This window comes from Narcine bancroftii, chromosome 2 (genome assembly GCF_036971445.1).
Source record: "Narcine bancroftii isolate sNarBan1 chromosome 2, sNarBan1.hap1, whole genome shotgun sequence".
NCBI lineage: Eukaryota > Metazoa > Chordata > Chondrichthyes > Torpediniformes > Narcinidae > Narcine > Narcine bancroftii.
This window is the reverse complement of record NC_091470.1, coordinates 6,401,916-6,545,679: the sequence shown is the minus strand read 5'-3', so window position 1 is coordinate 6,545,679 and position 143,764 is coordinate 6,401,916. Positions and strand designations below refer to the sequence as shown.

The window sequence follows — 143,764 nt, the reverse complement described above, 5'->3', positions numbered from 1 at the left end:
GGTGCGGACCCCCCAGCCCCCCGCTACCAGGTGGTGCGGACCCCAGCCCCCCGCTACCAGGTGGTGCGGACCCCCCAGCCCCCCGCTACCAGGTGGTGCGGACCCCCCAGCCCCCCGCTACCAGGTGATGCGGACCCCCCAGCCCCCCGCTACCAGGTGGTGCGGACCCCCCAGCCCCCCGCTACCAGGTGGTGCGGACCCCCCAGCCCCCCGCTACCAGGTGGTGCGGACCCCCAGCCCCCCGCTACCAGGTGGTGCGGACCCCCCAGCCCCCCGCTACCAGGTGGTGCGGACCCCCCAGCCCCCCGCTACCAGGTGGTGCGGACCCCCCAGCCCCCCGCTACCAGGTGGTGCGGACCCCCCAGCCCCCCGCTACCAGGTGGTGCGGACCCCCCAGCCCCCCGCTACCAGGTGGTGCGGACCCCCCAGCCCCCCGCTACCAGGTGGTGCGGACCCCCAGCCCCCCGCTACCAGGTGGTGCGGACCCCCCAGCCCCCCGCTACCAGGTGGTGCGGACCCCCCAGCCCCCCGCTACCAGGTGGTGCGGACCCCCCAGCCCCCCGCTACCAGGTGGTGCGGACCCCCCAGCCCCCCGCTACCAGGTGGTGCGGACCCCCCAGCCCCCCGCTACCAGGTGGTGCGGACCCCCCAGCCCCCCGCTACCAGGTGGTGCGGACCCCCCAGACCCCCGCTACCAGGTGGTGCGGACCCCCCAGCCCCCCGCTACCAGGTGGTGCGGACCCCCAGCCCCCCGCTACCAGGTGGTGCGGACCCCCCAGCCCCCCGCTACCAGGTGGTGCGGACCCCCCAGCCCCCCGCTACCAGGTGGTGCGGACCCCCAGCCCCCCGCTACCCGGTGGTGCGGACCCCCAGCCCCCCGCTACCCGGTGGTGCGGACCCCCAGCCCCCCGCTACCAGGTGGTGCGGACCCCCAGCCCCCCGCTACCAGGTGGTGCGGACCCCCAGCCCCCCGCTACCAGGTGGTGCGGACCCCCAGCCCCCCGCTACCAGGTGGTGCGGACCCCCAGCCCCCCGCTACCAGGTGGTGCGGACCCCCTCCCCGCTGCCGGGACGAAGCCTTGCCCCAGTTTGCTGACCTCCACTTGCTGCTTCAGGGGCGATGCGGGGCGTAACTGGCAGAGCCGCCGCTTGGTGGTTTCCTGCCTTAAATATTTGGCCGGTGACAGGAGCCCCCGCGGGGAGGCGAAGCCATAAAGACACCAGTGCGAGTGACCAGCCCCCACAAGCCGGCAGAGCCGAGGTCGCGCAGCTTCACCCGAGCCGCAGCCACCGGACCGTCCCCCCGCAGGTAGGACAGGCGACCCCTGCGCTCTGCCTCTCCCGGCGCCTCGCCCTTGCCTGGGGGTCGACCTGGACTGGTGTTTTGGGTGGGGGGGGGGACGATCCCTTCCCTCTCTCTCTCCCCCACCCTGCGTGTGTGTGTTTGGGGGGGTGGGGGGTGGAGAATGAAGCAGAAGCCAGAGCCATGCTTCTCCCGACGCTCGGCACCCACCGTCCGGGACTGGGCAGCCAGCACAGGTGATGGACACCCCCCCCCCCCCCCACCAGCCCAAAGGCTCGGGATATATCGGGCTTTGCACCGTTTGAAAAGTGGAACCAAGTCACTGGGAAACTTACAGGATGAGGGGAGATGGGCAGCACCTTTCTCCCGGGGCGAGAGAACAGCAGACAGCATCTGAGGAAGGGGAGGGGAGAAAAGTTTAGGGGAGACATCGGAGTTGGGGGGGGGGGTGCTTTTTTTGCAAGCAGAGAGTGGTGGACCCTTGGAATGGGTGACCAGGGCTGGTACAACATGGAAACTCTGGGATAAATAGAGGGTTCTGGGTGTAAGGGTTAGATCTTGAGTAGGTTCCTGTGGGACAACACAACATCGTGGGCTGAAGGGCCTGTACTGTGCTGTAATGTTCTTTATTTCTTAACTTTACATTTTTATTTGCCAGTGGTTTTCAAACTTTCTTTCCACTCACAGCCCACTTTAAGTCATCCCTCTGCCATCGCTGCTCTGTGACGAGTAAGGTGGGATGTGAGGGGGAAGGGAAGGTTGAGAGTCACTGTTCTTGACCCAATTGTTACTGAAATATTTTGCTTGAGAAAAATGGCCATTGACCCATTTCCTTTGGAGTTCTGAAACCGTGCACATAACGAGTCAATCAGGGACATTTAAAACTGTGTGAGAAACAGAATTACGTTCACAGATTTCACTCGAGACAAAAATTGAGAACAAAGAACATTTATTGTACAACAGTGCAAAGTTGGGTGCTTCCCCTTACCCTGGGAATACACACACATACTGGGGCTCACCCAACTTTTATACAGTTCATTTCAGTGTAGAGGTACCCTCCCCCCCTAACATTCTTCTGCCTCCTGGATGGGTTTGGCATTTGGTAATTCTGTCTGCCTAGGTGCAGTTTCTGTCAACTTGAAAGACCATGGGGTATCCTGTCTGGGTCCCATCATGTCCTTATTCATGAATCTGCCTTTGTCCTTATTCACACATCTCAACCCCCAGGACTTACTAATTCTGCAGAACTTGCTAATTCTCTCTATCACTGTAAGACCCTTATTCTATTATACTTGCGTAACCCTTCCTCACACTCTTATCGGAATTCATCCCTACTCAGCACTTACTTAACTTCCTCTAATCTAGTCTAGTATTCCTTATTTCATTCATACTAGCTTTACTTCCAATATTCTATTATCTCTTACAAGTGGTTTTCAAACTTTTTCTTTCCACCCACACACCACCTTAAGCAATCCCTTCCTCATCACAGAGCACCGGTGACCTAGAGATCACGCTCCCCTGACCATTGACGGCTCCACTGTTGAGGTTGTCATGAGTACCAAGTTCCTTGGATTGCACTTGACGAAGAATTTCACCTGATCCCTTCACACCAGCTCCAGAGCCAAGAAATCCCAGCACCACCTCTATTTCCTGCGAAGGCTGGGGAAAGTTCACTTCCCCTGGCCCTCCCTCCATCCTCACTACGTTCCACAGAGGAGGTTTCAAGAATGTCCTGTGCAACTGTATCACCTCCTGGTTTGCAAGACCCTGCAGAGGATAGTGAAGTCAGCGGAAAAGATCATTGGGGACACTCTTCCTACCGTGAAGAACGTCTACAACACTCGATGCAGGTGAAAGGCAATAAACGTTGTGAAGGACTCCGCACACCCCTCACATAAACTGTTCTCATTCGGGCCCTTACATCCAGACTGGGCAGCAGTCTTTTCCCCCCAAGACATCAGGCTCCTGAATTCCCAGAACAGATGTGGATAATGTACCATGGACTTTCATACATCTTAATACCTTAATATCTCAATGTGTTTAACTCCTAACTTGTATTTGTATAAATATGCTCCAAGGTCCTGGAGAAACACTATGTCTTTACCATGCAAGCAGGGTATGAATGATAAATAAAGGTGACTTGACTTGAAAGAAAATGTTTTAAAACAACTCCTTAAAGCAACCTGTGGGATTTAAACTGGAGAGAAGGTTTTGAAGTGTCTCATTGAGGTGAGAACTACTTCACCAATGAAGTACGAAGAGTGGGCAAAACAAGATCCCACTCAGAGTAGAGAATCTAACTTTAATTTTGGAGAAGTTACAATCTCAATTTTCAACCGTTTGTCCAGATGACAGCACAGAGCTTTTGACTGCAAAGTGTTTCTCCGCTATTGGGATTAGAGGGTATGGGCTATGGGGAGATGTTGAACAAATTTGGGTGGTTTACCTGGATGTTGCCATCAGGAATTGGGAGAAAAATTCAATCTTATGAGAGGCATGAGGAGGTTCGACAGAGCCACACTTCACCTGTGAGCCTGTTGGGTCGTCTACTGCATCTGGTGCTCCCGTTGTGGTCTCCTCTACGTCGGAGAGACAGGATGCAGACTGGGAAGGTCACTCCGTTGACCAACTTCACTCTGTCCACTGCCATGGCAAGGGCCTCCCAGTGGCCAGCCACCTCAATTCCACACACCACTGCCACACCAGCATTTCTGTCCATGGCCTCGTGTGTCCTTCCAAGTTAAGGACACACACAAATTGGAGAAACCGGACATTGGGCCATTCTCCAACCAGATGCCTTTAATATTGACCTTCGATTTCCATTAAGCCCCTCTCTCTCCTTCCCTCCTGTTCCTCACAACCCCCTCCCTTCTATCAGATCTCCTTAGCCCTCTGCTCTTCCCCCATCACTTTCCCTTCTGCTTTCTCACCTGTATCCACCTGTGATCTCATACCTGTAGTCTGTGCTCCTTCCCTGTCACCTATCCTTCTCCTCCCCCCCCACCCCTGCCATTTGTTCGCATGTCTGCCTGGTTTTCAGTACTCCTGACGCAGAGTCTGAAACATCGACGGCCTGTGGATGCTGTGTTACCTGCTGAATTTCTATTTTTTACATTTTATTTATTGATCAAAATACATTATACAATCAAAGTCAAAATACAGATAGATACATAATGTTTATCCTCTATAATCCCCCACCCCCTCAACCCTACCCCCCCCCCCCCCACCTCTCCCAACCCCCCTCTAAGCTATCCCAAAGAAGAGTAGAACATGAGAGCTAGAAGAGGAGATTGACTCGTATCACAATCTCAACTATGGCCGTGGTTTGGTGCAGCCCCACCAACCATGGGGAAAAAACGAGTCCAAATTCAAGCCCATATATCTTGAGTACGGGCTCCAAACTTTAAATGTATAAATTATACGTTATCTTTTCCAGTGGAATACAGAACCTCATTTCGAAATGCCACCGTTGAATACTCAAATCAGCCTCATTTTTCCAAGTAATTGCCAAACATTTTCTTGCCACTGCTAAGGCCAATCTCAAAAAGGCAATTTGAAACTTATCTAATTTTAATTCCAAACTCAGTTTCTTAATATAACCCAATAAAAATGCCATAGGGTCGTGAAATTTTAAATTTAAATAAAACTTCTAAAAGTTGCTTAATTCTATTCCAAAGAGGTCTCACTGTTTCACATAATCGAGTAGAATGCAAGAAAGAGCCAACTTGCTTATGGCACCTAAAGCATAGATCAGAAGAAATAAACTTCTATTTCTTTAACTTCTCAGGATAACTCAGTATAACCGGTGTAGAAAGTTATAATGAACCAATCTGTACCTTACATTCACTCATTTAGTCATACTATCCTCATACAATCATCCTGAGAAATAGATAGAGAGAAATCTTTTTCCCATTTAAACTTAGACTTATAAATATCCAGCTCGAGCATTTTATGCTGTAATAAGGCATACCTCAGATATTAATCCTTTCTTACTCCCTTCATTAAGTAAACTTTCAAATTTAGACCACCTAGGCAACCATAATGTATGCCCAAAATTATCTAACACTAAGTCTTTGACCTGATAATAAGTAAACAGGGTATTTGAAGAAATGCCATATTTCTCCTTCATTCTTTGAAATGAAATAAGATACCCACCTTCATAACAATCCTCTACCTTTCTGTTCCCACATTTTCAAAAGTTGATTATTTAATGAAAAAGAAAAAAGCTTATTCTGAAACAAAGGAGTTTTAGCTGAAATTTTACCTTTGGTATACTGCACTAGACCTCAGCATCTGCAGACTTCTTTGTGTCAGATTATGTTGTGTTTTATATTGTATATGTTATTGGGAGATAAATTGGGGCAGGTTTATTTAGTGTAGGTCACATACAAACACTTTAAAACCGATATTATTTAAAATACAGGAGCTCAGCTCATGCTGGGCATGTCAGCCCCAGAGTCTTTGCAATAGCTTTGGAGTGTGCCCAAGAGACTTCCCTAATGGATTGTTGTTTACAAAAAGGCAACAGATGGTTGGAGCCACAGGCTGTCTGGAATGGAACTTGCTGTTCTGAGAGGGCAATATGGTTTTGCAAGCAGGGAGAGAGTAAAACAGGCTTTCTCTTTGTGAGTGAGAGAGAGAGAATTCAGTTCCACAGTTTTACAGTTCAGTAGCAGCTGGGACTGGAACAGGACAAGCTGGCAAGCTTGTGGAAAACCCCATTTTGAAGACGGGTTGTGAGTGCTTAGTTCAGCCTGGTCAAAGCCCTTGTGGTTCATGGAAGAGGAGAGGATTGGCTGTCTAATGTTTCACTTGAAATAAGGGAAACAAAAAAAGAACTCTGTGGTGACCTGAAAGAAAGTGGTAATCATCTGGAGAACCCTGATGGGGCAAGTTTCTTCGGCAAGACACTGAAGTGGCTGATCAGAAGGAATCAGTTGTGGATGTCCTGGAACAGCAAATCTCTCTCTGAAAATCGACAAGAACCTTCCTGAGTGGTAACCATTTACCTTTCAAACACCAAAGCCTGGTGAACTTTTATAAATGTTAAAGTATAAGAATTGCTTGATACCGGTGAACTTGGAGGAATGAGAAGTGAGATTGGATTGTGAACCAAAGAACTTTTCTGAACTTACACACAGATTACATACACGTGCGCTTAGAATTAGAAGGGGTTAAGTTGGGTTAAGTAAGTTAATAGTGGTAAGTTAAATTGTGATTCTGTTTTCATTAAAGATAATTAAAAGCAACTTTTGTTTAAATAACCATTTGTCTTGGTGACTATCTATTGCTAGGTTTTGGTAAACAGGCTCTTCTGGTTCACAAGCCCATTGCTGCCTAAATTGACCTGCAACCCCCGGTACGTTATGAAGGGAGGGAGGAAACCAGAGCCCCTGGAAGAAACCCATGCAGACACGGGGAGGACATACAAACCTCTAATGAACAGCGCTGGATTTGAACCTGCGTCGCTGGTGCTGTAACACAATGCTAACTGTGTTTCCCATGTTCACCGAGATAGAGTGAAATGTCATATACTGGGGGGCGTAGTTTACAGGTGAGCGGGGCGAAAGTTTGAAGGAGGTACATTTCTATTTACACAGAGAGTGGAGGCTGCCTGCCAGGAGTAGAGGTGGAAGCAGATGTGATAGATATGATTGAGGAGGCATGGTTATTGTAACTGTTACAGGGCCAGTGACCTGGGTTCAAATCGGGTGCTGTCTGCATGTTTTCCTCTGGGTACTCTGGTTTCCTCCCACCCTCCAAAACGGATGGGGGTTGTTGGTCATTTGGGGTATTGGGGTGGCATGGGCTTGAGAGTTGGAAGGGTCTGTTACTGTGCTGTATGTCTAAATTCAAAAGTGTATGAGAGGCATTGATGCAGTGTGCAGAGGGTCAAAGGCCATGTGCTGGCACATGGGATTAGTTGGATAGGCATCCCGGTCAGCACAGACATGGTAGGCTGAAGGGCCTCCCTGGGCTGTTCTGTTCAAGTTCCATTCAGTGCAGCAGTCCACCAAAACCTATGCGGAGGTCCCTCTGCACCAATCATCAACTTTCGGAAGAGTTTATCACCGGCTTTGTTTGCGTTAGTGATCGAACCTTTAGCACAGCTGATAAGACAAAATACACAGATACAAGGTATGAAAGTTTTAGATGAAGAGTATAAAATTAATTTATTTGCCGATGACGCATTGGTGTATTTAATAAATCCAGCTCAGTCACTTTTGCATTTGAAGGAGTGTTTGATACAATATGGATGTCTTTCTGGATATAAAGTTAATTGGGAAAAGAAATATTACCGGTAAGTGAAGGAGATTATTCAGTTTATAAGAATATTATTAATTTGAAGTGGACTGATCGAATTAAATATCTGGGTATAATTTTGAATGTTAATTATCAATCTTTATATAAATTAAATTATGCTCCGTTAATGAAAAGAATTAAAACTGATTTGATCAAATGGAAAGATTTACCTATTCATTTAATGGGGTAGGATAAATACAATAACGATGAATATTTTTCCGCGTATACAATATTTGTTTCAATCTATTCCGTATTTACTTGATTTTTTTTTTTTTGAGATTTGAATAAAATGCTTAGGGAGTTTTTATGGAGGGGTAAATTTTCGAGAGTAGCTTTGAATAAATTAACTTGGAAATATGAGTTAGGGGGACTACGTTTACCACATTTTCAAAATTATTATGAAGGAGCCCAACTTAAATTTATTAGTTCATTGATAGATTTGGAACGGCCTCCTAGTTGGGCTAAAATTGAGATGGCAAATATTTCTGAATTTGAAATACATCAATTTTTGTTTAGGTGGAATATAAATTTGTTACAACAATATAATGTCCCTATACTAAAACATTTAATGAAGATATGGATAAAGAAAAATAAAATGACAGGTTCTAGGGGTAAATTATCGGCTTTGACTCCGTTGTATAATAATCAACTTATTTCTTTTTCAATACATAATCAAAGTTTATTGCATTGGAGATTTAAAGGTGTGAAAAATTTGGGAGATTGTTTTAAAGAGGGTAAATTTTTATCTTTTAATCAGATGAGGGAAGATTTTGGTATTGATAAGAACTCTTTGTTTCTTCATTATCAAATTCGATCTTTGGTAAAATGTATGTTTGGTAGAAATATGATTTTACCTGAAATGACTAAATTTGAGACTTCTCTTATGAAGGTACCAGAGAAGGGTTATATTTCATTTATGTATCAAATATTACAGGATGGTCTGGATAAAAAGGGTTGGGATAGATCTAAAATTAAATGGGAAGTGGATATTGGTTTTATTTTTTCCGAAGATGATTGGTTAGATATCTGTTATGAGAGTGTAACTAGACTGATAAATGCTCATTATGCAATGATTAATTACAATTTTTTACATCAATCATATTTGACACCTGAAAAATTAAAAAAGTATGGTTTTCATGAATCAGATTTGTGTTTTCGATGTGGTGATATGGTTGGAACTTTTTTTCATGCCGTTTGGTCATGTATACATATACAATCTTTTTGGAAGAAAATTCAATCGTTTTTAGAATATCTGTATAAAATTAAAGTAGTTTTAGATCCAACAGTATTTTTATTGGATAGTTTGCAACCTCTGAAAGGCTTGGGATTAGATAAGTTCCAGCTTGCTTTTGTATATTTAGCTTTATCTGTAGTGAAAAAATGTATTATTAGTACATGGAAAGATACAAATATGATTGATATTGATAGATGGCATAATGAGATGAAATATTGGAAAAAATTATGTATGTTTCGCATTAAAATTATAATTTTTTTTATTAATAAGTGGTTGTTATACTCGGAATATTTACATTTTAATTTATATTGATTAGATTTTAATATGTATATTTAACTTTTTTTAATCTTTCTTTTTTCTTTATGGCTCTCCTTAGGAGAGTTGGCTAAAGGGGGGGTTCTTTTCTTTTTTTATATATATATATTACAAAAAATGTTCATGTTTAATTGCTGTATACGTCATATATTATTTGTTTTTTGAACGAATAAATAAAGTTTAAAAAAAAACTTTTGGAAGAGTGACTTCAGCATGTGGTCCGATCAGCAGTGGGGACATTCCTTTTGGGTATGGGATCCTAAACAAGGGGGCTCTAAAGGGGATCTGATTGGCAAGTATTTTGCATGGAGAGTGTGCGGAACTCTGCCAGAGGAGGTGGTGGGATGTGATGAAATCACCACATTTTGACAGGTGCTGAATGAGCCAAGGCAGAGAAGGATGCGGTTATTATGGGCCAGCATGGATTTGGTGGGCCGAAGGATCTGTTCCTGCAGAGTTGTTTTCAATGGTTCAAAGTGCACAAAAACCCCTGATATCCAGCATCTATAGAGATTGGTTGATGCCAGATAAGTGAATTTTCCCGTTGCTTGAGGTTGTGTGTTTGTGGCAAGGCGAACTAATGACCAATTTTAAACTTCTAAATTTTCTTTTTGGCCGGTTGCTTGAATTCTGGATAACAGGGGTTACACTGTAAATACACAAAAGTCCTGGAGAAACTCAGCAGGTCTTGCAGAGCCCAGGGGAGGAAAGGATGTACAACCGATGTTTTAGGCCTGAGGCCCTTCGTCAAGGGATGATCACAGAGCAGGCAGGTGCCCAAATAATAATGTGGGGGGATAGGAGAGAACAAGGGGCAGGGGGAAGAGCACAGGCAATAGCAATGAGTACATGTTGGAGAGCTTGAGCGCGGCAGGGAGTGTAGATGTTGATGATGCTTCATGTTGTAAGGGAGGGAAGGTTTACGTGGGCTGTAATGGTCTTTCTTTTCCAAACTTCGACAGATCCAATTCCTGATGGCCACGCCCAACCTCAGCTTGGTGAACGTCTCCAGCAATTCCACCTCCTGCAAGGAAGGCCTCTTCTGGGATTGGCTCTACACCTTCCTGCCTGCCTACATCATGGTGGTGTGCATGTCTGGCCTCGTGGGGAACATCTTTGTCCTGCTCGTCCTGTGGCTGCACAAGAGCCGCTGCACGGTCCCTGAGATCTACCTGGGGAACCTCGCAGGCGCTGACCTCCTCCTGCTGGCCTGCCTTCCCTTCTGGGCAGTCAACATTGCCCAACGTTTTGCCTGGCCCTTCGGCGAGATGCTGTGTCGCTGCGTTAACCTGGCCATCTACATGAACCTGTGCAGTAGCATTTACCTGCTGATGATGGTCAGCATTGACCGATACCTGGCCCTGGTGAAAGTGCTGAACCCGGGGCGAATTCGTACTGTCTCCTGCGCCAAGATCAACTGTTGCTTTATCTGGGTCTTCAGTCTGGGGATGAGCAGTCCCGCCTTCATATTCCGCAAGGTGATGTACGTGGCCGACGTGAACATCTCCGCCTGCCTGCTCGACTACCCGAACGATAGCTGGCAGTTCAACAGCAACATCGTCCAGGTCATCGTCCTCTTCTTGGTACCCAGCACCATCCTCAGCTTCTGCACGGTCAAGATCATCAGCGTCCTCCGAAACAACCGCATGCGGGTCTTCAAGCAGGTGCAGCGGGAGAGCAAGGCGGCGGCCCTGGTCCTTGTTGTCCTCCTGGCCTTCCTCATCTGCTGGGTGCCCTTCCAGGTCTTCCGGATCCTCTACCTCTTTAAGGAGGCTCGGATGCTATCGGGCTGCACCTGGGCGGAGGCCCTCAGCAACGGCAACCAAATCGTCACCTTCTTCGGCTGCACCAACAGCTGCATCAACCCCGTTCTCTACGTCATAGTCGGCAAGCAGTTCAGGAGCAAAGCCAGGGACCTCTACATCCAGTCCACAGCCCGGAGAAGGTCAATGCTCAATTTCAGGGAGTTTTCAATGACCCATAACACCCATATTTCCATGATAGAAAGAGCAAGTCGTTGAGTTGGGAAGGGCCTGTGTCAAGTTTCTTGTCATATGCATGGGTATAATGCACAAATGCACTGATATTCTTACTTGCTGCAGCCACACTGGTCCCTGGGGTTCCTGAGGGCAATAGTGAAAACCCTCTTCTGAATGATCGATGTGGACAAACCAATCCTTCCTGTTCACTCCTCACTCCCCACAAACAGCATCTACCCCCGTGACTGCAAAAAATGGTCCATGTGTGCCCATGCCTCCTCCCTCAACACCAATGGGGCCCAAAACGGTCTTTCCGAGTGAGGCAACGCTTCACATTTAACTGTCCCGGGCTCATCTACTGCATCCAGTTCTCCCATTGTGATCTCCACTGGATCAGGGAGACTGGATGTGGACTGGGAGATCTCTTCGTGGAGCACCTTTGCTCTGTCCGCCGTCAGTAGTGTGGATCTCCAGAGGCCAACCACTTTAATTCCACACCCTGCTGCCACAATGAAATGTCTGTTGATGGCCTCGTGTACTGCCAGGCCGAGGTCAACCGCAAATTAGAGCAGTGACACTGTGTATTCCACCTGGGCACTCTCCAACCAGACAGAATTAACATCGACCTCCAGTTTCCATTAACCCCCTCTGCTAAGTCTCTTTCTTTACTATTCCTCTCTCTAGAGCAGTGACACAATGTATTCCTCCTGGGCACTCTCCAACCAGACAGAATTAACATCGACCTCCGGTTTCCATTAACACCCTCCGCCAAATCTCTCTCCTATTCCTCTGTCTCCTTTCCTCCAGCTCTCCATCCCTTTCCCTTCATTCAGAGAGCTGCTCCCTCCCCTTATTGCTCTTCAGCTGTTTTCTCTTCTACCTTTTCACCTGTATGCATCTCTGACCCAGTTCTCCTCCTCCATCCCCCTCCTTCTCCTGCCCCTTCCTCCCTCCTTCCCTCATCTTCCATCCTCCCTCCCTCCTGCCCCTAACTCTCTCATTCTTTCCCCCACCTTTTTACTTGTAACCTTTTTATATATCACAATTTCAAATTAAACAAACCTTTTTACCTTCCGTAGCATCCTGCTATAATTCTTTTCCCCAAATCTCTCTCTCTTTCTCTAATTTATTTGTCTCAGCCAAATGTGTTTTAACTTTAGCTGTATAACTAATAATCTGTCCCCTCAAAGGCATCCCACAAAACAAATTTACTGTCAACCGAATCTACATTTATTTTCAAAAGTAACTGTATATGATTCCTCAAACTTAATAAAGTCAGACTTTTTCAACAACATCGAATTAAATTTCCATCTATACACATTCTCCACATTGAAAGTTGATATTGTGTTTTTGCAAGAGACCCCCGTTTGACTGAAAATGAACATCAAAAGTTAAAAAGAGATTGGGATGGAAACAATAAAGTATCTTCTTTTAATTCTAAAGCGAGGGGTGTTGATATTTTTAATTCCTAAGAAGTTACCTTTTACATTGGATTCAGCTTTTGAAGCTTTTGATTAATTTCAAAAATGTTTCCAGAATCTTGGACTTTAGTGAATCTTTATGCTCCGAATATAGATGACGAACAATTCAAGGTGGATTCCTTTTTTTTAATTTAAATCAGGCATATGATAAAATATTGGTTGGAGGTGATTTTAATTGTTGTCTAGATCCGTTGTTAGATAAATCCCTAAAAACGATAGTTAGAACAAAAATGGCTGAACAGTTGATGACGGTAATGAGATGAATTTGGTCGAGATTTGGAGGAAATTAAATCCTTCTGAGAAAGAGTTATCTTTTTATTCATCTCGGCGTGATTCTTATTCGAGAATAGATTTTACTCATAACCTTGATGGAGGGCCTAGGCCCGAAACGTTGGTGACCCCTCACTTCCTATGGATGCTGCGTGTCCTGCTGAGTTTCTCCAGCGCGTGTTGAAGATTTGTGTAATGTGCCACAAGATTGTCTTCTGCCTGTCATAAATCAAGACAAAAAGTTGCCATTAGTGCCACCCAGTGCTTTGTGCAGTATGAGAGAAACGGAAGCAAAAGATAGTCCATTCAGAGACGCTGAGTGTGCATGGATTCGCCTCCAGTTCTCCCACAGCCTCTGCAGCCACAAAGACTCTTGTTCCATCCATCAGCTGCCCGGGATCCAGATCCAAACCCCTGATGCGATCAGGGAGCCTCCGGCGCCCAAGTCACTTCGGGAACCCTTCTTGCCCTCAGCTCCCTCTCGAATCCCAATTCCGATACCTGGTTCCCGCAAGCCAATCTCCTGCAGCCCCTGTGGGTCCCCCTACCGCAAGTCACCCATAGCCTGTGTGGGTCCCTCATCTCTCTAGTTCACGACTGTAGTCACCTTTCCTGTTGTCTCTTCTGCTTCTCTTCTCAATGGGGTGGGGTTGGGAGGGGCAGTGTTCTCCTCATTTCCTGTGCCGGTCCACTGTTCCCCCCGGAGTCTGCAACCCCTTGTGGCTGGTGCCGAGCACAGGCACTGACACCTTGGGCATAGACTCGTGGTTGCAGGATTTTAAATAAAACACCATTTGCATGGGGACCAAGAGGTCCAGGCAGTTGGACCCTACAAAACAGCACTGTGTCTCAGCTCCTCACGGGTCTGCACTAGTGGAGGCCCTGCTGTTACAGCACCTCCAACAACACATATTTCACTGGACCCCTGTATACAGGGGTCTTTAACTAGAAACACAAGCATTGAAATGTGGATCATGTCCCTTGTGATTGGATTGGTGATGCTAAGTAAATTTAATTATTTTTAAAATTTAGACACAGTAACAGACCCTTTCGGCCCATGAGTCCATGGGCTGAGTATGTTTCGAACAGTGGGAGCCCCCCAAAAGAACCATCACAAATGCGGGGAGAACGTTCAAACTCCTTGCAGAAATTCAAACCCCCGTCCCAATCGTTGGCGCTGTTGAGGCGTTGCTTGCATTGACCACCACGCTAAGTGTGCCATCCAAGTAGTTCAAAGACTCAAAGAGCTACAGAGGTACAGTGTGCACCAACTGGCACCCTGATGCAGGACTGAAGAGGAGGGGTTAGGGTGACAATTTGATTGGCCTGTGATCCATTTCTCAGGTGAGAAGGGATCGGAAACTTTGAGTCGACGTGAGTATTTGTGATTCAGGTTACGACACGCTGGACATTTTGTCGATTGGGGGGGTCATGGATTGAGCACGGGAGTGGAGATTTATAGCTGGGTGAGATGGCACTTGGAGTATCATGGGCAGTTCTGGTCGCCCAGTAATGGGGCAGACATTGCTCTGTAAAGGTGTGGAAGAGATTCACAAGCAAGTTACTGGGACTGGAGGGTGGCTAGGCTGGTACGTTCCCATGGTGCATCAGAGCTGGAGGGTTGGGGTGTGCTAATCAGGAGTTGGTGATCCTCCTGACCACTAGAGGGTGTGGGAGATGCACAAAATGGATGTGTCCCACAAGGTCGTGAGTTGATAATAAAACATAAGTAATACAAAAGAACCCAAGATTCTTTATCACATTAGAAGAAACATCACATGGTACCAGAGTGGGTATTGGCAGGAGATATAGAAAGTGTGAACCTACCTGATGCTGTAAATTGGACTGAGAATGTTGACCATGAGTGGCAGTTGTTCAAACAATGATTCATGCTGTATCTGCAAGGCATTGGACTCTATAGCAAACCAGATGCAGAGAAGATTGCACGGCTACTTACCATGGGGGGGGGGGGGGGGGACCTCAAGCACTAGAGGTTTTCAACACATTTGTTTTTGACAAGGTAGAGACCAAGGCAAGTTCGACAAGGTTATTGAGATGTTTGATGGACCAAAGGAAAATGAAACGTTCGAGAGGTACGTGTTTCATTTGCGCATACAGCAGCAGGGAGAGAGCTTTGATACTTTTTTTTAGCAGACTTGAAATTGAAAGCAAGAATATGTAATTTTGGACGGCTGCAAGATTCAATGATCCGTGATCAAATTGTGTTTGGAATTATTGACAAGAAAATGAGAGAGAGATTGCTGCGAGAGATGGAGCTCACCTTAGCTGGCTGGAGCTGCGAAGAGATGCCACGCCAGTGAATAATCAAAAAGTAAAACTTCAATATCCATAATACAAATAACAATCTGCGTGTTGATATCAAAGAAAGTGATAAAAAATGAAGTCAATATTTTATATATTATATAGAAAGAAAAATTACATTAATACTACAAAAATGCAAATTCAATGTCCATGTTGAACCAAAGGGAGAAAAAGAGAATAGAGAGCCATGGAACGCTACAGCATGGAAAATAGGCTATTTGGCCCTTCTAGTCTGCACCGACCATTGTTCAGCTAGTCCAAATAACCTGTTCCCATTCTGTAACTCTACAGACTTCTTCCACCCATGTATCTATTCGATTTATTCTTAAAATTCACGATTGAGCCTTCATTCACCACTTCAGATGACAGTTCATTCCACACTCCCACTACTCTCCGATATTTCCCCCTAAACCTTTACCCTTTTAGCCTAAAGCCATGTCCTCTTGCATTTATCTCTCCTAATCTAAGTGGAAAGAGCCTACTCACATTTACTCTATCTATATCCTTCATAATTTTGTAAACCTCTATCAAATCTCCCCCATTCTTCTTAATTCCAAGAATAAAGTTCTATCCTTTCCTGTAACTCAGTTCCTGAAGAACAGGCAACATCCTAGTAAGTCTTCTCTGCCCTCTTCCTATTTTATTAATATCCTTTCTGTAAGTTCAGTGAACAAAACTGTACACAGTATTCCAAATTTGGCCTCACCAATGTCTTAAACAACCTTAACATAACATCCCAACCCTTATACTCAACACTTTGTTTTATAAAGGCTAAAAGCTTTCTTTACAACCCTTTCTACCTGTGACACCACTTTCAAGGAACAATGTATCTGTATTTCCAGATCTCTCTGCTCCTCCACACTCCTCAGAAAGAAGAACAAAATAAGAGGAACCCTCCGCCCCCCCCAGAAGCAAGAAGAAGAAAAAGTAAGAAAAGAGAAAGAATAAGAGAAAAAAAAGATTGGCTTCATTTTGGATAAACCCCACTCCCATCAAGGGTCAAACAACCTCACTTATCTCGGGCCCTTGGTGCTGTGACTGGGGGAAAGATTTTGGGGATTATATTAATAAGGTCTTCGATAAGGTTCCACATGGAAGGTTAGTAAGGAAGGTTCAGGCACTAGGTATTAATGTTGAGATAGTCAGATGGGTTCAACAATGGCTAGGCTAGAGGGTAGATGCCAGAGAGTCATGGTGGATAACTGTCTGTCAGGATGGAGGCTGGTGATGAGCGGGGTGCCTCAGGGATCGGTGTTGGGTCCCTTTGCTGTTTGTCATTTACATTAATGATTTGGATGATGGAGTGGTAAATTGAGTTAGTAAATATGTGGACGATACAAAAATAGGGGGAGTTGTGGATAGTGAGGAGGCTTTTCGGAGACTGCAGGATTTGGACTACTTAGAAGAGTGGGCTGAAAGGTGGCAGATGGAGTTTAATATCGATAAGTGTGAAGCGCTTTATTTTGGGAAGAATAATCAAAACATGACATATGCAGTGAGGGGGAGGGGCATTGAGGAATGCAGAAGAACAGAGAGATCTTGGAATAATGGTTCATCGTTCTTTGAAAGTGGAATCTCGTGGATAGAGTGGTAAAGAAGGTTTCTGGTATGCTGGCCTTTATAAATCAAAGAATAGAATATAGGAGCTGGGAGGTGATGTTGAGACTGTTCAAGGATTGGTGAGGCCAAATTTGGAATATTGTGTGCAGTTCTAGACCCCAAATTATAGGAAGGATATCAATAAGGTAGAGAGGGTGCAGAGAAGATTTACTAAAATATTGCCTGGATTGCAGTATCTAGGATACAAAGAAAGATTGATTAGACTGGGTCTTTATTCATTGGAGCGTAGAAGTATTTGATGGAGGTATTTAAAATTATGAGGGGGATAGATAGAGTAGATGTGAACAGGCTCTTTCTCTTGAGGGTAGGTGAGGGGGTCATGAGTTAAGGGTAAGGAGGCAAAAGTTTAGTAGAAGTAACATGAGAGGGGGCTTCACTCAGAGAGTGGTGGCTGCTTGGAATGACCTTCTGGAAGAGCTGGTTGCAGCAGGGTCAATTTTATCATTTTAAGAAAAAGTTGGATAGGTGCATGGATGTGAAGGGATTGGAGGGTTATGGGCAGGGTACAGATAAATGGAAGTAGAGGAGATCTTAAATTGGTGCAGACTAGAGGGGCCGAGATGGCCTGTTTCTGTACTGTAATTGTTATATGGTTATATCAGGTTATGAGGTCAAATGAGACAAGAGTGAAGGTATACCTCTTATGGGTGGGAATTATGAACAAATTCAGAGAAATTCTCAATTTAAGTGGCTGCTCAATGGGATTAAATATTATACAAGTTGAATTATCTTCACCTGCTTTGGAAAATTAAGGATGATCTTAATAAATGGGTGACCCTCCCAATAACTTGGGTTGGAAGGGCCAATTGTATTAAAATGAAAATGCTGCCTAGAGTACAATCTTTTTTCAAGGTTTGCCTGTTCCTAGACCTCAGAGATTCCTTTAAACCCTTAATAAATGCATCAAGAAGTTTCTGTGGAAAGGTAAGCCTTCCAAAGTCTCTTGATAAATTAACTTGGAATTTTGAATTGGGAGGATTAAATATTTTTGGGCAACCCCAAATGAAGTTTGTCACCTCCCTCTTTAATGGAGGAGATGAGTCTTCATGGGTAAAATTAGAGTTGCATAAGGTTGGTAAGAGGAGAGCCGAAAACCTTATATATAAATAGAATATTAAAATATTAGCCCTAAAGAAACCCCCCTATTAAAGCATATAATTACAATATGGAATAAAATTAATGGTCAAATTGAGGTCAAGGGTGGGGAGCTGGGGGGAGGGGTCTTCCACCTAAAACACTCCTGGCTCAAAATATGTTAATTCCATTAACAATTGATAAAATCCTGGATACTTGGTCCCAGAGAAAGGTATTGAGGACTGTTATGAGCAGGACAATTTATGACATTTGAGCAAATTGGGAATAAATATGGAGTTTTAAATACATCTTTTTTATGCTATCTTTGGTTAAGATCTTATGTAAGGGACAAATTAGGTCCAGCATTAACCTTATTGCAGTGTAACAGAGTCTCTGGTTTAAAAGGGGAGAACAAAAAATTATTATAAAAATGTATTCCTTACTTCAGGTGGGAACCTCCCCCCCTCCCTCCACTAAACAAGAGCTTGATAAATCAAGACAAAGATGGGAATTAGATTTGGGTGTAGAAATTGATCCATTTTGCTGGTCCAACTTGTGTCAAGATAGTAAGATTAACATGATAAATGTGGGATATCACATGATGCCTTGAGAGGCATCACGTGACCTTCCGACTCCCGTGGGATTAACTAAAGCAAGTACATATTGAGTAAATTGGACGAGAATGAAAAAAAGAGGCCTACTTTGTCGATGAAGTAGGCCGCTGAAGTTGGATTTGGATCTGCCGGCAAGGACCCAATAGAGGGACCTTCCTCCGGAGCTCTCTTTGCAGTGTGAGAGAAGTCGGGCATGCGCACTGCAGAGGGAAAAAATATTGAAAAAAAACTTCATCTTTGAAAGGGCCACTCCAGTGTCTCCATTTCTGAACAGGAGGGTGACACTTCTCCCATGGAAGACGACTCCGACGACTATGGAAGTGAAGAAGAAATGTCAAGCTCAGAAGAAGAAAGATCCAAAGGGAAGAAAAAGATTTTTAAAGAAATTAATAAAATTGAAGCTAAAATAGGTAGACTTCCAGATGCATTGGAGAGCAATTTTAAACTTTGAACTGCAGAGTTGAAGCAAGTCAGAATGGACTTAACTAAATTGATAAATAATGTTTCACAGAGAGTTGATAATGTGGAGGAGAAAATCCAAGATGTATGTGAAAAAATTTCAAATATAAATGAAGACAATAACTGGTTTGATCTCTACGAATGAAAAATTGCTTCAGAAAGTTGATAATTTGGGAAAATTACAGTAGAAGAAACAATCTCAAAATTGTGGGGATGTCTGAAGGCAAAGAAGGTCCAAAATTTTTTTTTCCAAGAATGGATACCAAAAATAATTGGAGGAAATTTTAATTGAGATCAAAGCCGGGTTCCAAGCAGAGACCTCAATCTTTCCTGATGAGATTTTATAACTATCAGGATAGAGAGAGGATTCTTGTTTCAGCGATGAGAAGAGCGAGAGAGCATGGACCTTTATATTATGAAGGGGATAAGATTTTTTAAATCCAGATCTGAGTCAAACTCTACTGATGAAGATATTTTAACCTGGTTAAGAAGATTCCTTATGATAAAGGTTATAGATTTGTTCTCCGTCATCCAGCTACTCTGAAAGTATTTCTATCAGATCGGCAGAATACACGTTTTACAGGTGTTAGGTCTGCTTTGTTCATGAATGAGTGAGACAAACACCAGGCTGAGTCGAAATCAGGGTTCTTTGTTCTTTATTACCGGATTGTAACACTTGCGACTAACAAAGTTAGTCGGAGAATGCATTCTGCCGTTATCAGCAAAATGGTGATTTTTTATACCCTTGGATACATGCTTAGAACATCATCATATCATTACTTGTCCAATGACTAAAACTGTTGCTATCCTTTCCCTGCTAGCTTCCTGCCTCTCAATCCATCAATGTCTCTCTTATCTTGTAAGTACAAGGATGCATTCTGTTACTCCTTAGTACTGGGTGACTCCTTCTCCGGTCCCATCTCATGATGTTTTACCTAACAGGAGTACAAGGACACCTCCCCTTCTTGTTACTGCCCTGTACAGGGTAACTCCCTACACATTCCCATCTCATGATGTTTTACCTTACACAGGTCATGTACTGGATGAAGAGTATGCGGAGAAGGTACCTAAAATTCAAAAGTAACAAAAGATGCTGATTTGTTGCAATAAACCTGATGTATAAAAGAGGGGGTGTCATTTTTATAATAACCATTTATGATGTGTTTACTCCTAATAATTTTGATGTTTTTGGATTTCAGATGTTGATGTTCAGGACCAAGTTAATTTGTGGGAATCCTTCCCGGATAGGAGTGATGGAAATTATTTTTTTTACATGAAAATGAATAAACCAGTTAGGATTTTGAGTTTTAATACTAATGGGAATAATGGAACAATAAAATTAAAGAAAATCCTGCCCTTTATTAAGAAATTGGGAGTAGATTTTGCTTTTTTTTAACAAGAGACTTATTGAATTGAAAAAAGAACATATGAAATTAAAAAGAGATTGGGTAGGTCTGGTAGTTTTTTTCTTCATTTAATTTTAAAGCTAGATGAGTGGCAATTTTATTTAAGAAAAGTTTACTAATTAAAATTCAAAATGTAATTACAGATCCAGCGGGTAGATATGTAATGGTAAATTGCCAAATATTTTCTGAGGAATGGAATTTGTTAAATATATACACATCAAATACAGATGATCAGAAATTATACAAGATACTTTTTTGAATTTAGTAGATGTCCATAAAAATATTTTAGTAGGTGGAGATTTCAATTTTTGTTTGGAACCTTTACTGGATAAATCATCGAACTTTAGTTAAACATTGTTATTTTTAATAAAGGATTTAAATTTAATCGATATATGGAGAAGGATACATCCTAAAGACAGGAATTATTTCTTGTATTCTAGTAGATTTTGACATTTTTTTTGTTTGCTTTTGGCTCAAAATCAAACAAGAGTTGTGAATATTGATTATAAAATCAGAATATTATCTGATCATTCTCCATTGTTGGTTGTAATGGAATTTGCTGAAAAACAACAGTCAATCTATAGATGGAGATTAATTTCTTTATGATTGAAAAGGGAAGATTTTTTATATAGGACAACATATAGAATTGTTTTGTGATACAAATTTATATTCAACAGAAGATAAGTTTATTATTTGGGATGCAGTAAAAGCTTATTTACAAGGACAAATTATAAGTTATACTTCAAAAAGGAATATATGAAAGATAGAGATAAATTAGAAAAAGAAATAAAAATATTGGAAAAAGAAATTAAAAAATCGCTTTCAGACACATATAGAAGTTTAACTATTAAGAATTTACGATATCGTAGAATATGCTAACCTATAGAACAGAGAAAATGGTACTACGGTCTTAACAGAACTAGGAGAATTATCCCATAAAGTTTTAGCTTGGCTATCAAAGGGGATCAATCCTCTAGAACATTTAATTCAATATAACAGAGTAATGGTGAAGTGACATTTAAACCACAAGAAATATTTAAGGAATTTTATGAAAAATGATATACATCTGAATCGCTACATGATGAACTGGCTATAGATGAATATTTGTCACAAATGGTATTACCAAGTTTAACTGAAGTAGGTAAAGATGATTTAGATAGTCCTTTCACTGAACAAGAGGTCTATGATGGACTTGGCATACCAAGATTCAAAGTTATGTTCCTTACGTACAAATTGAGGGGTAAATATTCTGCATTTTTGGAAGTTTGGAGCCCGTATGCTAGAATTATGATATTAAAATTAGAATTTTTTTCTTTGTTTTGAATTCTCCAAACCAAGGAAGTTTTTCCTAAATGGAATAATGTTTTTGGAATAATGTTCTTTTTGGGATCATTGAGCGTTAACTGAAGCATCCAAATTAATATATAGTGATGTTATTATGTATTTTATATTAGACTTTAGTCATTGGGATTAGTTTAGGTTGGGGGGGGGGAGGGTTTAGTCTTTAGGGTTTTTATTTTTGTTTTAGTAGTTTCTTCTTAGTATAATTTTTTTCATTTCTTTTTTATAAATTACCAACATATATTTGTAAATACTGTAAGGTGTAAGGCCTTTCTGGGATGATATTGGTAATCTCCTGGATAAAAAAAATTCAATACCCCCAGGTACCTGAATTATTTTTATTGGAAATTTATTAGACACAAGACCTAAAATGAGGCTATTGAAATAGCAATGAAAACTTGTTAAGCTTGTTTTAGCAGTGGTCAGGAAATGAATAGTAGTGACTTGGAAATCTGATTCCAAACTAGGTTTAGCCTGTTGGAAGATGGAAAATGCAGAATTGTGTTCCCCTGGAGAAGATCACCTATAACTCCAGAAACAAGTAGGATGTATTTTCAAGAATAGGGAATTCATCTTTAACGATTCTCCTTCCTGTCTCTTCTCTCCAGTGATGCATTCTTTGTGGGCATAGTAGCGCAGAAAGGTTTCAGATCAATAGCCAAGTGTGAACAGAGTCGAGCAGGACAAGTGGATAGTCCTATCGCATGCAAAAGGAGCAAAAGGATATTCCTTTCAAGCTGAACACAGGGGTGGACCAATTTGATCTGTGAGCGCGACATCAGGGCAATGAAGATAAAGTCATACATCCATTCAAATTCTGTTCAGCTCAAGGCCTATAATGGACAGCACACCGACATGAAAGGTATATGTTAACTCAAGGCGAAAGAGAAAGAGAACTACCTCAGGTTCACAGTACCAGATGGACATGAATCACTGCTTGGTCTAAGCCTAGTCAAGAAGGTGTGCCAATTAACAGTGACCATTCACGGAACAGCGTAGAGGAAATACTGGATCAATTTTCAGGCTTCTTCAAGAGGTTTGGAAGTCTACCATTCACCTATAAGATACAGTTAAAAGAGGACACACAACCAGTAGTGCACGCTCCGAGGAGGATTCCAGCACCACTAAAAGAAAAGCTCAAGCAGGAACTCGACCGAATGTCAGCACTAGGGATCATAAAGAAAGTGGAGGAGCCACAGAATGGGTGAAAGCAATGATGTGTGTCAAAAAGAACAGTGACCTACACATGTGCATGGACGAAAAGACTTGAATGCCAATATAAAAAGGGAACATTATCAGGTTCCAACCAGGGATGAAATTACAAGTGAGGTGGCCAATGCAAAGTTTTTCACTAAATTGGATGAATCCAGTGCTTCTAGCAAATAAAACTGCTTGATGAGAGCACAAAATACTGTTCATTTAATAGACCATTTGGCCAAATCTCTTGACTGAGGATGCCTTTTGGAACTTCCTCAGCTCTGGAAGTGTTCCACAGGACAATGGAGCACATCATGGAAGGCACAAATGGGGTATGTGTGTACACGGATGATATGATCCTATGGGGATCCACTCAAGAACAACACAATGAGAGGCTCATCAAAGTATTGCAGTACATCCAGAAGTCTGGATTAAAGTTAAACAGAGAAAAATCTCAGTCTGGTGTGAAGGAAATCACCTTTCTGGGAGATAAACTGTCAGAGGCAGCTAAACTGTGGAGTCAGACAAGAGCAATTTTAGAGATGTCCAGACCCACCGACAAAAAAGGCATATTGAGAGTGCGGGGAATGAGCAATTGTATTGGTAAATTCACAACAAACCTGTCTTCCAAATCAATGTACCTAAGGAAGTTGTTGGAGGAGAAATGTAAATACAAGTGGACAGACAACCACAAGGAAGGATGGGGACGATTGAAGACCATTCTAACTACAGAACCAGGGCTTTTGATATTCTTTGACACATCCAGAAGGATGAAAATATCCACGGATCCTTCAAAAGATGGAATAGGTGCCATACTCCTTCAGGCTGTGGGAGAAGATTGGAGGCCAGTCGCATACTCATCAAGGATGACATCTGTATGTCGAAATGCACAGATCGAGAAAGAGTGCAGGTCTGGTCTATGGACTCGGGAAATTCCACAGTTAAGTGTATGGTCGACCAACATTCATGGCAAAGAGAGACCACAAGCCGTTAATAGCCATAATCAAGGAAAATCTTAGTGAACTGTCGCCGAGAATCCAAAGATTGATGATGAAGCTACAACGTCCACATCAGGGAAACTTATTGTGTTCACTGATGCGTTATCCAGGGCAATGACACAGAGTGAAGCACACAATGAGAGTTCCACAGAGACACGTGAACCAGATTCCTGAATCTCTTCCCGTATCTGACAGGAAATCCAAGCAGATCACAGCTGAAACAGAAAAGACACAGTTCTACAGAAGGTCATCAAGAATCTAAATGAAAGATGGCCTAGAGGTGAATGTCAGCCATATCACAACATCAGGGCTGAGCTGAGTGTTGAAGATGGGCTTCTACTCAGACAGAGCAGAATTGCCATTCCTCAATCACTGCAACAAGATGGTGAAAAGGGTGCGCGAGGGGCACCTTGGAATGGAAAAGTGCAAGAGGAGGGCCAGAACTGCTGTTTATTGGCCAGGGATAAACGCTGACATTGACAGGATGGTTTCCAGCTCTGAGACCTGTTTGAAACATCATGCAAAGCAGGCAAAGGAACCCATGACTAGACCTGGTGACATGGTGGAATTCTAGGACTGATCTGTTGCACCTGGATGGAAAGAATGACCTACTGGTTCTTGACTACCTCGAGATGGCGCTTCTTTCCAACGTGTCGCGCTGCTTCCCAATGTGTCTGCTACTCCATGATCAGATTTTGCAAGACATGAAATCCGTCAAATTGTCTACAGTGACAATAGACCATGCAAAAGTTGCAGAGAATTCTGGAACTTTGCTCTGTTTAACTTTAATCCATACTTCTGGATGTAGTACTTTGATGAGCCTCTCGTTGTGTTGAGAAGGTCCACAGATGTTATCAAAGCACCTGACAGACTGAATCTCTAAAAGAAAAAGAACTGCACTCTTAAAAAGTTTGTTCTGTTGATGTTTGCGTTTCCATTTGTTTGGAACTTTAAATTGATGTTAATACTGTATTCCCATGCAATGTTGCTAGATTGAACTCCTTAAGGAAAGGGGATGTGGTGATTGGGAGTTAGCAATCCTCTTGACCACTAGAGGGTGTGGGAGACAGAATGTCCCATGTTTTGTACCGCAAAGTTGTGAGTTGATAATAAAATATAATTAATACAAAAGATCCCAAGCTTCTTTATCACAATGGAAAACACATCACAGACCTTGTAGAATGAGAAAATGGCAAGGGCATGGATAAGATGAATGGCCTCTGCTTTTCTCCAAGGTAGGGGAATCTAACACTGCAGGTTTAATGTGGGGTTGGAATTTAAAAGAGTCCTGAGGGGCAAGATTTCCACACACAGGGTGGTGTGTGTATGGACACACACACAGGGCTGTAGGTATACAGATACCCAGTGTGGTGTGTGGACAGACACACAGGCTGGTTTATGTATGGACACAGGGTGGTGGGTGTATGGAATAAGATGCCAGATGAGGAGGTGCAGGTGGGTACAATTATGACATTTAATATGCTCGTGGATACATACATGGTTTAGAGGAATGTGGGCCAAATACAGGCAAATGGACAACTTGGTTGGCATGCAACAGGTGGGCCAAAGGGCCTGTGTTCATGCTGTAAAACTCTGTGTCGCTGTATGAGTCATGATGTGTGAGAGTTGGTGAGTGACAGTTTGTGAGAGAAATGGTGTGTGCGGGGGAGACAGAAAAAGAGAGAGTGAGTGACAGTGTGTGGGTTGGTGTTTTTCCACACTTGTGCACGGGTGTCTGTGTGCATGCATGTCTGTGTGTGCATGTCTGTGTGAACGCACATGCACATGTGTGAAAGAGTGTCATGGTGGGTTAATAGAGAAAACGCATGAGGAAAAGTGGAGAGGGTGCTGGAGTCTGTGTGAGAGATAGAGAGAGGGTGATGTGGATGGCGAGAGTTTCAGTGGGTGTGGGACTGTGGTAAACAGCACACGATAGCATCAGTTCGAGCTGCAGGCTAGCACCAGGGGCTTAATATTAGTCCCCATTAAATTGTAAACTCACTCTCTGAACTTCTCGCCAATTTTCTGTCACGTTACCACTTACTAAATCTCCTGCGGAAATTTGTCTGAACTCATCTCCCTGCACCAGCCAGACTGAAGCCATAATTCCACATCTTTGCTCTGGGAGCACTGACCAGATGCTTCTGCAGACACTTTTCAGAGCCAAGTAAAGATATCCCCCTGCATAGAATTTTGGTGGAAGTTGTCATTAATTCCAGCTTGGAGTGGCATGGGGCGTGGCATTTAATATCAGCACCGGAAGTGGCATTCAACGTCAGCTTGGGGTGTGACGTTTAACGTCAGCACGGGGTGTGGTGCTCAACATCAGCGCTGCAAGTGATGTTTAACGTCAGTGGAGGGAGTGGCGTTTAACGTCAACGTGGGGAGGGGTGTTCAATGTCAGTATTGGGTCTGATGTTTAAGGGCTTTCAGGCTGATAGACAATTCCTCGATATCTGTTTGCAGAGCCGCTGCCTCACAGCCCCAGAGACCCAGGTTCGATCCCGACCTTGGCCGCCGTCTGCGTGGAGTTTTCACGCGCTCCTTGTGATGGCAGGGGTTTCCTGCGAGTGTTCCAGTTTCCTCCCACATTCCAATGGTGGGAAAATGGCTGTGTACCAACTGCTAAGAGAATTAAGTTCACAGAGAACATTAAAGCTCAGTACAGGCCCTTCGGTCCTCAGAGTTGTGCCAACCCATATATATTGTGCTTACCAATAAAAACTAAACCCTCCCTACTTCATAGTCCCTGTATTTTCCTCTGATGGGAGAGTGGATTGAGAAAAAAGAGAGAGGGAAGGGGCAGTAACCAGTGTTTCGGGTTTGAGCCTGTCATCAAGGGGTGAACAAAATATAGGCAGGTGCCTGAACCTCACATATTGGTGACGGGCTCAAGCCTGAAACGCTGGTTCTGTACCTGTATCTTTGCTGTATAAAGGACACTGTTTGACCTGCTGAGTTCCTCCAGTGTCATGCTTTTATGTTTACTGGTTTCTGTGAGACACCCCCCCCCCAACCCCCCACCACCGTTCTTCAAAAGGGCCAGTTAACCCAATTTCCCCTCAATGTTGCCTGGATTGCAGTATCTGGAATACGGAGAAAGATTGAGTCGACTGGGTCTTTATTCATTGGAGCGTAGAAGGTTGAGGGGGGATTTGATAGAGGGATTTAAAATTATGAGGGGGATAGAGAGAGTAAATGTGAATAGGCTCTTCACCTTGAGGATAGGGGAGATTGGAACAAGGGGTCATGAGTTAAGGGTTAGGGGCCAAAAGTTGAGAAGTAACATGAGAGGGGACTTCTTCACTTAGAAAGTGGTGGCTGGGTGGAATGACCTTCCGGAAGAGGTGGTTGCAGCAGGGTCAATTTTGTCATTTAAGAGAAGGTTGAATGAGTGCATGGATGTGAGGGGGTTGGAGGGTTATGGACAGGGAGAGGATAGATGGGACTAGAGATCACTTAATTTGGTGCGAACTAGTAAGGCTGAGATGGCCAGTTTACGTACTGTAATTGTCATATGGTTATATGGAATGGCAGTCTCACTGTCCCACGAATCTGTCTGGGAAACCTCTGGACGGAGTGTCACCAAGAATTTTGGGCCTTCAGTGAAACACCGTTGCTCCTGGTTCTCATTGTGGGAAGAATTGGCTTCCCGGTCTCACTCCTCCTGGTGCAGGAAGGGCGGGGGGGTCTCACTCCTCCAGAGGAAACGGCCACCCTCTGTCAACCCTCTGGAGGGGCTCCCAGAAGGTTCCGCGCTGCCACCTGCCACGTACAACAGGGAGTGAAAGGAAATCACCAACGAGCAACTTCAAGTTGAATCTGAACATTTTAATAGCCTGTTTGGCTGTGTAAGACGGAGATACTAGGATTGCAATTCACATGGGGGTGTCCGGCTCAGCTTCTCCCAGAACATCTGGATTTCAGGATGAGATGAAATATTCCATTTGCTTTCCGACCAGTGAGAATTTTCTTTGATCTTTAGCTGTGAGGCAAAGAAGAGAATTCATCAACGCAGTGTGGAGAGTAGGGGGTGGGGGGAAGAATCTCCCTTGTCTGCTCTCTGTGCTGTGGGACATGCATCGTTCTCAGGGAGCTTGCCATGGACAGTGAGCCACAGGGTATGCAAGATATTTGCCCCACTAATTATGTCTAAGACAACCCGCCCATATCACGGGTCAAATCGCGTGGTGTGAAATGACAAAACCGAGTTAAATTCAACCGGGCTTTGATACACAGAGGGAGCGTCAGACCCCGGCCGAGTTAACCCACCAATCTGTTTGAGCAGGGAGGAAAGTTCAGGGGAGGTTTGTTTACATAGAGAGTGGCGGGGGCCAGGGGTGGTGGTGGAGGCTGGTACAATGGGGACAGAGGGTTATGGGAATGAGGGAAGGGCCAGTCAGATTGAGGCACAGAATGTTTCCATAACATTGTGGGGTGAAGGTGCTGTAACGTAGCTGAGGGATGGGGATTGAATTAATGGGCAGAGAGGACCAGGCAAGGAGATGGGATGCCTGCAACCATCTGTTCCAACCTGCTGCCTACGAGGACTGTTGAGGCAGCTTCACTGGGAGTTTGCAGCCTGCACAATCCAATCGAGGAATTCCCATTGGAGGGAACGTGGAGTTAGTCGGAGGCAATGCCCGAGGCATTGAGATGGACAGCACCGCAGGGAGGATGCCAGTAAATTGGAAAGGGTATGAAAAAGGATTCACAATGATATTATTGGGACTGGGGGACTTGGGTTGTAAGGGAGAGGCTGGATAGACTGGGAATGATCTCCCTGGAGTGAAGGAGGCTGGGCGAGTCCTTACAGAGGATTATAAAACTGATAAGGTCATGGTCTTTACTCCAGGTTCAGGGAATCCAAAACTAGAGGGCACAGATTTAAGATGAAAGGGAAATGATTTAGAGGGGACCTGTGGGGCACTTTGTCCACACGGGGATGGGATGAAGTGGGAGAGGACGGGACAATTACAGCATTTAACATTTGGATAGGTATGTGGATAGCAACGGTTTGGAAGGATATGAGCTGAACACAGGCAAATGGGATGAGCACCAGTAGGCAATTTGATCAGCATTAAAAAGATGGGCTGAAGGGCCTGCTTCCAATCTGTGAAAATTTAAGATAGTTTAAGCGATCTCTAGTGTGCAGCAGGAGCTTTGTGTTGAGAAAATGTTCATGGAACTTCACTTTGTGTCTGAACCCGGGCGTGTGTGATGGGACGGTGCGGAGGGAGCTTCACTCTATATCTGACCTCGGGAGTGTGTGATGGGACGGTTCAGAGGGAGCTTCACTCTATATCTGACTCCAGGAGTGTGTGATGGGACGGTGCGGAGGGAGCTTCACTCTGTGTCTGACCCTGGGAGTGTATGATGGGACGGTGTGGAGGGAGTTCACTCTGTGTCTGACTCCAGGAGTGTGTGATGGGACAGTGCGGAGGAAGCTTCACTCTGTGTCTGACCCCGGGAGTGTGTGATGGGACAGTGCGGAGGGAGCTTCACTCTATATCTGACCTCGGAAATGTGTGATGGGACGGTGCAGAGGGTGCTTCACTTTACATCTGACTCCAGGAGTGTGTGATGAGATGGTGCGGAGGGAGCTTCACTTAGCATCTGACCCCGGGAGTGTGTGATGGGACAGTGCAGAGGGAGCTTCACTTAGCATCCGACCCCGGGAGTGTGTGATGGGACGGAGCAGAGGGAGCTTCACTTAGCATCTGACCCCGGGAGTGTGTGATGGGATGGTGAAGTGAAAACAAATACTTGACTGTTTTACAGGGAAGGGAGTTGATAAACTTTGAGCAGACCTATAAGGGGCCATAGGTTGAGAAGGGCTGGTGTAGAGGGGCTTCACTCTGCATCGAAGACATTGTTTCTGCAAACTGGGAGTCAACAACTGGACAGGGAAGATTTTGCTTCTTGAACACTTATAGATTTTGGACTGCTGATCACAAAAATACAGTAATATTTCCTATCATGTACTATTTTTTAGATATCTTTGTGATTTCCTGTCATATTTTAAGTATCTTGTTATATTCCCCACAAAGCAAGCTGGTTTGGTCAGTCCAAGTATTTCTAGGCACACACTCAGTGCAGGTGCTATCCAAATGTTATCTTAGACCTGGGTACTAGACATGCACGAAAGACATTTAAAGATGCCGTTGAGTTTTCTTGGCAAGTACAGAGCACCAGACTTCATCCAGCTGATTGACACCATGCTTCAACCGTACAAGATAGTGTGCCATTGAAAATCCATTTTCTGCATTCGCACTTGGACTCCTCCCCCGGCTGATTCTGGTGCAGTCAGTGACGAACATGGTGAAAGGTTTCACCAGAACAATGTGACCATTGTATCAGGGCAACTGGAATCCATCAATACCAACTGACTATTAATGGACACTGACACAAGAGGCATCAGACGCTGAGGACAAACTAAAATCAGTGGCAGGACATTTTTAGGTCGGTCGAACTAACACAATGTGTCAGCGTCATTATGTGATTAAACCTGCTAAATTCAATAAAAGTTAATTTAATGTTTCGACTTCCTATGTGATACAGCAAATCTGAAATTATCTTTGTGTTCAGTTTGAAGCTATATATCATAATCCCAAATTTTCTTTTAGGAAGCAAACTTTTTGAAAATAATTGTGGTCCAGTGTAATCAGACAATACTATCTCAGCTGAAGAAACACGCAAAATGAGCATCGACCTACTTTTCCAGCACATTGGCCTCGAGGAGATGTGACGTGTGACTTGCCACCATCTGTAACAAATGTGTCAGCTGCTTTCTCTTTGCCATGTTCTCCCTCGATATTTCCTGAGAGGACAGGATGACCTCTGACCTCTGCTCCTTGTGGAGCTTTGTGCTGAGTGGGTCCGCTACGAAACCAGATTCTGCAAGACAATGAAAAGAACGTGGGTTCAGAGCAAGCAGTCAGAAAATCGCGCGATATCTCGACCACGGGGTCACCCAACTCGTTGCCATCTTTGCCTTCATTCCCTTTCCCCAGAGCGGAACAATCCAGGGAGGGGGTAGAACTTGGGCTGGAGGTCCGCGACCAGCGGTGTTCGACAGGGATCAGTGTTGGGACCCCCATGTGGTTTGTGATGTGCAGGAATGACTTGGATGAAAATGTAGGTGGGCGGGTTACAGCCATTCTCAATGGGGGGCAAACAGAGCCCCCTGAGGGCCACAGAGCACTTAAATGGATCCACAGACTGAAATCATAAAATATTTGTAGTACAGTTGGAGGCACGTTTCAGAGGTCCCGCTTGTAACACCACCAACTCTAAAGTATAATTAAATGGCACTCCAGGTAACGTTCTATGCTTAGTGGTGCGTTAGAGCTACAGGTGTTGACTTTGAAGAGCGAAGATGCCCCACAGAAAGTATAAAGTCCTTGCAGCTGCCCCCAGAGACCAACCCCACAGACAGAAGCCTCGACCTTGCCTGATCCTGTCTCCCCAGGCAGTTCATCACCCCACCGGGAAGAACAAGCAATCGGCATCGAGGTGTCAGAGCTGGAAGTGCTGGCCGCACTTCATGAAGACGTCACAGAGGCTATTAAAACTGAGGTGCTGCCAGGCATCAGAGAGGAACTATCTGGCCTCAGGTCGGAGCTACAGACCGCAACCTGCGATCGATAAAGTGCGCATCAAACTGGACAGAAAGGAATTAAAGACAGATGGCTCACTGTCTGTGTGTAACGGCAACGTCAATGCAAAAGAAACAGTTTTTTATGTCGTCGGTGGGAGAGAAGTACGGAAGGGGCTGCTTCACAGGGAAGGAGGCCTGTAAACTTTGAGTCCTAAAGGGGGAATGAACAAGAAGGATGAGAATGGCTGAGTTAGTAAGTTTGCAGACGATGCAAAGATTGGTGGAGTTGTAGACAGTGTAGGGATATGGGTAGAGAAATGGCAGATGGAGATGAATCCAGACACATGGGAGATGCTGCACTTTGGAAGGTCAAATGTAAGGGAATGTAAGGGCAGGGGGATCTGGGGCTTGAGGTCATGGCCACACGGGTGGAGATGAGGCTGGGGGGAGGCGTATGGCCTGCTCAGCTTTGTTGGGCAGGCCACTAATTAAGGAAGTCATGGTGCAGTGATATAAAACTTTGATTGGGATGAAAATAAGAGTATCCTGTGTAATTCTGGTCACCCCATTACAGGAAGGATGTGAAGGCTTTGGAAAGAGTGCAGATGAGGTTTAGGAGCCCTTGTTCAAAGGCCGTGGGGAGAGGTTGGGACAAAGCTGGGCTGTTTTCTCTGGAGCATCGGGGAGATGTGATCGTGGAGGTGAAAGTGTGGACAGGGCAAGGACGTCACCCACTGGAGGACCTGTGCTTAAGCTGAGGGGGAGGAAGTTTAAGGGAGGTTTGCAGGGCAAATATTTTACCCAGGGAGCGTCTGGATAGGCAGATAAATGTGAAGGGGATGGAGAGATATCAGGAGCGAGCGGCAGAGTTTTAGTTGATTTGTTCGGCTGAAGGGCCTGTTCTTGTGTTGTATTCCACGTTCTAAACATAGAAGCAGGAGAAAGTTACTTAATCCCTCCAACCTGTTCTGGCATTTAATAAAATCAAAGTCCAACTAATTTCACCCTCAGTTTCACCTTTTCTGTCTCTGCTGTCAATGTCCAGCCTCTTGTTCCTCTACCTGCCTTGTCCTTACAATTACTCAAGGCCTCTGTGTACACATGGGTTTGAGGAGGGATTCCGGAGACTCATCGCCTTCTGGGAGATAAACATTTGTTCCATCTCTGCTGTGAGTGACTGATAACAGTGTTCCCTGGCCGATGGAATCACAAAGGCTCGCCAGCAGCTAGACTTTGTGAGAGGTGTCTGAGGAGATTCAGTAAATCACTGAAAACTCTCATAAACTTCTACAGGTGGACCGCAGAGAGCACTCTGGCTGGTTGCATCACTGCCTGGAATGGAGGTGCCAACACTCAGGACAAGTATAAACTCCAGAGAGTTGTTAACTCGGCCTGCGATGTCACAGGCTCCAGACTACACTCCATCGAGGACCTCGACATGAGGCAGAGTCTTAAAAAAGCAGCCTGTATCCTGAAAGATCCCACCACCCAGGCCGTGCCTGCTACCATCAGGGAAAAGGTACAGCAGCCTGAAGACGAGCCCTCAGTGGCACAAGGACAGCTTCTTCCCCTCCGCCATCAGATTCCTGAATGATCAGTGAACTTCAGACCCTGCCTCACTTTGACTTTTCGTGCCACTCTTTTTATTTATTTTTTTATAAGGTGGTTTGCATAAAAGTTTGTGTCGTGATTGCTGCCGCAAAACGATGAATCTTGTGGCTTGTTCCTGACTAATACTTTCTGACTCTGAGGCCGGTTCTCAAGTTTCTCCACAACAGGAAACATCCTCTCTCCACCCTCCAGATCTTTGGAGTTTCCCTCTTACTCTTCTAAACTCCACCCGAGCCAAGCCCAATGAGCTTACATCATTGTACAAGGACTTCTAATGCTCTACGTTTCTCATAATTAGAAGTACATTCACAGTTTGTGGTTTGTGCAGGTTAAATCCCACCAAACGCTATTTACCTCTCACCACATTGATCTTCCCAGATTACTCTGGAATTTTCAAAGCCCCCCTTCACACTGTCTTTAAAAATAGTTTTGCCTGCTCAAGATTCCAGCATCTGCTGCTTTTGTGTTTTCCTGCAACAGATGTGGGGCTAACTGGCCTGGAATTTCCTGCTTTCTTGTCTCCTTCCCCCTTCATGACGAAAGGAAACACATTTGCTGTCAATCTGACGGAATACAACCTTCCCTGAGGCAAAGGAACTTTGAAAAGTCAGGTCCTGCGCTTCAACACTCTTCCCCAGTCACTTCCTTCAGCCCCAGCCTTGATTTCCTGATTTCTGGCCAATGTCCAAATTTAAAACTATTTCTGGGATGTTTCCTGTGCTCCTTGCAATTGAAGTGAAGAACACTGGAGGAACGTGGGGCAGCACGGTTGGCGTGATGGTTAGTGCAACGCCGTCACAGTGCCAGCGGTCGGGACCGGGGTTCGAGTCCCGCACCGCCTGTAAGGAGGTTGTGCGTTCTGCCCGTGTCTGCATGGGTTTCTCCCCCACCCCCGGGGGGGCTCTGGTTTCCTCCCCCCGTTCGAAATGTACCGGGGGGATCGTAGGTTAATGAGGGGTAAATTGGAGGGCACGGGCTGAAATGACCTGTTACCGTGCTGCACGTCTACATTTAAAATGAACTCAGCGGGTCTCGCAGCCTTGAAGAAGGGCTCAGGCCCAAAATGTCGGTGATATATCTTTACTTCCTGTGGACCTGCGAGATGGGCCGAGGTCCTCCAGCATGTTTATTGCAATCACAGTGTCCGCAGACTTTTGTGTTCCACCCCTTGTGGATGTTGTGAAATATCTGCTTAAATCAACCACAGAATATTTATTTACCAATATTTATTCCACAGCTCTCTATCCCTTTTAACTTTTCTTATTGTAAAATTATTTGCGAGCTCTTTCTGCCTCTTTTCATATTGTTGGCAACTTTTTAATTTCCTTCCTTGTTAATTTATGAGCCATTTGTTGTAGTAAGGCCATTCAGAGCAGAGTGGGGGACTGCCGCTGTCCAGGGAAGTTAAATCTTGGATTTGTCCAAACTTTGCTGCAAGTTTGGGACATGCCAGAAACCTTTGGTATTGCACCGGCCTCCGGGAGATGTTCTGGGGGCTGGAGGGCTTGTGATCCAGGATAGGCTGGGGATTGTTTTATCTCTCTGTTGCGTTGGAGGCTGGGGGCGGGGGGGGAGGGGAGGTGACCCGATGAAAGCACAAGAGACATCAACGAGGCGAACGGTGACAGTTCCCGTCACAGGATGGGGGAGTCCAAAACTAGAGAGGTTTAACACACTTAAAGACTTAAAGAGGCAGCTTCTTCACGGAGGGCGGTTGGGTGTGTGGAACGAGCTGCCAGAGGAAGAGATGGAGGTGGGGACAATTATAATGCTTAGAAGATCGTTAGACAGGTACATGGTTGGGAGCATAAGGGCCAAATGCAGGCAAATGGGACTGGCTCTGCTAGGCAACTTGGTCAGCTCGGGGACGTTGGGCTGAATGACTTGTTTCCACACTGCGTTACTCTGTGACTGTCTGAGGTGAAACAGTGTTGAGCTCACCCCAAACTTGTCAAACAACATCTGCAGGAACAGGGCACTGATGTCATATGATCAGCCTTGGGACTTATTGAATGATGGAGCAGGATCAAAGGGCTGAATGGGCTCCTACTGCTTCTATTTATGGGGCGGCATGGTTAGTGAATCCCGCGCTGTCTGTAAGGAGTTTGTATGTTCTCCCTATGTCTGTGTGAGTTTTCCCCGGGGTGGGGGAGCTCTGGTTTCCTCCCACCCTTGAAAACCTGGGGGTGTTGTAGGTTAATTGGGTGGGGGCAGTAGGGTCGGTTAGCATGCCGTGTGTCCAAAATACTAAAAATATCACTAAGATGCGTGCTCATTACTTCAACGTTAAAATGTGATCCTCAGTTCTGAGATTTCCTGCTTCTGGCCTATTCCTTGACGAAGGGCTCAGGCCCGAAACGTCAGTGATATATCTTTGTCTCTTACGGACGCTGAAAAGACCGGCTGCTCCTCCAGCGTAACCTTCCATTCCAATCTACCATGTGGGACCTTATCAAAAACTTCACTAAAATCTGCAGGAACAACATCATCAACCCTCTTTGTCAACTCTTCAAACATTCTTTCAGCTTCATGAGACACGACTTCCAATGCACAAATCCATGCCGACTCTTCTCAACTTCCCACTGACCAAGCAGATGTTGACCGATTCTCTCAGAATCCTCTACCGCAGTTTCCCCACCACTGTCATTGGCCTAACCAGTCCACAGTTACCCGGATTATCCCGACAGCCCTCGTTGAACAACGGCACCGTATTTGCCATCGTCCAATCCACTGGAACTTCTCCTGTCATTAGCGTGGAGTTAAAAATGTCTTCTCTCCATCGAAGAGACCAGGCGCAGACTGGAGATCACTGAGCGGCTTCGCTCTGTCCGATTCAGTGACAGGGAGCTCCCAGTGGCCGACCACTTCAACCCCACAACCCACTCCAACGCTGACATGTCCGCCCATGGCCTCATGGACTATCCCGCCAAGGCCACCCATAAGTTGGAGGAGCAACACCTGATTTTCCATCTGGACCCTTCCAGCCGGATGGAGTCAACATCAACTTCTCGGGTTTCTGCTAGCCTGCTCCCCATTCTCCAATCCTTCCCTTCCCCTTCTTCCCTCCAGCTCTTCACCCCCTTCCCCCTCCATTCACAGAGCCATCCCCTTCCCCTTTTTGCTGCTGGGCCATCCCTCCCTGATCCACCTATTACCTCCTGTCTGTGGGACCGTGCTCCTCCCCTTCCCCTCCCCCCACCATTTTGTTCAGACGCCTGCCAACATTTTTCCACACCTTGATGAAGGCTCAAGCCCAAAACATCAGTTCTCTATCTTTATATTTGCTGTGTAAAGGACTATGTTTGACTTGCTGAGTTTCTCCAGCTTTTACTTTTTAGTTAATAGTTGCCTTCCGCGGGTTTCTGGGATAGAGGAGGTCTGGACCCAGAGGTTTATCCACCTTGATATGATGGGAGGCTGCAGGCATCTCCTACCCTTTATCTCCCTCCCTTCCCACCGTGCATGGTTGGGGCGATAACTGTGGCAGGGTGCCTGTGTGGACCCAGTGTCTCCCTCCCCTTCCACCCTGCACAGTTGGGGTGGTACCTGTGGCAGGGTGCCTGTGTGGACCCAGTGTCTCCCTCCCCTCCCCTCCCACCCTGCACGGTTGGGGCAGTACCTGTGGCCGGGTGCCTGTGTGGGGCACGCTTCCTCTGGTGCACTCTGTTGTGGGTGGGCACGGTCAGGTTCTCTGTGCCCTGCAATTGGCTGGGCTGCTGCTCCCCCAGCTTCATGCTGAGCTGGAATAGGTGATCCCCTGGTGGGCAACGTCTCCGGGCTTGGTGGCGCCTCGACCGGCAGCAGCCTTGGATCCGCAGCGCCCCTGCCCGTGATGGCTGCCCTCCTCTGCCACAGAGGTCCACCGGGAGAGGCAGAGCCTTCCTCCTCTCCCCTAGGATGCCCGCTTGTGCCCGCCGGCACCTCTCAGGGCACTTGTGCCGGCAGGACAAAGGTTGCTGGGGCTCCATCTCCTCACGGGGGGTCTGCCGCGGAACCTGCAGTTGCCCCTCTCCGCCTGGGTCGTGGAGGTCACGTGCCAAGGGGATTTCCCGCTGCCCGCGGACCTCATCTCCAGGAGGGCACGGCTGCTTCAGACTCCTGAGGTGTGGCGGGCTGCGAATTCTGGGTTCCTGGCCACCCTCCCCACTGCAGGTCTGGTCCTTGAGGTGCTCGGGAGCCGGGCATGGCAGCTGCTGGTCACCGCATGCCTGGTGGTCAAGCCAATGGGGCTGGCTGGCCAAGGGCTCTGAGGTTGGGCGGTCTCCCGGCGACTGGGACTCCGAGCGCCATAGTGGCTGCACCTCACTCCCCGACATCTGCAGCTGTTCTGGCAGCCGGCTGATGTGCTTCTGCCCTGACATCTGCTCCAACCTCCCCGTCTGAACAGAACAAACAACAAATAAATGTTAAATATAACCATATAACAATTACAGTACAGAAACAGGCCATCTCGACCCCTCTAATCTGTACTGATTTAAGTGATCTCCTCTAGTCCGAGTTACCCGCTCCCTGTCCATAACCCTCCAACCCCCTCACATCCATGCACTCATTCAACCTCCTCTTAAATGATAAAACTGACCCTGTCACAACCACCTCTTCCAGAAGGTCATTCCACTCAGCCACCTCTCTCTGAGTGAAGAAATCACCTCTCATGTTATTCCTAAACTTTTGCCCCCTAACCCTTAACTTATGCCCTCTCATTCCAATCTCACATACCCTCAAGGTGAAGATCCTGTTCACATCTACTCTATCTATTCCCCTAATAATTTTTAACACCCTTATCTATCAAATCCCTCCTCAACCTTCTACGCTCCAATGAATAAAGACCCAGTCTACTCAATCTTTCTTTGTATCCTAGATTCTGAAATCCAGGCCACATTTTAGTAAATCTCTGCACCCTCTCTACCTTATTAATATCCTTTCTATAATTTGGTGACCAGAACTGCACACAGTATTTCAAACTTGGCCTCACTAATGTCTTGAAAAGTCTCAGCATCACCTCCCAACTCCTGTGTTCTATGTTTTGATTTATAAAGGCCAGCGTACCAAAAGCCTTCTTCACCACCCTGTCCACATGAGATTCCACTTTCAAAGAATGATGAATCGTTATTCCAAGATCTCCCTTCAATGCATATATCGTATAGCACACAGACAAAAAAAGAGCAAGAGTAGACCATTTGGCCCTTCGAACCTGTTCTGTACAATATGACCATCCATTTCAGTTCCTTGACCCATATCCTGTGCTCCATCAAGCTCCCACAGCAAGATCTAACCCCTTTTCCAATACTGAATGCAGTGCAGGCTTTTCGGCCCACATTGTTGTGCCATCAGTTAGTGCAGTGCTGTTACAGCGCTAGCGACTCGTGTTCGAATCACGCGCACTCTGTAAGGAGTTGGCACATTCTCCCTGTGTCTGTGTGGGTTTTCCCCAGAGGCTCCGGTTTCCTCCCACCATTCCAAACGTAGCAGTGTGTCATTGGGTGGCACGGGCTTGTGGGCCGAAAGCGCCTGTTACTGTGCTGTGTGTAAAATGTAATTCATATTTTGTATATAAAATATTAACCCATATTAACCTACTCCACATCAATCTAATTCTTTCCTCCCTCACACCCATAACTCACCACTTTCTTTCCATCCACATGCCTGTCTGAGTCTATCGAAGGTCCCTGTTGTACCAGCCTCCACCATTACCCCCGGCAATGCATTCCAGGCCCCCACCACTCCCTGTGTTAAAAAGAAAATACCACTCATTTGATACAGATGTCCTGTGGTATTAGCCATTGCTGCCCTGGGAAATAGGTGCTGGCTGCCTACCCTATCTAGGCTTCTCACAAACTTGTAGTTCACATGCATCTTATAGATCTGATTATTTAATTTTAGTTGCCTCTCTGCCCAGATTCACCAGCTGCTGGGATAGAATTTTCTCCCATCTCAGTCTGAAATAACTGAGTGCTTAATCCCAATCTGTAATGCTGCTCCTGGATGTCGTAGCTTCTAGAACATCAAGGGTGGTGAATCTGTGGAATTTGTTGTTGCAAGTGGTTGTAGAGTGTGTTTAAGGCAGAGATTGATAGATTCTTGATTAGCCAGGGCATCAAAGGTTATGGGGAGAAGGCCGGGCAGTGGGGCTGAGTGGGGAAATGGATCAGCTCATAATTAAATGGGGCAGACTCAATGGGCTGAATGGCCCTCATCAGTATTTTGTAGGTTTGCATGAAATCTTTTTTCATTCTTCAAAACAATCTCTCCTCGTGGCCCTGAACCCCAATCATAATGTAATCAGAAGCAATCAGATGGGGTCCGTCTCAACCTTTTCTTTAGGTCCTGTGGCAAGGACTTCGATTTTCTCCTTATTTTGATTGGATTTCTCTTTCAAGGCATCGATTTCTTTCTGAAAGGAAAGTTTCTGTTGTGAGTCTCATGGGGTTGAGGGAGCTAAGAGCAGGTGACACAGACTGTGCTGTAGTCCAGCCTTTCTCAAGGAGGGCCACAGCACATTTCAGTAAAAGTCTTGTTTTCTTTTCAACCTCACGTAACATAAATATCTTTTATGGGTTTTTTTTATGTGGGTGGGTAGGTGAGAACTGCGGAAGAAACCGAAACCTGACTGCTTCACAGGGAAGGGGACCCATAAACTTTAACCAGAGACCTCAGGGGGCCATGGGCAAAATAAGTTTGAGAATAGCTGGGTTACACAACTGAAATCACTGCCCATGACTTGAGGGTTTGCACACACTGCCCTCGTGTTCACTGAAGTGAAACAAGAAAGTCTGCAGACGCTCTGATTGTAGTAAAAACACAATCCCGCACTTTTGTGCTTTTAGCACATGTTCACTGCCTGTTTCACGGTGGACGGCTGCATCTTGGCCTGGGTGTGGCGGCACCAATGCCCCCGAGCCTTGATAAAGGTAGCGGACTCAGCCCAGGACATCACAGGCAAAATCTCTCCTCACTACCGAGAACGCTGCTGTCGGGAGAGCAGCAGCAATCCTCACGGACCCACACCATCAGGAAAGAGGTCTTGGTGCCACAAGACTCGCCCCACCAGGTTCAGGACCAGCTGCTCCCCCTCCACCATCAGACTCCTCAACGACAAACTCAATCAGAGACTCGGTTAAGGACTTGTACTTTGCACATTATATTACTGAATATTTATTCTTTCTGTTTTGCACAGTCAGTTTGTTTCCATTTCTTTCTTTTTAAAATTTTATTTAATTGTTTGCATCATTACAGGGAAAAAATGAATAAAACATTAATCAAATATCCATATCCAATAATATAAAAAAACTTTTATATTTTTCTTCCCATCCCCCCTCCCACCCAAAAGTAAGAAAAGGGAAAAGGAAACACCTACCATTTAAAATACAAGAATGTTTGGCCTGGAAGTCAGCTTGAAGAAAACTGAGGTCCTCCATCAGCCAGCTCTCCACCATGACTACCAGCCCCCTCCCCACCCCCCCAGATCTCCATCGGGCACACAAAACTCAAAACGGTCAACCAGTTTACCTACCTCGGCTGCACCATTTAATCGGATGCAAGGATCGACAACGAGATAGACAACAGACTTGCCAAGGCAAATAGTGCCTTTGGAAGACTACACAAAAGAGTCTGGAAAAACAACCAACTGAAAAACTTCACAAAGATTAGCGTATACAGAGCCGTTGTCATACCAACGCTCCTGTTCGGTTCCGAATCATGGGTCCTCTACCGGCCTCCACTGGCCACCGTTACAGAGGTGCACCAAAGAAGAGGTACAAGGACTGCCTAAAGAAATCCTTGGTGCCTGCCACATTGACCACCGCCAGTGGGGTGATATCGCCTCAAACCATGCATCACGGCGCCTCACAATTCGGCGGGCAGCAACCTCCTTTGAAGAAGACCGCAGAGCCCACCTCACTGACAAAAGACAAAGGAGGAAAAACCCAACACCCAACCCCAACCAACCAATTTTCCCTTGCAACCACTGCAACCGTGTCTGCCGGTCCCGCATCGGACTTGTCAGCCACAAACGAGCCTGCAGCTGACGTGGACATTGCCCCTCCATAAATATTCGTCCGCGAAGCCAAGCCAAAGAGAATATTAGCACAGACAATCATAAATTGTTATTAAAAATTACTAATTAAGAGGAGCGGGTGGTTCGAAAATTATCCATAAAAGCCATAGATGGTTTCCAAATACTATAAAAATTTTCAACTCGATTCCTTAAACTAAATGTAATTTTTTCACATCTCATTATCTTCTTCTTCTTTGGCTTGGCTTCGCGGACGAAGATTTATGGAGGGGGTAAAAAGTCCACGTCAGCTGCAGGCTCGTTTGTGGCTGACAAGTCCGATGCGGGACAGGCAGACACGATTGCAGCGGTTGCAAGGGAAAATTGGTTGGTTGGGGTTGGGTGTTACCCAACCCCACATCTCATTATACCATCTACTTAATAACACTTCTCTGTAATCTTTCCATGATATCGCAAAACATTTCTTTGCAGTTGCTATTGCAATACTTTAAAAAAATTTCTTGGTATTTGTCCAATTTCAATTTTATATCCTTTTCATAGATATCTCCAAGTAAAAATATTCTTGGATCCTTTGGTATCTTTATCTTTATAAATTTCCCTAATAATAAACTTAGTTCATTCCAAAACCTTCCCACTTTTTCACAAGACCACACTGAATGCAGAAAAAGTCCCTTTTTCTTTGTTTATATATCCCAGTTTTTCTTGAGTACAGTTTACAGTGAAATTTCCGCCTGGCCCGCAAGAAATCGACACGAGATGATGTATCGAGAAAGCAGCATCTATCCTCAAGGACCCTCTCCTCTCAGGCCATGCCCTCTTACAAGGACCCTCACCACCCAGGCCAGGCCCTCTTCCAAGGATCCTCACCTCCCAGGCCGTGCCCTCTTCCAAGGACCCTCATCGTCCAGGCCAGGCTCTCTTCCAAGGTCCCTCACTTCCCAGGCTGTGCCCTCTTCTTATTGCTACCATCAGGAAGGAGGTACAGGACCCCAAAGACGAATTCCAAATGGTGCAGGGACAGCTTCTTACCCTCCGCTATCAGGTTTCTGAACGGACAATGACACACGGACATGGCCTCTCTTTCTTTTCCTTGCACTTCATATTTTCTTTTTAAATGTAATTCGTAGCAATTTGACATCTGTGACACAGCCACAAAACAACGAATCTCATGGCATGTTGATGACAATAAATTCTGATACTGAAAAGAATCTCAGGATTAGATGTGATATCATGTATGTACATGGATATATACATGAGCTTAATTAGAGTACAACTCCAATTAGCTGAAATGGTCAGGACGGGCCCATGTTGGATGAATGGCGTTTTTCAGAGAATCGGCCTTTTTTAAAAAACATCCCAGTTGCAACAGTGTCTAAACAACAAACAAGGGGAGGCTTTTCAAGCATTAAAATAATGTTTAATTCTCACTAAAGAAAATTGCTGGCCACCGCTCCCCACCGAAGCCCTGCTTGTGCCGGGAGCCTGAGGGCCTGCTTGTGCGAGGGAACCTGAGGTCCGGCTCATGCCGGGAGCCCAAGGTTCCCGCTGCCGCTGGCAGCCTGACATCCCCAGTCAGTTCGACTCCAAAAAAAATGAGGATTTCTAATTTGTTTCGGATATACTCATTTATCCGAAATTTTATAAAGTTTTTGGATAATTGAGGATTTTGGAGAATCTGATTTCGGATAATCGTAGATGTTCTGTAATTAATTTTGACCCACCTTCAGCCTGGCCTCCACTGAGTCCAGTTTCCTAGTCTCCAGGTGAAACGCTCCTCTCATCGATTCCAGCTGCTCCTTCAGGAACATCCAGTGGTATTCCGACCTCTCCAGCTAGGAGAGAAAGATCGAGCGTCCCTTCATCTGTTGCACCTGCCACCGCCATAAGCAGCTGGGGGTGGGGGGAGTTTGTTTCGGGGTGGGAACGTTTTCGGAATGTGTCACCAGCGGCTATATTTTGTGAGAAGTTTGAGGAGATTCGGTACGTCGCCAACGACTGTCACAAATTTCTGGCTGGTGGCATCATCGTCTGCCACGGAGGCACCAACGCACAGGACAGGAAGAGGCTACAAGGAGTTGTGAATTCACCCAGCGCCATCAGCCTTCACTCCAACGAGGACATCTACATGGGGTGGGGTCTGAAGAAAGCACGCTCCATCCTCGAGGACCCCCACCACCCAGGGCATTCCCCCTTCTCACTACTACCATCAGGAAGGAGGTGCATTACAGAAACCCTCCTGACAATGAACCTAAGGACACTACATCGTTTTTTTCTCTTTTTTGCACTACTTATCGTATAACAGCCAAATCTTGTGGACCAATTTTTAAGGTAGAAATTTGGGGATTGGCCATTACATGCATGACTGCAGTGGTACCTGTGCCATTTGTGGGCATAGGAAGTGTGGATAGGCAGCGGGCAGCCGGGACCGGGTGTTCGGGCATCAAGAACTTGGATGAGCAGGAAGCCGGGGCCAAAAATAGGGTGTTGACTTTAACACGGGGTCAACTATTACACACGTATATATGGTGTTTATTTTTAAAGGTCTTGCATTTACGTAATTGTACATTTATATAAATGTTGGGACCTTGTTCTGCACAATAACTGCTTTCACAAAACAAATTCCATGACACATGTTCATGAAATAAGCCTAACTGATTCTGATGTGGGAACCTAGGCAGGGGTTTGCCCGCTATCTTACAGCTCCAGAAACCAGAGTCTGATCCTGATCCTGGGTTCTGACTGTGTGGTTCTCTCTCTGACTGTGCAGGTTGCCTCCCGCGGCCCAGAAGTGTACTGATGGGTTAAATGCCACTGAAAGGTGACCCCCCCCCCCAAGTCTGTGGGAAAGGGGTGGAATCTGGGAATGTCGGGAGAATAAAGTGGGTTAGGGTAGGACTAGTGTCATTGAATAGAGTGGGTTAGGACATGTCTCCTGAAACCCTCTGGGATCAGCTGAAAATGGCCATACTGCAATCCACTGAAGAGGTACTGGGCTTCTCCTCCAGGAAAAACAAGGACTGGTTCAACGAAAACAACCAGGAAATCCAGGAGCTGCTGGCAAAGAAGTGAGCTGCCCACCAGGCTCACCTTACAAAGCCGTCCTGGCCAGAGAAGAAACAAGCCTTCCGTCACGCATGCAGCCATCTTCAGCGCAAACTCCGAGAGATCCAAAGTGAGTGGTGGACTAGCCTCGCCAAATGAACCCAGCTCAGCGCGAACATTGGCGACTTCAGGGGTCTTTTATGAGGCTCTAAAGGATGTGTACGGCCCCTCACCCCAAGTCCAAAGCCCTCTGCGCAGCTCAGATGGCGAAGTCCTCCTCAGTGACAAGATCTCCATCCTCAGTCGATGGTCAGAACACTTCCAATCTCTTTTCAGTGCCAACCGCTCAGTCCAAGAATCCTCCCTGCTCCAGCTCCCTCAACAGCCCTTGAGTCTAGAGCTGGATGAGGTAGCTCTCCAGCACATGACGTCCTGTTTTGCGGAAACTGCCAAAATGTTTGGCCTAGAAGTCAGCCTGAAGAAAACTGAGGTCCTCCATCAGCCAGCTCCCCACCATGACCACCAGCCCCCGCCCCCCCCCACATCTCCATCAGGCACACTGAACTCAAAATGGTCAACCAGTTTACCTACCTCGGCTGCACCATTTCATTGGATGCAAGGATCGACAACGAGATAGACAACAGACTCGCCAAGGCAAATAGCGCCTTTGGAAGACTACACAAAAGAGTCTGGAAAAACAACCACCTGAAGAAACACACAAAGATCAGCGTGTACAGAGCCGTTGTCATACCCACGCTCCTGTTCGGCTCCGAATCATGGGTCCTCTACCGGCATCACCTACGGCTCCTAGAACACTTCCATCTGCGCTGTCTCCGCTCCATCCTCAATATTCATTGGAATGACTTCATCACCAACATCGAAGTACTCGAGCTGGCAGAGTCCGCAAGCATCAAATCCATGCTGCTGAAGACCCAACTGCGCTGGGTGTGTCACGTCTCCAGAATGGAGGACCATCGCCTTCCCAAGATCATGTTCTATGGCGAGCTCTCCACTGGCCACCGAGACAGAGGTGCACCAAAGAAGAGGTACAAGGACTGCTTAAAGAAATCTCTTGGTGCCTGCCCCATTGACCACCGCCAGTGGGCTGATATCGCCTCAAACCGTGCATCTTGGCGCCTCACAGTTCGGCGGGCAGCAACCTCCTTTGAAGAAGACCGCAGAGCCCACCTCACTGACAAAAGACAAAGGAGGGAAAAACCCAACACCCAACCCCAACCAACCAATTTTCCCTTGCAACCGCTGCAACCGTGCCTGCCTGTCCCGCATCGGACTTGTCAGTCACCAACGAGCCTGCAGCAGACATAGATATACCCCTCCATAAATCTTCGTCCGCGAAGCCAAGCCAAAGGAAAAAGTGTCATTGAATAGAGTGGGTTAGGGTAGGATTAGTGTCATTGTGTGGTTGATGGTCAGAGCTGAAGGGCCTGGGTGAGCTCACAGCAAAAGTCCACCAATGAGGGAGTGTCTGTGAACGGTCGGGTGCTCATTCACCTACAGGGAGGCAGCTGGAAGACAAGATTAGACCAGGGCCCTCAGGGGGTCCATAGCCACAAAAGGTGGAGGTGATTCCAGGCACCTCCCACTCTGCGCATCTCCTTTCAATCCTCCCCATCTCATCTGTTTCATAGGGACTTTCCGTGATCCTCCACTGCAAGCAAACACTCACACCACAGCTCCAAAGATATTAGAGTATCCTCCAAGAAGCCAGGTCAACACTGCAGCCCTCACCGAGTCTGGCCGCGTCTGTGGGAGGCAGGAGCAGAGGTGCGAACAGAGGCAAGGCTTGCCTGCTGAGTGCTCGGAGTCCGGGGCGGATCACTCACCAGCTGCTTCAGCGAGTCGGTTGACTGGAGGACCCGTTTGTTCTCCTGCAGAAGGAGGGCTTCCCGTTCACGAAGCCTGCACAGAAGGACATGCATGTCAGCGCTCACAGCCACATCAGGCTGTCACTGTATGGCTAGCATGTGATTACAGAGGGCACCAACAACAGTTCACTCTGGAGTGGAGGGCTGTGGCTGCAATCCCCTCAGTCCAGGACTGCCATTGGTACTCAACGGGAGGGGAGGGGGAGAAAGAGAGGGGAGGGGGGAGGGGGAGAAAGGGGAGGAAGAACTGGGAAGGAGGTGAGAGGGAAAGGGGGGGAGGAGGGGGAGAGAGAGAGAGAGAGAGAGAGAGGGGAGAGAGGAGAGGAAGGAAGAGAGACAAGTAGACAAACTGGGTAAGAAGGAAGAAGAGGAGTGTGGGGGAGAGGGGGAGCAAGGGGAGGGGAGAAAGAGTGGCCTTGGGGTGGAGGGTTACCATGACAGATGGAGATTGTTCTATCCTTCTCCATAATTAACTTCAAAACTAATATTATAATCACTGGTCCAAAAATATTCCTCTGCACAAACTTCTGTCATCTGACCTGTCTGGTTCCCTTTCTCTCTTTCTCTCTCTCCAGATTTGCTCCTCCAATTCTCACTGATTATTGTGTGGTCTATCTATAATACAACCCCATAACCATGGTCATATCTTTCATGTTCCCTCAGCTCCACCCACATAGCCTCAGTAGACGAACCCTCTGGTCTGTCCTGTCTGAACACAGCTGAGCACAGAAAAACCTGTCTCACTGTGTCAGGCGTAAAGTGACAACGAATGCAAACTTGAAGTGACTGCACACATACCCATCTACGCGGACCCAACCCACCCCAGGCCCACTCTCCACTCCCCCTTCTGTCGACCAGAAGGTACTGTTATGAATCTATGTTAATAGTAATATTCAAGTTTAGGTTAAGTTATATTTCTTATAAAAATGTCTTAGTAAAGTAAATTATGGAGTTAAAATATTGATTATGTATTCTTAGTAAGATAGGTATGGGCTGGTACAGGGCCACACACAGGTCAGCACATTTACAGAAAACCATTATGCTCGGAGAGGAGAGGTCATTCTCGGAGTCACTGCATCTTGGAAAGACAGAGCTAATGGATCTGAAGTGGTTCTTAATTATTCAAGAACAATGGAGTGTTCGCTTTATTAAAAATTGAAGTATCTAAGTAGCCAATAAGAACTGCTGAGGAAACCACCTGTTTTTAAACTAAACCACTTAAGCCTCTTGAACAGAGATGAGGTCAGAGGTTGTTATAGATATGGATTGGTTTTGAAAAGGAACACTATTTTGGTGGAAATAAAGCTGAAAGACATGTGGTTTCCAAGAGTCGGGACTGACCTCATTAATGTTATAACTATCACATGATTTATGATTTGGAAAAAATATATTATTGAATTCAGACATTTTTGGTCCAGTTCACTTTTGGAGAGTACAGAAATCAAAACCCTGTGACACGTAAGGGTTGGAACTGTAACAGAGTTCTGTGTTGTGTATTGGCCTAAGTGTTGTGTGGTTTTGTGTTGGAAAGTGACAGTTTGCCTTAGAGAGGTAAGGTGAAAGTGGACTGCTGAGAGAGTGGGAGACGGACTGGGCCTGTGCAGAAAGTGATCTAGACATTTCTGAACTTGGAAGACAAACCACCACTGGGTGTGGCTGTGAAGTGGAAGGAGGCCCAAGCAGAGTCATTGTCTGGGAGGTAGTTTAGAATGTTGGGCATTTTAAAAGGGATGAACATTCCAAAGGCAGCCAGAAGGATCCGGACCAAGCCAGTGGTTCCTCCCTCTGCAAGAAACACAAGAAGACAACTTTGAATTTTGTGCCCTCTCTCTCTCTCTCACTCTCTCTCTCTCTCTCTCTCTTTCTCTCTCTCTCTCTCTCTCTCTCTCTCTCTCTCTCTCTCTCTCTCTCTCTCTCTCTCTCTCTCTCTCTCTCTAAGATCTTTTGGCTTCAGTTTACCAAACAAACTGAATTTTGTTTATGATCTATGCTTCAGTTGGGATTGAAGTTTTGTTAGTCTTGTGTGTTTGTTTTTTGTCAAAGTTTTTCTGTGGGCTGGTTGGAAATATAACTTAGACTTTAATTACATATGTTATATTTAGGCTGGGGAATTTATTAATTTTACACTGTTATAGAAATTTGCTTAGTAACCAGTGGGCATTATTATAAAAGGGAGGATTTTGAATTAAAGTTTGAAGGTGAATTTTTGTTAATGAAGTAATTGTTCATCTTTACCCCTGTGTGATATGCCTTCTTTGTGGTTGCTGGTTTGATCTTGTAACAGAACCTTGTGAAAGACTGGGTTGAATTACAGAAATCAGAATAGGTGCTGCTGTGCACTACTCCTGGGAAAGGGGGGAAACACAGAATTAGTGGCTTTTAAAGTAAGGAAGATCACTTTGCTGTCTCTTTGGAAAAGAGGACAGAATTCTACTGGGTCCATTTTTATATGGCCAATTCATTTATTCCTTGTCTGGGTTTATGGAAGAAAATAGCCACATTCACTGTCTCTTTGAAAAGATGGCAGATTCTTCCTGTGGAAAACAGATTCCAAAATCTTCAGTAAAAAGACACACACACACACACACACACACACACACACACACACACACACACACACACACACACACACACACACACACACACACACAGATATATTTTAAATTTGTGCATAGTGGGGTTAAATTTAGAGTGAACTTTAGAGATAAGTAAGAAATGTTACATTATTGATAGTTTTGAATCTCCAGATTCAAGTGAAACAAAAATGTCTGCAGGAGAAATTCAGCCGGTCTTGTAGTGTCCATCGGAGATAAAGATGGATGAAAAGTTGACTTGAAGGAAGAAAGCAGAGAGTAGTAGTGGAACAAATATTTTCTGCCTGGAGGTCGGTGACTAGTGGAGTGTCGCAGGGATCTGTTCTGGGACCCCAGCTCTTTGTGATTTTTATAAATGACCTGGATGAAGAGGCGGAAGGATGGGTCAGTAAGTTTGCAGATGACATGAAGGTTGGAGGAGTTGTGGATGGAGCTGAAGGTTGTCGAAGGTTACAAGACAATATGGACAGGAGTTGGGCAGAAAAGTGGCAGATGGAGTTCAAGCCGGATAAGTGTGAGGAGATACATTTTGAAAGGACAAACCAGAAGGCCAAGTACAGGGTTAATGGTTGGTTATTTAAGAGTGTGGATGAACAGAGGGAACTTGGGGTCCAAATCTATACATCCCTCAAGGTCACCACACAGGTTGATAGGATAGTTAAGAAGGCCTATGGGATGCTGGGATTCATTAATAGAAGGATTGAGTTCAGGAGGAGAGGGCTCATGTTACAACTCTACAAATCTCTGGGAAGGCCACATTTAGATTATTGAGTTCAGTTCTGGTCACTTCATTATAGGAAGGATGTGGAAGCTGTGGATAGGGGGCAGAGGAGATTTACCAGGATGTTGCCTGAGGCCAGGTTAGCAGAGCTGCAACTTTTCTCTTTAGTGCGTTCAAGGATGAGAGGAGACTTAATAGAGATCTAAAAGGTTATGTGAAGCATAGATAGGGTGGACAGCCAGCACCTGTTTCACAGGGCAGGATCAGCAAACACCAGAGGATATATGTACAAAGTGAAGGGAGGGATGTTTAGGGAGTTGTGGGGGCTTTGAATAATGCTTTGCCAAAGGCAAGGTACCTCAACTCTTCCTCTGCTACATTGTCGACTACATGAGGGCTGCCCGTGATAAACTCGTCAACTTGATTCATTTTGGTGCTAAATTCACCTCAACCTCAAATTCAGATGGTCCATCTCTGGTGACGCTCTCCACTTTTATCATCTCTCTGTCTCCATCTCGGGAGACAAACTTTCTACAGACATTTGCCATGAACCTACCAACTACCACAAGTACCTCAACTTCACACCCAACCCCTTTCTCTCAATTCGTCTGCTCCCAAGATGAGGTCGTCCATTTTAGATTATCTGAGATTACCTCCTTCTACAAAATTACATGGCTTCCCCTCCACCACCATCGACTCAGCCCTCACCCTCATCTCCCCCCATTTCCCACTTATCTGCCCAGGTCCCCTCTGCCCCAAATACAGGATTCCCCTTGTCCTCACCTTCCACCCAATGAGTCTCCGCATCCAACATATTATCCTCCCTCCTACATTACCTACAACATGATCCCACCACCAGACACATCTTGTCCTCTCCACCTCTGTGACTCCCTCATACCACTGATTTCCCCCTTGGCACCTTCCCGTGTCCACAGGAAGTGCCCACACTTCATCCCTCACGAAACATTTCTTCCAAGTGAAGCCACATATCATTTGTGAATCTGTGGGAGTCGTCTACTGCATCCAGAGCTCCCGTTATGATCTCCTCTTCATTAGAGAGACTGGACGCAGACTGGGAGATCACTTCGCTGAGCACCTTCGCCCTGTCCACATCAGTGACAAGGATCTCGCAATGGCTGACCGCTTCAATTCTGTGCCCCACTCCTGCGCTGACGTGTCTATCCATGGCTTCATGCACAGCCAGACCAGGTGCCATCTGTAAACTGGAGGAGCAACACCTAATATTCTGTCTGGGCGCTCTCCAACCGGACGGCATTAACACTGACTTCTGCTGTCTCTGCTACCCCACTCCCCGTTCTCCCCCGTTCCCGTGCCTCCTTTCCTCCAGTTCTCCACCCTCTCCATTCACAGAACAAACCCCCTCCCCCTGATGTCCCCTCCTTCCATTAATCCACATCCTGCCCGTGAGACCATGCCCCTCCCCCCACCATTTTGTTTGGGCGTCTGCCGATATTTTTCCGTTCCTTGATGAGGGGCTCAAGCCTGAATCGTCGGTTCTGTATCTTTATCTTTGCTACATAAAGGACCCTGTTTGACCTGCTGAGTTTCTCCAGCGTCGTGAACTGCGCTCATGATTTAACACTGTTTTGCACTCCAGGGATGAAGCAGGTTACTCCCAGCCAACGCAGCACAACCAATCAGAGAGGAGGTTTTGCTGAACAACATCGAGGCGCAGATGAATTGACTTAGAATGAGTCAGAGGCCACTCGACATCAACAGGCTGCATCTCGGTGAATTAAATCATTGCAACAAACAGCCTGAGGGGGAACAACTGCACCACGTGACAGAAACACACTAATTTAATCTTAATGTAAAATCAGATATTATTCTCCTTACCCTGCGGTGCACACATCTGGCTTGGTATGTTTTCTGTGTGAGTTACGAGCCTTTGGTCAGTTCAGTTTGAGATAAACATTGATCCCGACTCTCGACGGCTTTCAGCTGTTTTTCTCCCAAGCCGCGTCCCCAACTTGCTGGCCCTTTCCCGAGTAGGGTGGCTCGGCTTGGCAGACCGGCCTGATGCACAAGGCTGTGGTGCCAGGGGCTCCGGGGGGCAGAGGTTGTCTGGGTCACCGAGGCTTCCATGAATTGTCCTCACATGGGCGGACAGTTGGCGGAGAACGAGGGATGGTGAAGCCGGCGCACCACCTGCAGGAGATGCGACAATGCCAACTCCTTCAAAGGAGAGGTCATTGAACACTACAGCACAGAAACGGGCCCTTTGGCCCATCTAGTCTGTGCTGAGCTATTATTCCACCACGTCCCATTGACCTGCACTCAGTCCATAGCCCGTCAGCACGCCTCCCATCCATGTACTTGTCCAAACTTCTCTTAAATGTTAAAATTGAGTTTGCATTTGCCACTTTGCTGGCAGCTCTTTCCACACCCCCACCACTCACGGCATGAAGAACTTTCCCCTCCTATTCCCTTTGAACTCTTCCCCTTTCATCCTTAACCCATGTCCTCTGGTCCCTGCCTCACCCAACCTCCGTGGAAAACACCTGCATGCATTGACCTGATCTATACCCTGCCATAATTCTGTGCGCCTCAATCTAATCTCCCCATTCTCTGTCCTTCCAGGGATATTGCCGATTTTTCTAGTTGAGAAGAGTTAGGGAGCATTAGTTCCCAGAACTTGACCAGGAACGTCACACGATGAGGATCTGGATATGGGTAAGAGTCTTTTTACCACTGGTGGAACCCCAGCCCCTTCCTATTGTAAAACCCCATGATATGGAGGGAGCTTCACCCTGTGTCTGACCCTGGGAGTGTGTGATGGGATGGTGCAAAGGGAACTTCACTCTGTGTCTGACCCTGGGAGTGTGTGATGGAACGGTGCGGAGGGAGCTTCACTCTGTGTCTGACCCTGGGTGTGTGTGATGGAACGGTGCAGAGGGAGCTTCACTCTGTGTCTGACCCTGGGAGTGTGTGATGGGATGGTGCGGAGGGAACTTCACTCTGTGTCTGACCCTGGGAGTGTGTGATGGGATGGTGCGGAGGGAACTTCACATTGTGTCTGACCCTGGGAGTGTGTGATGGGATGATGCAGATGAGGTTTCACTCTCTATCTGAAGCCCATGGAACTGTATGGGTTTGGAAGCAAGAAGTAGTGAGTTCACCGGACTCTATGCACCTCTATGCCCAGCGTTCTCGAGGTGGTACCTACTTCTTGATCTCAACATCCATCTCCTTCTTCTCATTCCTGAGCGCCGACAGCTCACTGCTACTGGCAAGGAACTCTAACCGCAGCTTGGTGAGTTCCAGGGCACTCTCTGTCGACATGGTGTTCTGCCTCTCTGCAGTCCGCAGGACCAGAAGCTGGACCGTGCTTGCTTCACCAAACATCTGCTCCAGAGCTTCCAGGGAACTGCCTCGTGCACTTATCCCATTGATTTCAATTAACCTAGAACAAAGAACATAGGAACATAGGAAGTAGGAACAGGAGTAGGCCAAAAATGGCCCATCGAGCCTGCTCCGCCATTCAATACGATCATGGCTGACACCACCTACCTGCCTTCTCCCCATATCCCCTAATTCCATAGTGAACTGAATTCATAACATAGAAGTAAGTCCCAGGCCCACTGCTGAGGAAGGTCCTGGGCACTGACAAGTCATCCAGGTTGGGAGTTCAAACCCCACCATGTTTACGATGAAATTCGGTGAATCTGGTTCAGAGAAGGTTCACAAGGATCATTCTGCGAATGAAAAGGTTATCCTGAAAAGCGTTTGACAGCTCTTGGCCTGTGCCCATTGGAGCAGATCTCATTGAATGTTGAAAGATGTGGACAGAGTAGATATAGAAATGTTGTTTCCCATGGTGATGGAGTCTGGGACAAGAGGACACAACTTCAGGATTGAAGGGTGTCCACTTAGAACAGAGATGCGGAGGAATTTCTTCAGCCAGAGGGTGGCAAATCTGTGGAATTTGTTGCCACGGGCAGTTGTGGGGGCCATGTCATTTGGGGTATTTTTGGCAGAGATTGATAGGTTCTTGATTAGCCAGGGCATCAAAGGGGAGAAGACTGGGCAGTGGGGCTGAGTGGGGAAAATGGATCAGCTTACAATTAAATGACAGGGCTGACTCGATGGACTGAATGGCCTATTTCTGCCCTAAGTCTTATAGCCTTGTGCTGCAGAGCCCTTGGTGTGAGCATTTTCATGAGAGGGCCAGAACTGATGAGCTTCAGGGCCGTGAGCTCAGCCCACTCCTGTTCACGCTACTGGCCCACAACTGCATCACCAGATCCTGCTCCATCGGTGTCATCGAGTTTACAGATGACATGACAGCCGTCGGCCTCATCAGGAATAACAATGAGTCTCACTACAGCGAAGAGGTGGAGAATCTTGTGAAATGGTGTGAGAGGAACATCCTGAGTCTCAACGTGGACAAGACGAAGGAGATGATCATGGACTTCAGAGGGCCAGGAATGACCACCCTCCATTACACATTAACAACTCTGTAGTAGAGAGAGTGGAGAGCATCAAGTTCCTTAGAGTTCAATTAACTAGTGACCTATCACGGACATCAACATCTCCTCACTTGTCAGGAAGGTGGAACAGTGACAGCAATTCCTGAGAAGACTGAAATGGGCAAGGCTACTGGTCACCATCATGTCAACCTTCTACAGGAGCTCTATCCAGAGTGTCCTGGCTGGCTGTATCACCGTGTGGGCACGATTGCTGCAGAGAAATGGATTGGAGGTCAATCCACAGGACCATAAGAGTAGCAGAGAGGATCACTCCCACCTGCCCCCCATCGATGTGATCCACTAGGATCGTTGTCTGAAGAGGATGTGCAAAATCACTGAGGTCCTCTTCCCCCCCCCCCCCCCCCCCCCCCCCCACCATACACAGTATCTTCCAGCTGCTCCCATCAGGGGGAAAGATCCAGGAAGATCAGAGCCAGCTCCACCAGGCTGAGGAACAGCTTCTCCCCACAGGCAGTGAGAACATTGAACAACCAAAGGAACTGCTCACACTGATCCTCCGAGACTCCCACATAGAACCATAGAACATGACAGCACAGAAAACAGGTCATTCGGCCCTTGTAGTCTGAGCTGAAACATCATTCCGCTAGTTCCACTGACCTGCCCCATTCCATAACCCTCCAGAACTAACGGGTGCAAAACAATATATATTTATTTTTATAGATATCATACTTATCCTGCATGTGTACTGTTGTCTGTCTGTGTGTTACGTCAGGTTGTGCATTTGCATTGAGTACTGGAGAACGCTGTTTCGTCAGGTTGTACTAGTACAACCAGATGACAATAAACTTGACTTGCCCTGAAAGACTCGATGGGCTGAATGACCTATTTCTACTCTTCTGTCTTATGGATGCAATTTGCCATCCTTACCTGGTCTGGCCTGATACGTGACTCCAGTCCAAGTCCACGCGGTTGACCTTGATTGCCCTTCATTAGGGCAATTTGAGAGGGTCTGGTTTCGGGTGTCCTGCACCTTTGATTAATGAAATGAACATATCCTTTCTCTTTCAAAAGGTGCCTAATACTTTCTGGAGTTAGTATTCATTCACGGTGTCAGATTTCCAACTTTTGTTGTGCTCAATAATGTGTTTATTTTAGTTATGGATTTGTTTAATGGTGGGCTTTTGGGCTGGAGAATCTTGGAGATTCATCACCTTACATGGCCACGGGAAATATACCAAGCGCCCTTGGCAAATAAGCCAACGCCGTCCCCTGTTGCTCCAAGACGTTTCTGAAGCAACCTGCCAAAGTACATCTATTTGGGATATAAAATCTGATAGAATCGTATTTCACCTCTCCTTGCCATAATGTGTGGTCCATGTTTATCACCAGAGAGTTAAGACAAATATTTAAACTGGAACTGTGCTAAACATTTAAAAACCACTTATCGAGGTCCTAACTGGGGCACAGAGATTTAGGGTCCAGTTCAAGGGGGCATGTAAAGACTCTGGAATGGTTGTGGAGAGGAATAGGGGCCATCTCTGAGGAACAATGAAATACCCAGAGAAGGTTTAATGTGGTTATAAGGGTCCCCTCTGTAGTTGACACAGCAAAGCTGTGGTGGGAAGATGTTGCCATATAAAGAGAGTTAAGATGACTGGCAAACCTTCCAAAGCAGTGGTTCCTCGACCTGAAATGCAATGCCTGATATTATGGTGGAAGCTGATCCGATAATTAGCAGAAGGAGTCCTCGCCAGGGTCAGAGAGGATCTACGAGCCATGGGGGTGGGGGGGGGGGGGTGGGGGTGCCCAGGAAAGACGCTGCAGCCTAACTTGTCCACACCAACCAAGGTTACATTCCCAGGCTGCCACATTTCCCTGTGTCTTGTCCATATCTTCATCCTTTCCTTTTGGGGTGGCCCGGATGAGCGCAACGCCAGTGATCGGGACCGGAGTTAGAATCCTGCGCTGTCTGTAAGGAGTTTGCATGTTCTGCCTGTGTCTGCGTGGGTTTTCCCTGTGGATTCTGGTTTCCACCATTCAAAACGTGCCCGGGGTTGTAAGTTAATCAGGTGTAATCGGGCGACATGGACTTGTGGTCTGAAAGGGCCTGTTACCATGCTGTATGTATAAATTTAAATTAAATAAATATGAAACAGATGTACAAAAGAGGAACATCCTGCAAATCGCCAGACACCCTTTGTGTCGTTCAGTCGATGCATTCACTGGTTCGATGTATACATACAAGAAACCAGTCTGTAGTCAGGAAGGCAACCTTCATTCATTTCAAGTAGGCTGGAGTTTAAAAGAAGGGGTGTACTTAAGGCAGAGATTGATGGATTATTGATCAGCCAGGGCATCAAAGGTAACGGGGAGAAGGATGGGCAGTGGGGCTGAGTGGGAGAATGATTAAATGGTGGGACAGACTCAATGGGCTGAATGGTTATTTCTGTTCCTATGTCTTGTGATCTTAAGTGGATCCAATTACAATGTTCAAAAGCTTCTCATATAGATTTAAATTATTTTTACATTTAGCCATACAGTACAGTACCAGGCCCTTTCGGTCCACGAGTCCATGCTGCCCAATTACACCCAATGGACATACACCCCTGGTACATTTTGAACGGTGGGAGGAAACTGGAGTCCCCGGGAAAACTCACGCAGACATGGGAGAGCGTACAAACTCCTGACAGACAGCGCGGGATTCACCCCGGTCCTGATCGCTAGTGCTGTAACAGTGTTGCGCCAACCACCATGTCAACCATGCGGTGTGTGTGTGAGTGAATGTGTCTGTATGTGTGTGGGTGTGAATGTGTGTGCGAGTGTGTGTGTGTATGTATGAGTCTGTGTGGGTGTGTGTGAGTGTGTGGGTGTGTGTGGGTGTGTGTGGGTGTGTGGGTGTGTGTGGGTGTGGGTGTGAGTGTGTGAGGGTGTGTGTGAGTGTGTGGGTGTGTGGGTGTGTGTGGGTGTGGGTGGGAGTGCATGTGTGGGTGTGTGGGTGTGTGTGGGTGTGGGTGGGAGTGCATGTGTGGGTGGTGTGTGTGTGTGTGTTGGTGTGTGTGAGCGTGTGGGTGTGGGTGTGTGTGTGGGTGTGTGTGGGTGTGGGTGTGTATGGGTGTGTGTGGATGTGAATGTGTGTATGTGAGTGTGGGTGTGTGTGAGTGCGTTGGTGTGGGTGGGTATGTAAGTGTGTGAGTGTGTGTGTGTGTGTGTGTGTGGGTGTGCGTGTGTTGATTAATGTATTTATTTAGAACCAGGTTTACTTTCAATGCAGGAATAGAATGATACCTACAGATCTCCCTCAGCCAGGTCTGGAATCATGGACGACATCACTACAGGAGTCCCTGTTGCATCGATGTTCAGAGTGACAAACAACTCTGCTGGATCAAGGTTGGCCTCCACTCGCAGTAGCTGGGCCGCGGAAGAGACCAGAGGGGAGAGAGGGCTCCTTCCTTGCTGCCACACGCCCTGCGGAAAACAATACACATGCAGCAGGAACTCAGCAGGCCACTCAGTGTCCGTGGAGGGCGGAGGCAGGCGACGTTTCAGGCCTGGCACCTTCTTCAGGGCTGCTGGAAATCAGGGGGGGAGGGAAGATGGTGGAGGTTTGCACAGGCCTGGTTACAGGTGGGAGAGGGCAGGGGAAATGAGCTATGATAGGGAGAGGGAGCACACTGAGAATGCTGTTCTCTGCTAGGAGGAAGGGTCAGGGAGGGTGTGGGCAAGTGGGTGGGGAGGGACTGGGGAATGGTGGGGAGGGGCTGGGAAGTGGTGGGGAGGGGCTGGGAAGTGGTGGGTGGGCGATGGGCAGGGGAAAGAGGTCCCCCAGAAAGTGGGTGCAGACAGAATATAAGGTGGGTGGTTTTGTGGGTGGCCCTGGTTTGCCAATGCATGAGTCCATGGACAGAGATGTTAGTGGGACAATGGGGTGCAGAATTAAAGTGGTTGGTCGCTGTTGCAGTGGACAGAGTGAGGGCCCTCAGCAGGTCACCACCGTGGATTACAAGTGAGTTTAGTCACTGATTCTTGGCTGACACTATCAACGCTACAGAGGCCATGGGTGCAAGGAGCGGGGGCCGATCACAGAAACCCAAAGCACCCCACGCCCAACCAGCGGAGAAGGGTGTAACGTCGCTCTGTCGGAAAGCCAATTGACACACGTGAAATCTCTCCAGAAGCAAGACGGGGTGGTGGTGGGGGGGGGGGGGGGGGGGTGGAGAGGGGGGATGACCTGAGGAAACCAGACCCGTATGTAGGATTTGTCACGTGTGCTGGTGGTAGGGGGTTGTACGGTGGACAAGCAAGATTTCCTCAGGTGCAAGCTGATTGGTGGAATTTTTAAAAATTTACAGTACGGTTAGCGTAGCAGTTCACGCAGCACACTCACAGCGCCAGCGACCCAGGTTCAAAGGTGGCGCAGTCTGTAAGAAGATTGTATGTTCTCCCCATTGTCTGCGTGGGTGCTGCGGTTCCCTCCCACGTCCCAGACAGGTGGAGTTCATTGGTCACAAGAGTGTTTTTGGGAAGCCTAGTCTTGTGGGCCAGAAGAGCTTGTTACAGAGACCACAGAACATTCTAGCACACTACAGACACTTCTGCCCACGATGTGGTGCCGCCTCGTGCAAGCCGACTCCATAACAGTCTAATATTTCCCTCCCTCACATCCATCCCTCCACTTCCCCTACATCCATCTGCCAATCTGAGAATCTTATAAATGTCCCTGTTGTTCCAACCCACCCACCCCACCTCCCCCACAGCAATGCATTCCAGGTCCCCACCACTCTCAATCACTGTTTCTTCCAAGCTGGGCGTGTGCACACACGTTTCATGACCAGCGCACAAAGGGAGTTAATGTGCGTATACTGACAAAAGGCAAAGGAGGAAAAACCCAACACCCAACCCCAACCCACCAATTTTCCCCTGCAGCCGCTGCAACTGTGTCTGCCTGTCCCGCATCGGACTTGTCAGCCACCAACGAGCCTGCAGCTGACGTGGACATTTACCCCCTCCATAAATCTTCGTCCGCGAAGCCAAGCCAAAGAAGAAGAAAAGGTTAGTTTACTAAAATAATGCAGTGATTAATAATTAGACTTATTTCACGTTCACATTTGCACAGACCTTCAGTGTGCACTTTTGTCACAGGAAAAAAATGTGCACAGCATAAGATTTTCGCGCGCACTTATGGGGAATGTAGATTGCCCTCTGTCTGACATCTGTGGTGAGACGACCACCAGCTGACTGCAGGAGGTGATCTCTGTACCTGCAGAAAGACCACCTAAGGGGCTGGCTCCACCTGGACCTCTGTCAAGCGGCCGACCTGAATGTAAACCTGAGCCGGCCCCTCCTGAGCCAGTCACACGGGGAGACACCAAGGCTTGTACTGGTGTTCAGATTTTTACTGGAATAAAGCCTGTTGTACAGTCTTTTCTGAGTTTCTACGTGCTTACTGCTACCTCAGTACACCACAACGTCTCCCCTAAACTTTGCTTCCCCTCACCTTAAACAGATGCCCTCTGATATTTGCTCTTGTCACCCCAGGAAAAAGGCTGTCTAAGCCCCTCATATAACATGGTGCATTTTTTAATTGCATTTAAAAATGAAGAAGACTTGAGAAAAAAAACAGATTGCCACATTCCCAGTTATGACCCTGCCAGATGCAGGGGAGAGCTCGAGATTGATACGAGAATGAAGCTGGCATTGCAAAGATGAAGAACGACCTCCCCTCCTGCCCAACCCCACTGTGGGCATGAAGGAGGCAGAGACCCGCCTACTTACCTGGAGGTCATTCCCCTGGAGCTGTGCCTTGGTCCAGGAGAACTGATGTTTCAGTCGAGTCTGTGCCAGCTTCTGCTGGATGAGATGCATTTCCAGAACCGTTCCTTCTGCCGAGGCCTTGTCCAGGTCCCTGAACACAGAGGGAGCGCGTGAGCACGTAGAACGGACACCTTGCAATGCATGACACTTTGGCGCGATTCCCACCGCTGCCCAGTGGTGTAATGGTTAAGGCCTCAGGCTAACAGCCCGGGGACTTGTACCAAGCACAGCGCCAATATGCAGTCATACACCGTGGACAACTTGTCCATGCAGACCACAATGACCCACCCAAACTCATCCAACCTGCCTACGTTTCGCCCATATCCCTCCAAACCCTGTCCACGTATCCGTCCAAATTTTCCTTCAGCGTTACCTGCCTCAACCACTTCCTCCACACACCCACCACCCTCTATGTAAAAATGTTCCCTGTTAAATCCCTCCCTCTCACCTTAAACCCACATTCTCTGGTTATTGATTCCCCTCCTCAGGGCAACAGACTCTCTCCGATCACTCGATCTATTCCTCTCATGTCTTTGTCCACCTGTGTGAGATCACCCCTTGCCCTCCCATGCTCCAAGCAATATAGTCCCAGCCTGTTCAACCTCTCCCTGAAGCTCAGTTCCACCCATCCCCACCATGTCCTGCCAACATTCTCACAATCTGTAAAATTAAATTGCATTTCTTTACAGTCACATGTACCAATATACAGAGAAGCTTGGTTCTGTGTGCTATCCTGGCAGGTCAACCCATAAACCAAGTGCAGTACATAATGTTACTTGGTAAAAGTAAAGAGTATTGACAAAAGTTTAGTTAAACAGGGAAAAGTGTCATCTTATACTGGTAACGGGACCATTTGTGAGTCTGATAACAGCAGGAAAGAAACTGTTCTTAAATTGGAAGGATGGTGTTTTACAGCTTGTGCACCTTCTGTCTGATGGGATGGGGAGAAGGGAGGGTGACCGGGGTGGAGAGGGGGTTACTTTAGCATGTTCGCATTTCCTGAGACAGTTAGAGGGGTGGATGGAGCCAATAGAGGGGGAGGGGTGTGTGATGGAGTTGATGGAGAGGAGGGGTGTGTGTAGGGGATGTGGAGGGGAGGGGATATGTGTAGGGGGTGATGGAGGGGAGGGGATGTGTGTAATGGGAAATGGAGGGGAGGTGTGTGATGGAGTCGATGGAGGGGAGGGGGTGTATGTAGGGGGTGATGGAGGGGAGGGGGTGTCTATAGGTGGGTGATGGAGGGGAGGGGGTGTCTATAGGTGGGTGATGGAGGGGAGGGGATGTGTGTAGTGGGAGATGGAAGGGAGGTGGTGTGTGATGGAGTCGATGGAGGGGAGGGGATGCGTGTAGGGTAGATGGAGGGGAGGGGAAGGGGTATGTGTAGGGGAGATGGAGGGGAGGAGGTATGTGATGGAGTCGATGGAGGGGAGGGGGTGTGTGTAGGGGGTGATGGAGGGGAGGAGGAGTCTGTAGGGGAGGGGGTGTTTGATAGAGTCAATGGAGGGGAGGGGGGTGTCTGCAGGGGGGGTGATGGAGAGGAGGGTGTGTGTGTAGGAGGGGAGGTGTGATGCTCTGAGCTGTGTTTTTTGCAGACTTGGGCAGAGCAGATCCCATCCCACGCTGTGAGGCGTCTGGACCAGATACTTTTACTGCTGCAAAGACTTTGGGGTCATGGCAAATTTCCTCCTGCTCATGAGGAAGTTGGGACTAGGAAGCAGAATCTGTTGTGGTGACCGTGTCACGTCTGGATTAGGTGAAAAGACTAATTTAGTTCAGTGATGTTGGGCAGGGAAGGAATTTCCTTCCCCCCCCCCCCCCCACCCATTCCCCTGAATCACTGGCTTGGTGCTCAGAATGGTTTCCCAGGGACACAAGTGGCTGTGGGATCAGTGTTAAAAGAAGGGGTCCCAGCATCATCTACACAGTGAGGGGAAGGGAAGGTGCAGCAACATCAACACTTCTTCCGAAGGTTGAGGGCAAGGTGACTGACCCCCATCTTGACCATGTTCTACAGAAGCACAGGAGTGAGTGCCCTGTCTGGCTGCATCATTATGGGGGATGGTAACTACACAGCATTGGACTGGAAGTCCATAAGATATAAGAGCAGAAGTAGGCCATTCAGCCCATTGAGTCTGCCCCGCATTCAATCATGAGCTGATGCAATCTCCCATTTAGCTCCACTGCCCGGTCTTCTCCCTATAACCTTTGATGCCCTGGTTAATCAAGAACCTCTCAGTTTTTGCCTTAACTAATTAATGTCTGTCAGGCAAGAGGAAGAAGGAAACATACATTAAATATCGGAAGCAGGAAACAGGAAGGGCTCCTGAGAAGTATATGGTCGCCAGGAAAGTGCTTGAGAAAGGACAGGAGAGCTCAAACGGGGCATCAGAAGGTCTTGATGTGTAGGATTAAGGAGAATCCCAGGGTGTTCTATGCGTACATGAAGAACAGAAGGATGATGAGAATGAAGGTGGGGCCGCTAAAGGATAAAGGAGGCAACATGTACCTGGAAGTGGAAGAGGATGGGGAGGTCCTAAATGAAAAATTTACTTCAGTATTCACAAGAGAAAAGGACCTTGATCACGGTGAGGTCAAAATTGAACAGGCCTGTGGGCTGGACATTGTGGAGATTAAGGAAGAGGAAGTTTTAGATCTTCTTAAAATCATCAAGATTGATAAATCCCTGGGGCCGGACACGATGTACCCCAGGCTGCTGTGGGAAGGGTGCACACACGTTTCATGACCAGCGCACAAAGGGAGTTAAGAGATAACTGGGGCAGTAGCTATGATCTTTGAATCATCTTTGGCCACAGGGGAGGTGCCAGAGGATTGGAGCATGCAAATGTAGTCACCTCGTTATAAAAGGTAATAGGGTGAATCCTGGGAATTATAGACTGGTGAGTCTTACATCAAGGGTGTGTAAAGTAATGGAGAGGGTTCTTAAGGATAGGATCTATGAGCATTTGAAAAAGTCCAGTCTACTCAAGCAGGGCTTTGTGAAGGAAAGGTCGTGCCTCATGAGTCTAATTGAGATTTTGAGGAGGTAGCAAAAGAAATGATGAGGGTAGGGTGGTAGGTGTGGTCGACATGGATTTTAGCAAGGCATTTGACAAGGTTCCCCATGAGGGACTTATCCAGAAAGTGATGAGAATCAGTGTGGATAAAAAAATTGACTTGTAGGAAGAAAGCAGAGAGTAGTAGTGGAATGGAAATATTCTGCCTGGAGGTCGGTGACTAGTGGAGGGGCCGCAGGGATCTGTTCTGGGACCCCTGCTCTTCGTTATTTTTATAGATGTCCTGGATGAAGACACAGAAGGATGGATCAGTAAGTTTGTGGATGAAACTAAGGTTGGAGGAGTTGTGGACGGAACTGAAGGTTTTAAAGGTTACAGGATAATATAAGCAGGATGCAGGGTTGGGTAAAAATGTGGCAGATAGATTTCAATCCAGATAAGTGTGAGGTGATGCATTTTGGAAGGACAAACCAGAAGGATGAATACAGGGTTAATGGTCGGTTGGTTAAGAAAGTGGATGAACAGAGGGACCTTGGGATCCGAATCCATACATCCCTCAAGGTCACCAAACAGGTTTATAGGATAGTTAAGAAGGCCTATGGGATGCTGGGCTTCATTAACAGAGGGATTGAATTCAGGAGTAGAGAGGTCATGTTGCAACTCTACAAATCTCTGATAAGGCCACACTTAGAATTCTGTGTGTTCAGTTCTGGTCCCCTCATTATAGAAGTTGTGGAGAGGGTGCAGAGGAGATTGACCAGGACGTTGTCTGGATTGGGAAACCAGTCTTTTGAGGCAAGGTTAGCAGAGCTGGGACTTTTCACTTTGGAGTGCAGAAAGATGAGAGGAGACGTGATTATGAGAGGCATAGATCGGGTGGACAGCCAACACCTGCTTCCAAGGGCAGGATCAGCAAACACCAGAGGAGATGTGTACAAAGTGAAGGGAGGGAATTTTAGGGGGGACATCAGTTTAAGTTTTTTACACAGAGAGTTGTGGGGGCCTGGAATGCCTTGCCAAGGGGTGGTGGTGGAGGCTGAACACTAGGGGCATTTAAGAGACTCTTAGACAGACACATGGATGAAAGGAAAATTGAGGGTTATGGGGTAGTACTTTTTTTTAGGAAGGTATATATGGATTAGCACATCATCGAGGGCTGAAGGGCCTGAACTGTGCTGTAATGATCTATGTTCTGTCAATACAGAGGATCATCAAAATGGCTGAGAAGATCACTGGGATCTCCCTTTCTTCTGTTGACAACATTCACCAGGAGTGTTGCTTAAATAGAGCTCAAAGAATTATTCAGGACCCTTTCCATCCAGTGCTCAGTATCTTTGACCCACCACCATCAGGAAGGAGGTAGAGGAGCATCAACATCAGGACGGCCAGGCTGGGAAATAGCTCCTTCCTGCAGGCTGTGAGACTGATGAACTGCAATCAATAAAATTATTCCAAAATCTTTATATATATATTTAGAAGGCAGCTCTCAGACCATAACACAAGCCATTGACTGCATCTCCCCTGGCTCAGAAGAGCAGCCAACACATGAAAGGATTCCTCCCATCCTGGCCAAGTGTCTTCCCAGAAGGAAGAGAGTGAAAAAACACGAGCAGATTTCTTTCCTGCTGGTGTCAGACCCCTGAACGAACGTCAATCCCGTTAGATAACGTTGCTCTTGCCCCATTCTAACTGATCTCTCTGTATAACTCTGGTTTGGGTTATTCCTGTCCTGTGTATGGGCTGACAAGCTGAATCTCCCACAGAACAAAGTTTCTCAACATAGCCTGGGGCACCGATGATGAATGAACTTGGTGGGTGGGGGGTGGGGGGTGGAATATGCTACTGACAGGTCTGGGGTGCTGGGAAACAGGGACAAATCACTGACCTCCCCTTTGTGGTGCCTGGATCCCGCCGGTGAAAATGTGGACGGATGGTGTCGGACTAATAACAAAAACTTTAAATTAACCTCCAACTCCCAGCATGTTTTGAACAGTGGGAGGAAACCAGAGCCCCCAGGGAAAACACGCACAGACACGAGGAGAACCGACCAACTCCTTACAGATAGGTGACGTGGTAACAGTGTTGTGCTAACCATACTGGTTGTTGAAGAATCTAGAACATTCCATTACAGAACAGAACCTTCAGCCCACAAGATTGTGTAAACCTACTCCACAAACATCTAACCCAGTGGTATGCAATCATTTTTTTCCCACTCACATATCACCTTAAGTAATCCCTTTCTAACTACAGAGCACCTATGGCATCTTATGACAACCACAGAGCATCCTAGATTATAGATTTGTTTTTGGGAGATAAATTGGGGCAGGGTTTTTAGGTCACATACAAACACTTTAAAGCAGATCTTATTTAAAATACTGGAGCTCAGCTCATGCTAGACATGTCGGGGCCGCAAAGCTTTTGCAAAAGCTTTGGAGTGTGCCCAAGAGACTTCACTAATGGATTATTGTTTACAAAAAGGCAACAGATGAAAGAACTTTTCGGAGCTGCAGATTCTCCATAGTGGAACTTGCTGTTCTAGGACAGTCATGTGGTTTTGCAAGCAGAGAGAATAAGACAGGTTTTTTTCTCTGTGAGAGAGAGAGAGAGAGAGAGAGAGAGAGAGAGAGAGAGAGAAAGAGAGAGAGAGAGAGAGAGAGAGAGAGAGGTGGGGGGAGATTCAGTTATGCAGTTCTACAGTTCAGTAACAACAGCTGGGACTGGAACAGGGCAAGCTGGCAAGCTTGTGGAAACCCCATTTTGAAGACAGGTTGTGATGCTTATTTAAGCCTGGTCAAAGCCCTTATGGTTCATGCAAGAGGAGAGGACTGACTGTCTAATGTTTCACTTGAAATAAGGGAAACAAAAAGGAACTCAGTGGAGACCTGAAAGAAAGAGGTTATCATCTGGAGAACCCCAATGGGGCAAGTTTCTTCGGCAAGACACCGAAGTGGCTGATTAAAAGGAATCAGTTGTGGGTGTCCAACAAAATCTCTCTCTGAAAACCGTCCTGAGCGATAACCATTTACCTTTCAAACACCAAAGTTGGTGAAGATTCATCAATGTTAAATTCTACGCACAGTAGAAGAATTGTCTGCAACCAGTGAACTTGGAGGAATGAGAAATGAGATTGGACTGTGAACCAAAGAACTTTTCTGAACTTACACACACATTACATACACGTGTGCTTAGAATTAGAAGGGGGTTAAGCTAGGTTAGTTAAGTCAATAATGATAAGTTAAAGTGTGATTCTGTTTTCATGTTTAAAGATAATTAAAAGCAACTTTTGTTTAAATAACCATTTGTCTTGGTGAATATCTATTACTGCTGGGTTTTGGGGTCCTCTGGGCACGTAACACTATGCCCTAGGTGAAGATGCTCTCTAGTTAATTCGGAATTGTTTAAGATGGTATGTGAATGTAAAAAAACAGGTTGTGAACCACTGATCTGACCCTTCCCTCCCTCACACACATAAGCCTCTATTTTTCTTACATCCATGTGCCTGTCTAAGAGTATTTTGAATATCTTTATTGTACCAGCCTCCCACTCTTCAAAACATATGGTCAATTGGATGTGATTGGGAAGCACAGGTGTGTGGGACAGAAGGGCCTGTTTCGATGCTGTTTGAGTAAATTAATCCCATTTGCCACCACCTGACCATAACCGTCTACGCCTTGGAGATTTGAGGGCCAGTCTCGTTGCAGGATGTGACTGGGAACCTCTCGTGGTTTATAGAGGAGCGGCCCAGGGCTCAACTGACCTGTTTTCCCAATGGCCGGACTGCTTCTGAAGCTCTGTCTGTGAGATATTAAATTCTGCCACTTCCATCATTCCCTGGATGTAGTCCAGCCTTTCTTGTATCAGCACTGGATCCACAGGTTTCCAAAAATCACTGTCCTGGATTTTGCACTCAGCCTTCTTCAGCTCATCCTCCACAAGAGAAGACAATTCAGCTACGCGCTGAGACAGCAGGGACATCTAAGGAGCAAGCATAGCCGAGGTTTACCACGCAGCACCCGGTGTGGGCAATGTTTGGGAGCTCTGTGGCTTGGCTACACATTCTTCCTTCGGCCGTTAAAGGTCGGAATACAGGTACAGCAGGGGTGAAGCATGTTAGAACATCACAGTCCAGATGTGCTGACCGGCTGTATCTGGTCTGCTACGGGGACACCAATACCCCACAAGGTAAAGCCCTGAAAAAGGTCATGGAAACAGCCCAAGACATCACAGGCAAACTTCTACCCCATTGACAACATCTACGGGGAACGGTGGTGACGGAGAGCAGCAACAATCATCAAGGATCCTCACCACCCAGGGGTGGGAAAAGGGGAGTGAGAGAGAGAGAGAGAGAAAGAGAACAGTACAGGCCCTTCAGCCCACAATGTTGTTCTGACACCTAGCCCCTGCCTCCCACATCACCCTCCATTTTAAATTCCTCCATATGCTTGTCCAGTCGTCTCTTGAATTTCCCCAATGTACCTGCCTCCACCACTGACCCAGGTCATGCGCTCCATGCACCAACCACTCTCTGGGTAAAAAAAAAACCCTTCCTCTAATATCCCCCTGAACCTCCCACCCATGACCTTAAAGCCATGTTCTCTTGTATTGAGCAGTGATGCCCTGGGAAGGAGGTGCTGTCATAGGTGGGCTTTGTTGGTTTAAATGTGATACAGCAGGGAAACAGACCCTTTAGCCCCTGTCTTCCTTTCCCATCCAGTCACCAACCTGAATTGGTGCCTGTGCTTGGCACGTCCCTCTGTACCTGTCCTGCCTGTGTACCTGTTCAAATGTCTCCAAGACATTCCAGTTGACCCCGGTTCCTGTGGCAGCTTGTTCCACATGCTCACCTCCCTGTGTGAAGAAAGGTGCCCCTCAGGTCCTCTTTAATCTTCCCCCCCCCCCACTTCACTGTAGACCTCTGTCCTCTTGTTTTAGACTCCCCCACCCTGAGAAAAAGACTGTGACCGTTCACCTTATGATTCAATAATGCTTGATAAGAAAAGAAAATGGTAGCTCTGCCGCTGGTGCGGAGATAGGAGTCCGGGGATTGGAGACGCAGCGATGCTCTGCAGGGTCCTACCACCCAGTCCTAATGTCAATATCTCCGTATAGGCTTTAAATGGCCTGCTCAAAGAGGTGGTGGTGTTTTAAGTCTTGCAACAATTAGGGTTTTGGGCCAAGTTGACGGCACCGACCATAGTTCCCCTTTAAATCCTTTGCTGCAGCCCAACGTGCTGAGGGCCTCCAGCATCTCATTGGACAGCATCAGTCCATATGGGTGCTGTGATAGGCAGACACCTCATGATTCATGACGTCCAAGGACCCCAAACAAGCACGAGAGGGTCTTTCCTCACTCCCTCACATGCCGACATCATCCAGAACAGAATTCCCAACCATCCTGAAATGTCGAGGGAGTGGGGATTAAGCTTCACCCCTCTTCTGCTGTGGGAAACACCTATTAGATGGCAACAAAGATAACGAGAAGCCGGATTTGACGCTGGTAGCTGTGCGGACCATGTGGAAGTACCCAGAGGCAGGAGTCCACCCCTGCCTAAGCTGGTGGACGCACTCCCACCTTTAACCCCAGGTGACCCTTGGTGCCCTCAGAGAAGACATTACCTGCTCCTTCTCAGGAGTAGTAACTGATGGAGGTGCCGATTTACTGTATAGATTCTGAGCCAACTCTGTGGGCTGGTAAGTGTACAGATTGTGCGCTGCCGGGAGAAATTACATAGTTACAGCTGGTCAAAAAAGAATGCATTCATCCCAAATCTCTGTTTCCATGAGAGCCCATTTTCAACCCATTCTAACACCTCCAGGTCTTAGTACCTTATCTGGCATCTTGTCAAATGCCTTTTGGAAATCTAAATCTCTGCCTTAAATACGCCCAACGACCTGGCCTCCACAGCCTCTGTTCACCACCCTCTGGCTGAAGAAATTCCTCCGCATATTTGTTCTAAGCGGACGCCCTTCAACCCTTAAGTTGTGCCCTCTTGTCCTGCTCTCTCCCACCGTGGGCAACTGTGTTCTCTCGTCATTTATCTGGCTCCGCTCCTGGCTGTGATTGTACCCGTGACTCACCCACTTGACCCTGAATAAAGACTTCAATACCATAACTCTTCCCCAAAGCCTGGGATACACTTCAAGTTTATTGTAAATAAAAGCCTGTCTTTTGAGTTATCGATAATGCATCAGTTTTATTTACAATAATCTTTACCCCAGCCAGACCATCAACCGCTATACACAGCTGGGCACGTACCCCCATCCCTCTCTCAATGGATATGGGTCAATCAAATCACCCGATGGAACGACTTTTGAAGCCCATAGTCGGCAGGTTTCAGACTGCTTTGAACTCTGGCCATGCTGCTTTGAGGTCTTTCTGCACCAGGGTTGTGGCCACGGAGGCAAACAAGCTGCACCTACTCTACTCCCGGGTTGGGCATTGAGTGTTCCCGATGATCAGGGATGCCTCAACTTATGAGGAGACAGTGGACACACAGAAATACCAGTACAGGGAGAAAGTCAATGAGGTATATGCCAGACACACACTGGGCTACTCACAGGCAGCAACCTGGAGTATCGAGTGACGAGTTCTTCCGGGCTCTGTGACAACTCGCACATGCGTTCAGCTTTCAGCCGGTGTCGGTCACAGAGGACATGATCCGGGGCACCGATGTCACGGGTGTCAGATCGGACTAGGTGCGACAGAGGCTACTTGAGCAGAGTAAGTTGGACTTACTCTGTTGGACAGGGGGAAATCGACCTCGTGATATCACCCTCCGTAACATGGAGGCTTACTTGGCCAATGGTGCGACGGCCTTGTGGTCCACAGGGGTGCCGCCATCTTGGAATGTGGGACTGCAAACCAGCTGTCCGCTACCACATCCTGCTAGAGAATCCACCGCAGCCATGATCTCCCATGAGCACACAAAGTGCTGCTTCTGTGGCTAGCCAAAGCGCCCCCATAAACGCTACCTGGCAAAAGGTGCGATGCGTTCAAAGTGCAGGAAGAAGGGGCCCCATCCAAAGGTATGTTGATCACAGCCACCTTCTAGCTCCAGTGCCGCCGCATGTGTGACATGGGGGCCGCCATCTTGGACATCGCCATCTTCTGGAGATGACCACACTGCGATATGGGGCACACCATCCTGAACACCACAATCTTCTGGGGTTGACCACGCTGCGACATGGAGGCTGCCATCTTGGACACTGCCATCTTCCAGGAACCACCACGCTGTGACATGGGTGCCACCATTATGCTCCCAGACTATGAGTTAGTATGGGCCAGACCATGAATCGATGCTGGCATCGGTTGTACTGGATCAAAACAGTCCACACATGCTCTCCTGATCAATGATGGGCATCTCTGTCAACGATCAGGTGACAAGATACCTTTTCGATAGCAGGAACATGGAGAGTTTGATCCACCCCAACACGGGGCAGCGTTACTCCCTTAAAGCAAGGCCAGAAAGTATAAAGTCTCCCTGGCCTCAAAATCCCACTTAGCTGAGATCTGCAGTGATGCTGACCGTGCGGGGCACGACCTGCAGAGACGTTAAGCTCGTTGTCTGTGGACCAGTGCTGCTAGGGTTGGACTTTCAGTGCCATCTCAAACGTGTTATAATGTGGTATGATGGTACCCTGCACCCCCCCCCCCACCCCATCACACCACGGTCCGCAACCCACAGTTCATAAGCTGGCTGTGCTACCCTCCGACTGACCCCTTTCTCCCTCCCCCCATTGGCCAAGCTGACACGCAGCCTCTCCACCCTCCGCATCAATCCCCTACCATTGTTCGTGAACTTCACCCCCAACTGTAAACCAGTCGCCACAAAAAGCAGGCGATACAGTGAAGGGGACAGAGCGTTTATTAAAGCTGAGGTGCAGTGCCTCTTGAATGGTGGGGGGGAGAGGGCGGGAATCATCAAGGCTGGTACCAGACTGTGGAGAGCCCAGGAAGTGGTGGTTAAAAGTGGGGAAAAATACCAAATGGTGATTGATTACAGCCAGACCATCAACCGCTATACACAGCTGGGCACATACCCCATCCCTCGCCCAGCGGATATGGGTCAATTAAATCATCCAATATCGTGTGTTCTCCACGATGGACCTAAAATCGGCCTAGCACCAGCTCCCCATCCATCCGGAGGACCGCCAGTACTTTTGAGGCAGACAGCCGCCTCTATCATTTCCTCAGTGTCCCCCCTTGGCGTTACCAATGGAGTCTCCGTCGTCCAGTGGGAGATGGACTGGATGGTGAACCGAAATGACCTGCGAGCCACCTTCCCCTACCTGGATAATATCATGAGCTGTGGCCATGACCTGCAAGATCACGGCGCCAACTTCCAGAAATTGCTCACGACCACCAAACGCCTAAACCTCACCTACCACAGGGACAAATGTGTTTTCCGCACTACCCACCTGGCGATCCTTGGCTGTGTTGTGCAGAATAGAGCCATTGGCCCTGACCCCCACTGCGTGCACCCACTGCTAGAACTCCCCCTCCCCATAGCCTGAAAAGGTGCCTTCTCCTATTACACCACCCTCGTCAAATCCACATCTTTCCCCCTATTGCGAGAGGCCCGGATAGCCTTCTGTCGCATAAAAGAGGACATTGCCAAGGCTGTGACACTCGTGGTAGATGAATCCGCCCGTTCCAAGTGGAGAGCGGTGCACCTGATGTCACCCTGGCTGCAACCCTTAACCCTTCTCCCATACCCTCCAGGGCTCTAAAGTCTGACAGGTTAGGACTTTATTCCCTGGAGCGTTGAAGAATAAGGGAAGATTTGATAGAGTCATACAAAATGATGAGGGGGACAGACAGAGTAAAGAGAAATAAGCCTTTCCCACTGAGGGCAGGTGAGATACAAATCAGAGTTCATGGGTTACGGGTTAAAGGTGAAAAACTTAGGGGCAACTATGGGGGGTGGAATCGTTTTCACACAGAAATGGTAGGAGTATGGAACAAGCTGCCAGCTGAAGTGGTGAATGTGACGTCAATTTTAACATTTAAGAGGAATTTGGACAGGTGCATGGATGGGAGAGGGATGGAGGGCTATGGACTGGGTGCAAGTCAGTGGGACTAGACCGAAAAAATGGTTCAGCATGGACTAGAAGGGCTGAAGGGCCTGTTTCTATGCCGTAATATTCTATAGTTAAATACATCACATCTCCTGGTACCCCTCTATCAACCCTCCCTATTACATTCTCAAAGAATTATATTTTTCATTTTATTCATCCTTTATAAATGATTGGTTATATCCTTCTTGGTCATTAAATCCTCCAATTAAACTAACTGGTTGACAGTTTCCCGCTTTCTTTCTTTCTCCATTTTTGAACAAGGGAGTCATACTGGCTGTTTTCCAATCTTCTGGTACCTGTCCAGAGTTCGGTGAGTTGGGATAAACCAGTGGTTCTCAACCTTTTTCTTCCCATTCGCGTCCCACCTTAAGTAATCCCTAGGCCATTGTTGCTCTGTGATTAGTAAGGGATTGCTTAAGGTGGGATGTGAGTGGGAAGGGAAGGTTGAGAATCACTGCTCTTTACCCAATTGTAACTGAAATATTTTGTTTAAGAAAAAATCGTCATTGGTCCATTTCCTTGGGAGTTCTGAAACGGTGCACATAACGAGTCAATTAGGGACGATTAAAACAGTGGTTTTCAAACTTTTTCTTTCCATCCACATCCCACCTTAAGCAATCCCTTACTAATCACAGAGCACCTCTGGCATAGGGATTACTTAGTGGGATGTGAGTGGAAAGAGAGAGAACCACTGGGATAAAGGGTCAAAGAATGGGGGAACTACAGCCACTGCCTTTAAAGTCCCCGCGAACTGTCCACCGGGTCCTAGAAACCTGTCCTCCTTTCATCCCAAGTTTCTCCAACACTTGATCCCTTCTATTTGAGTAAGTTCAATCATGTTTACTAGTTGTAGTAAATTCCACCATTCTACCAGAGGTCAGACAAACTTGGGTTATTTTCTCTGGAGCGTCGGGAGCTGAGGGGAGGCTCCTGGAGTGACCCCTGATGTAGGTTGTTTGCAGATGAATTGGGGTGAGGGGTCGTGGGTGCAGTTGGGAGTGCAGGGAAATATGCAGGAACAAAGAGGAATTTCTTCAGCCAGAGTGGTGAACTTGTGGAATTTTCTACCATGGGCAGCTGTGGAGGCCAGGTCGATGGGTGTATTTAAGGCAGAGATTGATAGGTATCTGAATAGTCAGGTTATGGGGAGAAGGCCAGGGGATGGGGCTGAGTGGGAGAATGGATCAGCCCATGATAGAATGATAAAGCAGACTCGATGGGCTGAATGGGCTACTTCTGCATCTTAGGGACTTAAGGAAATGTGATTGAAGGGACTGATCTGAAGACTCAATGGGCCGAAAGGCCTCCCATGTCAACAGGAAACCCACAAAGAACTTCTGTCCAACGTTGTTTTACAAGAGGGGGATATATCAGCAAATTCATCTCAAATCTCCAGACTGATGCATATCGTGGTCGGGATGGAGCATCATCTAATTTGAATGTAGTTTCACTGTACCTGGTGAGTTTTTCATCAGTGCTGAATCTTCATGAAAGATATAACTGAAAAAGATGAAACATAGAGCTGAAATAATGTAAAAACAGTTAAAGAAAATTGAGGTTCTGCTGGAGCTTTGGTAATGACTGGTGCTGCGTCTGGTACAGACCTGGGAGAGCAGAGAGCGGAGACACAGCACTGCTCCGCAGGGTTCCACCACCTGCCTGTGGCTCTGTACAGGGTTTAAATGTATGTAAAAACCTGTAACAATGGCGTAGACACTTTCCTTATTCTAATATATCCTAATTTCAAGTATCATCTTCCAAAGCATGAGCTGCGATCTTCCGAATTTAGATCTCTTTAAACCAACAAATCAAACTCTGTGGCCGTAGCTTTATGTAGTTTTAATTCATTGATAGAACAGATAAATATTTTGATCGCTTTGCCACAAGACTTTCATAATGGTGAATAACAAAGCATTTATTGTATAAAGACAGTCCTTTAGACTCTAATTACTTAAAAGTTGTCATAACAAAAGCGTTAGCTAAAGACTGCTAAAAAAACACAAAGATATGTCGAGATACAAAAGTTATAGTAAAATTTCTCGTGCTCACACTGCCTTCACATCTTGTAGAATGAGAGCAAGTCGTTAGCCTGGGTGGATATTACGACATATTACACCACAGTCACTATGGTAACACTACAAACAATAGTTCTCTTAAAGAGATGGGCACAGAATTAACTAAGAATCAAAAACACAAGGTTTTACCTGTTACAAATGGGTCTGTGCCAAGATGTGCTCGTCAGTGGCCATGAGGAGTTTCAGACTCAGGGGAAGGAGTGGATCGAAACGGGACACCAGGATTAAGGAGAAGTGGGGTGGGGGGGCGGAGATTACAGGACGGCGATTGCGGAGGCAGGCCAGCGAGGGGCTCAGTGGCTGAGGGACCCACGCAGGCTGTGGGCGTCTTGTGGTCGGGCTGCTGGAGACTAGCTCATGGGAACCAGGTATCGGAGAGAGCGCTGAAGGCAAGAAGGGGGTTAAGGTGCTGAAGGCTCCCTGATTGTGTCGGAGGTTCGGATCTGGAGCTCAGGCGGCCGATGGATCCAACAGAAGCCTGTGCAGCTGTGGAGGCTGCGGGAGAACTGGAGGTGAATCCACGGACACTCAGTATCTCTGAAGGGACTCTCCTTTGCTTTTCTTTCTCTTATTATTAGATTTTTAATGCATTATTACATGACAATAAAAGGAACCTTGAAGCAAAGTTACACAAAGCAGCATCAACTCAGGGTAATATTAAATGCAGGGTAGATCTAGTGTGTCCTGAGGTGAGGTCTAATGCACATTGTCTCAGCTTTAAGACACCATTATGTCAACCTTCTACAGGAGCTCTATCGAGAGCGTCCTGGCTGGCTGCATCACGGAGTGGGTATGGTTGCTCCGTAGAGCAATGGATCAGAGGTCAATTCACAGGACCATAAGAGTGGCAGAGAGGATCAGTGGAGTCTCCCTTCCCCCCCCCCCCCGCCCCCATCGACGTGATCTACCAGGATCGAAGTGTGAAGAGGGCGCGCAAAATCATTGAGGACCCCTTCCACCCCGTACACGGCATCTTTCAGTTGCTCCCATCGGGGAAGAGATACAGGAAGATCAGAACCAGCACCACCAGGCTGGGGAACAGCTTCTTCCCACAGGCAGTGAGAATGCTGAACGCCCAAAGGAACGGCTCCCACACACCCTCTGAGATTCTCCTTTGAACTGCACGTGTATTGTTTGTCTGGTCGTGTCTGCACCGAGGACCGGAGAAGGCTGTTTCACCAGGTTGTACTTGTACAATCAGATGACAATGAATTTGACTTGAGCTCTGCATTTCACCTCTCCGGGACCTAAAGAAATTTTCCATGTCCCGAACACTTCTTGCCGATGGTTAGAGGTGCATCAGAGAAAGATGCGCCACAGATTTCTGCCTAGTTGGGAAGAAGGGGTGGAGCTGAGTCCACGGCCATTAGCAGAGCAGGCTCGACTGGCCGGATGGCCGACTTCTGCTCCTGTTTCTTCCTACAGTCTCCTGGGCAGATGTATCACTGCAAGAGGGAGGGGGGGGAGGGGAAGTCCTAAAAGCCACAATAAACTGCAGAGAGTTGTGAAGGGAACTCTGACCAACATGCAAACACTCCCCCCCCCCATCCCCATCCCCGTCCATAGCTCCCTCTGCCTTACGGGTAAGCAGCTAACGTCATAAAGGACCTGCCCCGGCACAGTCACACTCTCTTCTCTCCCACCCCCCCCCCCCCCAACTTCCACCAGGCAGAAGATACACGTTGGAAGACAAGTACCATCCTGATTCAAGGACGGTTCCTTCCCGGCTGTTACCAAACTCCTGGATGGACCTTTCATCAGCTGACCTTGAACAATTTGAACAATTTGAACTCTGCACTTTAATTTGGAACTCGTTGACTTGACTGGATAGCAGGCAAATCTAAGATTTTCAGTAAACAATTCAATTCAATCTCGCCTTTCTCTGCTGCATTGACATGTGTGCATTTGTTACAGATAGGACAGGCAGATTCCGCACTGTCTGGTACAGCGGAGACAATGCACTGGGACAGGCTACAGAGAGTTGTGAACTAGGCCAGTGCCATCACAGGCACCGGTCTCCACTCCATCAAGGCGCTGTCTGAAGAAAGCAGCCTCGACCCTCAAGGACCCTCACCATCCAGGCCATGTTCTCTTCTCACTGCTACCATCGGGAGCCTGAAGACGAACACCCAATGATACAAAAACAGCTTCTTCCCTTCCTCCGTCAGATTTCTGAACGGACAATGAACCACAGACATGGCCTCAACTTTCTCTCCTTTTGCACTAATTTATTTATTTTAAAATCTAATTTATAGCAATATTTGCACGTAATGTTCTCCCCGGCTAAGGTTCAGGTTGTATGGTACAGATGGGGTGGGCAGTGAGGGGTGGGGAATGGGCACTAAGGGGTAAGGATTGTCCAAAGGTCCCACAGCTTGCGATAAGAAAGCAAAGGGTCATTCTTGCCTACCTGGAATTTGACTGAGGTAAATCTTCCCCTGCTGACAAAACCTCCGATATCCAGGGCTCCAAGCATGGCCGGCCCATTGGTAGTGCTACTCCAGACAACACAGTGTCAATGTCAGTGCTCCCTGTGTGAGTCGAGGGAAACAGTTCAGTGCCGATGGCCCCTTTACCCTCTGACGCAGCCTGCCCGGACACTATCTCCAGCCGAATGCAGCCTGCCGGAGGAACTCAGCGGGTTGTGCGGCATCAGGGGGTGGAGGGAGGAAGAGCGGTCAAGGTTTCAAGTCGAAACTCTTCACCAGGGAAAGCAGTGCAGAGATGACTGAGGGGGAGAGGTTTGCTTCTTGTTGGCTTCTAGCATTCGCACTCTTCGTTGCTTCTGAGAAGTGGAGTGGACTTGGGAAAGGATTGTAGTGAGACAGGTTTTATCTGGAGGACTAAGGAGCAGGAGTCCAAATATTTCCAGAAATTCCTGTAGGAACGGGAAGGGAGACGAAATAACAAGGGTCACCTGAAATCGGACTTGCTGTCACAGAGGGTGCTGACAACGCATTGTACCAAGTTTGATTACCCCACTAATTCTCCATCCCACTTCCAAGACCATTCGATGGTGGAACAGAAATAGGCCATTCAGCCCATTGAGTCTGCCCTACCATTCAATCATGAGCTGATCCATTTCCCCACTCAGCCCCGCTGCCCGGCCTTCTCCCATAACTTTTGATGTCCTGGCTAATCAATACACCCAATCACCCAGCCTCTACAACCACCCACGGCAACAAATTTCACAGATTCACCACCCCCTGGCTGAAGAAATTCCTCCACCCAGCACCAATAGAAATTCACCAAGACAAATAGTTAATTAAACAAAAGTAGTTTTTAGTTTTCTTTAAACATAAAAACAGGACCAAACTTTAACTTGTTATGATTAACTTAACCCCCTTCTAATTCTAAGTGCATGTGTATGTAATGTGTGTAAGTTTAGAAAAATTATTTGATTCACAGTCCAATCTCCCTTCTCACTCCTCCAAATTCGCCGGTATCAGGCAATTCTTATAGTGTGCACAGAATTTAACATTTATAAATTTTCACCAAGCTCTGGTGTGTAAAAGTAATTGGTTACCGCCCAGGAAGGTTCTTGTCAGTTTCAGAGAGAGATTTGTTGCTCATTGGACACAAACAAACTGATTCCTTCTGATCAGTCACTTCAGTGTCTTGTCAAAGAAAGTTGCCCCATCAGGGTTTTCCAAATGGTAACCTTTTCTTCCAAGTCACCACAGAGTTCCTCTTGTTTCCTTTATTTCAGGTGAAACACTCTAACCAGCCATTTACTCTTGTGAGGATCACAAGGGATTTTAACAGGCTGAACTCAGAACTCACAACCCGTCTTCAAAATAGGGTTTTAAACAAGCTGCCAGCTTGCCATGACTGCAGAAATCAGTTCTCTCTCTCTTAGAGAAAGTCTGTTTGATCTCATCTATCCCTCTATCTTCTTGCAAAACCACATGACCTTCTTAGAACAGCAAACTGCAACCAGACAGCACCAGACCCAAACTTCTGAGTCCGTTCATCAGTTGCTTTCAAAACAATAATCCATTTACTCAGCATCAGTCGAATTAACATCTACTTGTGAAGTCTCTATAGACACTCTTCAAAGTTTCTGCAAAGGCACTCGGAGCCTGAACTGTCTGGCTTGATTAGAACTCTGGCATTTTAAATGAGATCTGTTTTGTGAAGTGTTTGTGTTTGTTTGTGTTCTACACTTACCCCCACAATCTATCTCCTTCAATAACATATCTACATACAATGTAAAATATGATATAATCCATCACAGTACGTACTCCCCGTGTCTGTGTGGGTTTTCCACCGGGGGCTCCAGTTTCCGTGCACAGTTCGAAATGCACTGGAGATTGTAGGTTAATTGGGTGTAATTCGTGGGCCAAAATGGCCTGTTACCACACTGTATGTCTAAATTTAAACATTTAAATTTAAAGACTCTTAGACAGGCCATGAATGTAAGAAAAATAGAGGGTTTTTGGTGTGAGGTGGGGAAAGATTGATTTTACAGCATGGTAGAAGCCGATTCCAGGCATTTAAACCTATGTTGCCCACTTACACCCCAATTAACTGACAACCCTGTATGTTTTGAGGGATGGGAGGAAACTGGAACACCTGGAGGAATCCCACACAGACACGGGAAGAACATGTCGGACTTAGAAAGGTCAGACTTGGGGTCAGAGGAGGCAGTGAGTCAGCGCCTGGTGTTGGGTGAGAGGAGGAGGAGCCAGGAGTTAATTGGTAAGGGCTAATAAAAGGAGTAGAAAGGGAAGGAGCGGCCAGCGAGGAGCGGCGCAGTGAGTGAGTGGCCCAGTGAAGGAGTGGGGACTTGGGACTTTGGCTCGAGGGACTTCGGTGAGCAGAGGTTGAGAAGGAGCTCCTTGTGTGGAAAGGTATCTTTGAAATAGCATATTTATAGTAAGAAAGGAGGAAATGGAGTCAGTTGGGGTAGTTAAGTGCTCCAGTTGTGGGATGTGGGAAGTCGGAGACAGCACAGCCGTTCCTGACGACTACACCTGCAAAAGGTGCATACAATTGCATATAATGAGTGACCGTGTTAGGGAGCTTGAGCTACAGTTGGATGAACTGAGGATCATAAGGGAAGCAGAGGCAGTGATAGAGAGGAGTTACAGGGAGACAGTCACCTCTAGAAGGCAGGAGTCAGGGAATTGGGTGACTGTGAGGAAAGGAGGGAGAGTGCCAGTGCAGAGTACCCCTGTGGAAGTGCCACTCAGCAATATGTATTCTGCATTGGATACTGCTGGGGGGAACAGCCTATCAGGGACGAGTCGTGGGGGTCAGGTCTCTGGCACAGGGGCTGCCCCTGAGGTTCAGAAGGGAAGGAGAGATAAGAACAGGATACTTGTAGTTGGGGACTCATTAGTCAGAGGGACAGATAGAAGGTTTGTGGGATCCAGGTTGGTCTGTTGCCTCCCTGGTGCCAGGGTCAGGGATATCTCTGATCGAGTTCATAGCATTCTGCAAGGGGAAGGAGAACAGCCAGAAGTCGTGGTCCATGTGGGGACCAATGTCTTAGCTAGAAGTGGGGATGAGGTCCTGAAACAGGATTAGGTAGGAAGTTAAAAAACAGGACCTCCAAGGTAGTAATCTCTGGATTGCTGCCGGTGCCATGCGCTAGTGAGGGTAGAAATAGGAGGATGTGGGGGATGTATGCGTGGCTAAAGAGATGGAGCAGGGGGCAAGGGATAAGATTTCTGGATCATTGGGATCTTTTCTGGGGAAGGTCGGACCTGTACAAAAGGGACGGACTCCACTTGAACTGGAGGGGGACCAATGTGCTGGCAAGTAGATTTGCTAGAACTGTGGGGGAAGGTTTAAACTAGTTTGGCAGGGGGGTGGGGAACAGAGTGTGAGTGCAGTGTCATGGCCACCTAGATAGGAATAATAATGATAACAAAGGTAGGATGGAGATTAGGGTAAAAGGTAGAAAAGAGAATATAGGTGAGAGTCATTCTCTGAGATGCATATATTTTAATGCAAGAAGCATAGTGAACAAGGTAGATGAGCTCAGAGCATGGACAGATACTTGGGGGTCACGATATTGTGGCAATTAGTGAGACCTGGCTACAGGAGGGGCAGGACTGGCAACTTAATATTCCAGGATACATTTGTTTTAGATGTGATAGATCAGGGGGTAAAAAAGAGGGAAGAGTTGCTCTGCTTGTTAAGGAGGACATTACTGCCGTGAGGTGGCAGGATGGACTGGAGGGATCGTCCAGTGAGGCTGTTTGGGTGGAATTGAGGGGTGAAGGATGCATGAGGGTGCTAATAGGGGTGTATTACAGATCACCAAATGGGTCAAGAAAACTAGAGGAACAAATGCGTAGGGAGATAACGTATATGTGTGAGAATCATAAGGTAGTGATCATGGGAGATTTTAACTTCCCACACATTGATTGGGATACCCATACGGTTAGAGGGCTGGATGGGCTAGAGTTCGTTAAAAGTGTTCAAGATTGTTTTCTAAATCAATTAGTAGAAGAACCGACTAGGGACGGTGTAATACTAGATCTCCTGTTAGGGAACGAGCTAGGTCAGGTATCGGACATTAATGTTGGAGAACAAATTGGGTCTAGTGATCATAACTCTGTTAGTTTTAGGTTAGTTTTAGGGAAGAGCAAGGAGGGGCCTAAAGTTGAGGTTCTGGATTGGAGAAGAGCAAATTTCGAAGGAATAAGATGGGATTTGGGGAGTATTGAGTGGGACAGGATATTTTCAGGTAAGGATGTAAATGAAAAATGGAGGATATTCAAAAAAGAAATTTTGAGGGAACAGAGTAGTTAAGTCCCAGTGAGGATCAAAGGAAAGGCTGGAAGTCATAGGGAGGCTTGGTTTTCGAGGAATATTGGAAATTTGGTTAGGAGAAAAAGGGAGGTGTACAAGAGGTATAAAGAGCAGGGAGCTGAGAGTTTGAAGGAGGACTACAAGGAGTGTAGAAGGAATCTTAAGAAAGAAATTAGAAAGGCCAAAGAAAAGGCATGAAGAGTCTTTGGCTGACAGAGTAAAAATAAATCCAAAGGGTTTCTATAAGTACATTAAAAGTAAAAGATTAGTGAGGGATAAAATTGGACCCCTTGTAGATAGCGAGGGTAGGCTGAGTGAGAAGTCTGAGGAAATGGGGGAAATTTTGAATGATTTCTTTGCCTCGGTATTCACTAGGGAAAAAAATGTTGAACCAGTTGAGGTAAAGAAAAATAGTGGGGAGGTAATGAAGCATATAGGGATAACCGAGGAGGTAGTGATGGCTGTGTTGAAAAAGATAAAGGTGGATAAATCTCCGGGACCGGACAAATTATTCCCAAGGACACTCAGGGAGGCTTGTGGACAAATAGTGGGGCCATTAACAGAGATATTTAGGATGTGGTTCCGCTGTTTAAGAAAGGGTCTAAATGTAAACCTGGGAATTATAGGCCCGTGAGTCTGACATCTGTGGTGGGCAAGTTGATGGAAAGTGTTCTGAGGGATGGTATTTACAAATATTTGGAGGTACAGGGATTGATAGGGAGTAATCCGCATGGCTTTGTCAGGGGTAGATCATGCTTGACAAACCTGATGGAGTTTTTCGAGGGGGTTACAAAAAAGGTTGATGAAGGGAAAGCTGTGGATGTTGTCTATTGGACTTTAGTAAAGCTTTTGACAAAGTTCCCCCCAGGAGGTTAGGAAAAAAGGTGGAGGCATTAGGTATAAATAAGGAGGTAGTGAAATGGATTCAGCAGTGGTTGGATGGGAGGTGTCAGAGAGTAGTGGTAGAAAATTGTTTGTCCAATTGGAGGCCGGTGACTAGTGGAGTTCCTCAGGGTTCGGTCCTGGGTCCACTATTATTTGTTATATATATTAACGATCTGGATGTAGGGGTGGAGAATTGGATAAGCAAGTTTGTGGATGACACAAAGATTGGTGGTGTTGTGGACAGTGAGGTAGATTACCGTAGATTAAAAGGTGATTTAGGAAGGCTGGAGGTGTGGGCTGAGAAATGGCTGATGGAATTTAATACAGATAAGTGTGAGGTGCTACATTTTGGAAAGGCAAATTAAAATAGGTCATATGCATTAAATGGTAGGCTATTGAGACATGCAGAGCAACAAAGGGATATAGGAGTTGTGGTAAATAGTACCCTCAAGGCTGATACTCAGGTCGATGGTGTGGTGAAGAAGGCATTTGGAATGTTGGCCTTCATAAATCGGAGTATTGAATTCAAGAGTAGGGAGGTTATGATGAAATTGTACAAGGCATTGGTGAGGCCAAATTTGGAGTACTGTGTACAGTTTTGGTCACCAAATTATAGAAAAGATATAAACAAAATAGAGAGAGTGCAGAGAAGGTTTACGAGAATGTTGACAGGATTTCAGGGTCTGAGTTACAGGGAAAGGTTGTGCAGACTAGGGCTTTTTTCTCTGGAGTGTAGAAGATTGAGGGGGGACTTGATAGAGGTGTTTAAGATTTTAAAAGGGACAGACAGAGTAAACGTGGATAGGCTTTTTCAAGTAAGAGTGGGGGAGATTCAAACTAGAGGGCATGGTTTAAGATTGAAGGGGGAAAATTATAAGGGGAACATGAGGGGAAATTTCTTTACGCAGAGAGTGGTGGGGATGTGGAATGAGCTTCCGACAGACGTGGTCGAGGCGAGATCATTGGTTACATTTAAGGAAAGACTGGATCGTTACATGGATAGGAGAGGACTAGAGGGGTATGGATCGGGTGCTGGTCAGTGGGACTAGGAGGGTGGGGATTTGCTACGGCATGGACTAGTAGGGCCGAACTGGCCTGTTCTGTGCTGTAAGTGGTTATATGGTTATATGGTCTCCTTATGGACAGTGCCGGATTCGAACCTAAGTCACTGGCACTGGAATAGAGTTGCACTAATAGCTACGCTAACCAATTGTAGTGGAGTAGGTTTACGTCGGCCAGCACAGCATCGTGGGCTGAATGACCTGCACTGCGCTGTAATCTTCTATGTTAGTGTAGCAGTTAGTGTAACATGATTAAGGTGCCAGTGACTGGGGTCCGAATCCCGCACTCTCTGTAAGGAGTTTGTACGTTCTCCCCGTGTCTGCGTGGGTCTTCTCTGGGGGCTCTGGTTTCCTCCTACCCTTCGAAACGTTGCAGGTAATTGGGCAGAATGGGCTCATGTGCTGGAAGGGCCTGTTACCATGCTGTATGTCTATATTACAAAGAAAATAGCCTGCAGATGCTGGGGTCGAATGCCGGAAAAAGTCAGCAGGCTACATAGCATCCACAGGGAGTAAAGGGTAACTAACGTTTTGGGCCTGGGCCTCTCATTAGGTCATGGCTCTCCATGTTTCCCCGGGACAGACATTCCTTGCGTGCTCCCTTCATTATACTAATAGATCGAACAACTCGCTTTCTCCCCTCCTCCACACCTCAGCCAGAACCGGCCACTATTTTCCCCTCCGCAGACCCTGCCTGCCCTGCCGAGGGTTTTGGGAATTGTCCGTGTTTTTGGTGGATGGGCGGCTCCTTACCCAGAATCTCGTCAACGTTCATGTTGGCAGGGTTGAGCTCCTGGTACAGGGCGAACAGCAGCCTCTCCCTGTCCTCGGTGTCCCGTAACTGCAGCTTGTCAAACAGCTGTGGGTCTGTGTTGGCGAGCTGCCTGCCCGTGATTCCAGACTCTGTGGGGAGAGCAGACACCCTGAGAAACCAGATCCCAATCTGCCCTTTTGAGCCCATGGGCTTCACGGGGGATTCACTATCCTTTCCAACCCCGTCCTCCTGCCTTGATTCCTTTTCTGATCAAGAACCTGTCTACTTATGTCTTGGCGGCAGGGTAATGTAGCTGTTAGCGCAACGCTGTTATAGCCCCAGCAACCAGGGTTCGAATCAACCGCAGTCTGTGAGGAATTTGTACGTTCTTCCCATATCTATGTGGGTTTCCTCCGGGTACTCCAGTTTCTTCCCACCCTTCAAAACGTACCCGTATTTTAGCTTAATTGGGGTATTTGGGCGGCATGGGCTCATGGGCCGGAAGAGCCTGTTACTGCGCTGGATGTCTACATGTAAAAATTTTTTTAAATTCAAATTTACTGCTGTTACCTGGGTTTAAGCATCTAGAGTACAGGGAGAGATTGGGCAGGTTAGGTCTTTATTGTTTGGAGCGTAGAAGGTTGAGACGGGATTTGATAGAGGTATTTAAGATTATGAAAGGGATAGACAGAGTGGATGTGGATAGACTATTTCCGTTAAGAGTAGGAGAGATTGAAACAAGAGGACATGAGTTAAGAGTTAAGGGGCAGAGGTTTAGAGGTAACATGAGGGGGAACTTCTTTACTCAGAGAGTGGTAGCGGTGTGGAATGAGCTTCCGGGAGAAATAGTGGCGGCGGAGTCAATTTTATTATTTAAGAAAAAGCTGGACAGGTATATGGATGAGAAGAAGGTGGAGGGTTATGGTCATTGTGCAGGTAGGTGGGACTAGAGAGGAGTGTTTTGTTCGGTGCGAACTAGAAGGGCCTAATGGCCTGTTTCCGTGCTGTAATTGTTATGTTATATGTTATGTTATGTTATATCTTCAATGACCTGGCTCCCACAGCCACCCAATTCCACAGATTCACCTCCCTGAGGGTTAAGAAATGCTCCTCATCTCTGTTCTGAAGGGATGTTGTTGTATTCTGAGGCTGTGCCCTTTGCTCCCAGATTCCCCCACCATAGGAAACATTAAATATAATTTTCTTAAATTTTAAATTTAGACACACAGCAGGGTAACAGGCCTTTTCAGCCCACAAGCCCACGGGGCCCAATTGATATACAACCCCCCCCCCCCCAGTACGTTTTGAGCGGTGGAAGGAAACCGGACCCCCTGGAGGAAACCCACGCAGACCCAGGGAGAACGTACAAGCTCCTTACAGACAGCGCGGGATCTGAACCCCAATCCTGATCACTGGCGCGGTAACAGCGCCAACCGCTACGCTAACGTGTATACTCAAACCAGGCCTTCACTATTCAATAGGTTTCAATGAGATCTCCCCTCATAAACTAAACTTCTGCCAGAACAGTCCCAGAGCCGTCAAACACTCCTTTCACTGTAGGGATCGTTCTCATGAACCTCCTCTGGACCCTCTCCAATGCCAACATATCCTTCCTGAGATAAGGAGTCCAGAATTGGTCTGACCAGTGCCGTATAAAGTGTTGTTTTCATATTCTATCCTTCTCATAATGGACGCCAGCATCGCATTTTTCTTCCTCATCTACCTTCAGCGAGTCTTTGGGGAGATGGTTTGATGATTGAGCCTCCAGTTTCTCATTCTGTTGCCAACTTTCTAGCATCTGTGGTTCCCAATTTGTGCCCAGGCTGGCGGACTCTGTGCTGAACAGCAGCCACGAGGGCTTGGAGACTCTGGGGAGCAATTGATCAGCGCAGGGCACAAGAAACCAGGAAAATGCCCCGCACCCCCCCTCCCCTACCACTTTCAGAAGGAGAAGCATGGGAGACGACCTTACAAGACGGTGACTTACAGCAGTGGACCTGTGAGGGGGATTAGCGGTTGAGAGACCCACACAGCGGGCGAGTCACGGTCAAAGGATTCGCCCAGGCTGTGGCCTGTTGGCCACTTCCGGCTGGGTCCTGCATGGGCTGCTGGAGACTGGCTCGTGGGAACCACGAGGCAGAACCAGGATTCGAGAGAGTGCTGGGGGCAAGAAGGGCTCCAGGTTTGAATCTGGAGCTGGGGTGGCTGATGGATCGAACAGGAGTCTGTGGGGATGCAGAGGCTGCGGGAGGGCTGGAGGCGAATCCACGGACACTCAATGACTCTGAAGGGACTATCTTTGCTTCTCTTTCTCTCGTACTGTAAGGACGCTGTGCAACACATGGCAACTGTCTGCCTTACAGTGGGCATGTATACCATGTATATTACATTTTTAATGTGTTATACGTGACAATAAAAGTTGTTTCTCACGACACGATGCAGCTTCACTTGCTTTAGTCTCCAATAGTCGACATGAACAGTATTTTGCTCATTTGTTTGAAGCCACAACAGGACCTCGTGATCCATCAGCTACTGATTGACATCAGCGTTTCCCCCAGCACCCCGCAGTAACATTAGGCAGACCCCTGTCAGACTAGTAACCACACCGATACAGGAATAACTAACGATCACTCCAATACATTTTCTCATACTTCGATGAAGGGCTCAAGTCCGAAACATCGGTTCTGGATCTTCACCATTGCTGCTTAAAGGACACCGTTTGACCCGCTTCTCCAGCATCTTGTGTCTTTACTACCGATACAGGAAATGGTGGGGAAGACTCATAAGAACATAAGAAGCAGGAGCAGGAGTTGGTTATCCGGCCCGTCGAGCTCTACTCCACCAGTTAGCGAGATCATGGCTGATCTGATGACAGGATCATCTCCACCGACCTGCCTCTTCCCTGTATCCCTTAATTCCCCAACTCTGTAGAAATATATTCACTGAGGTCACCTCCACTGCTTCGGGGGCAGCGAATTCCACAGATTCCTCTGGGAAAAGCAGTTCTTCCTCATCTCCATCCTAAATCTACTCCCCTAAATCTTGAGGCGACATCCCCTAGTTCTGGTCTCCCCCACCAATAGGAACAACTTACCTACCTCTATCTTATTGATGCCTTTCATAATTTTATACATTCCTAGAAGATCCCCTCTCATTCTTCTAAATTCCAGCGAGTACATTCCCAGACGACTCAATCTCTCCTCATAGGCCAACCCCTTCATCTCTGGAATCAACCTGGTGAACCTGCACCTTCCCTCAAAGCCAGAACATCCCTCCTCAAGTAAGGAGACCAGATCTGAATGCAGTTCTCCAGGTGCAGCCTCACCAGTACCTTATACAATTGCAGCATAACCTCCCTGCTCCTAAATTCAATCCCTTCAGCAATCCCTCCATTTGCCTTCATGATAACCTGCTGCACCTGCAAACCAACTTTTGCGATTCATGCACAAACACTCCCAAGTCCTTCTGCATGTCAGCGTGCTGCAATCATTTGCCACTTAAATAATAATCTGATCTTCCAGTCTTCTTTCCAAAGTGGATAATCTCACATTTATCAACATTGTACTCCATCTGAAGATTAGTGGGCAAAATGAGAGCACATGATATTGGGGGTAGGGCACTGACATGGATAGAAAATTGGTTGGCAAACAGGAAACAAAGATTGGGGATTAATGGCTCCCTTTCAGAATGGCAGCCTGTGACGAGTGGGGAACCGCAAGGTTATCATTTTAGTGGCATGAACACGAAGGCAGATTACTATCTGAATGGTGTCATTAGGAAAAGGGAAAGAACAACGAGATCTCGGTGTCCTTGTTCATCAGTCACTGAAAGGAAGTTTACAGGCGCAGTAGGCAGGGAAGAAAGCTAATGGTACATTGCCCTTCACACAACGGGATTTGAGTATAGGAGCAGAGAGGTTTCTTGTGCCCTGCGCAGATCAATTCTGCACATGGTATTGGAGGTGCAGGGCCCTGGTGAGACCACACCTGGAGTATTGTGTGCAGTTTTGGTCTCCATGTTTGAGGGAGGACATTCTTGCTATTGAGGGAGTGCAGCTTAGGTTCACGTGGTTAATTCCCGGGAAGGCAGGACTGTCATATGTTGAAAGATTGGAATGACTGGGCTTGTATACACTGGAATTTAGAAGGATGAGAGGGGATTTGATTAAACATACAAGATTATGAAGGGATTGGAAACGCTAGGGGCAGGAAATGATCCCGATGTTGGGGGAGTCCTGAACCAGAGGCCACAGTTTAAGAATAAGGGGTAGGCCATTCAGAACGGAGTTGAGGAATAACTTCTTCACCCAGAGAGTTATGGATCGGTGGAACGCTCTGCCTCAGAAGGCAGTGGAGGCTAATTCTCTGGATGCTTTCAAGAAAGAGTTAGATAGAGCTCTTAAAGATACCGGAGTCAAGGGATGTGGGGAGAAGGCAGGAACGAGGTACTGATTGGAGATGATCAGCCATGATCACAGTGTATGGCAGAGCTGGCTCAAAGGGCAAATGGCCTACTCCTACATCTATTGCCTATTGTCTTATCAGCCAAACCCTTGCCCACTTTCTGTATCTTTCTGCAATAGGTTGAAAGTCCTCTTACGGTAGGTGAGAGTGAAGGTTGACAGAATTTACCTCTGATGTGGGGCACACAAGACTGGAACCCAGAGTCAGTCAGCCACTCGCAAACCTCTTCTGTGGACATCCTCTCCAGGAGCTTCGATGCACCGGTCATGTCGGTCCCCTGGAGAGAGAAGCTGGCAGTCAGAACAGCAAGGGGTAGGAGGTGGTGTTGATTCGGAGGTAGCAGGAATCCAGGAGGCTGCCCAGTCCCCAGCTCGACCACAGATGCTCTGAGCCTCATCCCATTTCACCCACCCCTTTGAATCTGGGGTGAACGGAAGCTGGAAGGATCCAGGAGGTTAGGCAGACTCCATGAGGAGAAACGGTTGGTCTACGTTTCGGGCTGGGACTCTGTCAAGACTAAGGTGGAGAGAGCAAGTATAAATGGGGGGTGAGGAGGTCTGTAGAGAGGGCAAGAAGAGGTGGGAGAGTGGACAACTAAAGGTGATTCAGACTTTAAATTTAAATTTAACATTCAGCATGGTAACAGGCGCTTCCGGCCCACGAGTCTGTGTTGCCCAATTAAATCCAATTCACCTACAATCCCCATATGTTTTGAACGATGAGAGGAAATCAGAATCTCTGGAGGAAACTCACACAGACACAGGGTGAATGTACAAATTCCTTGCAGACAGCCCCGATTGCTGGCGCTGTAACAGGGTTGCTCTACTTCCTCAGGAGTTTGTGGAAGTTTGGTACGACACAGAAACCCTGGCAAATTTCTACAGAGGTGTGGTGGAAAGTGTGCTGACCTGCTGCATCCTGGTCTGGTATGGGGTCACCAATACCCCTGAGCATAAAGCCCTCCATAAGGTAGTGGACCCAGCCCAGGACATTACAGGCCAAACCCTCCCCACCATCGAGAACATCTACAGGGGACGCTGCCGTCGGAGAGCAGCAGCAATCATCAAGGATCCACACCACCCTGCACACGCTCTCTTCTCGCTGCTACCATCAGCGAAGAGGTCTCAGTGCCACAAGACTCTCACCATCAGGTTTACCCCTCCACCATCAGACTCCTTAATGACGAACTCAGTCGGGGGCTCATTTAAGGACTCTAGCTTATACACTTTCTTTTGCTCTCCCTGTATTGCACAGTTTGTTTACATTTCATTTTTGTTTCTATGTACACACTGTGTAGTTTTTTTTTGCACTCCCAATAAGTGGTAATTCTGCCATGCCCACAGGAAAAAGAATCTCAGGGTTGCATGTGATGCCACGTATGTTCTCTGACAATAAATCGGAAATCTAATGGCTACGCTAAACGTGCTGCCCCACGGAGACACAGACAATGATGAAAGGGATGGATAAGATAGAGGCAGGGAGGTTGTTTCCACGGGTGGGTGAGACGAGGACTAGGGGACGTGGCCTCAAGATTCATGGAGTAGGATGGAGATGAAGAGGAACTGCTTCCCCCAGACAGTGGTGAATCTGCCCAATGAAACAGCAGAGGGCTGCCCCGTGGAATGTGTTTAAGGCACAGATAAGATTGATTTTTGCATAGTATGGGAATTAAGTGTTGTGGGGAACAGGTGGGTGAAGCTGAATCCACGGCCAATCAGGCGAGATGTTATTGAATGGCGGAGCAGGCTCGATAGGCTGAGTGGCCAGCTCCTGCTCCAGTACCTCAGGTTTTTATGTGATTCATTTTAAAGCCTGTCCCTGCTCATCTGAATCATATCTGGTGTTGGAGGGAATCAAAGCTCAGAGATGCCGGAGAAACACAGCAGGCCCCGCAGTGTCCATAAAGATATATCACCGACGTTTCGGGCCTGAGCCCTTCCACAAGGAGTGAGCAAAAACCAGACAGGGACCTGAATTAAAAGGCAGGGGGAGGAGCCGAGACCCACAGACAAAAGGAGGTGATTGGACAGGAGAGAGGAGAGGGGAGAATTAATCGGGGGGTGGGGGCAGGGAGGTTTGGGCAGCTGGGGGGAATAGAGACAGAGGGAAAAGAGTGAGAGAGAGAGGGGAGACAAAGGGATAGATGGTGGGGGTGGTGGACACCTGGTGGGAGGGAACCCAGAGATGTTGTTTGGTTGTTCGTGGCGGGTTGAGTAATTCTGGGGCTCAGGGTGAGGTCAGTGGGTGAGATTGCCTTGGCCATAAGTCTAATAGGGATGGGCTGTGGTCTTGGCTGTTAGGTGACATTAGGGGGGGCTTTACATTGGGGTTGGGATGCCATTCTTGGAAGGTTTTTGTACTTGGGGGTTTGGGGTTTTAGGTAATGGGATCTCAGAGCTTGAACTCTTCGAATGTTGGGTCCTTGGGGCTGTAGATGGTGTTGTTATTTGGACTGAAGTGTTAAGTGTCACAGGTAATAGTTATGAGCTATAGTGTGTGTTCACCAGGAACTACCGCAAGCCCAATTGTGACCCAGAATTTGTCCAAGAACATTGCCTCACACTCTGTCTGGGCTGTCTCCAACCATACAGTATTAACACTGACTTCTCCAGTTTCCGTTAAACTCCTCCCCAAGTCTCTCTCCCTATTGCTCTGTCTCCTTTCCTCCAACTGCCCACCCCTTTCCCTTCCCTCCCCTCCCCATTTAACAAGCTGCCCCCTCCCCATCACTTTTCAGCCATTTTTACCCTCCCACCTGTATATCCACGTATGACCTCTAACCAATTGGCCTATGCTCCTCCTTCTGCCCCTCATTCCCTCCTGTCCTCTCCCCCTCCTCTCAACTCCTCCCCTCCCATCTCCTCTCCTTTCCCTCTCTTCTCTCCTCTATCTTTTCATTCTGGCACCTGTCATACCTTGACGAAGGGCCCAGGCCCAGAACGTTGGATACCCTGTACTTCCTGCAGATCCTGCATGACCTGCTGAGTTTTTCCAGCACGTCTGTGTATTTGTGTTTTGCGTCTGCAGACTTTCCTGTGTCTCTATCTCATCTCATTCTCAAAACCCAAGTTACCTCTCCAGCCTCACAAGGACTGCAGCTCTCCTTCACGGCCCAGAGTTCTTCAGTTTGCTGCTCAATCTTTTCGCACTCATTGCCTGCAACAAGCAAATCAAACTCCAGTTTAGTCACAGTCAGGTGAGGAGCTCACACAGGCCGCAGGTTGCTGGCAACTGGCTCGTAGGAATCCGGTATTGGAACTGGGATTCGAGAGGGCGCTGAGGGCAAGGAGGGACTTAAGCACTGGAGGCTTCCTGATCATGTTGGAGGTTCGAATCTGGAGTCCAGGCAGTTGCAGAGGCTGCAGGAGCACAGGAGGCGAATCCATGGGCACTCAGTGACTCTGGGGGCCCTTTTACGTCCCTTTTGAACTGCAACAATAAATCCCACAGATTTATCACCTTTTGGCTGAAGAAATCCCTCTGCATCTCCGTGCTAAGCGGACGCCCTTCAATCCCTCTTGAGCTGGACTCTCCCACTATGGGAAACAACCTTTCTACATCTAGTCTGTCCATGACCTTCAAGATTTGAAACATTTCCATCAGAGCCACCCCCCCCCCCCACCCACCCGTTCTCCTAAATTCCAATGAGTCCAGGTCAAATACTTCCCATATGATCACCCTTTCATTCCCCAAATCATCCTTGTGAACCTCCTCTGAACATCAGCATTGTAGTGATACATCAACCAAGTAGAGCGTGAGATTGAAGTGGAACTTTAATCAACCAAGAAACCTAACACAGCCTTGCCTCTGGCTGGGAAGGTCAGAAGTGTCTCACCTTGATATAGTGAGTGGCCAAATGATGAAATGGCAGGTTTCCATATAGTCACAAGCACCTCCTTCCTTCCTTAAATGAGGGGATTCGGTATATCACCGAAGACTCTCAGACTTCTACAGGAGGACCGTGGAGAGCATTCTGGCTGGTCGCATCACTGCCTGGTACAGAGGCGCCAACTCTCAGGACAAGAATAAACTCCAGAGGGTTGTTAACTCAGCCTGCAACATCACAGGCACCAGACTTCACTCCATCGAGGATATCGACATGAGGCGGTGTCTTAAAAAAGTAGCCTCTATCCTCAAAGACCCCCACCACCCAGGCTGTGCCCACTTCACTCTGCAACCATCGGGGAAGAGGTACAGGAGCCCAAAGAGGAGCACTCAGCGGCACAAGGACAGCTTCTTCCCCACTGCCATCAGATTCCTGAACGATTAATGAACCACACACACAGACTCACTTTGACTTTTCGTGCATTATTTTTATTTATTGTCGTAAGGTTGGTTTCTCTGAATGTTCGCCCTGTGACGCTGCCGCCAAACAACGAGTTCTACGACTCGTTCGTGACAATAAATTCTGGTTCTGGAAGCTGGCCTCCGAGTGAGGTCTCACCAGTGCTTATATCCATTTTGTAATGTGACAATAAGTCAAATTGTGCAGATCTTCAGAAAAGGGTGATGCAAGTCCAGTATCCAAGCTAGTGTGAGGTTCATTTAAGAGTCTGATAACAGCAGGAAGGGAGTTGTCCTTGGTATGGCTAATGTAATGATAGGTTGGAGGGAAGTGATGAATGATGTGGGGTAAAATGGGACTGCTTGGAGAGGCTGCCTCATGACACCAGAGATCCCGGTTCGATCCCGACCTCAGGTGCTGTCTGTGTGGAGTCTGCACGTTCACCCTGTGGGTCCGTTTTTTTCCCTCCCCTCCGAGGCTCCGGTTTCCTGCCACATCCCACGGGTGAGTGGGTTGTGGAGTTAATTGCCCCCTGTGTGGGTGAGGGGTAGAATCTGGGATGAGTCGGTGGGAATGAGGGGAGATTAGGAGGAAATTCGTGTGAAAATGGGTCTCGAAGGTTGGTACGGAGCTGAAAGTTTGTGCATCCAAAAAAAACCCACAAAATGAAAGCAGCGCGCTGCCGGAGCTGCAGTAAAGGCAGGCCTGCTGCTGGCGGTGCGGACCCAGGTGTGCAGGGAGCAGAGACCCAGCACTGTCCGTCAGGGTCCAGCCACCCAGGCTGACTGCCATCGGCTCTATACAGCCTTTAAACAGCCCATTAAAGGAGCCGACGATGGTTTATTTTAAAATCCTGTGACCGTGGGGCCTGGGGCCTAAGATGGTGCCACTTGCATTCGACTGTGGCCAAAGATGGTGGCACCTGCATTCGACTGTGGCCACGACGGGTTGCAGACTCCGGGGAAGCGGAGGACCGGTGTGAGGCATAAGAAAACGGGAGACCGACCCCCCCCCCCCCCACCTTTGAGAAGGAGGAGTAGAGGAGTCGACCCATGGGACGGTGACCACAGCAGCGACGGCTGAAGAACACGCAGGCAGTGGGCAGGCTGTAGGTGACTCGAGGCGAGGGACCCGCGCAGGCTGCCGCTGACTGTGATCAAGGGGCTCGCACCGGGCTGTGGACTGGCAGAGACGTACTGGGTAGCGGAACCGGGATGCGAGAGGGTGACGAGTAGGAGGTTTGTGATGGAGAACTTACTGTGAATGGATGGGAAGATTTTAATTTAATTTTGTTTAAATGTAGACATACAGCACAGAAACACGCCGTTCGGGCCCATAGGGCCTGCACTGCCCAGAGACACCCATGTGGCCCAATTAATCTGCAATCCCCTGTATACATTTTTGGTGCATGGGAGGAAACTGGAGCACCCGGAGGAAACCCACCCGGGTCACGGGGAGAGCGTACAAACTCCATGATGATAGAGGGGATTTTCAATCCCGAATCGCTGGCGCTGTAAGAGAGTGGCACTGACCATACCAGGCCTATAATGCAGGACAATCACTGCTTCCCTGGCAAGGACGATCACACCAGCCCACTGGGGCGGGGATTCCCACTGCCATCCCCACCCTCAAAATCACCAAACACTACAGCACAGAAACAGGCCCTTCGGACCATCTAATCTGCGCTTTACTGTTACAGGGCCTAGACCCACTGACCTGCATCCAGTCCCTATCCTTCCATACCCCTCCCATCCACGTACCTGTCTAAATACTTCTTAAATGTTAAAGTTGAGCAGCATTTCCCATTTCAGTTGGCAGTTCGTTCCACATTCCCACTGCTCTCTAAAGCTCCCTTTAAAGATTTCACCTTTCTCCCTTAACTCATACCCTCTAGATTTTAACTCACACAATCTTAGTGGAAAAAAACTGCTTGTCTTCACTCTACCTCTCCCCCTCATCATTTTAAATACCTCGATCAAATCTCCCCTCATTCTTTTACGCTCCAGGGAGTAAAGTCCTGGCCTGTTTATCCTTTCTCTTTGAAGTCAGGCAACGTCCTAGTAAATCTCTTCTCAGACTCTTTCAACCCACATGACTTTTGACCTACCTGGGGAGGGGACATGCGATTTGTGGTGGGCTGGGCTCCAAGGAGCAATGGGATTGATCCAACGATTTGGCGGATATTTTCTGGAACGTACCATGTGCGGGGGCCTTGGCTGGGATCACCTTGGCGATGGTTGGCAGGGTCCTCTCCGCTTCTCCCACCAGCTGGACTGTGTTGCTGGGGTCGCTTGCTCTTGGCCAAGTGTCCTTGCCCCTTTCCAGGCAGGCTTTGGCCTCCCTGCTGGGCCTCGCGCCCCTGTCGCCCACGGTGATCGTGATCCCAGGCCTCCTCCATGCTCTCCTGCTCCCACCAAGATCCACTGTGTCACCCAGACGCCCACCCTCGCCTCCTCCCCATTCGCCGCCAGAGGAAACGGGGGCCTCCTTGCCCTTCTCCATCTGCCCTGGCTCTTCCGCCCCCTCCTCCATCCCTCCCATCTCCTCCGGGACTCTCCTCCCCTTCCCGCAGCTGCAATAGTGAATGGTCTGGGCATAGCTGTTCAGCCCATTGCAGGGGCCAGGTCCCGACAGATTCTGGTCTTGGGCAGGCGAGGGAGACTCCCCCCTCCACCCCTCACTCCCTCTGTCCAGCCCCAGAGAGCTCTGGGAGGAGACCGTGGATGGGACCCACTCTGCTGTGCAGTGATAGATGTCATGGAAGGATGTGGGGTCATCAGCAGGAATGAGGGGGTCGTGATCGGGTGGGGAGAATGGGTGGGCTATCAACCACTCGATGACGTAGGAGGTGGCTGAACTCTGGATCAGGGAGAACCCCAGCGGGGAGGGTCTCGCCCCTGTGGATGGAATGCCCCCCCTGATCCTCCTCACACTCTTCTCATTCCCTTTTGCTGCCCCCATTTCAGTCTCCAGCATCTTCCGTTCATCCCCGGCCTTATCTCCGAATTCCAAGGCTTCAAGACAGGGAAGGGTGGGGAGGGGTGGGGGGGAGAGATGGAGACAGTTATTGAAGTCTTGCCCCATTTGCTTGTCCCTGTCCCACCCAAATCTTCAGCATTTCCCCCTCCCCAGCTGCCAATACCCCAATCGTTACACCGGAACTGCCTTCACAGCGACACAGTGGAGGGTACCCCATCCTGTGGACAGGCACAGGGAATTAGGCAGCGGGGAAGCAGGCCCTTCAGCCCAACTTATTCATAGCGGCCCAACCTTCCCATAGAACCATAGCACCGAAACAGGCCCCTTCGGCCATTCTAGTCTTTGGCGAACCACTTTTCTGTACTTAGTCCCATTGACCTGCACCCAGTCCATACCCCTCCCATCCATGCACCTGTCCAAATGCTTCTTAAATGTTAAAATTGATTCTGCATTCATCACCTCAGCTGGCAGCTCATTCCACACCCCCAATCACTCTCTGTAGGAAGAAGTTCTCTCTCATGTTCCCCCTAAACATTTCCCCTTAAACCATGTCCTCTGGTTTGTATCTCACTTACCCTCAGTGGAAAAAGCCGACCTACATTTACTCTGTCTGTCCCCCTCATAATTTGAAAAACCTCCATCAAATCTCCCCTTATTCTTCTACACTCCAGGGAATAAAGTCCTAACCTGGTTAACCTTTTCTCTATAACCCAGTTCCTGAAGTCCAGGCAACATCCTAGAAAATCTTCTCTGCACACTTTCTATTTTATCTTTCCTGTAGTTTGGTGACCAGAACTGCACACAATCCTTCAAATTTGGCCTCACCAATGTCTTATACAACTTTACCATAACATTCCAACTCCTGGACTCAATACTTTGATTTATGAGGCCAAAATGACAGCAGGTGTCTGAACAAAATGTTGGGGAGTCAGCTGACATTTTGCTTATACCTTGACGAAGGGCTCTCGCCCGAAACATTGATTCTGTATCTTTATCATTGCACTATAAAGGACACTGTTTGACCTGCTGAGCTTCCCCAGTGTTCTTACCTTCATGGTGGCAGGGAGGTCTCTCCGTCGGTTTCATCGTCTCTCGGACCTCAGGGGCGGGAGATATGCAGTGGGTTTCCTACAGGAGCCAGCACCGTTCCGGGAGATTAGACCACCTTGGACCTGCAGTAGTGAGGAGGAGGGTCACCTCTGTTCCACTTTGAGCAGGGTGGCTATCCTGTTGACCCCGACCTTTCACAAGAGGTATTGAAAGTTCAGGAACTAGTGCCAGGACGCTTGCTTCACTAAAGAAGAAAAAAAACACCCTCTGTGGGAAACATGTCACCTAATCGTTGCCATAGCACTTGCCTTAATCTTCTCCCCCACCACCCACTGTGTAAACATGTTACCCCTCTCTCCCCTCACCTTAAACCTCTGTCCTCTGGTTATCAATTCCCCCACTCTCGCCAAAAGACTCTGTGATGTCAGACAATCCCCCTCACACTCGCCCAGTCAGAGATGGTTTGAGATTCTGACACGAGCAGCCATTTTGAGCAAATCTCCTTGTTGTGTGTGACATCATGAATGGCCGCAGTAGAGTTTGGGTGTGATATCATAGAAATCCGTCAGGAGTCCACATTGTACTGACAATAACCCCACCAGCAGTACGAGGATAAGACAGCTTTAATAAACTAATATGGACACTAAGAGGTCTTGTCTCTCTGCAAGACCAACCTGGAAGGCTAGACTGTAGCTCGGGACGGCTTTATAGACAAGGTCACCGGGCTGACCCCTGGTGGCCTAGTGGTGTCATTACATCTCACCACACACGAAAAGGCAGACAACTTCCATTTCTCACTGTCAACGCACAGAACTGCTGAAGAAGGTAAAACATGGGATTTCGTGGATACTGGTGGTTAAGTGAAAAAACACACAAATGCTGGAGAAACTCAGTAGGTCAAACAATGCCTTTATGTAGCAAAGGTGAAGATACCTGTAGAGCTCGTCGAAAGAATCAAAGACTTGTTGATCCAAACCAAGGCTTTTATTAGCAAAAGACAGGAGCTCTTCACAGGTGGTCGACCAGTCCGGAATGATCCGACCTGGCTAGGGACACAACCCTTTAAGGCCCAGACAATAGGCGTGGCTTAGCTCTCAGCCATTCGCTGTAAGCACAGTCTAGATACTGTAACTATATACACTATGTACATTGGTGATAGGTCTGTACTATCACATTCACCCCCTTCTTGGAGAACTGACCCTGGGGTGGAAGGGCTGAAGAGGGAGAAGGGAAGGAAAAAAAACGAGGGAGAGAATGAATGGAAGGGGTAGGCTAAGGACTGTAGCGGTCAGGGGGTCTGACCATCCGGCGTGACCGCTGTGGTGCCGGGATTGGGGTCGCTGGAGTGGTGTCGCCAGCAGGCTCGTCGGGTGCGACCGCTCCTTCGCTCAATTCCCCAGCCGTGTTGTCGGCAGGGTGGCCCGGGCCGTTGGGGTGTTGTTGGTCCTTCTGTTCCGGCACGGGGCTTGGGAAATAAAGAATTGGGGAAGGTTGGGTTGGGGGGTTGCTGGGCCTACCACGTCCTGAGCTAGGTCCCACACCGAAACAGTGTCCTCCCGCCCGTCTGGGAACTCAACGTTGGCGTAATGCGGGTTCGCGTGGAGTAGAGTCACTCGGTCGACCAAGAGGTTGTTCTTTGAGTGCCAGACGTGGCGTCGCAAAAGGACAGGGCCAGGTGAGCCATGCCGGTACAGTGGTTCCTGATTTGGATTTCCTTGGGAAAAGGAACATCCTTTCGTGGGGGGTGGCATTTGTTGCGGTACATAGGAGGGAGCGGATGGAGTGTCAGGCACTAGTGAGAACCTCCTGCAAGTGAGAGGTGGGGAGACCTTTAGACTGGAGAGCCAGTGTAACCGCTCTCCAGATGGTGGCATTCTCCCTCTCGACCTGGCCGTTACCGCGTGGGTTATAGCTCGTGGTCCTGCTTGAAACGATACCACATTCCAGAAGGTACTGTTGCAGCTCTGCTCTCATGAATGAGGACCCCCTATCACTGTGGATGGAACCAACCTTTCGGGCTGGAGCCCTTCATTAAGGGATGGGGGAACATGAGAGATGTCCAAACAAAAGGGGGATGGGGGTGGTGAGGGTGGGAGATGATAGGTGAAGAGGGGTGGGGGGGGGCAGGGCACCGTGGTGGGGGGAGGGGGGGAAGAGGAGTCTACTAGGCTGGGTGGAGAGAGAGAAAGGAACTGGAATAACTAGTTAAGGCGGAAAAGGCAAGGTGATTAGTGGGATGCAGTGAACTCGATGTTCGTGCCCTGGGGTTGGAGGGGGCCCAGTCCAAAAATGAAATGTTGCTCCTCCAATCTGCGGATGGTCAGGGTGGGGTCGTAGGAAAGGCCATGGGCAGACATGTAAATTTGAGAGTGTGACTCAGAGGAGATCGCTTTTGCTGCGGTCGGAGAGGAGCAAAGCGATCTCCTAATCTGCGACCGGTCTCTCTGATGTAGAGAAGGCCACAGAGGATGCACTGGATGCAGTAAATGAGTTCTGTGGAGGTACCTTGGACAGTGGTGAGGGAGGAAGTGCCGGAGGAACTCAGCCGGTCTTGCAGAGCCAAAAGGATGCAAAAATGTATCACCAACATTTCAGGCTTGAGCCCTTCTTCAGACCTCTTCCAGCTGCCATCTTTGGGCAGAAGCCTGAAGACTGACACCTCCAGGTTCAAGAACAGCCTCTTGAACCTGTTCCACTAATCAGAGACTCCTCCAACACCATCAAAGGTCTGTCTGCACTATTGCAAAGTCATTTTTTATGCTGGGATATGTGTGAATATTCATCTATTTAATGTATTTATTGTCTCTTTTAATTCAATTAGTTTACTATTGCAGTTTGTTTCTTTATACACATGGTTGGCTTAGTAGTTGGCGCAACTCCTCTACAGCGCTAGGGTTCAAATCCTGCGCTGTCTGTATGGAGTTTGTACGCTCTCCCTGTATCTGTGTGGGGTTTCCACGGGGGCTCTGGTTTCCTCCCACCATTCAAAATGTACTGGGGATGTAGGTTAATGGGGTGTAAATTGGACAGCAGGGGCTTGTGGGCCGAAATGGCCTGTTACCATGCTGAATATATTTTTAAAGCACCTGTTTGGGTGTAGCCCGGAGGAATTCCGCTGAAAATGCACATTGTACAATGTGTATGACATTAAACACATTATCGTCACCTCATGCTATAATGGCTCGTCAGAAGATTAATCGAACCGGCTTGGGAGATTCCGAGTGACATCGTGACGATGGCATCATTTGGAACGCTTGGGGTTTAAAAAGCTGCGCGTGACCGTTTGAGTAAATGACTTTTACTGAACTTCGACTCGACTGCATCTGGTCATTTTCTCATTCTTCAGTTTGCACCTGCGACTCCATCATTTGGCTAAAGTTCCCAAGATGTCATTGGGGGTGACCAGGAGTGTTGTCCAGATATCTCACAGATTAACGCCCCTCTAATTCAAAGTGCACTCCATTTTCAAGTATTCAAGGACAAGAGCATCCAAATTCAGGATTGTAGGACGTCCGTTTAAAACAGAGATGTGGAGGGATTCCTTTAGCCAGAGAGGGGTGAGCCTCTGGAATTTGCTACCACGGGCGGCTGTGGAGGTCAGGTTGTTGGGTGTATTTAAGGCAGAGATTGTTGGGTATCTGAATAGTCAGGGTATTAAAGGTTATGGGGAGGAGGCCAGGGAGGGGGCTGAGTGGGAGAATGGTTCAGCTTATGATGGAGTGGATTTGAAGGGCTGAGTGGCCTACTTCTGCTCCTTTATCTTATGGTCCAAGTTCAAGTTCAAACTTATTGTCAGAAGACATCACATACATCCCTGAGTTGTGCCTATAAATTCCTCCAAGAAAATCCTAAGCCCTCCCTACTTCACAACCCCCTATTTTTCTTCCATCCATGTGCCTGTCGAAGAGTCCCTTAAATTCCAGCCTCCAACACAACTCCCTGTTTAAACGCCTGATGACACCCCTCCAGCAGCCTTGGTGGATGTTTTTATTTTCTGCCGTCCTGAGTTCCATTGGCTTTGAGCCACCGACGTCGGCACATAGGGGCAGGTTAAAGATTTGCCAGGCCTGGCCATATCTCTCCCTGCTGTGAAAAACTGGGTGAGCGGTGCAAAGTACACAGTCCAACAAACAGGTAACCACAAATCCGCTACTTCTCTGCCTGTCTCTCCCGACCGTTTGTCAGCAGATCTCCTCGCCTGCCTGAGCCCAAAGCATGGGGCTTGCCTCTGGCTGGATCAGCCTGAGGTGGTACCTATGTACGCTCCTCCTGATCGTACTCCCTCTGCCACCGGTCAGCTCTCACCCCCAGTGCTTGGACTTCAAGCCACCTTTCCAACCAGCCTATGGGCTGGCCTTCTGTGCCCGCTACTCCAACTTTGGGTGCTGTGACTCTGTGAAAGACGGAGAAATCAGGACCCGCTTCTACAGAATCATGGACGACGTTGACCACTCTCTGTATGCCACCTGCGGTGTCTATATCCAGGACATTTTGTGTGCGGTAAGTGGTTGATACAAATCCATGATTTGGAACCTTGCATTCTGTTCTGGCCGGCTCGTCACAGGGAAGAAAATGCACCAGAGTTGCTTTTAACGGGAAAGTGCTGCAGACGCCGGGATTGTAGCACAGCACACAAACTGGGGCTGGAGAATCTCAGCAGGTCAGCCAGCTTCCGCCGGAAGCAAAGCTTTACCAATGTTTCGGCCCTGAGTCCTTCATCTGAATAAAAATGTAGGGGGAGGAGAGGGAGGGAGGAGCAGGGGGAGGAGTACAGGCTAACCCCCCACCCTCCCTTCCCTCCATCTCCCAACCTCCCTCCCCATTCAGCTGCCCTCATCCATAGAACCATAGAACATGACAGCACAGGAACAGGCTCCTTCGGGCCTTCTAGTCCGTGCTGAACCATTTTTTTTGCCTAGTCCCACAGATCTGCACCCAGTCCCTAGCCCTCCATCCCTCTCCCATCCATGTGCCTGTCCAAGTTCTTTTTAAATGTTAAAATTGAGCCCATATTCACCACCCCAGCTGGCAGCTTGTTCCACACCCCCACCACTCTCTGTGTGAAGAAGTTCCCCCTCACGTTCCCCATAAATTTATCCCCTACATTTATTATGTCTATCCCCCCCCTCATCATTTTAACTACCTCTATCCAATCTCCCCTCATTCTTCATCACTCCAGGGAATAAGGTCCTCACCTGCTGAACCTTTCCCTGGAACTCAGGTCCTCAGATCTTCCTATCACCTCAGCTCTTTTCTCTTCTATCCTCCCACCCATAACCTCTTACTTGTTAGCCTGTGCTCCTTTCCTGGCCCCTTCCTCCCACCCAAACCTGAAACATTGGTCACCCCTCTTTACTTCCTATGGATGCTGCGTGACCTGCAGTGTTTCTCCAGCACATCTGTGTCTTGCACAAGATTTGTTTTCCTTTATCTGTCCTGTAAAGATTCACAAATAAACTCCACGACCCCACCACCCCCACCCAGAAGAGAAAGAAAGTAACAGAGAGTCCGCTGAGATACATGTAGTACGGGGACACCAATACCCCTGAGCGTAAAGCCCTCCAAAAGATAGTGGACACAGCTCAGGACATCACAGGTAAACCCTTCCCCACCATTGAGAACATCTACAGGGAACGCTGCTGTCGGAGAGCAGCAGCGATCATCCAAGACCCTCACTATCCAGCACACGCTCTGTTCTCGCTGCTGCCATCAGGAAAGACGTCTCGGTGCCACATGACTCGCACCACCAGGTTCAGGAACAGCTGCTACCCCCCACCGTCAGACTCCTCAATGACAAACTCAATCAGGGACTCATTTAAGGACCTAGACTTTGCACATTATTGATTTTTTTCTCTCTGTATTGTACAGACAATTTGTTTACATTTCATTTTTTACATGTGCACGTACATATTTTAGTAGTTTCTTTTGCACTACTAATTATGGAAATTCTGTTTGGACCACAGGAAAAAGAATCTCAGGGTTGTATGTGACAACATGTACAATAAATCTGAACTTTGAACTTTGAGTGACCGTGGGTCCCACCATCTCCTCCAATCCTGCTGCCTCCCACGCCCTTGTGATCTCCATAGACGCACGGCCTCCTGGCCGGTCCAGCAGTGAACCTGAGCTCCAGGCATCTGAGCTCCCTCCTCAGCCCTCAGTTTCCAAACTCCCAATATGATCAGAGACATGCCAGCACCCAAGGCCCCTCAGTTGCCCTGCTGGCCACCGACAACCTCACGGACCCTGGTCCCGATCTCTGGTTCCCACTAATATTCCCTGTTAATCTCCCCTTCCCATTCCCATCAACTCCCCAACCACTCATTACCACTAGGCCCCAATTGACCCAACAACCCACTCATTTTTGGGATGGGGAGGAAACCCCATCCCTGGGGGAAGTTCACGAGCTCATCGGTGGAGTGTGCAGTCTGCACACAGACAGCGTCCGAAGTGGGGATTGAACCCAACACTCCGTGAGGCAGCAGATCTATCAGCTGGGCCACTGACCTGCCCAACTTTTTTCAATGTTAAAAATCAATACATCTGCTATTGCTTGATTTTCCATGAATAGAACACAGACCAATTCCAATTCGGGTCAAAGGTTCGAGTAAAAGAAACAAAAATGTACGATTGTTGAAAATTCTACGATAAATCAAGCCCGGGCAAATTTCTCCTGCATTACAAAATCAACAATTTGTAACAAATGAATGTAATTTGTTAATTACAACTGCAACGTGGCCTCCTAACTTGAGGTATTGCATTTTGGAAGGACAAACCAAAAATGGTCGGGCATGAGGAGTGCGGTAGAACAGAGGGACCTGGGAGTATAGACACATCATTCCCTGTAAGTGGCATCACAGGTGGACAGGGATGTAAAGAGAGTTTTTGGCATATTGGCCTCATAAATCAAAGTATTGAGTATAGGAGCTGGGATGTTATGAACTTGTAGAAGACATTAATGAGGCCAAATTTTGAAAATTTTTAGTGCAGTTTTTGTCACCGAACTACAGGAAAGATATCAATAAGATAGAAAGAGTGCAGAGAAGATTTACTAGGATGTTGCCCGAAACTACGTTCCAGAGAAAGGTTAAACAGATTAGGACTTTATTCCCTGCAGTGAAGAAGAGTGAGGAGGGGTTTAAATCCGTGCTGCACAATTATACCCAATTAATCTACAATCCTGTACATTTTGAACAGTGGGAGGAAACCAGAGCCCTCAAGAAAAACCCACACAGACACAAGGAGAGCGTACAAACTCCTTATAGACAGCGCCAGATTCAAACCTGGATCACTGGGTTGCACTAACCACTAGGCTAACTGTGTATGACAATAATCTCTCATTACTCCAAGGTTCCAACGTTCCTTTTCTTGTCATGTAATAATAATAAACTAAAAATATAATAGACATGATATATATTAACTTTTCCTGCCATGGTGAATAAAGAGTTTCCATGTGCCCATTGCCCCTAACAACAGGAGAAAGAGAAATAAAAGGGAGTCCCTTCAGGGACACTGAGTGTCTGGATTCACCTCCTGTTTTCCTGCGTCCTCTGTGGCTGCACAGACTTCTGTTTGATCCATTGGCTGCCCAATACTCGTTATCTACTGTGTTTCTGTGTCCCCATCTTCTCGATTTAAATATTTCATTTAGAGATACAGGGCCCTTCCACCCCTCAAGCCCGTGCCGCCCCATTACCTCAATGAACCTACAAACTCGCACATTTCTAACAGGTGGGAGGAAACCGGAGCCCCTGGAGGACACAGGGAGAACGTAAAAACTCCTTACAGACAGCGCGGACTGCTGGGACTGTAATAGTGGCATGCGAACCGCTACGCCAACAGTGCAGCCCAAAACCTTTGACCCATCCTGAATAATTGACCATCACTTCCCAAACCCCAGCTGGGCTGCCTGGTTCCCCGTTACCGGCACCTTAATTGACTGTGCCTTCCTACGCTCTCCTCTTTGGACAGCACACACCCTTTCACACAAATTGCCTTACAAGCTCAATCACAAAAATCATTCATTTCAGGCCTAGAAAGACAATGGGCTTAGTGTCAGTGGGTGAAGGGGATGGCATGGTCATAGTGGGCAGAAAGGCCTGCTTCTATGCTGGACAGCTTTACGACTTTGTCTGTTACCTCTTCAGGAATGCTCCCCATATTCTGCTCATCTGTTCGACGCAGAAGATCCGACAACCTCTGTGAGGCAGCTGCCCGGCCTTTGTGGGGAATACTGCACTGAGTTCTGGAATAAATGCAAGGTAACTCTCGAGCCCTTGGTGGGCAGAGGACCTCTTCGAGAGCTGGTGTCCAGCAGAAATAAACTCTGCGCTGCCTTGACGCTGCAAGACCTCGACTATTGCTTCCCGCACGTTCTAACCAACAAGAACCTGAGTAAAAACCTAGGGGTGGTAAACGCAGGCTCCGACGGATGTCTCCAACTGTGTCTGGAGGAAGCAGCGAATGGCCTTCGCAATCCTGTGGCCATGGTGCACGCGAACGATGGAACCCACCGGTTCTTTATTGCGGAGCAGATCGGGCTTGTCTGGGTCTATCTCCCCAGCAAGGCCAGGCTCGAGAGGCCCTTCCTGAACATCACCCATGCCGTCTTAACCTCCCCCTGGGAAGGGGACGAGCGAGGATTTCTGGGTCTGACCTTTCACCCCAAGTTCAAGTTCACAGGGAAGGTCTACGTGTATTACTCTGTTGAGTGGCACTTCGAAGAAAAGATCAGAATCAGTGAGTTCACCGTTTCTTCTGATGACATGAATGTGTTGAATCATCGTTCTGAGAGGTAATTAGGAATAATTCCCTTGACGTTCAACACCAGTAAAGTCCAGTGCGAGGACATGACCGGCCATTTTCAAAAACAGAAAATGGTGGAATTACTCAGCTGGTCAGGAGGCATCTGTGGAAAAAAGTATAAAAAGAAACATCTCCAATCTAAAGCATATCTTCCACCTCCCACAAATGGTACCTGACCTGCTGACCACTTCCAGAATTTTAAATTTCACTTCAGTCATACAGCACAGTAACAGGCCCTTTCGCCCCACAAGCCCGATTTACCCTGGTATGTTTTTGAAGGGTGGGAGGAAACCAGAGCCCCTGGAGGAAAACCCAAGCAGACATGGGGAGAATGTACAGACTCCTTCCAGGCAGCGCGGGATTCGAACCCTGGTCATTAGCGCTGTAAGAGTGTGGCACTGATATTGCTGCCCCACTTCCATTCTCATTTCAGACTTCCAGCTCTGCAGCTTCTCCCGATGCTCATTTGGTTTGTCGATGGCCCATTTCCCCAAGTTCCACTCATGCCCTAATCCAGCGGTTCTCAATCCTTTTGTTTCCACTCACATCCCACTTTAAGCAATCCCTAGGTCATCATTTCTCTGTGATTAGTAAGGGATTGCTTCAGGTGGGATGTGGGTGGGAAGGGAAGGTTGAGAACCACTGCTCTAGACCCAACTGTTACTGAAATATTTTGCTTGAGAAAAATTGTCATTGGCGCATTTCTTTTGGAGTTCTGAAACCGTGCACATAACGAGTCCATTAGGTACGATTAAAACAGTGGTTTTCATACTTTTTCTTTCCACCCACATCCCACCTTAAGCAATCCCTGACTAATCACAGAGCACCAATGGCAGAGGGAATATTTAAAGTGAGATGTGAGTGGAAAGAAAATGGTTGAGAACCACTGGTTTAGGGGAAACTTCTTCACATGGAGAGTGGTGGGTGTGTGGAATGAGCTGCCAGCTGAGGTGATGAATGCAGAATCAATTTTAACATACAAGAAGAATTTGGACAGGTCCATGGATGGAAGAGGTGTGGAGGGTGATGGACTGGGTGCAGGTCAGTGGGACTAGGCAAAGAAAAATGGTTCAGCACAGACTAGAAGGCCCGAAGGGGTCTGTTTCTGTGCTGTATTGCTCTATGGTTCCAATTAATATATTTTGAAATGTTTTAATGAGATCCCCCCCCCATTATCCTAAGTTCCAACGAGTACAGGCCATGAGCTGTCAAACGCACTTCAGATGATCCAGCTTTCATTCCTGAATCATCCTTGTGAACCTCCTCTGAACCCTCTCCAAAATCAACAAATCCTTTCTTAAATGAGGAGCCCAAAAGCTCACATTCCTCCACGTGAGGTCTCACCAGGGCCTTATAAAACCTCAACACATCCTATCATATCATAAAAGCCTGAAAAAAGGTGCACAGTCACAGATTTCCCCCCCCCCCCCACCCCACCCAGGTTTGGGGAGTCTAAAACTTGGGCACATAGATTTAAGGGAAGAGGAGAAACCATAGAACATTACAACACAGAAACAGGCTCCTTCGGCCCTTCTAGTCTGTGCCAAAACACTTTTTTTCTGCCTAGTCCCACTGACCAAGCCCCCAGTCCATATCCCTCCATCCCTCTCCCACACGTACCTGTCCAAATTCTTCTTAAATGTTAAAATCGAGCCCTCGTTCACCACTTCAGCTGGCAGCTCGTTCCACACCCCCAGCACTCTCTGTGTGAAGAATTTTCCCCTAAACTTTTCCACTTTCACCCTTAATCCATGTCCTCTGGTTTGTATCTCACCTCCCCTCAGTGGAAAAAGCCTCCCTATATTTGTTCTGTCTCTCCCCTTCATTCTTCTTCATTCCAGGGAATAAAGTTCTAACCTGTTGAACCTTTCCCTGTAACTCAGTTCCTGACATCCAGGCAACATCCTAGTAAATCTTCCCTGCACTTTTTCCTATCTTATTGATATCTTTCCTGTAGTTCGGTGACCAAAACTGTACAGAATTCTCCAAATTTGGCCTCACCAATATCTTGTACAACTTCACCATAACATCCCAACTCCTGTACTCAATACTTTAATTTATGAGGCCAATATGCCAAAAGCTCTCTTTACAACCCTGAACACCTGTGATGCCATTTTCAGGGAATGATGCGTCTATATTCCCAGATCCCTCTGTTCTCCCACACTCCTCAGTGCCCGACCATTCACTGTGGACGTCCTTTCTATGAGCATAAAACAATACAGCACAGTACAGATCATTTAGCCCTCGATGTTGTGCCAACTTATATATTCCTTCCCAAAAAAAGTACTAAATCCTCTCTACCCTGTAACGCTCTATTTTTATTTCATCCATGTGCCTGTCTAAAGTCTCTTAAATGCCCCCAATGGTCCAGCCTCCACCAGGCATCCAGGAAAGGCATTCCAGGCATCTAAAACTGTGCAAAAATCTTATCCCTGATGTCTCCCCTAAATTTCCCTCCCCTTCACTTTGTACTTACATCCTCTAGTGTTTTACTGATCCTGCTCTGGGAAACAGGTGCTGGCTGTCCACCCTATCGATGATTCTCAGAATCTTGTAGATCTCATCCTTCTACGATCCAAAGTGAAAAGTCCCAGGTCTGCTATCCTTGCCTCATAAGGCTTGTTTTCCAATCCAGACAACATCCTGATAAATCCCCTCTGCCCCCTCTCCGTAGCTTCCACATCCTTCCTTTAATGAGGTGACCAGAACTGAACTCCAATACTCTTAAGTGTGGTCTCACCAAAGATTTGTAGAGTTGTAACAGAATTCTTGAACTCAATCCCCGTATTAATGAGGTCCAGCATCCCATAGGCCTCCTTAATGATCCTATCAACCTGTGCGGCGACCTGGAGGGATGTATAGATTTGGACCCCAAGGTCCCTCTGTTCATCCACACTCTTAAGTAACCGACCATTAACTCTGTTCTCAGCCTTTTGATTTGTCCTTCCACAATGCATCACCTCACATTTAGCCGGATTGAAATCCATCTGCCACTTCTCTGCCCAACTCTGCATCCTGTCTATATCCTCTAGTAACCTTCAACAGCTTTCAGCTCCATCCACAACTCCTCCAACCTTCATGGCATCTGCAAACTTACTTTCTTGGTTTGTGCTTCCTCACACATGTCTGCATTAAATTCCATCTGCAATTTTTCAGCCCATTTTTTTCCAGCTGGTCAAGATCCCTCTGAAGCTTTGAAAACCTTCTTCGCTGCCTCCAATCAGTGTCATCTGCAAACTTGCTAATCCAATTTACCACATTATCACCTAAACCATTGATATAGATGACAAACAACAAGGGTCCCAGCACTGATCGCTGAGACACCCCACTAATCATAGGCCTCCAGTCTGAGAAGCATCATCCATCACTACTTCCTGGCTTCTCCCGTCCAACCATGAATATCTAGTATAGGAAATTTCCTGACTAACCTCTCATGTGTGTCCTTGTCAAAGGCCTTACTAAAATCCATGTAGAAACATCTACAGCCTTTGCTTCATCGACTTTCCTCGTAACCTCCTCCAAAAACTCTGTAAGATTGGTTAAACATGACCTACCACGCACAAAGCCATGTTAATTATCCCTAATCATTTTCTGGCTATCCGCATAATTGTATATCTGATCTCTTAGAACACCTTCCAATAATTTACCTATCACCAGCCTATAATTTCCACAATTACTTTGAGATCCTTTTTTAAACAGTGACACAACATGTGCTCCCCTCCAATCCTCCGGCACCACACTCGTGGCTAAGGACATATGAAATATTTCTGCCAGAGCCCCTGCAATTTCTACACTAGTCTCCCTCAGATCCGAGGGAATATCTTGTCAAGCCCTGAGGATTTATCCACCCTTATTTGCTTTAAGACAGCAAGCACTTCCTCCTATTTAATCTATATCGGTTCCATGACCTCACTGCTTGTTTTCCTCACTTCTCACAACTCTGTGCCCGTTTCCTGAGTGAATACTGATGGAGAAAAAAATTTAAGACCTCTCTCATCTCTTGGCTCCATACAAAGCCGATAACTTTGATCTTCAAGGGGACACATTTTGTTCCTTACTATCCTTTTGCTCTTAATATCCCTGTAGAAAACCTTAGGATTTTCCTTCACGTTCTCCGCCAAACCAACCTCACGACTTCTTTTAGCCTTCCTGATTTCTTTCTTGAGATTTTTCTTGCACTTTTTAATGCTCCTCAAGTACCTTATTTGCTCCATACCTGTTATACACCTCTCTCTTCTTCCAAACAAAATCCCCAGTATCCCTCAAAAATCAAGGCCCTAACCTTGCCTTTAATCCTGACAGGAACATACAAACTGTACTCTCAAAATTTCACTTTTGGAGGTCCTCCACTTACCTTTGCTTGAAAAACAATTTATCCCAATCCACACATTCTAGATCCTTTCTCACTTCCTCAAAATTGGCCTTTCTCCAATATAGAATCTCAACCTGAGGCCCAGACCTTTCCTTCTCCATAATGAACTTGAAACTAATGGCAATATGATCACTAGACCCAGAATGTTCCCCTACACGTACCTCTGTCACCTGTCCTGTCTTGTTCCCCAATAGGAGATCCAGTATTGCACTCTCTCTAATTGGTACCTCTATATATTGATTTAGAAAACTTTCCTGAGCACATTTGACAAACCAAGCTATCCAGCCCTTTTACAGTATGGGAGTCCCAATCAACATGTGGAAAGTTAAAATCTCTCTCTCTCTCTCTCTCTCTCTCTATCTATCTATATAGATTTGCTCCTCCAATTCTATCGGGCGGTCTATAATACAACCCGATGAGTGTGGTCATACCTTTCCCGTTGCCTCAGTAGAAGAGTTCTCTGGTATGTCCTGACTGAACACAGTTGTGATATTTTCCCTGACGAGCAATGCCACTCCTTCTCCTTTCATCCTCCCTGTTCTATCACATCTAAAGCAACGGAATCCTAGAACATTGATCTGCCAGTCCTGCTCCTCCTATAATTAAATTTCACTAATGACCACAATGTCATAATTCCACATGCCAATCCACGTTCTTACCTCGTTTACCTTTCCTGAAATATTCCTCACATTGAAATAGGTGTACCTGAGAACATTTCTACCACGTACAACCCGTTGACTCTAACGGTGCATGTAATTTTTACATAATCCTTTCCCTCCTCTACTCCTCTAACTGTCCTGGCCCTCTGGTTCCCCTCCGCCTGCAAATCTAGTTTAAACCCACCAGAGCAACACTAGCAAACCTGCTCACTAGCATATTGGTCCCCTTTCAGTTCAGAAGAAAACCATCCCATCTGAATAGGTCCCACCTTACCTGGAAGAGAGCCTGATGATCCAGAAACCTGAAGCCTTCCTTCTTGCACCATGTCTTTGGCTGTGTGTTAAGATGCATTATCCTCTTATTTCTAACCTCCTGAGATCACAACACTGGAGGTCCTGTCCTTCAATCTAGCGCCTAACTCCCTGGACTCTCCTTGTAGGTCCTCCTCACCTTTCTAACCCATGTCATTGGTCCCTACATGGACCACGACACCTGGCTGCTCACACTCCCTCCTGATAATGCCGTGAACTTGATCTGAGATATCTCAGACTCTGGAACCAGGGAGGCAATAGACCATCTGGGATACTTGATCTCTTCCACAGAACATCTTATCTGTCCCCCTAACTATGGAATCCCCTCACTACAGCTTGCCTCTTCTCCCTTCCCTTAGCCACAGGACCAGACTCCATGTCAGAGACTTGATCGCTGAGACTTGTCCCTAGTAGGTCATACCCCCCAACAGTATCCAACATGGTCTACTTATTATTGAGGGGGATGGCCACAAGGGTGCCCTGCACTTCCTGCCTGTTCCCTTTCCCTCTCCTGACTGTCACCCATCTACCCTCCTCCTGCCTCCCAGGTGTGATAGTGTCCCTGTAACTCCTGTCTAAACCCCCCCCCCATCTCCTGAATGATCCAGAGTTCATCCAACTCCAGCTTCAATTCCTTAACTTGGCTTGTAAGGAGCTGCAGCTGGATGCACTTCTCGCAGATGAAATCATCAGGGAAACTGATGACCCATATTCTGTTTTTTTTTAAGTCCTCCACCTCCATTTCTACTGCTGCTTCTCGTTCTTGCACCTTGTCCATTCTTTTTCCCATTTCTGATAAGGTCATATCTATTTTAATCATTTTCTCTTCTGTATTGTTTATTCTTCTTCTTAAATCATTAAATTCTTGCGCTTGCCATTCTTTAAATGACTCCATGTATTCTTTAATAAGAGAAAGTATATCCTTTATCTTGCCTTTCTTTTCTTCTTCTATTTCACTGTACTCTTCCTCTTCTTCTTCCTCTGGGTTGGCCATCTGTTGTTTCTTTGTTGTCCTTTTCTTCTCTTCTTTCTTGTTTTCATTGTCTTCTGTGGTCTCTTCTTGCTGCAGGTGTTCTGCAGCTGTCGTTGCCGGCTGTGGAGATCGACTCCCCAGCTGGTCCCCCCTCCCGTCGGTGTGTTTTTTTTCATGCGCATCGCGCATGCGCGACTCCTCACGCATGTGCGGTTGCGCACTTTTACTCGGCTCAGCGAGCCATTTTTGTAGTCCACTTTCTACCGACCTGAGGGAGCGGGTTTCTCTCTCCACCGCGGGCCTCTTCGAACAGGTAAGGCCTTTTCCTTCATCTTCCGTTGTCTTCTCTTCCTCTCTTCTTACCGTTGGTTTCGACTTTTCTTTTTTCGTCGCCATCTTCTTTCCACCTTTATACTCACTTTTCTTTAATTTTTATTTCTGTGCCTTTGTGTTTTGCTTTGTTTTTTCTGGAGAGGGCTGGAGTTCACCGTCCGGCCACTACTCCATCACGTGACTCCCTCCGATGACCCATATTCTGGAAGAGGAGCATTCCCCTGCCTTGGCTGCCATTCCCATGAATTATGACTAGCGGAACAAAATATACGATAGTAAAACCTGATCTGTGCCTACCTGCTGAATCTGTTTAGTTCCTTGAATAGGGTGGCCCTTTCTGACTTTGACTCCTACTATCCCGCACCTCTTACCTGTATTCGCCAAAGCCTGTTGATCCAAAGCCTTACCACTTTGACTCAGCCCATCCTGCTGAGGGGCAACTTTTACATGCAGATGGCAGTGGGTGTATGGAAAGGAGTGAAAGAATAAAGTCTGCAGACGCTGTGATTGTAGCAAAATCTCAGAAATGCTAGAGGAACTCAGCTGGTCTCTCAGCATCCAGAGGATATATAGATATCCAGTGCAGCGGAGGAACTTGATGTCCTGCTGGGGCCAGAGCAGGAATCCATGGGGCACAAGATGGCAGCAGAGACAAATAGCCAGGAAGGACACATGGCTGTGGAAGTGAGTTTGGGTGAGAACGTGGTCACAGAGCTCGAGAGCAGCAGGGACTGCAGATATATCTTTACTGCCGATGGATGCTGTGAGACCTGCTGAGTTCTTCCAGCATTTCTGTGTTGTTACTACATGGAGAGAGGTGGTGGAGACAGGGATAATTCCAGTGTGCAAGTCATTTGATCAGATACATGGATAGAAAAGATGTAAAGGCAAATGGTGGGCAACTTGGTCAACTTGACCTGCTGAGTAATTCTGTGCTCAAAACCTCTGTTAGCCTCCAACATTAATCCTACATGTAATTTTCCCAGGATCATTCTGGAAGTGGATGAACCAGCATCCAACCATAATGGCGGACAGCTTCTCTTCGCCAACGATGGATACCTCTACATTTTCACCGGGGATGGCGGAATGGCTGGGGATCCTTTTGGGAAATATGGAAATGCACAAAACAAGTAATGTGGTGGTTTGTCATTCATCAGTTTCTCCAGCGTGTTGATCTCAGGCGATGTCTGTGTGGGGACACCAGGATAGATACTTAAAACAATGGCTGTGGCTGCCAATAGGCAGAGGTTGGGAGTGGAGGAAGGAGCAAGTGTTCAGTATGGTGTTGCAGACCAGTGCTAGTTAAGACCAAGTCGGGGAGTTTTGATTTCAGGCGTATAGCGAGGTTACAGGCCCTTCTGGCCTACAGGCCCGTGCCACCCAAATACCCCAATTAACCTACAGCCCCTGTACATTTTGAAGTGTGGGAGGAAACCAGAGCCCCCAGGGAAAACCCACGCAGAGAGAACATAAAAACTCTTTTCAATCAGAGCTGGCATTGTAACAGCACCGCACTGGCCGCTACATATGAACCATGGCAGCCTGTGGTTAGACAGCAGTTGCAAATGGTTGCTCAACAGGGCAGTTCAGGAGGTCAGGCATTTGGAAGTGGAGTAGTTGACTGAGGGGAGGTCAAGGGTCAGATTTGATAGTTGGTGGTCAATGAGGTGAAGTGTCAGTGTTGGGAGGGGGCAGCTGCCGGTGGTTCAGGGGTCACTGTTCAGGAAACATCAGTGGTGCTTGGGTTGGGAGACACTGTTTTGACAAGCTGCACCTTGTTGCATCACTCTTCCGACTCTCTGCGATCTCACTGTTATACGGCTGGGTATGATTCAATTGACTAGGGCGCTAATCTTTGGGCTTTGAGCTTGCCGGTGGTCAGGCACGAGGAACAGATGCTGGAGAATGTGGGTCACCAACTCGACAGGGCTGAGGAACAGCCCCCAATGTGGGGTACAGGATATTTGAGTAGAGACATTGATTACACTCAGTCCTCAGGTTATTAACGAGATCCGTTCCTACATCTGCCTTCAAGTACAATTTGTAGATAAGTCGGAACAGGTACATACGCTTTTTATTTACTGTCAGTTAGTCAAACATCTGATTGGGCAATGTCCAACCGCACAAACATCCATGGTCCCATAATTATTCGGTTACCACGAGCAAGTCCGCAGCAGTTTAGAAAAAGCAATCGCTAGCTAGAGGAAATTTTATACTGTATACTCAAACTGATCCCACTGCCCCACTCTCTCCCCACAGCACTGTATCAGTCCCCAAACTGATCCTTCTGCCCCACTTGCTCCCCACAGCCCTGTACCAGTCTCCACACTGATCCCACTGCCCCACTCGCTCCCCACAGTCCCCTATCAGTCCCCACACTGATCCTACTGCCCTGCTCTCTCCCCACAGCCCTGTACCAGTCTCCACACTGATCCCACTGCCCTGCTCTCTCCCCACAGCCCTGTATCAGTCCCCACACTGATCCCACTGCCCTGCTCGCTCCCCACAGCCCTGTATCAGTCCCCACACTGATCCCACTGCCCCACTCTCCCCCCACAGCCCCGTATCAGTCCCCACACTGATCCCACTGCCCCACTCTCCCCCCACAGTCCCCTATCAGTCCCCACACTGATCCCACTGCCCCGCTCTCCCCCCACAGTCCCCTATCAGTCCCCACACTGATCCCACTGCCCTGCTCGCTCCCCACAGCCCTGTATCAGTCCCCACACTGATCCCACTGCCCCACTCTCCCCCCACAGCCCCGTATCAGTCCCCACACTGATCCCACTGCCCCACTCTCCCCCCACAGTCCCCTATCAGTCCCCACACTGATCCCACTGCCCCACTCTCCCCCCACAGCCCCGTATCAGTCCCCACACTGATCCCACTGCCCCGCTCTCCCCCCACAGCCCTGTTTCAGTCCCTGCTCTCTTCCTACAGTCCGATGTTGGTCCCAACACTGATTCCACTGCCCCGCTCTCTCCCCACAGCCCCTTGTTGGTGTTGGTCTTCACATTGATCACACTGCCCTGCTCTCTCCCCAGAGCCCCGTGTCAGACTCCACACTGATCCCTACTTTCAAATAAAAAGTTTACAGGTACACTACAGTATCCCCTATAGCTTTGCGAGGTATATAATACGGTGTTCGCACAATGTCCACATCACATAATGTCCAATGTCACAGAACTTATTGTGGACGTTAAGCAAGCCATGTACTGTAAAAAAAAATCATTAAATGAATAGTTCTTAAAACTGTTTTGATATATTAAAAAGAAGAGAATAGATCATGATGAAAAGTTAACACTTACTTACCGGAAAGGGTAAGCATGTGTGAATTTGGGGCACAATTTGTTTGTAAATACGATTTCGTAACCCAGGGGCTGCAGGTATTGAATATGGTCATACACATTGAACAATGTACAGATACACCAATATTTGTAGCTGGCACAGGTAAAAATAGATAATAAATATTCAGTTATCTTCATGTAATAAGTGACCTTGCAACAGGGCAGAGGTGTCGGATAAGTCCCTGATTGGTGTAATAAGGGGAGGTTCAAGAGCCTGATGGCTGTTCGAAAAAAACTTTTCTTGAACCTAGAGGTGCTGGTCTTTCAGCTTCTGTACCTTCTGCCTGAAGGGAGCAGTGAGAAAAGGTTGTGACCAGGGTGATGGGGGTCCTTTATGACGCTGGCTGCTTTCTTGAGGCAGCGCCCCACACAGAAGTGGACCCAGACTAATCAATCTTTCTCCGTATTCTAGATACTGCAATCCCTCTCTACCTTATTGATATCCTTCCTATAATTTGGGGATTAGAACAGCACACAATATTCCAAATTTATATAGATTTATACAAATGTGCAAAAATTCTTGCTTGCTGCAGCTACACAGATACATTTAATAACAATAAGCGTAAATTAAATTACAGGAGAAAAACCAAGTGATGCATAGAAAAGTTTAGATAAATATTCACCGTGGCTGTTAATTCAAAAAATGTGATGTTATGCATTAAAGCAGACAGATCTTTGGTGATCTGAAGTAGGGGTCTGGTTGAGGCAGGAAGGGGAGTTTCAAGAACCCTGGTTCCTCTATTGTCATGTTGTAAGTGAAGTAAAACCCTTGGTATCCAGCATCTAAGGGGAACGGTAGATGCCAGATAAGTGCATTTTCCGGTTGCTTGAGATTTACTTTTACAATGCCTGATTCATACACCTGCATTAAGAATAAACAGTTAAAAGACAAAAAATACTGCCCTGCACCTGCACTGAACAAACTTTGTTTGCGTTAATATATAAACTTTTAAGCATTTTACTTTACTTTGTCACATTCTTTTAAAACATGTAGCTGTCGCTGAATCTGCAGGTTCCTTTCCCTCCACGGAGCTGCCCGAAAGACAAACAAGAACATTATAGATAATTAACCCCCACCCACCCCACCCCTCCACCTCCCAAGTTTACAGATAAAGTTTCTGACTGGGGCGACCCTTACGAGGCAGGGATAGGAGACAGTCGCCCCAACTGTGACTGGTATCATCTCAGACGAGGCCATCGCTGTTTCACCCAACTTTATTCAAACAGCTGCTGGGAGCAAAGCCTGACCAAGGCCCTCCCTCTGCTGGCTGAATATCTGCTCCCATCTTCATCCAAAGGTTGATGTGCTACTTCAGAGAACAGTTACTTTTACAATTTTAAACTGACTTATTTTTTACCTTCTCTTTTATTCTTATTTATTTTAATTTTTATAATATATTTACTTCGATTTTTTTTGACAGTTACTTGAGGTTGCCAGTCATTTGAATTCTGGAAACCAGGGGTTTTACTGTACACAACTTCTGTTTGCCATAACGCACACCTAGAGGCACCATGAGCTCACCAATAAGAGAAAGAGAAGCAAAGAGAGTCCCCTCAGGGACACCAAGTGCCTGCAAATTCACCTACTGTGTCCTGAAACCTCTGACACCATAAAAGGATTTAACGTGAAAGTCGGTAGACCCCGTGGTTGGAGTAAAAGCTCAGAAATGCTGGAGAAATTCAGCAAGTCTCGCAGCGTCCGTGGGAGGCAAAGATTTGTAACCAACAATGCAGGCCTGAGCCCTTCATCATACCTTGACAAAGGCCTCAGGCCTGAAACGTTGGTTTTATATCTTTGCCTCCCACGGGAGCTGAGAGACTTGTTGAGTTTCTCCAGCATTTCAGAACCACAGCATCTGCAGGTTTTCTTGATAGATTTTGGACTGCTACTAAAAGGTTGGAGAAAGTGGCTGAGGTTTTGGGACTGCAGCCTAGCTGCGTGACAGATCAGATGCTAAGGATCAGAAGTCAAACAGGAAAGTCTGCAGACACTGCGGTTGAAGTAAAAACACGTGATGCTGGAGAAAATCAGCAGGTCAAACAGGGTCCTTTATGTAGCAAAGATAAAGATACAGAACTGACATTTTGGGCTTGAGTCTTTCATCGAGCAAAATGTCGGCAGGTGGCCAAGTCAGAATTTCAGAGTTCATTTTATTGTAACATAGTCAGGCATTAAAAATATACACGATATACTTCAACATTTGTCTGCCACAAGACAAAGAGTCTCCCTGAGCATTTTCCATTGCCCCTAGTAATGGGAGAAAGAGAGTCGCTGAGTGTTCGAGGATTCGCCTCCAGCGATTCCCGCGGCCTCTGCATCCGCACAGACCCCTGTCTGATCCATTGGCAGCACGAGCTCCAGATCCAAACCCCTGACATGATCAGGAAGCCTCCAGCGCCCGAGGCCCTTCTTGCCCTCAGCACCCTCTTGCCTCCTGGCTCTGATACCTGGTTCCCACGAGCCCGTCTCCAGCAACCCATGCGGGGCCTTCATTTGTTGAGCCCCTTGCTGGTCCGCTGCCGTGGTCACTGCCCTGTATGGTCATCTCCATTGGTTCTCCTTCTCATTTGAAGATGTTCTCACTTTCTGGTGCCCTGCATCGATCCACTGGTTCCCCAGTGACCGCAATCCCTTGTGGCCACTGCCAAACACAGGCGCTGCCATCTTGGGTGCAGACCTCCACAGTTGCAGGAATATACTTACAAATAATGTCTGCTCCTTTAAAGCCTGTACTCAGCCACCAACATTAGGACTGGGTGATTAAACCCTGCTCTCCCGGGTCCACTGCCATCACATCAGCCCCATGTTTTACATTGAACCCCATGTATGACAATAAACTCATTATCATTACCGTTATCTAGGTCATCCTTACTAGGGAAAGTGCTTCGGATTGACATCAACAACAACAACCGCGGCCCACTCTATCGCATCCCGCCGGATAACCCTTTTGTCCTGGATCCAAGTGCACGCCCCGAGGTTTACGCCTACGGAGTTCGGAATATGTGGCGGTGTTCCGTCGATCGCGGTGATCCTCTAACTAAAGGGGGCAAAGGAAGGATCTTCTGTGGAGATGTCGGTCAGAACAAGTTCGAGGAAGTGGACATCATCGAGAAGGGCAAAAACTATGGTTGGAAAGCAAGGGAAGGCTTTTCCTGTTATGACAAGGAACTCTGTGCAAATTCCTCCCTCAGTAAGAAACCTTTTTTTATATATATCTAATCTAAAATTGGCTTGCCTGTAAAAGCAGAGGGTAGTGGTGGACAGATAGTATTCTGCTTGGAGGCCAGTGACTAGTGGAGTTCTGCAGGGATCTGTTCTGGGACCCCTGCACTTTGTGAAATGGCCTAGATGAAGAAGCAGAAGGATGGGACAGTAAGTTTGTGGAAGAGACCAAGGTTGGAGGAGTTGTGGAGAGTGCAGAAGGTCATCGTAGGATACAGCAGGATATAGACAGGATGCTGAGTTGGGTGGAAAAGTGACAGGTAGAGTTCAATCCAGATAAGTGTGAGGAGATGCATTTTGGAAGGTCAATCCAGAAGGTTGAGAACAGGGTTAATGGTTGGATACTTAAATGTGTGAACGAACAGAGGGACTTTGGGGTCCAAACCATACATCCCTCAGGTTGATAGGACAGTTAAGAAGGCCTATGGTCTTCACTAGTCAGGGGATCGAGTTCAAGAGTGAGGTTGGAACTCTACAAATCTCTGGTGAGACCACACGTAGAGTATTGTGTTCAGTTCTGGTCACCTCATTATAGGAAGGATGTGGAAGCTGTGAAGAGGATCCAGACCAACCAGTGTGTTGCCTGGATTGGAAGATATGTCTTGTGAGGGCAAGGTTAGCAGAGCTGGGGACTTTTCTCTTTGGAGTGTAGAGGGATGAGAGAAGACTTAATAGAGGTCTACAAGATTATGAGAGGCATAGATAGGGTGGACATCCAGCACCTTTTTCCCAGGGTGGGAGTAGCCAACATGTGAGGTCAACTGTGCAAAGTGAAGGGAGGGAAGTTTAGGGGAGACATCAGAGGTAATTTATTTACACAGAGAGTTGCGGGGGCCTGGAATGCTTTGCCAGGGATGGTGGTGGAGATATATAAGAGACTCTCAGACAGGCACATGGATGAAAAACAAATTGAGGTGGGAAGGGATGTTTTTGTTTTGATAGGAATATATAGGTCAGCACAACATCATGGGCTGAAGGGCCTGTACTGTGCTGCAGTGTTCTATATTCTATCCCAATATATACTCTAATCTAAGTTCCCAATACCTGTTCAAATTGCGGTCAAGAGGTTTAAAACATCCATTAAACATCTGGATATAAAGCTTTGGTTAGGCCAGCCATTCTCAACCCACTTTCGGCCCCTTAGGACTCTGTTCAGTGGTTATGGGCCTCCTTCCCTGTGAAGTCATTACATTTTGGTTTCTTCCGTACATCTCTCCATCCGACAACAGAAAAAGAACATTTAAAATATTTATGAAAAGAAAAGCAAGGCTTTTGCGTAAAGGTTTTGTGCCCATCCCCCCTGTGGGGGGTGGGGTGGTGTAGAGGCCCTGTTGAGAATAGCTGGGTTAGGCCGCACTCGGAGTCTTGTGTGGAATTCTGGTCGCCCTGTTACAGGAAGGACGAGCAGGTTGTGGATTTGGACACAATTCTCCAAAATAAAAAACTGGTACATGGCAATCAAACAATTCAGCTCAGTGACTCTAAATTAAATCAGACAGGCCTCGCTAGTCTGATCCCACTGAATTTCTTTGGAAGTATTTGAAGTGTAAGCCAGGATCATGTCATACCCTTTCCCAAGAGACCTTCGAGCCTTAAGATTCATGCAGTGTGTACTCAACCACCAACATTAGGACCAGGTGGTTGAACCCTGCTCTCCCAGGTCCACTGCACACATCATCCACACTAATCCCACCTGCCTGCATTTGGCCCATATCCCTGTCTCCATCCAAATGTTTCTTAAAAATGTACTAGCCAATACCACCTCCTCACGCAGCCCATTCCACCCTCTATGTAGAAAAGTCACCCCTCAGATTCCTATTAAATCTCCCCCCTCACCTTTAGACCCATGTCCTCTGGTTACCAACTCCATAAGATGTTGTAGATAGCGAGGGTAGGCTGAGTGAGAAGTCTGAGCAAATGGGGGAAATTTTGAATGATTTCTTTGCCTCGGTATTCACTAGGGAAAAAAATGTTGAACCAGTTGAAGTAAAGAAAAATAGTGGGGAGGTCATGAAGCATATAAGGATAACCGAGGAGATAGTGATGGCTGTGTTAAAAAAGATAAAGGTGGATAAATCTCCCGGACCGGACAAAATATTCCCAAGGACACTCAGGGAGGCTAGTGGACAGTTAGTGGGGCCATTAACAGAGATATTTAGGATGTCACTGGCCACGGGGGTGGTACCAAAGGATTGGAGGGTGGTGCATGTGGTTCCGCTGTTTAAGAAAGGGTCCAAATGCAAACCTGGGAATTATAGGCCTGTAAGTCTGACGTTTTGTCAGGAATAGATCATGCTTGACAAACCTGATTGAGTTCTTCGAGGGGGTTACAAAAAAGGTTGATGAAGGGAAAGCTGTGGATGTTGTCTATTTGGACTTTAGTAAAGCTTTTGACAAAGTTCCCCACAGGAGGTTAGGAAAAAAGGTGGAGGCATTAGGTATAAATAAGGAGGTAGTGAAATGGATTCAGCAATGGTTGGATGGGAGGTGTCAGAGAGTAGTGGTAGAAAATTGTTTGTCCAATTGGAGGCCGGTGACTAGTGGAGTTCCTCAAGGATCGGTCCTGGGTCCACTATTGTTTGTTATATATATTAACGATCTGGAAGTAGGGGTGGAGAATTGGATAAGCAAGTTTGCGGATGATACAAAGATTGGTGGTGTTGTGGACAGTGAGGAAGATTACAGTAGATTAAAAGGTGATTTAGGAAGGCTGGAGGTGTGGGCTGAGAAATGGCTGATGGAATTTAATACAGATAAGTGTGAGGTGCTACATTTTGGAAAGGCAAATTTAAATAGGTCATATACATTAAATGGTAGACAATTGAGGAGTGCAGAGCAACAAAGGGATTTAGGAGTTGTGGTAAATAGTACCCTCAAGGCTGATACTCAGGTAGATGGTGTGGTGAAGAAGGCATTTGGAATGTTGGCCTTCATAAATCGGAGTATTGAATTCAAGAATAGGGAGGTTATGATGAAATTGTACAAGGCATTGGTGAGGCCAAATTTGGAGTACTGTGTACAGTTTTGGTCACCAAATTATAGGAAAGATATAAACAAAATAGAGAGAGTGTAGAGAAGGTTCACGAGAATGTTGACAGGATTTCAGGGTCTGAGTTACAGGGAAAGGTTGTGCAGACTGGGGCTTTTTTCTCTGGAGCGAGAAGATTGAGGGGGGACTTGATAGAGGTGTTTAAGATTTTAAAAGGGACAGACAGAGTAAATGTGGATAGGCTTTTTCAATTAAGAAAGGGGGAGATTCAAACTAGAGGACATGGTTTAAGATTGAAGGGGGAAAATTATAAGGGGAACATGAGGGGAAATTTCTTTACGCAGAGGATGGTGGGGATGTGGAATGAGCTTCCGACAGACGTGGTCGAGGCGAGATCATTGGTTACATTTAAGGAAAGACTGGATCGTTACATGGATAGGAGGGGACTAGAGGGGTATGGACCAGGGTACTGGTCAGTGGGACTAGGAGGGTGGGGATTTGCTACGGCATGGACTAGTAGGGCCGAACTGGCCTGTTCTGTGCTGTAAGTGGTTATATGGTTATATGTTATAAATAGGCCATTCAGCCCATCAAGACTTCATCATGAGCTGATCCATTTTCCCACTGCCCAGCCTTCTCCCCGTAACCTGGCTAATCAAGAACCAATTGATCAGTTAAAAAACCATGTATTGATTTTGAGATATAGAATTTTTGGCTCTATATGCAATTTTGTTACATGCCAAGAAAATGACATTTGAAAAAAAAGAACCAGTCGATCTCATTGATGACCGTAATATCGATATCAGTTACCAAGCAGCAGAAATAGGTAACTGGTTAGCTGAAATCTAGCTCGTCAGATTGATAGAAAGTGAGAAATGGGATCCCTCAGAGATCAATTCTCTGCCACAAGTTACATCAACCATTCAGCCTGTAGAACCTTTTGCAGATTTACGAGGAGTTGGGACCAAGGAGAGGTGCAAAAGTAAATGGAAGTGTTCCTCAATGATGGACACATCATAGGCGGAAAGAGTTTCAATAGATGGGTAAGATTCAAGATTCAAGGGGCGGCACAGTTGGCATCGCGGTTAGTGCAATGCCTTTACAGCGCCAGCGATCGGGACTAAGTTTCCAATCCCTCTGTAAGGAGTTTATACGTTCTCCCCGTGTCAGCGTAGGTTTTCCCCCGGGGGCTCTGGTTTCCTCCCACCGTTCGAAACGAACCGGGGGTGTAGGTTAATTGGGTGCAATTGGGCAGCACGGACTCGTGGACCGAAATGGCCTGTTACCGCGCTGTTTGTCTAAATTACAAAAAAAATGAGCAACGTTTCTACATCTACTCTATTCACGCCTTTCAACATTCGAAATGTTTCAATGACACCCCTCCACCTCCTCATTCTCCTAAATTCCAACGAGACCAGACTAAGAGCTGTCAAACGATCCTCATATGATACCCCTTTCATTCCTGGAATCATCCTTTTGAACCTCCTCATGTGCTAATCCCTTCATTCCAGGAACCATTCTCGTGAATCTTCTCTGAACTCTCTCCAACGCCAGCACATCCTTTCTTCAATGAGGAGTCCAAAATTGCTCAAAATCCTCCCTGTGAGGTCTCACCAGGGCCTGAAAAAGCCTCAACATCACATCCATGCTCTTAGATTCTATTCCTCTTTGGCTTCTTCACCCCCAACTCAACAAGCAAGTCTACCTTCTGGTTATCCTGCATAAAGACCCCCCAGGCCCCTTTGCATCTGCCCACTCCTCTCATTCCCAGTGGGTTAACTGATGCAGAGAACAAGTAATTGTGATTATCAGTGAAGCAGGAAGGGTCTACAGATGCTGGAGGCCAAGTGTAGATCATGAACATGCTGGAGAAACTCAGCAGGTCACACACCATCCACAGGAAGTGAAGGGTGGCCAACGTTTCAGGCCTGGGACCCTCACCAAGTAAAGGCAAAGAAAGGCAGGTTCTTCAATAAAAAGATGGAAGTTATTCTGAGAATGAATTGTAAAATGTTGACTGTGGGAAAGAGAGACTAAGCCACATTCCATTCTCTTGTTTATAATTCAACAAGGCTAGGGCTGATTATGAACTCCGTATTTGGCAAAGACAGTAAAAGACTATTAACTGTTGGGTAAGGGGCTCAGTCCTGCTTAACAAATCCCAAGAAACATGTACTGTTTGGTGAAAGTTTGCTTGAACGTTCTGGAAAACTGAAAGTTTATCTATATAAATATGTAACTTGTGAGCTAGGCGGTAGACTCTCTTGTGATGAGACTAGCTGCTTCTTACTGAAATGAGTTCTTATGCTTTGCAAAGTGAATTTTAAAATTCATGCTTGTTGATCAAGCAACTTCAGGTGTACTTTAACAATTCTCCAACAATGTGTACAGATAATTGTGCCAGGATATCCCAGCTGTCTAACCCATGATTCCACCTATCCCCCCTTACAGATGACATTCTGCCCATCTTTGCCTATCCTCACAGTGTTGGCAAGTCAATCACTGGGGGCTACATTTACAGGGGCTGCGAATCGCCCAATCTCAACGGACTCTATATATTCGGAGACTTCATGAGTGGGTAAGTCTCAAACAGCTGACATGCCTTCAAAAGGAGGTTAAGCCATAAATCACTTTGTCTACTGTGATATAGTGAAAAACTTTATCTTATATGCTCTCCCGGCAAGTCAACCTCTTGAGGTACAAATTAGAGGACATGGGTTAAGGGAGAAAAGGGAAAAGTTTACGGGAACCTTAAGTGGAACTTCTTCACGCGGAGAGGGTGAGGGGTGTGGAACGAGCTGCCCGCTGTAGTGGTGAATGTGGGCTCAATTTTAACGTTAAAGAAAAATTTGGTCATGTACATAAATGGGAGGGTTATAGAGGGATAAGGAATGAGTGGAGATCAGTGGGACTCTGGAGATTAATAGTTTGGTACAGACTAGAAGGGCTGAAAGGCCTTTTATTTGTGCTGTAATGTTCTATGGTTCTAGACAACTCAGCAGGTTGTGCAAGAGGGAAAACGTAGGGTCACAATAAAACAATTGCTGCCCTGGGAATATGTGTTGGCTGTCCACCCTACCTATACCCCTCGATTTTATATACCTCCAGTAAGTCTCCTTTCATCCTTTGTTATCTGATGGAGATGAGGGCTGTGGATCTCAGTCTCAGGGGATGGCGGAGGTTAGATAGTTGGAAATAATATCATAGGATACAAGAGCAGGGATGTGACGTTGAGCCTTTACAAGGCACTGGTGAGGCCTCATTTGGAGGACGTGCTACAGTTTTGGACTCCTTATTTAAGGAAGGATGTGCTGGCATTGGAGAGAGTTCAGAGAAGATTCACGAGAATTATTCCTGGAATGAAGGGATTAGCACATGAGGCTCTTGGTCTGCACTCCTTGAGGTCAGAAGAATGAGGGAAACCTTATGGAAGCATTTTGAATAATGAAAGGCCTGGACAGAGTAGACATGGCAAAGTTGTTTCCCATGGTAGGGGAGTTGAGGGCAAGAGGGCCCAAGTTCAGGATTGAAGGGTGGCCATTTAAAGCAAAGTGCGGAGGAATTTCTTTAGCCAGAGAGTGGAGAACCTCTGGAATTTGCTACCACGGGCAGCTGTAGAGGTCAGGTCATTAGGGGTACTGATATAACCTGAATTGTCAGAAGGAGAAGGCCGGGGAGTGGGGCTGAGTGGGGGGATGAATCAGCTCATGGTGGAATGTTGGACATGTAACAGGTTTGCATCGGGTGTAGAAGAAGAGACGACTCATGCAGTTCTTTTCCAGCTTTTATTTGCTCCCTTTAAAAGATAAAACAACACAACCATCATCGTCTTCTGGGTTTTCTTCTTTGTTTACCCCTTTGTTCCCTCAGCAGGGTAACATCAGTGAGTCCATCCCATCCATCCTTTTCCTCAACTACACACAAATACTTTAACATTTCACTATGTACTCAACTCTGTTGTTACGGGGCCAGAGGACCCCAGAACCCAGCAGCAATAGAAATTCACCAAGACAAATGGTTACTTCAACAAATGTTGCTTTTAATTATCTTTAATCATGAAAACAGGATCAAACTTTAACTTATTACTATGAACTTAACCCCCTTCTAGTTCTAAGCGCACGTGTATGTAATGTGTATATGTTCAGGAAAGTTCTTTAATAGTCCAATCATTCACTTCTCCAAGTTCACCAGTATCAGGCAGTTCTTATACTGTGCACAGAATTCAACATTTATTAATTTTTACCAGGCTCTGGTGTTTAAAAGTAATTGGTTACAGCTCAGGAAGGTTTTTGTTGGTTTCAGAGAGAGATTTGTTGCTTGTTGGATGCACACAAACTGATTCCCTCCAATCAGCCACTTCAGTGTCTTGTGAAGAAAGTTGCCCCCTCATGGGTTTTCCAAATGATAACCTCTTCTTCCAGGTCACCACCGAGTTCCTCTTGTTTCCCTTATTTCAGGAGAAATACTCTAGCCAGCTATTTCCTCTTGTAAGGACTACAAGGGTTTTAATTTTGCACCTCTCACCACCGGAGTCATCATCCTCTGGGATTTCTTCCTTTTATCCCTTTTCCTCCTAAGCATGCAAAATGACAGAATTTACACTGTGAAATCTCAGCAGAGCTACGTTGATCTCATGACCAGCACATGGTGAAGGAGTCAAAACACCAATAAGTTAAAAAAACCTTACATTAATGGTTAAAACAATATAAAACCAACTGTAGAGCAAAACAGCATCAGTAATGAACAATATACATTAAGATTGATGACATAACCAATTCATCTTTCAAGGAAAGCATTTAAAATAGCCCAGTAGCAATCTTCTCCTCCACTTACCCTTAGCAAGGTAACAGCAGTATGTGAGAACAGAGCTGGGTGGATTGGGTCCTCGATGATTGCTGCTGCTCTCCAACGGTAGCGTTCCCTGGAGGTGTTCTTGGTGGTGGGGAGGATTTTCCCCGTGATGTCCTGGGCTGTGTCCATACACTCATCATTCCCCTGGTCATTGCAGCCGTCTCATGGCCTTGACTGAGGATTCCAGAACCGGGATGTGGGACCATCACAAGATCTGCATGGGCAAGGGTCAAACATGCTCTTTCCCAGGATTACGGAATCACTACCACCGGTACATCATCTCCTTCGCTGAGGATGAAGGAGGTAACTCTTGCTGGCTTCAGATCCCAATCCCTGCAGTCTCCAATTCTCTCTCCCACCCACCTGATCACCTTTTAACATTCAAGATTCAAGGTTCCTTTATTGTCATGTAATAGTACAGAACATGTAATTTTACAGGAAGTTGTCTTCTTCCCGCCATAAGGTAAAGAGTTGCCAACAGTGTCACCTGGAGCCCCTTACAGTATGAGAGAAAGAGAAGCAAAAGAGAGTCCCTTCAGAGACACTGAGTGTCTGTGGATTCGCCTTCCGCAGCCTCTGTAGCTGCACAGACTCCTTTTCAGTCCATCAGCCACCCTGGGCTCCAGATCCAAACCTCCGACATGATCAGGGAGCCTCTGACGCCCAAGGCCCTTCAGGAGCCATTGTTGTCCTCAGCGCCCACTTCCGATACCTGGTTCCCACAAGCCAGACTCCTGCAGCCCACATGGGGTCCCCCGACCACAAGTCACCTGCAGCCTGCGGTGGTCCCTCAGCCACTGAGCCCCTCGCTGGCTCGCTGCCATAGTCACCGACCTGTAGGTCCCAAGGGCGATATTGGACAGGAGAAGCAGCAGAGGAGGTTCACCAGGACCTTGCCGGGGTGGGGGGCAGGAAGTGGGGGGGTAGGGAGTTGTTAGATGCGGAAATTGGATCAGCTGGGGACGCAGGAGATGCTGGAATCTGGCACGACACTCAATCTGTTGGAGGTCAAGCAGCATCAGTGGGGGAAAAGGAACGGTCGATGTTTTGGGCCGGAGCTCGTCATCAAAATCCAAAATGCCAACCATTCTTTTTCTCCGACTGAGTAAGTTGCCTGTTTTGTTACGCAAATAACAACAATAAGCTGACACCTTATTTTCACATGGACATGACGCAGTTAGGTTGGGGTGCTAGGTCTGTTCACCCCTCCTGCGGATGAACTGTAGTCATGCCTGCCTCTTGTCCACAGGAGAATTGTATTTCCTGTCCACACGGATACCGACCTCCACGTCTCCCACTGGAGTGCTTTACAAAATAGTCGACCCTTCACGGTAAGCCACAATATTAGCAAGTGGGTACTGGGGATCTGCGGGTCAATCTTGTCATCGACACACCCAAGGATTCTGCTTCATGCTCTGTGTGTGTGTGTGTGTGTGTATGTGTGTGTGTGTGTGTGTGTGTGTCCAGGACAGCAGCCTCTTTCATCTCGAGGCTGTAACTGCAGAGTGAAACACGAAAGTCTGCAGACACTGTGATTGTAGTAAAAAACACAGAGAAGCTGGAGGAACTCGGCATTTGCAGCGTCTATAGGAAATAAAGATAGAGAACCCTAGAACATTACAGCACAGAAACAGGCCCCTTCGGCCCTTCTAGTCTGTGCCAAACCATTTTTTTGCCTAGTCCATAGCCCTTCATCCCTCTCCCATCCTGTACTTGTCCAAATTCTTATTAAATTAAGCCCACAATCACCACCTCAGCTGGCAGCTTGTTCCATATTCACAGCACCCTCTGTGAGAAGAAATTCCCTCCAAATGTCCCCTTTCACCCTTAACCCATGTCCTCCGGTTTGTATCTCACCCACCCTTAGTGGAAAAAGCTGACCTACATTTACTCTGTCTCCCCCCCCTCATCATTTTAAACACCTCGATCAAATCTCCCTTCATTCTTCTACACTCCAGGGAATAAAGTCGTAACCTGTTTAACCTTTCCCTGTAACTCAGGTCCTGAAGTCTGGGCAACATCCTAGTAAATCTTCTCTGCACTCTTTCTATCTTATTGATATCTTTCCTGTAGTTCAGTGATCAAAACTGCACACAATTCTCCAAATTTGGCCTCACCAAACTCCTGTACTCAATACCTTGATTTATGAGGTCAAGATCCCAAAAGCTCTCTTTACAATCCTACCCACCTGTGATGCCACTTTCGGGGAATTATGTACCTGTATTCCCAGATCCCTCTGTTCTACCTCACTCCTCAGTTCCCCACCATTCATCGTATACGTCCTTTCTTAGTTTCTCCTTCTAAAATCAACCACCTCACACTTGTCTGTATTAAATTCCATCGGCCATTTTTCAGCCCATTTTTCCAGCTGATCCAGATCCCTCTGTAAGTTTTGAGAACCTTTCTCACTGTCCACAACATCTCCAATCTTAGTGTCATCTGCAAATTTGCTGACCCAATTTACCACATTGATATAGACGACAAACAACAATTGTCCCAGCACCAATCCCTGAGGCACACCACTAATCACAGACCTCCAGTCTGGGAAGTAGTCATCCACCACTACTCTCTGGCTTCTCCCATCCAGCCATTGTCCAATCCAGTCCACTACTTCATGAACTTTCCTGACTCGCCAGCGATCGGGAACGGGGTTGGAATCCCGCGCTGTCTATAAGTATGTTCTCCCCGTGTCTGCGTGGGTTTTTCCCGGGGACTCCGCTTTCCTCCCACCGCTCGAAATGTACAGGGATTGTTGGTCAATTGGGTGTAATTGGGCGACATGGGCTCATGAGCCAGAAGGACCTGTTATCTGTAAAAAATTGAAAAGTACTGGAAAGACAGTAGGTCTCTGGAGAGAGAATGATGAGAAGTTTGAGTCATTTCTGGAAGAAAGGAATCACTTCAATCTTTGTTTTGCACCCACCTCCCCAGGAGAGCACCGCCCCGGAAATGTCACCACACCCCACTGCCTGTGAAAGTGAAAAGTCGCCTGATCAACTTTGTGGCCAGGCCAAGTAAGTGCGTTACTTTTAGCAAGTTAACTACCACATAGCCTGTGAATCTGACCAGTTGCTCTCAATAGCATCTCGCTCGAGCTGAATTAGATTATTTAGGGTCATGTACAGTGAGATACAGTGAAAAGCTTTGTTTTGTGCACTATCCAGGCAGTTCAGCCCATACCTAGAACAACAGTTGTCCAAGAAGAAAGCATGGTATTACAAAGGCACAGCAGTGCAGGGTATAGAGTTAAAAAGGAAGGTAGAGTTAAATAGTGCAAAGTGTTACAGTAATGGCAGGTCCGTTTTAACGTCTGATAACAGCCTGAAAGAAACTCCTTGAAGCTGGGGGTATGTTTACAAATTCGCCTGGCTTCTGTGGGGAGAGGAGAGAGTGTCTGGGATGGGACGAGCCTTTTAATGTGTTGGCTGCTTTCCTAAGATAGTGAGAGGTCTGAGATGGGCACTGACAGAAGTGGTGGTTGGGGAGGAGGGGTGGTGGTGGCGGTGAGATGGTTTGCGCTCTGCAGTTTCCTACAGTCTTGGCCAGAGCCGTTCTCGTCCCACGAAGGGATGATCCGGTCAGGGAACTTTCCACAAGGTCAGACTGACTAGTGACATTGGCGTCACTTTACGTGTGAGACAATTTATGCACAGCTCATTAATATATCAACTCAATGTAACTCTGGGAAAACCCAGAGCTCCCAGGGGTGAACACACAGACTTCACTTGAGGTGGGGATCGAACCAGTGTGCCTGGCATTGTGAGGCAGTATCTCTAACCACTCTGCTCTAAGGCAATGCCACTGCCTTGAGGTGTTTCTGACTGAGTATTTGTTGGCCAATACCATCTGTTTCAGGTGAGGGGAGGAAAGTTTCAGGGAGACGTCAGAGATCAATTCTTTACACAGAGAGTTGTGGGTGCCTGGAATGTATTGCCTGGGGTGGTGGTGGAGGTTCGGTAGGGGTATGTAAAAGACTCTTAGACAGGTGCATGGATGAATAGAAAACAGAGGTGGGGAAGGTCAGATTTCAGATTTATTGTCAGAGTACATACGTGACATAGGTCGGCATCACATCATGGGCCGAAGGGCCTGTACTGTGCTATAATATATACAGGAAGGATATCGATGCTATGGAAAGAGTGCAAAGGAGATTTGCCAGGACGTTGCCGGGATTGGAGAGGTTGACAGAGTGTGGGATTTTTGTTTGGAGTGACGAAGGATGAGGGGAGACTTTGAGAGGCTTGGAGACCCGGCACCATTTTCCTGCGTGACAGTAGCAAACACTAAAGGATATCAGTTTAAGGTGAATGGAGGAAAGTTTAGGTGTGATGTCAGAAGTACATTTATTTTTACACAGGGAGTGGTGGGGGCCTGAAAGGTGATGGAGGCTGGAACAATAGGGGCATTTAAACAGTTGGCGTAGCGGTTAGCGCAACACCGTTTCAGCGCCAGCGATCGGGAATGGGGTTGGAATCCCACGCTGTCTGTAAAGAGTTTGTAGGTTCTCCCCGTGTCTGCGTGGGTTTCCCCCCCGGGGTTTCCTCCCACCGTTTGAAACGTACCGGGGTGTAGGTCATTTGGGTGTAATTGGGCAGAACAGACTCATGGGAAAAATGTGTGTCTAAATTTAAAAGCTAAATTCAAAAACTCTTAGACAAACACATGGATGTGAGAAAATGAATGGGTTATGGGGGTGAGGTAGGGAAGGGTTAGAGATTCAGTGGTTCTCAACCTTTTTCTTTCCACTCACATCCCACTTTAAGTAATCCCTAGGCCATCGGTGCTCTGTGATGAGTAAGGGATTGCTTAAGGTGGGATGTAAGTGAGAAGAAAAAGGTTGAAAAGCACTGTTTTAATCGTACTTTATTGACTCGTTATGTGCACGGTTTCAGAACTCCCAAGGAAATGGGCCAATAACAATTTTTCTCAAACAAAATATTTCAGTAACAATTGGAATTCAGAGCAGTGATTCTCAACTTTCGTTTCCCACTCACGTCCCACCTTAAGCAACCCCTGACTCATCACTGAGCACTGAAGGCCTAGGGATTCCTTAAGGTGGGATGTGAGCAGAGAGAGAAAGGTTGAGAACCCCTGGTTTAGATTGTACAGAGGGCCGATACTGGGCTGTCTAATGTTCTCCGACACTTATTTAAATGGTGTTACAGGGCAGCCACACCGTCCCAGGAAAAAGCTGGTGAGGAACACGTCGAGAGGAGGGAAACTTCGTGGGCTGAGTGGGGAGAACAGCCCCGACTGGCTTCAGGAGCTCCTCAAAGCCTTGGAGAAGTTGCAGACAGGATTAGACGTTGCTCCTGATCCACCAACAGGAACCTCCCCATCTAGGACAACCAAACGCGGCAACAACACAGGCAGCGGGCAAGGCCCCTGCAACCCCCCGCTGGTACAGGTGCCCACCAACGGGGCAGTGCGGCTGATGGAGGAGTCGGGGCAAGAGGACCGGGGCACAGTGGAAGTGTACGTGGATGGGGTGTGGGGTTCAGTGTGTGACGACCTGTGGGACAAGAAAGCGGCGGCCGTAGTGTGTCGCCAGCTGGGGTTCTCCCTGGCGGTCAGGGCATTGCGGAGGGCCGCCCTCGGGGAGGGCCGTGGGCCTGTCCTTCTAGACGACGTGCAGTGCCAAGGCCAGGAGGACAACCTCCTGCAGTGTAGCCACTCCAAAATTGGGGAAACCAACTGCTCGCACCGCGAAGATGCCGGGGTGGTTTGTGGGTACTCCCAATCTTAAATAACGGCAGGTACTCCCAGTGATCAGGTCGTGTCGACACACACCTGGGGAGATCAACCACATCTGGGAGACCAGTCACACCACAACTGAGATACTTCAATTACACTACATCTGGGACAACTCAGATGTACTGATGTTCGATTTTTTTAAAATCAAACCACAACTGTGGGGGACTCGAACATCACATTGGGGGTTCCGATCACACCACATCTAGGGGTGCCAATAACAACACATCTGGGATGGGGGGACCTCAGACACAGCACATCCGGACTGCACAGTTGGCATAGCAGTAAAACGCCTTTACAGTGCCAGTGATCGGCTCCAGCAGTTCAAGTCCCGCGCTGTCTGTAAGAAATTGTCCAATCTCCTCGTGCCTGAGTGGGTTTTACCCGGGGGCTCCGGTTTCCTCCCACCGTTCGAAATGTTCTGGGGGTGGGTGTAGGTTAATTGGGTGTAATTAGGTGCCAAGGACTCGTGGGCCGAAATGGCCTGTTACCGTGCTGTATATCGAAATTTAAAATTATAAACACAATTTTTTTTAAAACTAAATATCTGGGAGAACTAAATAAAAATGGCCTATGTCTCTCATAATCATGGACCTGCCTAAATGTCTTTTAAATGTCAAAATTATTCTGGTGTCTGGAAGCTCATTCCATAGAACCACCACACTCGGTGTGGAATGAAACAGGAAAATCTGTAGACATGGGTTGAAATAAAAGCACAATACTGGAGAAACCCAGGTCAAGCAGTGTACGCTACAACTCCAATTCTCCAAAATCCTCAGTTATCGGAAATGTTAAAAAATTTCTGATAAATGAGGAGATCCGAAACAAATCAGAAATCCTCATTTCTCTAAAATGTTTTCAGAGCTGAGCTGATTGGAGACCTCGGGATCCCGGAACGAGAGGGGCCTCAGTGGGGAGGTGTCAGTGATCGGCCAGCATTTTTAAAAGGCTTCCCTTGTTGTTTGTTGTTGTTTAAACATTGTCCACATAATTTGCTGTTGCTACTGGGCTGTTTTTAAAAGATCACCAGTTCTCTGAAAAAATCTGTTTGTCCGACATAGGGCCAATCCCAACCATTTTGGATAATGGAGTTCCACTGCGCGTATAGAGCCGAGATAAAGACACATAACCAACGTTTTGGGCTTGAGCCCTTCATCAAGGTCTGAGCAGAATGTTTGCAGGCACCTGAATAAAAAGGGGAAGGGAGAGGAGGACAGATGAGCAAGGTGGACTGAGCCAGCCCTTGATTGCCCTAGAGAAGATGGTGGGGAGCTGCCTTCCTGAAGCCCTGCAGTCATTGAGGTGAGAGTTTCCCCCACGGGGCTGTCAGGAATGGAGTACCAGGATATTGACCCAACAGAGGGGGAGGAACGGCGAAATGTTTCTGATAGTGTGTGTGGTTTGGAGGGAGTTTCCAGGTGGAGATGTCCTCGGGCTTTTTCTCCCTTAACCTGGTGGAAAAGTGGATTTGGAAGGTTCTTCCTAAGGAGTCGTGGTGAGTCACTGCAGTGCTTCCTGTAGACGGAACACACTGCTCCCACTGCGTGTGGGTGGGGGTGATGAAGAGTTGTAGATGGGAGTGGGGGGTTGTGAATGGGAGGAGGGGGTGAGGATGAGGGTGGGGGGAGTGAGTGGAGTGGTGTGGACGGGAGTGGAGGGGTATAGACAGGGGGTGGGGAGGGTGTGAGGAGAGTGTGGACGGGGGTGGAGGACAGAGTGGAGGAGTGTTAACAGGGGGAGGGTAAGTGTGTGAGGGGGTGTAGACAGGGGTAAGTGAGTGCATAAGGGGGTGTTAATGGGGGTTGGGGAGTAAGTGAAGGATGTGGATGGGGTGGGGAGTGAGTGAAGGGGTGTGAATGGTGATGGGGTGGACGGGGGTTGGGAGAGTGAGTGAGGGTATGGGGATGGTAATTGGGAGGGGGTGTAGATGGGGTGGGGAGGGGGGTGAGGGCATGTGGATGGGGGTGGGGGAGGGTGTGAGGGGGTGTGGATGGAGGGGTGTGAGGGTATGTGGATGGGGGGGGGGGTCTATCAAACTGTGTTGAGCTTCTTGAGTGTTGTTGTGGCTGTCCCCACCCAGACGGTCAAGACCAGGGAAGAGTGTTCCCCCAAAATTTCACAGAATTAAATCTAAACGTACTATTTACACAGTTGGAAATATGCAGTAAACTGTATCAATACAGCCCTGTAGTCAGACACACTTGATATTTTCAAATTAAATCCTTGTTACTATTTACCACGTCCTCCATGAAGAGATGAGTTACTACAGGATTCATGTTAAGTGCGTTGTCATCTGATTGTACAAGTACAACCCCACAAAACAGTGCTCTCCGGTCCTCGGTGTAAACACACAGACACACAACCAGACATAACACACATACAGACACGTATTACATATGCAGGACAAATATTTCATCTATAAATGCAAATACATAAATATTGTTTCATGAATATGAGAGCCTCGAGTGGTCAGTGTGAGCAGTTCTATTTGTCGGTCAACGTTCTCACTGCCTGTAGGAAGAAGCTCTCCCTCGGCCTGGTGGTCCTGCCTCTGATCCTCCTGGATCTCTTCCTTGACGTGAGCAGCTGAAAGATGCCGTGTGCTGGGTGGAAGGGGTCCTCAATGATTTTGTGCATCCCCCTCAGACAACGATGTAGATCATGTCAATAGGGGTGGGGGAAGGGAGACTCCAGTGAATTGACCTCCAATCCGCTTCTCTGCAACAACCATACCCACACTGTGATGCAACCGGCCAGGATGTTCTCGTTAGAGCTCCTGTAGAAGGTTGACATAATGGTGGTCGGTAGCCTTGCCAGCTTCAGTCTTCTCAGGAAGTGCCATCGCTGTTGCATCTTCCTGAACAGTGAGAAGATGTCACTAGTTAAGTAAACTCCATGGAACTTGCTCTCCACTCTCTCTATTAGAGAGTTGTTTTTTTAAAATTTTTTTTATTTTTCGCACTATAAACCACATTGATCAAGATACATACATTTTCCTTTTCAAATATATACAGTGTCGTTTTCTCCCCCCCCCTTCCCATCCCACCCTCCCTACCACCCCTCCCATTCATTTAAAGTTCAGAATCTAAGATACATTAAACCCGTCAAACAATGTTGTCACTCAATAAAAATAAACAAGAATTTCCACTGAATCAGTTCATTTCGTTCCCTTCTCCTTCTGTCATTTTAGGTGGTAGATGTCCCCGGTAGGTTTTCTCTATTGTGTTTCATGTATGGCTCCCATATTTGTTCAAATATTGTAATATTATTTCTTAAATTATATGTTATTTTTTCTAATGGAATACATTTATTCATTTCTATATACCATTGTTGTATTCTCAAGTTATCTTCTAATTTCCAGGCTGACATAATACATTTTTTTTGCTACAGCTAGGGCTATCCTAACAAATCTTTTTTGTGCACCATCCAAATCAAGTCCAAATTCTTTGTTTCTTATGTTACTTAGGAGGAAGATCTCTGGGTTTTTTGGTATATTGCTTTTTGTGATTTTATTTAATATCTGGTTTAGATCTTCCCAAAATTTTTCTACTTTTTCACATGTCCAGATTGCATGAATTGTTGTTCCCATTTCCTTTTTACAGCGAAAACATCTGTCAGATACTGTTGGATCCCATTTATTTAACTTTTGAGGTGTGATGTATAACCTGTGTATCCAGTTATATTGTATCATACGTAACCTCGTATTTATTGTATTTCTCATAGTTCCTGAGCATAACTTCTCCCATGTTTCCTTCTTTATCTTTATGTTTAGATCTTGTTCCCATTTTTGTTTAGTTTTACCATTTGTTTCCTCGTTCTCCTTTTCTTGTAGTTTAATATACATATTTGTTATAAATTTTTTGATTATCATTGTGTCTGTAATCACATATTCAAAATTACTTCCCTCTGGTAACCTCAGACTGCTTCCCAATTTGTCCTTCAAGTAGGTTTTCAGTTGGTAGTATGCGAACACTGTATCGTGAGTTATATTATATTTATCCTTCATTTGTTCAAAGGATAATAAGTTATTTCCCGAAAAGCAATTTTCTATTCTTTTGATCCCTTTTTTCTCCCATTCTCTAAAGGAAAGGTTATCTATTGTAAAAGGGATTAGCTGATTTTGTGTCAGTATTAGTTTTGGTACCAATTTTTCATCCCATTTATATAATATATGTTCGGGTACCTTCTCCCCTATTTTATCTAGTTCTAATCTAGTCCAATCTGGCTTTTCCCTTGTTTGATAAAAATCTGATAGGTATCTTAATTGTGCGGCTCTGTAATAATTTTTAAAGTTTGGCAGTTGTAAGCCTCCTTGTTTATACCATTCTGTTAATTTATCTAGTACTATCCTCGGTTTCCCCCCTTTCCATAAAAATTTCCCTATTATTTTCTTTAACTCCTTGAAGAATTTCTCCGTCACATGTATTGGCAATGCCTGAAATAGGTATTGTATCCTTGGGAAAATGTTCATTTTAATACAGTTTATCCTTCCTATTCGTGTTAGTGGTAAGTCTTTCCAATGATCTAAGTCCTCCTGTAATTTTTTCATTAGTGGATAATAATTGAGTTTATATAGATGGCCGAGGTTTTTATTTATTTGTATACCTAGGTATTGCATTGCTTGCGTTTGCCATCTGAATGGTGATTCTTTCTTAAATTTTGAGAAATCCGCATTATTCATTGGCATTGCTTCACTTTTATTTGCGTTCATCTTGTATCCCGACACTTCTCCATATTCCTTCAATTTCTTCTGTAATTCTTTTATTGATATTTCTGGTTCTGTTAAGTATACTATAATGTCATCTGCAAATAAACTGATTTTATATTCCTTGTCTTTTATTTTTATCCCTTTTATTTTATTATCTGTTCTTATCAGTTCTGCTAGTGGTTCTATGGCGAACGCGAACAATAAGGGCGATAGTGGGCATCCCTGCCTTGTTGATCTGCTTAAGTTAAATTGTTTTGATATATATCCATTTACTGTCACTTTTGCCAATGGCCCCTTATATAATGCTTTAATCCAATTAATATATTTCTCTGGTAAGCTGAATTTTTGTAGTACTTTGAATAAATAATTCCATTCTACTCTGTCAAAGGCCTTCTCTGCGTCTAAAGCCACTGCTACTGTTGGAGCTTTATTCCCTTCTACTGCATGAATTGAGTTAATAAATTTACAAATATTGTCTGTTGTTTGTCTCTTTTTAATAAATCCAGTTTGGTCTAGATTTACTATTTTTGGTACATAGTCAGCTAATCTGTTTGCTAATAGTTTAGCTATTATCTTATAATCTGTGTTAAGTAAAGATATTGGTCTATATGACGCTGGTGTGAGTGGATCTTTCCCTGTCTTTGGTATTACTGTAATTATTGCTGTTTTGCATGAATCTGGTAAGCTTTGGGTTTTATCAATCTGGTTGATTACTTCCAGGAGGGGAGGAATTAATAAATCTTTAAATGTTTTATAGAATTCTATTGGGAATCCATCCTCTCCTGGTGTTTTATTATTTGGTAATTTTTTTATTATCTCTTGTATTTCTACTATTTCAAATGGTTCTGTTAATTTATTTTGTTCCTCTATTTGTAATTTCAGTAGTTCAATTTTAGTTAAAAATTCATCTATTTTCCCTTCTTTCCCTTCGTTTTCAGTTCGGTATAATTGTTCGTAGAATTCTCTGAAATTTTCATTAATCTCCGTTGGATTATATGTAATTTGTTTGTCTTTTTTCCTTGATGCCAATACCATTCTCTTAGTTTGTTCTGTCTTAAGCTGCCATGCTAGAATTTTGTGCACTTTTTCTCCTAGTTCATAATATTTCTGTTTTGTCTTCATTATGTTCTTCTCCACCTTATATGTTTGTAATGTTTTATATTTTTTTTTTATCTGCCAATTCTCTTCTTTTAGTTGTGTCTTCCTTCATTGCTAATTCTTTTTCTATATTTGCTATTTCCCTTTCCAATTGCTCTGTTTCCTGATTGTAGTCCTTCTTCATCTTGGTTACATAACTTATTATTTGCCCTCTGATGAACGCTTTCATTGCGTCCCATAGTATAAACTTATCTTTCACTGATTCCGTATTTATTTCAAAGTACATTTTAATTTGTCTTTCAATGAATTCTCTAAAATCCTGCCTTTTAAGTAGCATGGAGTTTAATCTCCATCTATACATTCTTGGAGGGATGTCCTCCAACTCTATTGTCAATATCAGGGGTGAGTGGTCTGATAATATTCTAGCTTTATATTCTGTTTTTCTAACTCTGTCTTGCATGCGAGCTGATAACAGGAATAGGTCTATTCTTGAGTATGTTTTATGTCTACCCGAATAATATGAACATTCCTTTTCCTTTGGGTGTTGTTTCCTCCATATATCCAAAAGTTGCATTTCTTGCATCGATTTAATTATAAATTTGGTTACTTTGTTCTTTCTGTTAATTTTTTTCCCAGTTTTATCCATGTTTGAATCCAAATTAAGGTTGAAATCCCCTCCTATTAATATGTTCCCTTGCATGTCTGCTATCTTCAAAAAAATATCTTGCATAAATTTTTGATCTTCTTCGTTAGGTGAATATACATTGAGTAAATTCCAAAACTCCGAATATATCTGACATTTTATCATTACATATCTCCCTGCTGGATCTATTATTTCCTCTTCTATTTTAATTGGTACATTTTTACTGATTAATATAGCTACTCCTCTAGCTTTTGAATTATATGACGCTGCTGTTACATGTCCTATCCAATCTCTCTTTAATTTCTTGTGCTCCACTTCAGTTAAGTGTGTTTCTTGCACGAATGCTATATCAATTTTTTATTTTTTCAGTAAATTTAGCAGTTTCTTCCTTTTGATTTGGTTATGTATTCCATTAATATTTAAAGTCATATAGTTCAACGTAGCCATTTCATACTTTGTTTATCTTCCCTTTCCGTTTCCTCATCATCACCTTTCCTTCTTATCCATTTCTGCTTTCTTTTTTTGAACACTTTATAAGACAACATTTCTAAAACATCAAACATTTCCCTTATTCTCCTATCTAAAATTTCTTTAACCCCACTATCCCCTCCCCTTCCTGAGTTGCCCTTTATCCCTTGTCGGGCAACCACACCTCCCCTCTCCATTTGGATTTGCGAATTCACTCGCAAGCATCAACTGATTTCACAGTGACTGTAACTCCTCCCCACCCAGCCCCCCCAGAAAAGATTTTAATTTTCATGTACAACAACGGTCACTCTCTTAATTCCCTCCTTACTTCCTCTCTTCCCTTTCTTTCCCTTATTAATTCTTATCTATACTCTATATATTTTCTTTTAAATACACATACACTCATGTACACACATATATACACACACACATATAGGTCGTGGTCATTTTTGCTCTCGTTACGTCTTCATCTCTCTGTCTGTTTTGTAGTTGTTCTGCAAATTTTCATGCCTCCTCCGGATCCGAGAATTGTCTGTTTTGCTGCCCTGGAATAACTATTTTAAGTTCCGCTGGGTACTTTAGCATAAATTTATATCCTTTTTTCCATAGGATCGTTTTTGCTGTATTAAACTCCTTTCTCTTCTTCAGGAGTTCAAAACTTATGTCTGGAGAGAAGAAAAAAAAATTGACTTTTGTATTCCAGTGGCTTTTTGTCTTCTCTTATTTTCTTCATTGCTTTCTCCAACATATTTTCTCTTGTTGTATATCTTAGGAATTTTACTAAAATGGATCTTGGTTTTTGTTGTGGCTGTGGTTTAGGGGCTAATGTTCTATGTGCCCTTTCTATTTCCATTTCTTCCTGTAATTCTGGCCTTCCTAGGACCCTGGGGATCCAACCTTTTATAAATTCTCTCATATTCTTGCCTTCTTCATCTTCCTTAAGGCCCACTATCTTTATATTATTTCTTCTATTATAATTTTCCATTATATCTATCTTCTGAGCTAACAGCTCTTGTGTCTCTAACTTTTTTATTAGATTCTTCTAATTTCTCTTTTAAGTCCTCTACTTCCATTTCTACGGCTGTTTCTCGTTCTTCCACCTTGTCCACTCTTTTTCCTATATCTGACATGACCATCTCTAATCTATTCATTTTTTCTTCTGTACTTTTAATTCTTCTTTTTATTTCACTAAATTATTGTGATTGCCATTCTTTTACTGATTCCATATATTCTTTAAAAAAATATATATCCATTGTCTTGCCCTTCCCTTCTTCTTCCATTTCTCTGTGTTCTTCTTCTTCTTCTTCCTCTGGGTTGGTCATCTCTTGTTTGCTTGATTTCTTTTTACTCTCTTCTTTCTTGTTCTCGTTGTTTTCTATGTTCTCTTCTTGTCGGTGTGCTGTAGCTGTCATTCTCAGCTGTGGAGATCGACTCCTCAGCTGGTCCCCCCTCCCGTCAGTGTTTTTTTTGTCTTGTGCATTGCGCACTTTTGCTTGGCTCCGCGAGCCATTTTTGTAGTCCCGAGCTCGGGACTTTAACTGACCTGAGGGAGCGGGCTTCTCTCTCCACAGCGAGCCTCCTCGGACAGGTAAGGCCTTCACCTTCTTCTTCCGATGTCTTTTCTTCTTCTCTTCTTCCCGTTGCTTTCGACTTTTCTTTCTTCGCTGCCATTTTCTTCCCACTTTTACTTTCACTTTATTTTAATTTTTGTGTTTGTGCCTTTGTATTTTCTGTGTTTTTTTAAACTTTTCCGGAGAGGGCTTGAGTTCCCTGACCGGCCACTACTCCATCACGTGACTCCCCCCTACTAGAGAGTTGTTGATGTATAGTGGAGGGTGGTCGCTCCTGGTCCTGAAGTCCACAATCATCTCCTTCATCTTGTCCACGTTGAGACTCAGGCTGTTCCTCTCGCACCATTTCACGAGATGTTCCACCTCTTCTCTGTAGTACAGCTCATCGTTGTTCCTGATGACGCCGATGACTGTTGTGACATCTGCAAACTTGCTGACTGTTGGAACCGGAGCCGGACCAGGTGATGTAGTGGTGGGTCAGTAGTGTGATCCGGAGCAGGCTGAGCACACGGCCTCTGACCCACTCTTGTAGTCTTGCGGGGTTCAGGACTACTCCAGCTTTGTGGCTAGTCAGTGGTAACACCCACGGTAATGAAGATGCCATTGAATGTCAGGGAACTAAGTTGGAGGGCTTAAGTGAAGTTAGGGTGGAAACACACTTTAATTAGAATCAATCAATTAAAATGAAATTACTTATATAAAAAAAATGAAATTGCATTCTCTGATAAAAGCTGCCAGCTTCATCCTGGGTGTAGGTCACCTTATATCCTTAGGGCAGGCTGATGGCTCCTGTCCCTTCTTGCTTCAGCTGTGGACACACCAATTGAAACAACACACACCCTCTCCTGCTGGCCAGCGTCAACACCTGAACAACGAGTCTGCTGTGACTGGGCAGAATTCGATGCAGACCAAGGGTCTGCGGGCAGCGAGGTGGGCTCAGTGCTGTCGGCAAACATAATGAATTAAAAAAACTGCAGTGCCTGCAAATCTGAGATTAAACATGAATTGTGTTAGGAACACTCGGTAGGTTCAGGCATTGAGTACAACAGTTGGGACGTCACGGTACAATTGTGCAAAACAGGTTGACCGAGTTCAGACTTTTGTCTTTGGAGCGATGAAGGACGAGAGATGACTTCATAGAGATCAATAAGGTTATGAGGGGCTTCAATAGGGTGGACAGCCAGTTAATTCCTTGAAAGAGGTGTCACAGGTGGACAGGGTTGTAAAGAGAGCTTTTGGCACATTGGCCTTCATAAATCAAAGTATTGAGAATAGGAGTTGGGATGTTATGGAAAAGTTGTACAAGTCATTGGTGAGGCCAAATTTGGAGGATTTTGTGCAGTTTTGGTCACCAAACTACAGGAAATAAATCAATAAGATAGAAAGAGTTCAGAGAAGATTTACTAGGATGTTGCCTGAACTTCAGGAACTGAATTACAGGGAAAGGTTAAACAGGTTACGACTTTATGGAGTGAAGAAGAATGAGGGGAGATTTGCTAGAGATGTTTAAAATGATGAGGGGGACAGGCAGAGTAAATGTAGGTCGGCTTTTTCCACTGAGGGTGGGTGAGATAGAAACCAGAGGACATGGGTTAAGGGTGAAAGGGAAAAGGTTTAGGGGGAACTTCTTCACACAGAGAGCAGTGGGGGTGTGGAACGAGCTGCCAGCTGAAGTGGTGAATGCGGGCTCAATTTTAACATTGAAGAGGAACATGAGTGGCTACATGGATGGGAGAGGGATGGAGGGATATGGACTGGGTGCAGGTCAGTGGGACTAGGCAAAAAAAATGGTTAATCTCAGACTAGAAGGGTCAAAAGGCCTGTTTCTGTGCTGTAATGTTCTATGGTTCTATGGTGAGTGGAGGAACATTTAGCGAAGACGTCAGAAGTAGGTTTATTTTACCAGGGAGTGGTAGGTGCCTGGAATACATTAGCGGGGATGGTGGTGGAGGCTGGAACAATAAGAACATTCAAAAGACTCTCAGATAGGCACATGGATGCAAACAAATAGCGGGTTATGGGTGAGAGGTAGGCAAGGATTGGATTGTGGTGGCACAACATTGTGGGCTGAAGAGCCTGTACTCTGCTGGGATGTTCTATGTTCTAAAGCACTGGTTAGACCCTACTTGAAGCTCAGGTCATAGGGTGTGATTAAGTGAGAATGAATGCAGTAAAGATTCATAAGGGAACAAGAGAGTCTGCAGGGGTGTGGAGTAAAGAACATTTTGCTGGAGGAACCTGGGGGTTTGAGCAGCATCTGTGGGGGGGGGGGGGGGGGGGGGGGGGAGGGGTACAGGAAAGAGTGAAGAAATAGTTTGTGATAACTCAAAATTGGGTTTTGTCCAAAACCTTGACCGTCCTATCTCTGCCACAGATGCTGTTCAATCTGTTGAGCTCTCCAGCAGAGTGCTGCTTTCTGAAGATTGGCAAGGTTGTTGTCAGGGCTGGAGGACGTGTTAAAGGGAGAGGCTGGGAAAATTGGGCCTGATTCTCCTGAACCACAGGTTAGAGAGGATAAAAATGATCAGGGTCAGAGACAATCATGTCGTTTTCCCCAAGGTAAGGAAGTCTAAAACTAGAGGGCATTGGTTTAAGATGTGAGGGGCGAGATTTCATTTATTTCGATTTAATTTTACTTTAGAGATGTAGCAGAGTGGTAGGCCTTTCCGGCTCATGAGCCCGCACTGCCCAAGTACACCCATGAGGCCAGTTAACCTTCTAACCCTCCACAATTTGGAACATGGGAGGAAACCGGAGCACCCAGAGGAAACCCACGCAGATATGTACAAACTCCTCACAGGGAGGGGACTGAGGGGTAACCTTCTCCACACACAAAGTGGTGCCGGGAGAAGTGGTAGAGGCCAGGACAATTGCAACATTTAAGACAGTTAGACTGGCGCGTGGGTAGGAAAGCTTTGAGGGGATATGAGCCAAACACAGGGTCTCGCTCTGATAAACATGTAGGTCAGCATGGATGAGATTGGCTGAAGGATCCGTTTTCCTTCATGAGGTACCTGTTCAACGGCAGCAAGTAAGAATTTAGTACATTGCACAACGTTTATGACAATAAACATGGATGAGACGGTTAGACAGTCACATGGATGAAAGGAAAATAGAGGGTTATGAGATAGGGAGGGTTTTGTTTCTTTAAGGTATGTCGGCAGAACATTGTGGGCCAAAGGGCCTGTTCTGTGCTGGAATGTTCTAAAATCTATAATAGTGGGCACTGCCACTCCCTGTGGGCAGTGGAAAGATCCAAGAGGGTGGAGAGGGAAAAGGGGGTGGTCCAAACCTTCTGTCTTGTTATTATACAGATGGCTGCAAAGTTCAATGAAGAAGGTGATGCTGTAATTTTCTGGCAAGACTCGTAGTGAGCAAAATAACCAGTGACAAGGCAATCTCACGAGAGCTGCTCTCGGTGGCTACTGGCGTCACTACACCCCTCTTGCTCAGCACCGCCACTAACCCTACCCCCTCAGTGCCACCACTAAACCCTCCCTGTTCAATACTGCCACTAACCCCCCCCCCAGGGCCACCACTAAACCCCCCTCCCCCAGCTCAGTGCCGCCGCAAACCTCCCTGGTCCGTGACATTGTATGGTGTGGGAGC

General features: G+C 46.8%; 4 protein-coding genes across 8 annotated transcripts in view; 3 read left to right on the top strand and 1 right to left on the bottom strand.

The window, feature by feature from the left end:
• The window catches only part of LOC138752244 (formin-2-like), a 2,160-nt gene extending 1,027 nt beyond the window's left edge, over positions 1-1,133 (top strand). Inside the window, exons 2-3 of the mRNA XM_069915215.1 lie at positions 1-124; positions 175-1,133. The exon at positions 1-124 is cut by the window's left edge and continues 314 nt beyond it. Coding sequence (XP_069771316.1) covers positions 1-124; positions 175-1,133 — 1,083 coding nt within the window. The remainder of the gene's footprint in view (positions 125-174) is intronic.
• A 70-nt stretch (positions 1,134-1,203) lies between these two features.
• bdkrb2 (bradykinin receptor B2) lies at positions 1,204-12,536 on the top strand. Its single transcript, XM_069915216.1, has 2 exons — positions 1,204-1,309; positions 10,118-12,536. Exon 2 carries the CDS (start codon positions 10,130-10,132, stop codon positions 11,174-11,176), a length of 1,047 nt encoding a protein of 348 aa, XP_069771317.1. The 5' UTR covers positions 1,204-1,309; positions 10,118-10,129; the 3' UTR covers positions 11,177-12,536.
• A 15,190-nt stretch (positions 12,537-27,726) lies between these two features.
• LOC138753152 (uncharacterized) lies at positions 27,727-96,515 on the bottom strand. 4 transcript variants are annotated; one of them, XM_069915736.1, is made up of 20 exons: positions 96,418-96,515; positions 96,052-96,296; positions 94,222-95,037; positions 90,812-90,894; positions 87,907-88,015; positions 83,275-83,424; positions 76,221-76,341; positions 73,192-73,235; positions 68,274-68,368; positions 66,415-66,632; positions 59,605-59,734; positions 57,122-57,297; positions 52,569-52,805; positions 46,025-46,100; positions 42,860-42,970; positions 39,438-39,518; positions 36,747-37,506; positions 32,318-32,438; positions 30,633-30,813; positions 27,727-27,901 (listed from the first exon to the last, which is right to left on the bottom strand). In XM_069915736.1, exons 2-20 carry the CDS (start codon positions 96,086-96,088, stop codon positions 27,782-27,784), a joined length of 3,666 nt encoding a protein of 1,221 aa, XP_069771837.1. In that variant the 5' UTR covers positions 96,089-96,296; positions 96,418-96,515; the 3' UTR covers positions 27,727-27,781. The 4 variants fall into 4 exon arrangements, with proteins under 4 accessions (XP_069771837.1, XP_069771839.1, XP_069771838.1 ...); XM_069915738.1 differs by lacking the exons at positions 32,318-32,438; positions 96,418-96,515 and having other exon boundaries at positions 96,052-96,411; XM_069915737.1 differs by lacking the exons at positions 39,438-39,518; positions 96,418-96,515 and having other exon boundaries at positions 96,052-96,411.
• Positions 96,516-100,154: 3,639 nt separating this feature from the next.
• On the top strand, positions 100,155-132,253 carry hhipl1 (HHIP-like 1). 2 transcript variants are annotated; one of them, XM_069915734.1, is made up of 9 exons: positions 100,155-100,552; positions 104,200-104,846; positions 112,493-112,636; positions 117,716-118,044; positions 123,517-123,643; positions 126,074-126,219; positions 127,166-127,247; positions 128,848-128,930; positions 131,082-132,253. In XM_069915734.1, exons 1-9 carry the CDS (start codon positions 100,268-100,270, stop codon positions 131,660-131,662), a joined length of 2,424 nt encoding a protein of 807 aa, XP_069771835.1. In that variant the 5' UTR covers positions 100,155-100,267; the 3' UTR covers positions 131,663-132,253. The 2 variants fall into 2 exon arrangements, with proteins under 2 accessions (XP_069771835.1, XP_069771836.1); XM_069915735.1 differs by lacking the exon at positions 112,493-112,636.
• Positions 132,254-143,764: the final 11,511 nt, after the last annotated feature.

What these genes read in the sequence shown, in the direction of transcription:
- hhipl1 (XM_069915734.1), top strand. Translation starts at nt 100,268, where the DNA reads ATGGGGCTTGCCTCTGGCTGGATCAGCCTGAGGTGGTACCTATGTACG. An exon ending in TCCAGGACATTTTGTGTGCG is followed by an intron (nt 100,553 to 104,199) that starts GTAAGTGGTTGA and finishes TTACCTCTTCAG; the next exon opens with GAATGCTCCCCATATTCTGC. An exon ending in TTGAATCATCGTTCTGAGAG is followed by an intron (nt 104,847 to 112,492) that starts GTAATTAGGAAT and finishes TAATTTTCCCAG; the next exon opens with GATCATTCTGGAAGTGGATG.
- LOC138753152 (XM_069915736.1), bottom strand. Translation starts at nt 96,088, where the DNA reads ATGAAACCGACGGAGAGACCTCCCTGCCACCATGAAG. An exon ending in TCCAGGGGAATGACCTCCAG is followed by an intron (nt 57,298 to 59,604) that starts GTAAGTAGGCGG and finishes TGTTTTCCGCAG; the next exon opens with GGCGTGTGGCAGCAAGGAAG. An exon ending in GAGGCCAATGTGCTGGAAAA is followed by an intron (nt 27,902 to 30,632) that starts GTAGGTCGATGC and finishes TTTGCCTCACAG; the next exon opens with CTAAAGATCAAAGAAAATTC.
- bdkrb2 (XM_069915216.1), top strand. Translation starts at nt 10,130, where the DNA reads ATGGCCACGCCCAACCTCAGCTTGGTGAACGTCTCCAGCAATTCCACC.